This window comes from Bos taurus, chromosome 3, assembly GCF_002263795.3.
Source record: "Bos taurus isolate L1 Dominette 01449 registration number 42190680 breed Hereford chromosome 3, ARS-UCD2.0, whole genome shotgun sequence".
Lineage (NCBI taxonomy): Eukaryota > Metazoa > Chordata > Mammalia > Artiodactyla > Bovidae > Bos > Bos taurus.
In genome coordinates, this window is record NC_037330.1 from 32,875,178 (window position 1) to 32,997,073 (window position 121,896).

Here is a 121,896-nt window from a genome sequence, read left to right on the forward strand (position 1 = left end):
AGGACCACTGGCCCTCTGCTACTTCCTTGGTTCCTGTCCACAGAACACGTAGCCTGTTTTTCTCCCACCCTGAGAGAAACCCTGCTGGGTGCTGTCCCCAGATGGCAGATTAACAATGCAGCTAGCTTGGCCAGAGTCCAGTCCCATGCATGAATTGGGCTGTGTGCTTTCTAAACCTTATCTCCAAGCCTCACAACTATTCTCTGGGTCAGTGTTACTTTTCCCATTTTATAGATCCATACATCAAGGTTCAGAATATGATACAAGTCACAACTAGAGACAAGAGATTGGCAGCGCTGGAAATTGGCCCCAGGACCCCCTTGGGCCAATTTGGAGACGCATGGAGCCATGAGATTGGTCCCCTATCACCGCTGGCAGAAGGACACTAGAACAAGCCAGAAGGTGGGAGAGAGCATGAGGTGTGGAACAGTGAGGCAGGACTGAACTAGAGCAGAGAGAGCAGGCTGAGGGGCTGAGAAGGGGGATCTAAGTTCTGGTGTACCTGCTCTGCCTGTTGGGAAAAGTGGATTCCTCCCTGAGGGCCACCTGGAGCCTTGGGAGGCCCTGAAACAAGGGACTGGCAGGGTCGGATTTTTGTTTCAGAGACCCAGGGCAGGCGTGGTCACAGGGCGGATGGGCGTGGTCACAGGGCGGGTGGGCGTGGTCACATGGCTGATGGGCGTGGTCACAGGGCGGATGGGTGTGACCAGAGCGGCTGGGCCGACGGTCCAGGAAGATGATCAAGGCCTGGAGCTGGACGAGTGACACACAGGGCACAGGGTGAGGAGGGGCTAAACCCCGAAAGATGTGGAAGTCCAGGGAGAAGGCGGAGTTGAAGACAGCCTCCAGGGCTGGACCCAGGGCTGCAGCACTCCCTGCCAGGCAGCCCTCCTTAGGACCTGTCTGTAGGGGCGGGGGTGGGGGTGGGTCCATGAAGGGCGTGCCCCAGTACCGCATGCCCACCGGCCACACCACGACCAGTCTGCTCTGTATCTCTGGGCAGCCCCTCCATCCCCCCGAAGCTTCAGGCCGGGCTCCTCTCCTGCCCAGGGCATGGTCTGGAGCCTCTGGGAAAGGGTGTGGCTTCCTCAAGCCCCATCCTGGGAGTCTCCGCGGGGCCAGCTCTGCCCTCTGAAACCTGTGATATATTTACAGGCAGCCAAGCAGGGGAAGTGAGTGGGAGTAGAACATGAATTATTGACAACTCACTCTCATCCTGGCCCGGGCTGCTGGGCCGAGCAGAGACCCAGGGGAGCCCCAAGGCAATCTATGGGCATTAAGCAGAGCTCTTGAGGAAGCCAGAGGAAGAGGCTTCTGACTGTCGGGGGAACCCTAGGTGGCCTGAGCAGTGTGGCCCCTGTCCTGGCTCCCTGGGGTGCCCGGCGTCAGGGAGGGAGTGGTGAGCAGATGCTCAATAAGGAGCCTAACAGCCCAGACCCAGCTTTACCAAGCCCAGCCAAGGCACCCCCTTCTCCCTCACGGGCTGCCACCCAGACACCAGGGACGTGGCCTGCTGAGACCACCAAATCCCCGGCAAGCTGCCTGTCACTACGGAGGTCCACTGTCCCCTCTGAGATGACTGTCACTGTGGTCCTAAGTCTTGTTCAGTCACTAAGTCATGTCCGACTCTTTGAGACCCCATGGACTACAGCACACCAGGCTCCTCTGTCCTCCACTATCTCCTGGAGTTTGTTCAAATTCATGTCCATTGAGTCAGGGATGCTATCTAACCATCATATCCTGTGTTGCCCACTTCTCTTTTTGCCTTTAATCTTTCCCAGTATCAGGATCTTTTCCAATGGATTGGCTCTTTGAATCAGGTGGCCACCATATTGGAGCTTCAGCTTCAGTATCAGTCCTTCCAATTGAACATTAAGGTTTGATTTCTTTTATGATTGACTGATTTGATCTCTTTGCAATCCAAGGGACTCTCAAAAGTCTTCTCCAGCACCACAATATGAAAATTTCCCAGTCCTGCAGGGCACCAAATCCAGCCTGTGGAGTGGCCCCGAAGGGCAGACCTCTTTTGCTTACAAGCATCTCTACTGGGCTGCAGCACAACCTTTGCAGAACTTGCCCTAGGAAAAAGGCCTGTGGGTGACCACTCCCTACTCCAGCTCCTCGGCCAAGGAAAGAGCTGAATCCTGCCATCAAGGAGCCAAGACTCAGCAGACATGGGTCTGAGTCACAGCACCAACCACTAGCCAGCCATGGACCCAAGCCTCAGTTTTCCCTTCTGAGAGATGGATATGAAAGTAAAACCTGGCCTACCCTCTGGTGCTGGCAGGCATATCCCAGAAAGCACATGAGGATGAACTCTGCAGATTGAGGTATCATTCTTCCAAAGCCCAGTTCTCCCCTGAGTCTTGGCTGCAGTCAGCGCCTCAACCTTCTCAGACGATAAAAACCTGACAGCCGGGGTGACAGGCCACCCCGGCCATGTGATCCGTGTGATCCAGCCTCAAGACCAGAGGCTTTTTATATTTTCACATTAGTCCTTCCAGCCTCCTGCCAGGCTCCCTCCCCGCCTGCCCGCCTGCTCAAGACAGCTCAGTCCTGAGGTGAGGGAAGAGACCAAGATGGGATGGGGGCAGTATGTCTCTGGAACCCACAGTGAACAGGCAGGATCTGGGTCACTGCCCTCTCTCCTCACTGAGCTGGGGCGCTCACCCAGCTCCTGTGGGCCTCTGGTTTCTGCTGGTAGATTTTGGAGCCCTTGAGCATTGTGGACAGGGAAGGACCCCGCCCCCCATGTACTTCCCAGAAGCCCACCCCCTCTGGCCTTGTGGTCCAACCGCCCGCCCCCTGCCGAGGAAGCCAAACCCATAAGCAGATGGTGTTTCTGCTTCTCACTTGCTTGCTACCTCCCTCTCCACAGCTCATGGCACTCTGAGAACTTTCCAAGTTAGCAACCACAGCATCTTCCAGAGGAGAGAGAGAAGAGGTCACTAGAGGGCTGGGTGAGTAGAAGGTTCAGGGTTGAAGAAAAGGTGCGGGGTTGCAGAAAAACCATGCAAATCATTTGTATAAAATGTTTCATTCGATGTCTGTACTAAAAAAAGACATACAACCTGAAAGTAAAGAGTTATTTTATTTGGTGGGAATGTTTAGGACTCAGAGCCCAGGAGACAACATCTCAGTAGCTCTGAGAAAACTGCTTCAAGGAGGCAGGAGGGAAGTCAGGCTGTATACAAGTTTGCAACAAAGGGAGCAGACAGTCTGAACAGCAAAGATCAGGTATCAAGTTAAAGAATTTAGCATTCTTTGTGTGGGAAGATGCAAGCCTCTGGGGTCACTGAATTCATCCCTTTTATATGCACCTCAGCTATCTCTGGCCAACCCTGTTTCCTCGTTCACCTTAAGGAGTGGCAGATGGCTATTTCTTGCATTCCCCTAGCTCCTCAGCAATCACTGTGGAGGGTGAGGGGCAACAGTATCCACTGTGTAACAGTTTTGGGAGCCGTCATTCATATTTGGAGGCCAGAAATTGCTGATGGCTGTGACATTTCTTGGTTATGGATATGGCAGGAGATATTTTCATTTCACAGACTGGACACAGTATTTCTCAAAGGGGACCCTACTGGCTTTTGGACTGAGATCATCCTTGGTTGTGTAGGATCATCCTTCATTGCAGGATACTTGGCCTCCCTGGCCCTTCCTTACGCAGGACCTACCTTTGAGGTTCTTTTACACTCAACCCCCAAGTACATTTCCAGTGGTCTCTAAGGATGAAGTTCTGCCCCATTAAGAACCAGAGGCTCACCAGAGCAGAGACCTGGTCGCTGTCTTCTCTTTCTGACTCCCTCTGCCCACAGCACCTAGTAACTCCTGTCAGCTGCAAGGTGCACACAGAACGTGCTCCTACCTGCCGACTCAATGCCCCCTCCAGGTGACTGTTGGACAGACAATTTCTGCATGCAAGACTGACCGTCCAGCTAATTGGATGGGCAACTGGACTGACCAAGTGCCTGCTTAGCTAACCGATAGAAGACACAAGCCTTTCTGGAACAAGTATTCCCTGAAACTGAGCACAGATCTGTGTCAGCCATACTCTCTGGGGTCACAGACCCTCCACCATCTCATACAGGGGGGTTCTCACTTGCCTTGATTCTCTTCCTTTGGGAATTCTCTGCCACCACCCTTGAGGGACAGAGGCCATTGGCCCTGGCTCTAAGACCCCAGACCTCCTCCAGTTAAGCCCACACCCCAAGAGCCCATCTCCACCCCTGAGTCAGCAACTGGAAGCTCCTCAATTCTACCTGCCTTTAGACTGATCTCCAGGATGTGTCAGAATGAGTCATGGCCCCCCACCTAGTGCCTTCCCTGCAGGTATAAACACAGAGGAGCAGCTCTTTCCCACACCTTACCTGAGCACGATCAGACTCCCCCACCCCAATTTAAATCTGGCTGACTTGGCCTGTGTGAAATCAGAAGCCCTCTCCTACCCATCCTCCTTCCCCCTGGACTCTTCAAACCCTGGCCTTCCTCCACATAGGGTAACATCCATCTATCCTTCTATCCATCCAGTCATCCATCTATTAATAGCTCTTCACCATCTATCCATTTACCCATCTACCTGTCCAGCCCACACTTTATCCATGTACTAAGTTATGCACTCAAAATTCAGAGTTTATTCAGTAGGTTAATAATGAGGCCACACCTAGCTAGTGTCCATTACTCTCACTCAGCTAGCCCCCTTATTAAAAGACTCTCAAAGTCGACTTTGTCAAATTGTATCCCCTAGAGCCTACTTCTTCCACTCATCCCACATGTGTTCATTAAGTACCTATTCTGTGCCAGACACTGTACTAGCTGCTGTGGATACAATGATAAAGAATGTGGTGCCTGCTTACCCAGGGCTAGTTTGTTGCTGAGGACAAACCACTGAAACAAAAAGTTGGTCCATTTGGGAACAGTGATGAGCAAAGCATGCCAATGGAGAATCGGGTGACAGCAATGCCAGCATCTCCACAGGGCTCATCACGTCTGGCACCACTCTGAGCCCAGTGCTTACATTAGCTCACCTGGTCAGAAGGGGGACACCTGTTCCAGGGGGAGGGGGTTCCTGACAAAGGGAAGAGTCCATGCAAAGGCAAGGGCACAGTGACTGAAGCAAATGAAGAGACAAATGAAGGAGACGCAAAAGAGGAGACTGAGAAGGAGGCAGTGTCACAGTCATGTGCTGTGTTGGGACCCAGGGTTTCAGCAACTGTGCAAGACAGAGAGCCCCAGCCTCACTGAGCTTATGGTCTAGTCTTACAGCAGTACAGGATCAGAGCACATCAGAATCTACAGACAGTTTGCAAAAGCCTCTGGATGATTCTGAAGTGTATCCTTCACCCAGGGAGAAGATTATTGTATCCAATGGTCTCAAAATTCACTTCTAACTTTAACATTCTATAAAAGGGGCAGTTAGAAAAAGGAACCAAATCAACCTGCCTCAAACGATTCTGAGGTGCTAACCTTGGTCTTGGAGCCCAGTAAGGGGCATCAGACACTGGCGGGGGGGTCCCTTCCTGCCCCCATCGCAGTGGGTGACGGGGGTGTTGTGGTACATCACCAGATCTCCCCTGCATGATAGAGGCGCTCATTCCCACAGTGGCTGACAGCTCAGAGCTGAGTTGCTCTCCAGCCCTGCCCTCTGAGGAAGGGACCTGCCTCCCCTAAGCTTATACCCCAGGGCAGCCTGCATCCAGTGACTGATGGAAGGACATAGAGATTTTGGCTCCCCCGCCTCAAATAAGAGTCTCTTGGAAAGGTCCAGAGCTCCCCATGAGATCAGCTGAGATCTCTGTAAAACTGAACACAGTTCAGCCTCCCCCTCAACTCAATGTCTCCGAAGTGCTGATACCAAGTGCCCATCCCAATAATCTTCCTGCATGCAGTGTTCTGTCTCAGAATCTTTCTCCCTTGGAAAACTCACCTAAGACAATGGGCTATATTGAGTTGGGCCCTAGGAAGGAGCTGCCTTGACAAGACTACCCAGTCATCCACCCTCCCATCTAAACTCCTGTTCTGACTTTACAGTCCCACCAAGGAGACTTGCTCTCCATTCCTTTACCATCATTCATTCTTGCAGTATGGCTATATTCCAGGAAAGTGAAAGTGTTAGTCACTCAGTTGTGTCCAGTTCTTTGCGACCCCATGGACTGTAGCCCACCAGGTTCCTCTGTCCATGGATTTCTCCAGGCAAGAATACTAGCGCCACTACCAAATCTCTCCTACCTTAAAATGATTGTAAATGTGGTTATCTTGGCTGGAGCTCCATCACCATCACCCACTACCCTTTGCTCTGTACTCTCTTCCTTCAAACAAACAAACAAAAAAAAATATTTCCTCTTCCAAGAAGCCTCCCTTGACTTCCCCGGAGTTTGATGAATTTAGGATCCTGGAGCACTTGAACTTCCAGCTGTTGTTAGTTTGGAAATTTTTGTGTGTTTATAGATGGATATTTAAAACCATGTTTTGGGGTTTCTTTGAAGTCTATATTTGTGCATTCTCTGCCCTCAGGAATGTGTGTTCCGTTTCTCCAGTAAAAGAGGGGGCGGAGATCCCCCAAGATCAAGGGAGTCTTTCATCTGTGCCTCCCCCTGCCTCTGCTTGGCAACCACTTGGCTGCCCAGAGAATTGACCAGGGTCTAATGACGACCCAACAACAGGAAATGGAAGTAGGAGCACAACCTACTTGTAGCCCTTTTTCCCATCCAAGACCTGAGTGCACTGTCTCTCCAGAACCTCTGGGGGCAGGCGGGACACCCATCATTATGTCCATTGATAAATGAAGATCCTGAGACCAGAGAGGTGAGGTGACTTGCCCAAGGGCACCCAGTCCTGAAGCAGCAGTGTTTAGGTCAGACCCCAGGCCACTCTCCTCTCAGCCCAGGGCTCCTCCTGCCACACTCTGCTGGTGAGACTGGTGATGTTCTGGGAGCTTATAAATCTGGTCTGCAGTGGAGCTGTGTGCTCCTGGTAGGCGGAGGAGCCCACATCCACCCGGGGGCTGGGAGATGCTGTCAGATGCTTGCTGGGGCACCCCAACTGCTACCCCTTTTCCAAACGGCTTTGAGCAAAGGACCGTTTCAGGAGACCCAGGCACCAAGGAGACCTGGGGAGCCACAGCTGAGGCTGTGAGGAACCTGCAGAGTCATCCAAGGACATGGTCAGAGGCTGAACCCATCTACAGGAAACAAGGGTGTACCAAACACACAGGACTTCACTGCACCACTCAGCAAAGGCTCTGATCTCCTCTGACCTCGCCGAGACCCTGAGGACACAGAAGGGCACTGAGGGTTCACAAGGGCCACAACATCATTGGAAGCAAGACCCCTGAATCTCACTGAGCTATAAAGAGAATGCACTATCAGGACGGTTCTCTGGTAGGCCTGCGAGTGGGTGGGCATCGGCACTGGCTTGTGGAGGAACCCTGAGAGCTCATGGCCCCGGCCCTGCTGTGAGGACCACAGACAGCTCTATGAACAGCCTTGAGCTTGAGGAAAGGAGGGGCAGAAGCAGGGCTTAATAATATTAGTAGTAAACCCTTAGATAGTTCTGAGCCCATGCCAGACTCTGCCTTAACATTTTACATAGAGAGGTAACTCGGTGAGCCTCACAGTAGCTCCAGGAGGCAGCTATTATTATCATCCTTGCACCCTTGAGGAGACAGATGGAGGAGGGTGGTGGGATCATTTGTCTAGGATGATCAGCTAGAAGTGGTAACAGAGTCTGCATATCACCTCTTCTAGTGTTCTGGGGTGTTCTTGCCCTAAACATCAGTTCTTAGCCCACAGAATTGACCAGAAAGGGACACTCCCCCTACGCAGCCCCCCTCACCGGCCGCGCACACACGTGCTTTGGGATGTGATCCGACGGTAGTGCCCGGGCTGGAGGCCAAGGCAGCAGAAGCCCCTCGCTGGAGGCCTCTGGCCAGGGCCGGACCGGCAGGCTGCTGCGGAGTCGAGGACCACAGAGCCGGCAGCGGTCCCCACAGAAACCACCGCTCAGCCCCCGGCTCCATCCACACCCGCAGCGGCCCGGCCCACAGCACTGGGCCTCCCTTTGGTTAAAGGAGGAGAATCAGACCTCCAGCCGCCCAGCCTACGGACTGGGCCTCCGGGAGTCACCTGAAGATGCGCGGGCGAAATCCCATCGGTTCCGGTTTCCTCGCGGCGTCTGAGCCGCATCCGTACCCAGGCAGCGCCTTCTGCTGGTCTGGCCGGCTCTGTGCGGCTGGGAAGTTGCCTCGGGGCCGGGACAGCCCAGAAGTCTGCCCCTTCTCCCCCTGGGCTGTTCCAGGAGGTTACAGACGCCTGCCGGGAGCCACCTCAGCCTGACCTGCCAGTCCGGTAAAACGCGAGCCTTGGTTTATCTCTAAAGGGCGGCTGAGAAGAAAAGCCAGTGGAGGGACCAAGATGCACAGGCTTCCCAGCAGAATAGCCCCAGTTCTGCTCGTCCTAAACTGATGGAAGCCTCTTTGACCATCGGTTTACTGATCTCTGCAACGGAAATGATGATTCTTTGGCCCCAGAATTGTTGGAAGGGTTGAATGTGGTGAGGTTAAGGTTCAGGCTAACAGGAGGTGGTCATCATTGCATGCTCCCCACCCCCAGCCCAGCACAGATAAACAGGTGCCCTACCCTGCTGGAATAGTGACCCTGGGTACTCTGGGCTTTGGCCCTGCTGCTCCTCCCCAGCTCCCTTCCCTTAACCATAAGGGTGCCCAAAAGATGGGCCCTCTGGGGAAGTTCATCCCCAAGCAGAGGTCAACCAACTCTCCGTGGTCAAATCAGTCCCTTCTCTGAGCTTCACTATTACACTGTGGTTCCCAGATTCTAGACTATCAGCATCCATAACACCTAGCGACCACTTTAATAATCCAGATTTCTAGACCCCCACTTCCTGGAATTCCGATCTATGAGATCACCGTGGAGTCTGAGCATTTGTACTTAAATACCCTCTTCAGTTTACTTGGCTGTCCAGCAGGATTTAATAACCACTGCTTTAGGTGTTTATCAGGTCTTCTGGTGGTGTTAGTGGTAAAGAACCCACCTGCCAGTGCAGGAGACATAAGAGATGCTGGTTCAATCCCTAGGTTGGGAAGATCCCCTGGAGAAGGAAATGGCAACCCACTCCAGTATTCTTGCCTGGAGAACTCTATGGACCAAGGAGCTGGTGGGCTGCAGTCCATAGGGTTGAAAAGAGTAAGATAAGACTGAAGCGACTTAGCATGCATGCATGCAGCTCCAAGATTCAATGACCTTAGACAAGCTGACCACAAAGGCCTCGGTTGATCCCTGAGCCTTGGTCTCCAGCCTGGAGCAGCCTACCTTCCTCTCAGAAAGTGGCTCCAAAGGGTTTTTCCTTGTCTTTGTTCCTCCTTGGAAGAATTTTGGGAATTGGCTCATGGTTAGCAGATACTTTGGGTTAACTTCTTAAAAAACACACTCTTGATTTCTTAGTAAGAGATCCCTAGTTTTGTTAAATGGTCCCTTAATCAAAGACCGGAGAAGGCAATGGCACCCCACTCCAGTACTCTTGCCTGGAAAATCCCATGGATGGAGGAGCCTGGTAGGTTGCAGTCCATGGGGTCGCTAAGGGTTGGACATGACTGAGCGACTTCCCTTTCACTTTTCGCTTTCATGCATTGGAGAAGGAAATGGCAACTCACTCCAGTGTTCTTGCCTGGAGAATCCCAGGGACGGGGGAGCCTGGTGGGCTGCTGTCTATGGGGTCACACAGAGTCGGACACGACTGAAGTGACTTAGCAGCAGCAATCAAAGACAGTGATAGTAATCTTGATTCTTCTCAACCAGTTCTGATCATCTCATTTTCTTGGCAAGTATTTATTCAAGTAGCATCATATTAACCAGTGTTGGGCAAGTAACACGAAGGAAGTTTGGTTGGGGGGTGGGGGGAGAGTAGTTAGAGAGGGGTTGAGAAAGGTTACTTAAAAAGAGATAGAGAAACAGATACTCCCTCTTCTTTCCCGGATATAGTCACAACTAGATGTGATGTCCAGAACTTCAGAAACCTTTTTTCAACTGTGAGCCGATATTTGAGGGGAAAACCCCCCAGCCTGGAATTCTTTTTTTCACCTGTCTCATTCTCCAACCTGACTCATTCTCCAACTTGACTCTTCCTTGCCCTTCAACCCCTCTCTCAAAAAACACTTCCTCAAGAAAAGAACCCTCACACTAGCCTGGTAATCTCCTATTCTCCTTGTTCACCCATCTCAGGCCTCTAAGTTTGCATTTGACATACAGATCACAGTTTGAAACTATTCATCTATAAGATTACTTGGTCAAACATGTCCCCCTGACTAGACTATAAACTGTAACCCCAGCACCTCATACAATGCCCAATAAATCAGATGTTTCATACACCATTGTCAAATGAATTAATAAACAAACTCTCACTTTCCCAAGGAAGGATCATGCTTATTTTCAAAATCTACTCCCAGAACTTTAGGCAAATAGACTCCCCTTCCTAACGCTCTTCTATGAAATCAGAGAGTGCTGATGCTACATGAGCCCCGGATATTTTGTTTTCAGATAAGCAGACCAAGGCCTCAGGCGTTCACTCCATTGTCAACAGTTCCTATATGTCCTCTCTGCCCACTACTGTGCTGGGTGTTGAGGACCCAGAGTTAACTAGAGCAGGATCCCTGCCCTTTCAGAGCTCTGTCTGGTAGATTTTCCCAATGTTTTCCTCCCTTCTGCTCTCCGCGACCCAGTTCTCCATCTGTCCTTTGAGGCGCTAAAGCCAAGGAATGTGAGACAGCTAGACACACGGGGCGCCACTCCCTCCTGGGGGTGACCTAGGGACTTCTGGAAGCTCTCGTCTGGAAGGACAGAGAGGTGTCCAGTCAGTGCTGACCAGAGGCTGAAATGAGGTCTTCTGGCCAGTTCTGCCTGCACACCAGCCAAAGAAAGAAGCCATCAGGGAATGCCCAGGGTACAATGAATAGCTCGTAGCTACCTCAGTTTCCACAGGGTGACTTTCTTCCTCAGAAGCAGAGGTTTCTGGGCAATAGCAGGGGAAGAATTCAGGCTCCATCTCAGAAGCAGATAGAAGTCCCAGAGAAGACTCCTCTGCTTCCACCTCTGGTGCCCCTTCATCCCTCTCTAAGAGGAGGCCAGCCTCACTGGCTGGGAGAGCTCCTGAAGCCCTGACTTCAGGACTGACAAGGAGACTGGGGACAGGGGTCAGCTCTGGCTCTGAGCAGGGGTGAGGAGACATGCTGAGGTTGGAAAGTTGTCACAACAGGGTACGGGGAGAGAGCTAAGATGTGGAGCTGAGAGAGGTCTGCAGGAGAGATGAGATGCATCTCATCTCATCTGAGAGAGATGGCTAGCATCTCTCAGCAGTGGACTTTCCAGCTGGGCAGTTACCCACATTGGGCTCCGCAGTCCAAGCTTCTGCGTCCTCCAAAGCTTTGCTCTGCCTTACTCCCTCCCCTCAGATGAGGAGCCTTGTGGAAGATGCCCCATCACCAAAGAATCCCCCTACAGAGGAGGGCTGGAACCAGAGGGAGCATGACCCTGGGGTGAAAGGGTTCCTTTCCTGGAGACCTCAGGTGGTTCATCTTGGAGAGGCAGCCAGAGTAGCAGCACCCTGGGGAGAGAAGAAAATGGGAGAGGAATTCATTCAAGGAAAGAACTGCTCTGTAATTCCTTAAAGACATTCTCTATTTGCTTTCCCCCTCCTCCTTCCCCTCTCCTCCTTCCCCCTTTTCCCTCCCCCTCCTCCCTCCCCTTTCCTCCTCCTCCCTCCCTCTTCCTTTTCCCTCCCCCTTCTCCCTCCCCCTCCTCCCTCCCCTTTCCTCCTCCTCCCTCCCTCTTCCTTTTCCCTACCCTCCCCCTCCTCTCTCCTCCCTCTCCTCTCCTCCCTTCCCTCTCCTCCCTCCCCTCTCCTTCCCCCTCCTCCCTCCCTCCCTCCTCCCTCCCCTTCCTCCCTCCCGTCTCCTCCTTCCCCTCTCCTCTTTGTTCCTCCTCCTTCCTCATCTCCCCTCTTCTCTATCTCTCCTTTCCCTTCTCCCTCTTTCTTCTCATTTTCTCTCTCTGTCCCTCACTCACTCATTCTACCCCTCTCTCTCACTCTCCCTTTCTCTCTCTTCCATCTTTCCCTCCCAGCACTGACAGTCTTTATATGATTAAAGTAGGACAAGAATGTTTTCCAAGGCTTTAAAATATCCTTGTTAAGGAAATTCACTGGGAGGAAGGAACTCTGCTTAATTTCTTGGAAAATACAAAGCATATGGTGAGAACTGCTGTTGTTTCCTCTGTCTTCCGGATCCCCTCCCGAGGAGATCACGTCTTAGGCTCACCTGTCAGGCACACCAGGCAGGTGGGGCCTGGATGATGATGGCCAAATCCAAATTTGCCATCTCCCATCTGGCTCCTGTCCTGAGTTTTGCTTGACAGGTGAGTTTAGGGACCAGAAAAACACCTTTGAACATCTTCCTGCTAGAAAGAGAAAGCAAAGCTCTTCCCACCTCCCTCAAGGGGTCTTTCTCCGCATACCCTAAGCCAGAGCTTCAGTAAACTCACATAGGTCCCACCACACCCCAGAATAATCATTGCAAAGGCGCACTGTGTAGACAGAGGCCAGCTAGGGAGTGGAGGTGGGGAATGGGGGCGGGGGGAGGAAACACACCTAGAGATAAAGCAGCTTCTGCAACTCTGAATTCTTTGCTGTCTGAGCCACCAGGGAAGCCTTTAAAGAACCTGCCTGCCAGTGTAGGAGACTGTGAGAGATGTGGGTGTGATCCCTGGGTTGGGAAGATCCCCTGGAGGAGAGCATGCCAACCCACTCCAGTATTCTTGCTAGAGAAATCCCATGGACAGAGAAGCCTGGTGGGCTACAGTTAATGGAGTCACAAAGAGTCAGACACAACTGAGCAACTTAGCACACACGCACACATCCTGGAAAGACATGGAAAAGACCCAGAAAGGACCAATTTTGCCCATAAGAGTAAACAGAGTGGTTTACAGTGGTGGTACTTAGATTTTCTGGATCACCTTGGGGATCTGATGAAAACTATAAACCTGTTCCCCCCAAAGTAGACATATACAGGACAGTAAGATTTTTCATATAATTTCAGTAAGTCCGTTGAACCCAGATTAATAATCCGTGTATTAGAGGGATTATTACCATCTTCCTGGTAGCCATGATTGCCTGCAGCCTTCCTGTCTCCTTCCTCCTGGCCCCACAGGTATCACAGCCAAGTCCTGATGTTCCTGAGCTCTCTGCCACTCCGCCCCAATCTTCCAGTCCCTCCATATCTCTGTCCCACACTAGTCTGCCTGTTCCCAATCTCCCCCTCACACCTGGTGGCCTGGCTTCTAGACAACAGGAGGTGGAGTGAACGCTGAGCCCTCCTAGGGGTGCCAGAACAGCAGCAGCAAGGCGAGGACTGTGTGAGAGGCAGAGCCATTCCCAGACGCTGCCTTCTCCTTCGGCTCCATCTCCACTTGGTGGGTTCCTTCCCTCCCCAGGGCCTTCCAGGTTCTCTACAGCTTCTACTCTTTGCACTAAATTCACATCAACTGATATGTATTAAGGGCTTCCCTGGTGGCTCAGTAGTAAAGAACCTGCCTGCTAATGCAAGAGATGTGGGTTCCATCCCTGGGTTGGGCAGATCCCCTGGAGAAGGAAATGGCAACCCACTCCAGTATTCTTGCCTGGAGTATCCCTTGGACAGAGGAGCCTGGTGGGCTACAGTCCATGGGATCTCGAAAGAGTCGGACATGACTTGGCAGCTAAGCAACACCAATATGTATTAAGCACCTCCTATGTGCCAAATGGCCTGTACATGCATTATATCTTTCTCCCTTTACATTGAAGCTTATGAAATGGGTCTTCTTATGTCCACTCAACAGGTGAGGGAGCGCACAGGTTTGGGGAGGTTACACTCTTCCCACCAGGTTATCAATTGCAGTCAAATTCCTGTTCAGAGCTTCTTTCTTCCAGTCTACTTGGCTTCCTGCTACTTTTTATTAATTGCCAAAGACTGATAATGAATTTTCAGGATACCACCTGCCAGATGGACAAAGCATTTCAGGGTCAGAAAGGTCTTGGAGTCCCACTGTGGAGCCAGCCTTCTTCCTCTGCTGTGTAAGAACTTAGTATAGTCGAGGGGAGTTCGCACTGACGCCTGCTGTCGGGGCTGTCCAAGAGAAGCAGACCCATGAGAGCTCATGTTGGGGTCCAGATAGAACTCTCTGATCTCACTGATCAAAATGCAGGGCATACAGCTCAATCTGAATTTCAGATAAACAAAGGACCATTTTTTAGTAAGTATTGCATAAGGTATATTTAGTCTGTACTACTCTAAAGAAATCATTCACTGTTTATTCCACTGACACCAAACATTTAATCTGGCTACCCTGGGCCCAGGCCCCTCAGATGTGGGCTTCAGCCAGGCAAGTGGAGAGGAGGCGCAGCTGTGGTTCCCTGTACCCCTACCCCCACAGTTGGACAAAACAGCTTGGAAAGGCCCATCCAGCCAGAGCTGCCAAGGGAGGGAACCAGACGCCCTTCTACTCCAAGCTTCCCTCTTCGCCTGCCAGTTTCTTTGCCCTAGGTCACACCCTGCCCCCTCTGTCATCCTCTTCCTAGGCCCCCCATTCTCCCCCTCTCCCTAAGAAGCTGCCCCAGGCCAGGGGGCGCTCCTGCTCTGCTGACCCCAGCACAGGTCTGTGATCTAAACATACAAGACAGCTCGGCTGCCATTTCTGTGACCTGAGTTGGCAGGGGTAGGAGGGTGGCCAGATCCCCAGGCCACCCAGGTGCCTTTCAACCCTGGAAAATGCCTTTATGCAGATTTGCTCACTAGGGCTACCATTCCTCGTTACCGGGAAGCTGAGGGCTGTCCTCAGTGCAGAAGGACATGAGTCAGTACCCACAGCAAGCAGGCCAGGGGGCCCCAGCCTCCCTCCCACTTTCACATTCTTTCCAGCCTGGGGTCTGAAGGGGACACAGGACACATCCTGCTTCTCAAAGGAAACTGAGCCATTCAAAGCAAGTGATTTTATGTTTGTCTTCTTTGAATGCATCTTTAAATTAGAGGACAGTACAGCATCACTCCAGTTCAAGCACCAGGTCAGCAGATGGGCTGAGGGAGTTAAGAAAGGATTGCTAAGGCACGGTGCACATAGTGAGAGGCCAAAGGTAGCCAGAGCCCCCTGGGCTGGCGGCTGGAGGACAGGTCCCAGGTATGTGGGTGCCAGCCTGGCTGAAGGCTGGTAGCTTCTGGGGTGTAGATCAAAGCCAGCAGTTCGTCACTCTCAGGCTAGGGGTAAGGATCTCAGGTAATGATGGAGAGGAATTTGGAGGATTCATACATTGCAGATGGCTTCCCAGATGGCTCAGTGATAGAGAATCCACCTGTCAATGCAGGAGATGCGGGTTCCATCCCTGGGTCAGGAAGATCTCCTGGAGAAGGAAATGGCAACCCATTCCAGTATTCTTGCCTGGAGAATCCCAAGGAGAGGGGAGCCTGGTGTTATACAGTCCATAGGGTCGCAAAGAATCGGACATGACTGAGTGACTAAACAACAACAATGTACTTCGCATATATGGTCATTTGAGGACAACCTCCGGCAGGGAATGTAAGGAAAGCAGGAGCAGTGATTCAGGTGCTTCTCTAATCAGCATTGGTGCATGGTGGACAGGCTTCACTTCTTCACTTCTTCCAGAATAGAAGCGTAAGTTACTCACCTCTCACCCTCCCAGCTTCTGCCCCTGGGCCTGTGCACCCAGGGGAGAACAGACAAGTTTCTCATTCCTTCCTTTGCCTGGCTCTCTGACTGCCCCTTCCACACCACCACCCACCTCAGAGCAGCAGAACCAATGAGAGGACCCTCCTCCTGCCCCCTATACACTCAGCTTCAGAAAGACCTTGACATCCTCACCTGACTCCAGCAGGGCTTCTGGGGCCTGGAGCATGGAGTGGGACATCAAAGGTCAGCTCTTCCAGGCCCTTCATTTCATCATGGGAAAGTGGAAGCCCAGGGGTGTGTGTGTGTGACTACTCCAAGGTCACACTAGAGCCATAAACCACCCAAATCTGAACTGGTGCAAGTTCTTTCTGGTATGTTACCCTGATCTTCTCCTAATTTGGGTAATCTTTTAGCAAATGTTACATTTCAGAGAAAAACATTTAAGTCCAATTATCCTGACCCTATTCTCTTTCATAACTAATAAATGCAGACTCAGTTCAGTTCAGTTCAGTTCAGTCGCTCAGTCGTGTCCGACTCTTTGTGACCCCATGAATCGCAGCACGCCAGGCCTCCCTGTCCATCACCAACTCCTGGAGTTCACTCAGACTCAAGTCCATCGAGTCAGTGATGCCATCCAGGCATCTCAGCCTCTGTCGTCCCCTTCTCCTCCTGCCCCCAGTCCCTCCCAGCATCAGGGTCTTTTTCAATGAGTCAGCTCTTCACATGAGGTGGCCAAAGTACTGGAGTTTCAGCTTCAGCATCATTCCCTCCAAAGAAATCCCAGGGCTGGTCTCCTTCAGAATGGACTGGTTGGATCTCCTTGCAGCCCAAGGGACTCTCAAAAGTCTTCTCCAACACCACAGTTCAAAAGCATCAATTCTTCAGTGCTCAGCCTTCTTCACAGTCCAACTCTCACATCCATATATGACCACTGGAAAAACCATAGCCTTGACTAGACGGACCTTTGTTCACAAAGTAATGTCTCTGCTTTTGAATATGCTATCTAGATTGGTCATAACTTTCCTTCCAAGGAATAACTGTCTTTTAATTTCATGGCTGCAATCACCGTCTGCAGTAATTTTGGAGACTAGAAACTGACAAATAAGAAATTGCTTTTTAAAGAAAAGATGTGTTTGATTTAAGGCAGATATTACAATAAGAAATATATTTGAAAAGGAGCTGTAGTCTTGTAACTTACTTATTATTTTCCAAAACAAACAAGTCTTGAACTAAAGAGCCTTGGCTTTGAAGTCGAATGGATCTGGGTCCACAGCTTGGTTCTGCCACTTACCAGCTATGTGATCTGAGGCAGGGTAGTTAACTTCTCTGTGCCTCAGTTTTCTCACTCACAAAATGGGGATAAGAGCAGCATCCACACACAGGCTTGTTGAGATGACTAAAGGAAATAGTGGAAAGCACTTAGCCCAGGCCCAGCACACTGTAAACCATAGTAATGAGCCGATATCTACTGAGACGTCTTCACACTGTCCCCAACCCGTTTCAAGGCTAATAGGAGCCTCCCACTAATTATTGTTATGAAACCAAGTGAAAAAGAACAGTCACTGCCTGATTATAAGAATCTTCTTTCCTGGACTTCAGGCTGCTCAACTCAGAGAATGACTGCTATGGACTGGATTGTGTACCCTCAAATTCATGTTGAACTCCTAACCTTTATTGTGACTATAGTTGGAGACAGGACTTTAAAGAGTTAGTTAAGGTCAAATGAGATCATAAGGATGGGGTCCTAGGCTAAGGGGATTGGTAGCTTTATAAGAAAAGGAAGAGGGAGGCTCTCTTTCTCTCTCCAGGTGCGTGCACTGGGGGAAGGCCTCGTGAGCACCCAGCAAGAACGTGGTCATTGGCAAGCCACAGAGAGAACTCTCATCAGAATATGACTGAGCTGGCGCCCTGATCTCAGACTTCTAGCCTCCAGAACCATGAGAGAATAAATTTCTGTTGTTTAAGCCACCCAGTCTATGGTATTCTGTTATTGCAGCTTCAGTGAAGATAACGACCAACCCGTGCTGACTCGTTGGAGCATGACGGCTCTCAGCCACAGGGACAGAAAACCACACACCACACCCTGGCAGTGGAGCCTCGTGGTAAAACACAGACTGCCTGGAAATAAATATCAGCTCTGTCACTACCAGCTGTGTGATGTTGGGCTAGTTACTTAACCTCTCTGTGCCTCAATGTCCTCAAGTACAAAACAGGGGCTCGTGATGTTGCTGTGGGAATTAAATGGGTTAATGAATACAGTGATCTCAGAGCAGGTCACTCAACAAATACTTACCCAGTGCCTACTCTGTGTCAGACACTGGGGGATCTAGCAGACAAAACAAAAGTATTCCTGCCTTCATGGAGCAGAGGAAATGGCTGATAAGACGATAAATGCTGGGGACTTTCTTGGCAGTCCAGTGGTTAAGACTTCACCTTCCAACACAGGGAGTGTGGATTCAGTCCCTGGTCGGGGAGCTAAGATCCCACATGCTTCATGGCCAGAAAACCAATAGCCCACAACAGAAGTAATATCATAACAATTTAATAAAGACTTTAAAAATGGTCCACATCAAAGAAATCTTTAAAAAAAGAAGGAAGATAAATGCAATAGTGATAAGTGCTAAGGAGATAAATAAGGAGAGGGTAGGGTTGGGATGGGGACTGCAGTTTTGGACAGGTAACCGGGGATGGCCTGATGGAAGTGACCATGCAAACACCTGGAGCATTCCAAATGAGGGGAAAGCAAGTGCAAAGGCCTTGAGGAGGAAGCCTGTGATCATGTCTAAGGAAGAGCAAGGAGGCTGATCTGAAACAGAGTGAGCAAGAGAGAGCCCTGACAAAGAGACATAATGGGGGCTGGCTTCCTTGGTGGCTCAACGGTAAAGAATCCTCTTGCAATGCAGGAGGCCTGGGTTCAATACCTGGGTTGGGAAGATCCCCTGGAGGAGGGCATGGAACCCTCTTCAATATCCTTGCCTGGAGAATTCCATGGACAGAGGAGCCTGGTGGACTACAGTCCACAGGGTAGCAAAGAGTCAGATACAACTGAAGCTACTGAGCATGCACAGAGTAGGTAAGACTCTACAGCCATTGAAAGGACTTGACCTGTATGCTGTCATGGAAGCCATTGGAGGGTTTTGAGAAGAGACATGCATTGTTTTTGTTCTCTTCCTTTTTATAATATTTATTTATTTATTTGGCTGCACCAAGTCAGTTGCAGCACTTGGGATCTTTGATCTAGTTGCAGCATGTGTGATGTTCCCTGAACAGGAATTGAACCCAGGCCCCCTGCCTTGGAAGCATGGTGTCTTAGCCACTGGACCACCAGGGAAGTCCCCTCATATTTTTACAAGCTCACCTTGGCTACTGCTCAGAGACTGTGCTGTGAAGGATGGAGAGCAAGTACAAAGAGATCAGTTAGGAAGCTACTGGAATAATCCAAGTGAGAGATGATAATGGCTTGAACTAAGGTAGAAGAGTGGAGGTAGTGATATGAGGTCAGATTCTGGATATATTTCATTGGTCGAGCAATATGACTTGCTATAGATCGGATGTAGAAAATGAGAAAATGAAGAGTCAAAGCAAGCACCAAGGTTTTGGTCTGGGCAACTAGAAAAGGTATATTTGCCATTTCATTGCCATTTACGGAGCTTGGAAAGATGCCAAGAGAAGCTGGTTTGATGGGAAATATCATATTCATTTTGGGCATGTTGGATTTAAAAAGCCTATTAACCATCCAAATGGAGACAACGGGTAAACAAATACACAAGCCTAGAGTTCAGGAGAGATGTCTTGGCTGAAAATGGTTTTAGAATCATAGCATATAGAAGATATTTAAAGCATGAGACTGGATGAGATCAACAAGGCAACCAAGGTAGATAGAAAAGAGGAGATCAAGGGTTCAAGGTCAAGATAAACTGTAATAATACAATTAAGGTGCCTAGTTTGATGGAAGGATGAAAAGTCATACGTGATTAGGATAGGAAATACATCTCTTAGATGCTGTTTCATAACTAGTTGGCCTCTTGACCTTGATCCCTCCCACATTAAGTGCTCACAGAGCCTGGGAGTAACCAGGAGAGAAGAATGAGAAGGAGTAGCCAGCATAGTTACCATGATTCAGTATTTGCAGCTATTATTATTTATGTTCATTGTTGTTGTTGGCTGTATCACTGCAGCACCAATTCTCAGGTCAGGGTGATGCTATCTAAAGCTGACAGAGGACACCTGAAGGATCTGAAAATTAGATAGAAATGCTGCCAGATTAATTTTTCATCAGACCAAAAGAGTGATAGAAAAGAAACATACTCAGTTGTGTAGTGATAAAAGCTGGGACAAGGAAGATGAAAGATCTTGCCATAGAAAGATAGAAACAGAAAAATATCCCCCAAATATAAAAGGGAAAAAAAGGAGAAACGGGGAAGTCGCACCACTTCCCCCCGCCCTGAAGCCACCCCCTTCCACCGGCTGAAGGACAGAATAACAGGAGACAGTGAGAAGACAGAAATATTTTTTTAACCGCTATCTTTGTTTGAAAAGATCAACTATACTAAAACAAGGTGCTTTGTTTGATGGAAGGATGAAAAGTCATACATGATTAGGATAGGAAATGTCTCTTAGATGCTGTTTCATAACTAGATGGCCTCTTTGCCTTCCACCCCAAAGGCACTTATGAAATTGTGATTATTTAGCCAAAGCAGTAGGGCTTATTTAGGGTCACAGAGGATGGGAGCCATCCATAAGGTCCACAATGGGGTGAGTACTGAGGCATCTCTGAGCATTGTGATGGAGTGAAGGTGGAAACAACCCAAATACCAAGAGTCCCGGTAACCCTCCAGGTACAAAGCCAACAACTCAGTTTGCGCCAGGCAAGACGTGGAACAAATATCCAAACAATTCATGTGCAACCACCTAGAAGATGACAAGATATGACAAGACTGCCAATGTATCCTTGAGGAAAAACAGAAAGTGCAAGACCAAATTCAACAACCTCACAGTCCAGGGAGGCAGGAGGGAGATGACAACATGGATCTTAAGTTATTTGGTTACTGTTCTCAAGCAATCCACATGTCATGTATACATCACATGTATGTAATAAAGAGGGCTGTCTCTTATTGGGCTCTCATGTGCATATAATTAAACCCTTTACATAAATTATCATATTTAATTCCAACAATAACCTTGTGAGGGGTGCTATTTTTACTGCCTCCTCCCCTCTCCCTAGTGGCTCAGTGGTAAAGAATCTAACTGCCTGCAATGCAGGAGATGTGCATTCAATCCCTGGGATGGGAAGATCCCTAGAGAAGGAAATGGCAATGCACTCTAGTATTCTTGCCTGGGAAATCCCATGGACAGAGGAGCCTGATAGGCTACAGTCCCTAGGGTTGCAAAGAGTCAGACATCACTTAGCAACTAAACAACAACAACCCCTCAAACAAATTATTTGGTTTGGGCATAGGAGGAGTCAGTTGACCTTCCCAAGGTCACATGGCTATTAAGCAGCTAAAGTGGGCCTTGAACCTGGGGCTGACTGGCTCTAGAGTCCAAACTCATAATCCCATACCACTGTCTCCTTTCTGGAAGTTTACAGGAATTCACTTTCCTCTTGCCTCCCAGACCTCCTCCACCACTTTCTTGATGTCCACTCCCACCTACTACTCTTCACTGCCAGTCAGTCTTAGGCTTGTACCTACCTCCTGGTCAGACACAATGATAAGCACATGGTAAGTACTCAATAAACACTTCCTGAATTAAATATCCAGTATCAACTTTGAACTGGGTTCTCTAGTATGCAGAGTGATGAAACTCAATCTCTAGGGAGGCAGAGAAACAAAGCCTTTGATGAAAGCAGAAGCAAGCTGAGATGGGACCCTTTTCCATGTAACTTTGAGAAACCCTCCACATGAGTCCATAGATTGCTTTTGGCCCATTACTGGCTTCCTGCCATTATCCAGCTTCTCCACCAGTGTCAGGAGACTGATGACCAGCTCATTCACTGTGTGACAATCCCCATTCTGCCACCACTATTGTGTCAAAGCAACAGGTCATTTAAGTGGGGCCAGAGGGCCCTTTAGTGCTATGCAGACATCTAAATATCACTTGTCTTATGTTTTACCCTTGTTAACTCTTATGTGATATTTAGTAGGCATGACCCACACAGAAATGTGTATTCCTTTGCCTTTTTGTCCCTAGAATGAAAGGTTGTATCATAACCTAGGAATGGTCTCTAATCACAAAAGTTCTTTGGTGAAAAAGAACAATCATGGAAATTTCTTGCCATGGCTTTCTAATGTCAACAGAAGACATATCATAAAGTGATAAAGTTGGACTAAATGAACTGGGAGCACAGGTTCTGAGTCACTACCCCAGACCAGGATTGTCTTTCTAAGTGAGACACAGGAGACTGGAAAGATACCTTAGCTGGTGCATCTCTGAATCTGTAGGTCAGGCTCAGTGTCCCCTTCTTCCAAGTTTTCCTAACAACCAGAAACCTAGACACATGGTTGGACAAGAGATTATTAAACTATTTCCATAACCGAGAGACACCCTGGAGATATTGTCGAAGTGGCAAAATATTAGAATTTCAGGAACATTGCAATGATTCATGAAAACAATGTTATAGCGTATCTGAAAATTGGGACCATACCAGAAAACCCAGGCTATATATGGTCATATCAGCAAAATATAGAGTGCTTATCAAAGATACTTTGCCAAACCATTCTGCAGGCTTAGGCGATACAAGTCAAATTCTGTAACAGTAGATTTAAGAAAAATCTTTGAGCCCCAGGTCTACGGCCTGCTAATTGAAGCAATATTTTAGAATCTAAATTCTAAAAGTTTTCAAAAATTTTCAACAGAGCCTCCATTCTGTGAAGCTAATTTTTGTTTCCTAAAGCTGGCCAATGATGCAATACCTCAAATCTCAGCACCAAGGACAGAGCTCACTATATTAGGGAATAATGCACTGTTTTTCAACTCTGCAGATGGGAAATTTCTGTGAGTTCAAGATGAAACCACAGAGTATTGTGTTAAAAGCAATTAAGTAGCTCAACATTTTTTCACTCTACAGATGAAGAATCAAATGACCTGCTTAACATCCTAGAGCCATGGCACTAGAACTCAGGTTTTCTAATTCCCAGCTCTGTGCTCTCACTGCATGATTCTGAGACCTGGAATCACATACGGATTATTACCATGCTCCTCTCCAGAAAGCTTCCATGACCTTTCAGTGTTCAGTTAACATTAGTGCCAAGAGAGAATATTTGGGGTGACAGGGAAATATAGGAAAAAAAACAAAGGAAAGAGAAAGCTCCATGACTCCTCAATAGGGAAAGCTTTTCTTATTACCTTCTGGGAGTGTGACCAGTTGGAAAGAGAGTACAGGTAATGAAGCACACGTAAGTGAATTGCTGCTGCCAAGGTCACAGCTTAGAAGAGTGGATGGCAGACGGGAAGCCCCAGCCAGCCAAACCCAGGACTGGGGAACAAGGTTTAGAGACTATTCCCCCAACCCCAAATGTCAGCCAGTCAGCAGCACAGGTTGAGACCCCAATAGACATACACAACACCAGGTTCTTGGAGTCAAACACAAGCATGGTTCCTGACCTCAGAGGTGCACTCAGGCCAGCATGCCATATCTCTGTGGAACCAGCTATACCAGTGAGAACAAATTCATGACCCCCAAATGTGAATCCACCCATGGGGAGGGGCTGTGTGAATCTGGACAACTTATCCAAACTCTCTGAGCCTGAGAATTCATTTCTATAGAGTGAAAGTTTCGATTAAATGATCTGGAAGTACACTTCCTGAATCACTATCCCATGATTGTCTTTCTAAGCAAGCTATATGGGACTAGGAGGATACTGTTAGGCAGTGAGTCCCTGCATCTGTAGGCTAAGCTCGGCGCCTCTCTCCCCCAGCTTCCCCTACCAGTCAGGAGCAGTCACTCCCCTGACCTTGCCCTAGACTTATAAATGCCAGGATAACAACATCGGCCATAGAATTGGAAAGGAAGGTGGATATTAATGCAGAGGTTACATGAGGCCGGCTGGCTGAACATCAAAGGCAGCTTTTTATTTTGATGAGCTCTCTGCTGACAAGATTCCAGCCCTCATCCTTACAGATTGATAAACTCAAACTCTATCAAGATTCCAAACAAAATTTGATCAGATTTGGGGATACTGATATACACTAACAAATCTTACATGAAGAAGACCAATGAATAAGACCAGAATGCCAATTAAATCACAATGAGAAATATAACTGTCAAGTGAATTGGAAACTTACTCAAGCTGACCAGTCTCTCCATGGGAGTCAAACTATAGAAACATTGAGGAACTGGCCAAGACAAGTTAACTAAGTCATTTCTTTGTTTAATGGCATCAGGCTCTCTGATCCTGCCATACTCGTCTCAATAATTGGGCTTCACCTGACGACAGGAAAGTTCCTCCCAATAACTACAGGGTGTTAGATGAACTCTGTTGCTTTTACCTGGCTAATTCCCCTTCCTTCTGCTTCAGTTTCTAATTTCCCTTCTGACTGGTACTTCCTGTATGTGTGTGTGTGTGTGTGTGTGTGTGTGTGTGTGTGTGTGTGTAAATTCATTTACCATCAAGTCTTTCTGGTCTCATTGGCATTTTCTTTCTGGAAGTTTATCTTTGTAGCTCTACTCTGACCCATTGTATGTTGGTGTTTACTACTCATTTGCCAAGTTTAGGGATTAGAGGAGGGACACTATATCAGTTAGATTTGTAAGATCACAGACAACTCTCAAACTCAGTGGTTTAAAACCACAATCATTTATGACTTTTGCTGCATCTGTGGGTAAGCTGATCTCAGCCAGACCTGCTCCTATATCTGGGGGGTGTGCTGAGAATAATCTGCTCTGAACTGTACTCAGTTGAGGAGGCTCTGGTCTTCACGGCTGTCACCCTCTTTGGACCAGCAAGGTAGCTAAGGCATGGTTTTCTGAAGGCAGTGACAGCTGCAGGAAACGAGCCAGAAACCCCCGTGACCTCCTGAGGCCCAGGCTGGGAACTGGCACACTGAAACGTTCACGTTCCTCTACTGGCCAAAAAGGCACATGGTTGAACCCAGAGTCAAGGGCTAGGAGAAACTTCAAAGAAACTTCATACATTGGTAGTTGGTGTTGTCTTATACATCTATTTCACAAACAAGCAAACCTGAAACTCTGAAGGATTTTGGAAAATGGACTCCAATTCCTCTGTCTCCAGATGCACGCTCTCCCCCCTCAACTGCTCTGACTCCTCCTGCCCCAGCAGAACCTTGATACAGAGTCGGCATCTTTTCTGCCTCTCGGACCCTGTGGTTGGTTGGTCTTCATGCTCCTGCACCATCAGAACCCAGACCTCTGCTTGTCTCAGTGAGCAGTAAGCCCCCGCCCCTGCCCCGGCTGACTCCTTGAGGTCCTTGTCTGGCACCTCCCCGCCCTGCCCCACCTGCCCCTCCACCACAGCCAGCAGCCAGCACTCATGGCTGATCTGGGAAAGCAGCATGCTCCCTGCCTTAATTCACCATCCCAGGGGGCAGGGATGTCCTGGCAGTGGACTTTCTGCTCCATCCCTTTTGTTGCAGCTTATTCTAAAAGCGGCCAGTGCTGAAGGGACTTGGCCTGCAGGCCACAGATTGAATGGCCCAGGGTAAGCTGGGAGTGCTGTCCTAAAATGCAGGAAATTTGAAACTGACCTCTCAGGCTGCAGTTTCAGAAGCTGCTTGAAGATAATTCAAACTCAAGGGGAAGAATTACCAGAAGCCAAGAACTTGTGACTTCCCCAGGGTCCCACCAACTCTGTTTGGAGCTTTCCTGAAACCTGAGATCATTTATTCAACAAGAATTGATCAGGTGCATACTGTTTATTAACACTGTGCTAGACAGAGATAATGCAAAGATGAGCTAGATAGTGTCCTTGGACATAGGAAGAGGAGGCACAATCAATTACAACATGACCACTGCCACGCAGAGGACTAGACCTGGTACTATAGGAGCACAAGGGAAAGAGGGCCTGAGCGAGCTTGTTTGTAAGACCTGGAGAAAGCTCTGAAAACAAGGTGATGCTCCAGCCAGGACTTGAAGGATACACAAGTGTTTGCCAAGTGCACAGGATTCAGAGGAATGAACTGAGGGAAGCACCCCAGGTCAAGGGACAGCATGGGCAGAGCCCAAGGAGCACGTCATCCTGGCATTGTTGAAGAACTCACGCAGAAAGGTCAGGGAGCACGATGAGGTGGGACTGGTCTTGTGGGCTTAGTTGCATTAGGTTTGATGAAAGGAACAAAAACAAAATAGAATATTATTTCTTTCTTACATAAAGGCCAGATATATGATCCAGGACTAGTATGGATTCTACCAGCAGGGAGCCAGGATCTTTCTATCTTGCTTCCCTGTGTGTAGACTTGACCTTAGGGTCAAGAAGGGACATCTTATTCCATTTGACACAAAAGAGCAGAGAGTGTGCGAGTGCTGACTCTTAAAACAGGACTCGTAGGACGCTACCAGCTAATACCTCACTTACTCCTTCCTTAGTCAGTTGACCACACCCAGCTACAAGGGAGCCTGGGAAATGTGGTCTTTGTTCTTGCAAACTCTCACCCAGCCCCAAAATGACGGGGCTAAGCAAGAAGAGAGTACCAACCCATTCAGGGACAATAAGCCACATACGTTATGAAAGGAGTTTAAATTTTGCACCACGGCAGATGATGAGTCATTGAAGAATTCTGAAGAAAGGAGTGTCAGATCTGATTTGCCTCCTAGAACAATAACTCAGGATGCTCTGTGGAGGAAAAACTGAAAGGGACCTGTACAAAGACCACTTCAAAGCATCTACAGCCAGGCAGACAAGGAGGTGGGGCAGAAAGGAGAGATGCCAGGGAGGTGGAAATGATAGGAGTAAGTGATCACTTAGCATAGAGGATGCAACATGGGAGGGAGTCAAAAATAACCCAAGTTTCTAACTTAAGACAACAGTAATGCTCAATAGTTAAATTTTTTAAAATGAAGAGTTGTTATGTAGGATTAAAGACAATAACATTTGTAAAACGCTAGAACAGTGTCAAGCACATATAAGCACTCAGAAAGAGATCCTTAAATCTCTGGTATAAGAAAAGGCCCTAGGTTAACAGTCTTTCTTACTGGATCCTACATAGAAGGATGAATGACCTTCTATGTAACCCTGTCTCCCCTCTCTCCTCCTCCACACTCCAGATTGAGTGAGGAGGTGTCGGCACCCTAGCCGTGAACAGGCAGGGCACTGCCAGTGCTGGGTCACCAAACAAAGCTAAAGAGAATGACCCAAAGGGACCCGGGTTTTTCAGTCCATTCACAAAGACCTTTCGGAACCCACTCAGAACAGCCAGGCAGTTCTAATTTTAAATCAGAGGAGTGGGAAATACCAGGTCAAGGGATTTGGTCTGTGAGCCAAGGGGGTAGGCAGTTGGGTGCAGATTATGTGAGCACATATTCACAGAATGATGGGGCGGGTTGGGGGGGGGGCGTGTACTTCCCAGCCCCTACCTCAACCAAGTCAACCATATTTAGAATTAAAATATTCCTTAAGAAATGACTCAACTAGTTGAGAACATCGTAGCTATTTTCTTCATACTCTTCTATTTTTTACGATTTTTCTATTGAGACTGTGTATTTTTAAAGAGGAGGAAAATAAAATTTCACATGCGTGTGCAGACGCTCTTGTGTGTGCGCATGCGCACACAGACACACACATACAGAGACACACAGACACAGACACACACACACACACACACACACACACACACACACACACGCACACACACGCCAGCTCAAAGTGCTGGCCTGCTGTAGCTCTGAGGAAAGGTGGGATCCCTGGCCAAAGAGGAAGCTTACTGATTCTCATCAACCAACCATCATGGAGCGGAAGACCCCTCTCCCCATTAAACCTCTCTGCCAGGGGCTAACTGACTTTGCTATTGGCCCGAGGATGCTCCTTTCATCCTATTGGTCAGCCCTCTGGGCCTTGCCCCGCCCCACTTGGAGACTTAATTTCATCAAACATTTTTCAGGTGCCTCCTGTGTGCCAGCAGCTGAGGACATAAAGATGACTAAGCTTTGGCCCGCGGCCTGGAGTCGCTCACACGGAGAGACCTATTAGGACTGGCCTGCTCTGGCGGTCAGAATCTGGCTGGAGCTGCATATTCGCGCTCCTTTGGCAGATGGAGATGGAGGGGTCTGGACCAGAAGGCACTGCCTGCGGAGACAGAGCTGAGTTGGGAGCTCAGATTTTCTGCTACCACCCCCATCTTCTGGGAGAAGCCAAACTAGAAATAAACAGAGCCCTGGCCCCCAAAATTCTGTGTCTGTGCCTAAACAACCCTCCCCTTTCCATCTTAGGATTCAGGGGGATCCGGCCTCCAGCCTTGCTCACTGCTGCTTTGTTAGGAGAGGGCCTTGTGAATTATGCGGACAGAGGCTGACCTACAAGACCTCAGCTGGACTGTGTGGGCGAGTTTCTTCGTTAGTGCGCCACCTGCAGGACGCTGATGAGAATTCATCCCCGCAATCACCCCTTCGCGTCCTAGAGCTTCCGTAAGGCTGGGGCACACCGCGTTCCCCACCCGGTCACTCTTGAAAGGTTGCCAGTTGGTCGGTGGGGTTGTTTTGTGAGGGTCAAGGAGGGAGGCCGGAACCTGCTGAGGGGACTGAGCTCCCATCTGCCTTCAGCCGACTAGAAACTGAGCTACTTAGAACCTGATCCAATGTGTTTTTTTCCAACCCAGTTTGATTAAAGTGGTGGTCATCTGAAACCCAAGACTAATGGATGACCACAAGGCGGCCCTCTCAGCCGAGCACTCGCCCTCCCTGCAGCCCCTTGGAACCAACCTCAACAGGCAGGAGGCGCCATTACCATGAGGGCCTGGATCTGGGCCCTCTCTGAGCTAGTCGGAAATGCCACTCTAGAAATCTCAGGACATCAATATTTCATACCACTGGAGCTGTCTTTGTGTTTATGCAAATTGCTCGGGCTGCCAGATGGGCAAGAACTGGCAGCATCATCTATCACTGGGCTGTTCCCTCCCTGAAACCTCACTAGCTGCCAGGGCCCCCCCAGATTGGCCTCAGCTGTGCTCTCCTCTCTTGCTCCCTCTGCACGGTGGGCCACAGTCCTGTCCTGAACACTGGGGGACTCAGAGGACACCAGAGGCCAGGTGACCACACTGGGGGACCCACAGATGAAAGACTTCAATGATGAGATGGAAGGCAGTTCGTCACTTCAGTACTGTAAGGCAGGCATCACATCCCCAGTTTGCAGATGAAAAACCGAAATTCAGGGAGACCAAAGGGCTTGCCCAAGATCACCCAGCAGGTTGAGTAGCAGAGCTGGCCCAGAGTGCCCTCCCGTCCTTCAGCTGCACCTTGAAGCTAATAGCTCTGTGAGCCGTGCTCTGGAGGCTTTGCCCATGGTCTGCATGGTTTTAGCTTCCACAGCTTCTGTCCCCACAGCTGGGCCACCAGACCCCGCTAGCAACCTCAGCCAGGCCACGACTAACCCTTGCCTGGTTCCCAGGGCTTGAACCCATGTCCAGGAACCTATCCAGTGGCCGCTTCCCCTAGCTGCCTTGCTCTTAACATGTTCTTGCCCTTCAGAATCATGAGTAAGAGATACCCCAATGTTGACTCCTACCTGGTGGCAGAATACCGTGGGATCTCTGGGCTCTGCCCTGTGGAGGTACCAAGCCACCTGTGCCCATACTCCAATGCCAACTTCTAAGCTGGAGTCGCATACCCTTGGAATTACTCAGCATGACATCCTTCCTAACCTTGCTGCCACCCTATCCCACCCCAGTGAGTGGGTTTTGTCCTACCAGCCAGCTCCTATGTGCCCATTCTCCCCAGTGTCTCTGACCACGAAGGGACCAGACCCTATTCACAACCTTCTGTCCTGCCTGGTAGCCATGGTGATAAGAGTGACACTCAGGGTGGGACCCTCCAAGCACGAAGCTCTAGATCCCAGGGCAGAGCCTGCAGGGATGGCTCAATTCCCTGTGATGTCACTAGGCTGGAGCCAGCTCAGCCAAAGGCTGCTGTAGAATGGCCCTACGCAGGGAAACTGGGAGATCTGTGGCTAACTCATCCGGGGACCTTGGGTAAGTCATGGGCTTCTGCATCTGGATAACTCAGAAGTTGGGATCAGTGACTTCCAAGGTGCCCTCTAAGTCTCTGCATCTATGAACCAGTGGTCACTACTCCTAACCACTCTTTCCCTTTTTAATTCTCCTCTAGGATAGGGTCAACATGAGATGCAGTAAATGGTTATGGCCAGAGTTATGCTGGGCCAGTGACCTTTGCACAAGCCTAGAAGTGTCACACAGTCTGGTCGACCCCCAGCAGGGCTGCTAGAGCAGCTCATTCCCCACATTCAGAAGAGGCTGGAGCAGACCACTCCTGTTACCTCCCGACTTCAGAATTCCAAGTCTCAGGTTCTGCATCTCATAGAAAAGGCACAAAGTCCCACAGACCATGTCCAATGACGGCATGTTATCATTTCACCCTTACGTCACAACAGCCTGGCAAGGTAAACTGCAAACTCCCTTTGACAGTTGAAGAACTGAGACACAGAAAAGTTAAGAAATGCCCACAAGGCCACACTACTAGAGCCTGAACCCAGGTGTGTCTGAGTCCAGAGCAGCCCTCCACTACATAGCACTGCATGGAAGGGACCTTGGCATCATGCAGGCAGGACATTCCTGAGCTTGGAGTTCGTAAGGCAAGCCAGGCTTTCACAGGCACCAGTGCCTTCCTCGGCACATGCTATTTTGTGCATGCATGGAATGCCCTTCTCCCTATCCCTCCTTTTACTCCACAAACCAAACCTCTTCTCTGCTGTGGGAGATCTTGATTATTTTACAAGGCTCAGCTCAGGCTGCTCCTGAGAGATGAGACCTTGCCCTCCTCTTTTTGCTTTTCTCCCTCCTCTACCCCAATCTAAGTGCTCCCACCTCTTGTGATCCCCTAGCAAAGACGCTCCTTTTATTGCCCCAGGCAGCAGGCTCAGAGCTGAGTGCTGGCTCATGCAGCATCTATCCAGTCCTCTCCATATCACATGAAGCACTGCTTGCTATTTCCATTTTACAGTCATGGATCTGCACCCTTTTGCTCTTCCCGGTTTCCCCCACCACATCTCTGTCTCCAGCACTGAGCACAGAGCCAGGGCATTCATTAGGTGCTGAGCAATCCTATGCTCCGATGACAAGAACCTGCTTGTACCACTAACGTTTTCAGATGCTGAGATGAAGCAGGTCTGCCCTTTGGAACCCTGAGCCTGAGCCATTCAGATCTGATGGTGGCTTGTTCTCCCACCTGCAGAAAACAACTCCTTTTTTGCTTCCAGCCTTGACTCCCTCTCCCCCTGCCCAGGCCGCCCCTCTCTCTCACTGCCAAGTATGGTATGAAAGTGTATAGTTGGTGACGGATGTTCCCTTGAAATGCATGCAGCCCTGCTCATCCTTTTTCCCCAGAAACTGGAGCACAGGGGGTTAGGTCACAAGGATGGGTGCAGACTGAAGCCTGAGAGGCCCCAGGATCTGATAGGGGGTTCATTTTTCATGGCTCTATGTCCAATTGGTAAAACAGCTGGGGGCAACCGGCCCCTGGCCCTGCTCCAGCAGGTGGTGGTAATAGAGCCAGAGGTCAGAGTAGAGAGCAAGGAGATCAGGTTCTTGGCAAGAACAAAACTGGACTGCATCACTGGGCCTGCACACAGGGAGAAAAGGGTCACAGACACATCCAGGTGGGGGAGGGGCAGGGTGACTGGGGCATCAAACCTCAAGAGGGCAGCATTGGAAACAGTAAGGACTTAGCTCCTGGGTGTCAGATCATGTTCCAGGGAGCTGGGGAGGTTCCACAGAGCAGGGATAAAGGGGTCCAATAGGCAGAATTCAGGACCCCCACCACTTCCCTACCTCAAGCAGAACAGCCTCTCTTTATCTGTTTTATACTGGGCCTGCAGACAAAACTTCCTTTGAAGAAAGAAAGGATTGTGCTGTGATGCAGATGAAGAGGAAGAGGACTCACCGTGCCCTGGATGTTAAATGCCCTGGATCTTGGTCCTCAGCTCCTGTCGCCCAGTCTCAGGTTCAGCTGAGTGTGGAAACCACCAGCAGGCGCCCTGGTTGGTGAACGGTCCCCACCATCACTGGAGGGCCTGGCTGGCTCCTGTAGACACTACCTTGTGTGGTCACTCTCTTCCTAAGCCCTGCACTCCAGTTGTCAGAGGATCATTCCCGCCATCACACTGCAGGTCCCCTCTCCATGGGATGACGTCATCAACTGCATCTTTTCTCAGCCTGGAGCCCCTTTCCTTTATAAGCTCAGGTGCTACCTCCCTGGGGAACCTCACTGACTTCTTCAGGCAAAGTTAGTCCCACATACCTACCTACCGGCTGCACTGCACATCCACATACCTTCTGCAGAAGTGAAGTCAGGACTCTAGATTCACATTTCAGCTCTGCAAGCAAACCTTCCTGGTGACTCGGTTTCCCTACTTAAGATAATAATAGTACCTGCTGCCATTGCTGGGGGCTAGGGAGGGGTATTCAAATGAGATGATAAACCTAAAGCACTAGCCTGGGCCCAATCCTTGGGTTGGGAAGATCCCCTGGAGGAGGGTATGGCAACCCACTCTAGTATTCTTGCCTAGAGAATCCCCATGGACAGAGGAGCCTGGTGGGCTACAGTCCTTGGGGACGAAAAGAGTCGGACATGACTGAGCGATTTTCATTTCTAGGCCCTATACCTGGCACAAAGTGCTCAATAAATGATAACTGCCGTAAATATTTCTCATTGTCCAGAGTTTTTGCGAGCCATTCCAAGTTCTATCTCCTGCACCTTTTCCCCGCCATGACTTTTGCACACGCATCTGAAATGTGTTTGCATTTTGTTCCCAAGTAACTCTTTTGACAAGAATGACAGATTCTCATGCCAATGAGAATAGAGCAGAGAAGCAATGTCAGGAAGAGAAAATAAATGAGAAAGATAGTTTATTTATAGTTTTATAGCAATCAGGAGTCTCATTTTTTCTCCCCATAGAAAGTCCTGTTTCTTACCCAGCGTTAATGGCATTGTGTTCTTTAGCTGTGACCCCAATCGCCCTGTTGGCACCTAACCTCCTTGTTCACCTGGCAGGTGGAGGTGGAGGGAGCAGTCCCCTCTGAGAAGCACCCTAGGCGGCAGCCATCTGCCCACACACAGCAGGACGCGGGGCTGCTTGACTCATACACGCGCTGGGTCCCAACACATGCAGCCCAGTCTTCCCCTGTCAAGACCCCTCCCCCTGCTCAGAGGAATCAGACCCTCAGGGATGGTGAGCCTCTCCATGGCCTGGAGCTTGTCTGCAAAGTAGCACTTCTTTTTGGGGTATGATCCACCGTTTCTGTCCCCTTGGGCTGCCCCCTAGACCATGACCACCTTGGAAGGTGTTCACATTTGTTCTCCCACAATCCAAGCACCCAGCACAGGTTCTGTGACCGATAACTGGCTGTGGAGTAAGTGAACAGTGTAACCAACTGACATGTCACTAGAGGAACTGAGAAGCTGTGGCCCCTACTCCCCATCCCTCTTAGACAGGATTCAGGTGTCCGGAAGCGACTTGTCAGAGCCCGAAGGGGAAGGGATGTGAGCCCACCCAGGTTGAGCCCAGCTACCTGGGGGAAGAGGTACCCCAGTATTCCTTGGCAGCCCATCTCCATCTCCAGGAGGGGCATATCTGGGGCAGAGAGGGCAGGCACAGCCCTGGGCAGCAGGATAAATGCCAGGCATGCGGAGTCCCTTACCCTCTGAGACTACGCTCTTGTCCACTCCTCACAGGGCAAGGCCACCTGGGTACCCCTGAAGGGGAAGCAATAACAGGAAGAGAGAGGCTGCAGTGGGGCCAGGTGCGGGGTGCGGTGGGAAGGGCATCCTTTATTGATGCACTCATTAGCTATTGATGAGAAAGGCCTTGGTGATGAGAAAGGCCTCAGCTCCCTGTCTCGGGGTGCTGAGCTGGGATGGGGCCAGGGCATTTCTGGTGGGCCACAAACACTTCCTGAGCCAGAACTCAGACCTTGATTCAAGGAACTGGTAAGGTTCCTTAGAGCACCAGGATCCATGAAGCACCAACTCTCCTCCAAAATGGAGGCTCAGAAAGCATTATGCCAGCCCCACCATGAGAAATAACAAAAAGATCTGCCATCCCAAGATTACCCAAAAGACCCACCAGCAGAGCCTCTTGGGCAGTAAAGGCACTGTGCATCCACCAATGCCTGAAACCAAAAGGTGGACTTCACCTGGGCTACTACATGCCAGACGTTGTTTTATGTGTATTAATTTAGCTGAATCTCACAGCAGGGTTGTGACAGATGAACTATTTATGGATGAAGAAATGGAGGTTCAGAGAGGTTAGGTAGTTTGCCCAAGGTCACACAACTTGCAGCTGAGCCTGGATTTGGACCCAGGCAGTGGGCTCCAGAGCCTGTGTGCTGAGTCACTGTGCTGTGGTCCCTCAGAAAGATTAAGGGATAGGCTCAAAATGACAAGCTGGTAAATGTAAACTGGACACCAAGCCTTCTAACACCAGTGCAGGCCTGTTCCACCTTTCTGTCTCTTCTTCGTGCTGTTATGCAAATAGATCACCTATTTAGGTGATGAGGGCAAATAGCTGGGACAGTTCCCTCTCTCTGCATTGGCCCCTTGGGGGTGAGACCTTCTCTTTCCTCCAGGCCAGGGCCCTCCTAGGTGCCTGCACTTCTGGTTGGAGTTGGAGAAAGGAGCCTTCCCTTGTTGGTCAAGTCAGGGTTCTGTTCCTCAAGCCCAGTGGTACTGAGACAAGCCCCCAGCTGTGCCCTTACCCTAGCCTTTCTCACAGGTGGCCAGGTGTGGGGAGGCCCAGATGGAGTCCAGGGCCGTGTCGAAGAATCTCAACGCCAAGGATCAGTCACTGAGCAAAACCATCCTGACTCGATCACCCATTTATGGGCAAAATATCCTACAAGCTGGGAATAATATGGGGAGACACAAACTCACCGCCACCCCACTCTGTGCCTACATGTTATCATTTGCTCTTAGGACACTGGGTCGAACTAATCCAGCCTCTGGGGTCAGCATCTGATCCGCGCACTGTCAGGTGAGGGCCATTATTTCGCCAGGTTTGCCCCTGGTGCCCTGCACTTTGCACCCTGCCCGCTAACCCTCCTGGATCCTCTCTCAAGCTTCCTCCAGAGGCACAGACAGCCAGGGCGATCCTATTTCATAGGATAGCATTTCTGAATCCCAGGCATCAGCTGGGCAGGCTCCTCCTGCCAGTCTGCCCGTCTGCCCGGAGACCAGCAAATCCCCTCGGCCATGGAGAGCTGACTTAGCGGAGCATCCAAGCCTACTCAGGCCGAACCAGAAGCACCTCCTCACCCACTGCTCCTGCTGGTGAGTTCTTGGCCACATTTTCCCCTTTGATCCACACGTCAATTTCTGCCCCTGGATCTTACCCGCCACATCAAAGGGCCCCAAGCATCTTTCACTTAGAGCTCCTGAAGCATTTTTGGGAAATTGCAAGCATGAGCTTTCCAGAGGGGCTTGTTTCCCAGCGTGTTCTTAGGGAGATGCATCACTCTGATGGTCCACATTCCTAGGTTGTTTAGTTCAGAACCTTCCAAGAACAGCAGTTTCAATCCCTCAGCTAAAACTGAGCCTTGTCTTTGCACCAGAAGAAAGCCGAGCTGTCCTGGGATCCCCACCCACTATGTTCATTCCTGCTCCAGAAATTCCAGAGCTTTCTTGGGGCTTAAGGAGGCCCCAGAGCCCCACTGCTCAGTGTCCCACATAGGAGCCAATAGAAGAACAGATCCAGAAACAGAAGAACTTTGGTCTAGTAGGACAGACAGTGGCCTCTGTGGTATTTCGTCAGGCACATGGGCAGCTTCCACCACCCACCCCACCCCACGCAGCCAGATGTCTGCATCCCACCACAAGTGCTCCGTGCCACTAGCTCACGCCTTTGTGTACCAATCAATGAATTATTCAACCAATATTTACAAAGCTTCTTCTATGTGCAAGGCAACATTCTAGGTATTGGGGTAATCTGAGGATATGAATCCTTCCCCCAAATCTCTCGAATAATAATAATGTATGTTATTACTATCCTTGCTTTGTAGATAAAGCAGTTAAGACACAGAGATATTAAATAACTTGCCCAAGGTCATACTGCTTAATACATCCTGGAAACACAGCTATGGGATGGTTCTTTAGGGAGGTGATCCCAGGAAAATAACTCAAGATTGAGAGTTCTAGCAAAAAGGAGAGGCTAGCATTTTGCATTTTGTTGTTCAGTGTCCACACTTAGCCCCAGGACCTGCTTCCCCAGCCCTAGGCTGCCCTGGGGCAGGGAGAGGACAGTGAGAAGCAGGCAGGGGTGATGGGTGACTGGCAGGTGGAGCGGGGTCAAGCTGGTCCCTCCTCTCTAGTTCTCTGGAGGGTACAAGTGTCCACAGGCCCCAGGACAGGCTGCAGAGACCAGATGAGGGTGGGGTCCCACCACAGAGCAGGAGAAAAAAGGCCCAGGATGCGTGCCAGGCTGAGGAAGGTGGGAGTTGATCTGGGTATGGAGGAGTCTGCTAGAGGCCTTATGCAGGGGAGACTGGGTCCATCTGTGTGAAGTAACCACATGGGGAGGCCATGATGGCAATCAGGCAAGAGGGGAGGTCTGAACAGGTGGATAGGGTAGTGGGAACAGCAAGATGTGACCTAAAGAAAGCAAATCCCTCATGGTCTAGAAATTGATGGAGTATTAAGATCAAGGAGAAGGAAGGCTTTACCTGAACAAAGACCCAGACGGGAGCATGGTCTGGGAGAAGGAGAAAGCCTGTGCACTCGGACAATGCTGGGGCACTGAAGAAAGACCCCAGTTACGCTCAAAACCAGGCCAAGACAAGGCAGCTAGTCCCTGGGGCAGGCAGGCCCAGGCTCCTGAACACTTTATAATATAACCTTTATGTAGAACTCACCATCTGTCTGGTGCTATTCTAACCTGTGTGTTTTACAAACAGATTATTCCTTTAATCAGTTTGACAGAACTAAGATATAGGTAGTGTCCCCATTTTACAGATAAAGAAACTGAGGCAAGGAGAATACGTGACTTGCATAGGACTAGTTGGTCATAGTTGCAAACCTAGGCCCACTGACTTCAGAATCCAGGCTTCTAACTGCTGTTCAAGCTGCCTTCTGGGCGGGTGGCAAAGGGGATGAGATGATTTTAAATAAATTTATAATGATGAATTGTAACATGTTACTGAGAAAATCAGGTGCATCCCTAACCTTGAACAAGGCTGCAGAAGTATTTTCGCCAGTGTCAAGGGGGAAAATTCCAGTCTCATGGTCAATAGCAGTTACCTTGTAAGCCCTTACATTCCTGCCAGAAGGAATTATCCTGTGATCACTCTTTTCAGCATTGCTGCTGTTGCTCAGGATTTCAATGAATGAAGATGTCATTCTGTCTCTTTCAAAAGATAGCTCTGTCCTTGAGCAGTCCCTGCAGGGAGAGAGACGCACAGCCCACGCAGGGCCCACCCCGCCCTGGCAAGGAAGAGAGCCACGTGACTGGCTCCCAAGCCCCTCCAGCCCTCCTTGTCTTCTTTCGGTGACTTTAAATAACAGGACATCCTCCTGTTCTAAGAGGTAGACAGACTACACAGGGGCGGAGGTGTCAGGGCATACCTGGAACAGAAACATCTGTGGACGTGGGTAGTCTGTACAGCTGCAGGTTTGTACATGGCAGCCCACTCGTGGGTCTCTGCGTATTTGCACATGAGCAGATGTCTGTCAGTGTGCACAGGTGTCTTGGTGATCTTCCTTGTAGTAAGCACATATCTGTGACTATTTGGATGAGAAGGCTCATGTAGCCATGTTGATGTGTGTGTCTGAGTATGTCTACGAGGGTCTGTGGCAGTAAGTGCCTGTGTGTGACTGTGGCAGTGTATAGATCTATGTCTCCGTGTGTCTGTGTCCTGGGCAGCATCCCAGGCTGAATGAGACTAGGTCACAGCAGCAGTGGATCTGCTATTATGGCACTACAGTATAGACGGGGAAGTGTTGGCTTTGCAGCTAGAACACTTGCGTGTAAGTCACAGCTCCATAACTTAGTGACCAAAGGACTTTTGACCAGTCATGTGCTTTTCTAGTAGGCTTCCCAGGTGGTGTTAGTGGTAAAGAACCCGCCTGCCAAGCAGGATAAGTAAGAAACACAGGTTCGATCCCTGAATTGGGAAGATTCCCTGGTGGAGGGCCACTCCAGTATTCTTGCCTGGGAAATCCCATGGACAAGGAACCTGGCGGGCTACAGTCTATAGGGTCACAAAGAGCTGGATATGACTGAAGCGACTTAGCATGCACGCATGCTTTTCTAGATCTCAGTGCCCCTATTTTTTTTTAAGATTTCTTTTCAATGTGGACCATTTTTTAAGATCTTTATTGAATTTGTTACAATACTGCTTCTGTTTTTATGGGATGAGGGTGGTCTTGAGGCATGCGGGATCTTATTTCCTGGCCAGGGATCAAACCCACACCCCTTGATGAAGTTTTAACCACTGGACCGCCAGGCAAGTCCCCCACTATTTGTTAAATGGGGATGACCTATACCTTATTATCGTAGGACCATCATGGGACTCAAATCCTGTGTAGAAACGCTTGATCAGCAGGAGCAAAGGTGATGAGAGTGGACAGGAGAGAGTGCCTTCACCACTGGTGAGGGGCTTTGAATTCGGTCCATACACGCAGTCCCCCTCAGATGGTCCCAGAGCCGCTTGCCCTCAGGCCGCCCCTTCCCTGATAAGCCTGCCCGCACCTGCAGGCTTGGCCTGAGTAGGAACAGCCTCCAAAAGGGCCCAACTACTACAGCAGTGGGGTCATGACGCACACATTTTAACAGTGCAGGAACAGAGAAGGGCCATCGCACCCCTACCCCTGACTCGTGGCCCCGCTGGCACAGCCACCAGCCTTTGCTGAGCATCTGTCGCTTGCTGTGTGCTTCTGTGTGGGGTCCCTTCCTCATGACACCCTTAGTGAAGCAGGTGCCAGCAAGGCCACTTGTCCTCCGTCACACAAGACAGTAAGTGGCCAAGTCAGGCTTGAGAGCAGGCTCTCCCATCTGCCCAGAGCCTTGTGTTTTAACTCGGCTGAAGAGTGTTTCCGGCTCCCAGGGAGCCAACCCCCTGCAGACCCTCACCCCAACCTGCTGACTCCACCTTCCCTATTGGGTTCAGGTCTCCCAGCAGGATGCTGGCCTCAGCTTCCAGCTTTACCCCTCTGATGCCTCCCAGGCTCCCATTTCCACCCATTGCCTTCTGCTAGGATGGCGAGGAGAGGAGGGTACTTGGGTCACCTCCGCCTAGGGACAGGAGGGCGGCTAGGACAGCAAATCTTGCCTAAGAATCCCTCTCACAATTCCCCACTTGGGGAAACTGAGGCCCTTGGAGGGTGAAGTCCCCATCCTGACCGCCAGTTGGGCAGAGAGGACCGGAAACTATTCTCTTCAGGCTCCTATCTGAAGCTGGGCTGGTCATTCAAGGTGATCACAAGAGAGGGGGCTGGACTGATGGCAGGGCTGAAACCAGGAAGAGGGAGCATGAGAGCCACCTGGAGGGACAGTCAGTGGCCCCAAGGCCTGGCTGGAGCAAAGAGGGGAGAGAAGCAGCTCCCAGATGGAAGGAAGAGGCACTGTAGAGTCATCTTCACAAAGTGGGCCAGGAACTGCATCCAGCAGAACAAGGACTCCCTCTTCTGTCTGAAGATAAGCAGCACCAGTCTCTGCCTTCCAGCCACTCCTTCCTTCAATCATCCTCTTATTCACTGGACAGCAACCAGTGGAAACCCACCCTGTGCCAAGCCCACTTGCCCACCTCCTCATCCCCCGGCTGCTCCCAGCCCTGTGACATCTGAGCTCGCCCTCTATGCAACTCTGAGTTTCCCGTCCCTGAGGCTCTCGAGGTGGCAGCACGCACAGTTGCCTGCATGATGACTTCTTTCAGCCAGTCTCTGACTCAGGGATGGCTGCCGCCTCACCTGAAAGTGTAGGAAGTGTTAGGGTTGCTAGGCAACCAAGGGCAACTGACTGCTCCTGATCACTGTGAACTTGAGAGACCAGACTCTCAGACATCTTTGGAACATTGTTTTGGGAACAGCACAGGGCTGGGCCCTACAAAGCCCTGTCTGCAGGAAGTGCTCAGCTTAGTCCAGGAAGAGACCACCAGTGCAACAAAGCCACGTCTGCAGACTGGGGGCAAAACTGAAGCGCTCCAGAGGGAGGGAAGGTAGCTGGGGTCACTGTGTTCCACACACAGCCTCGAAGGCTTCCCAGGATAGATGAATGTGAACCATAGCAGCTCCCATCTAGGAATGCCTACTATGTGCCCTGCAGGCTATTCACAACATATATTATCTTTTCCTCTCCCAAGAACCTTGAGGGAAGATATGAGTAGACCCATTTGGAGAGAAACAAAGCATTGTTTATGAAGGTGGTGATTTACCCAAGGCCACATACCTACTGCATACAGAGTTGAGATTCAAACCCAAGCCAGTCTGGCTCTGGGGGAGGAGGAGCAAAGTTCAGAAGAGGGAGAGCTGTAAGATGTGCTGGGGACAGTGAGTAGACCCACCTGTCCTTGCCTACAAAGATGCAAAGGGACCAGAAGACGACAGGGCTCTGGGGAGATGAGACATGGATCCAGAACTGTGTCAAAACCTTGTGTGGAGGTTATCAAGAGGGCAAGAGCACCTGCCTGTCTCCTTAAGGAAAGTTACATCTTCAGGTGAAGTCAGAAGGAAGGGATGCAAGGGACAGGACCTGCACAATCAGTGACCCAGATGGAGGAAAACACAAGTATGTTCAGAGGGGAAAAGAGGTTATTTCAGCCCAACACACTGTCTTGGCACTGTGACAGGCATAGCAGAGGTATGAATGGAATCAGATGTCTTAGAAGACTCCTGAATACAATGATCACTTCAGCTGTGGGTGAGGGTTCAGCTCTGAATACTGGTAATTCTATAGAAGCCCTAGAATGGTGCGCAGATGAAAAGCTACAAGACTCAGGGAAAACTACCAAGAACAGCGAGTAGAGTGCCCCAGGACGCTGCCCGCCACGAAGTGAGCTGTCCCCCAAGTACCCCATCCCCACAACTCCACCCTCACTGGGGTGCCCCACCACACCCAGAATGTCCATCGTCTGCCAGAGGGCCATGGAGGGGAAGGCAGGCAACCCAAGGTCAGAACCAGTTTCCATCTTGGCTATCATGAATGGAGCCAAGGACTATTCCCTGATGGCTCAGACTGTAAAGAATCTGTAGGCATAGCAGGAGACCCGGGTTTGATCCTTGGGTCGGGAAGATTCCCTGGAGAATGGAATGGCTACCCATTCTAGTATTCTTGTCTAGAGAATTCCACGGACAGAGAAGCCTGGCGAGCTATAGTCCATGGGGTCGCATTCTATCAAAGCCCTAGAAAGCTGGGCAGATGAAAAGATACAAGACTCAGGGAAAACTACCAAGAACGGTGAGTACCCTGGCAGGTACCCCGAGAAAAATCATGATTCAAAAAGATACATGCACCCCAATGTTCATTGCAGCACTATAGCCAGGACGTGGAAGCAACCTAGAAATTCACTGACAGAGGAATGGATAAAGAAGATGTGGTACATCCATATAGTGGAATATTACTCAGCCACTAAAATGAACAAAACTGTGTCACTTGCAGAGTTGCGGATGTACTAGAGACCGTCATACAGAGTAAAGTAATTCAGAAAGAGGAAAACAGATATTTGTATGTTAAGGCATATATGTGGAATCTAGAAAAATGGTATATATGATCTTATTTGCAAAACAGAAATAGAGACACAGACATAGGGAACAAGTGTATGGACACCAAGGGAAATGGGGCAGGGCATGGGATAAACTGGGAGATTGGGACCGACATACATGCACTACTATGTATAAAATAAATAACGTATGAGAACCTACTGTAGAGCACAGGGAACTCTACTCAGTGCTCTGCGGTGACCTAAATGGGAAGGTAATCCGAAAAAGACAGGATGTGTGTATAGGTATGGCTGACTCACTCTGCTGTACAGCAGAAACTGACACATCTGTATAAAGCAGCTACAGTCCAGTTTTTAAAATTAATTAACTAATTGTTTTAATAGAGAGTTCCCTTGGCCCCTTGATAATCCTTTCCTCTCTCTCCCCACCCGCTTCCCCAGGCAACTGCTGATCAGCTTTCTGTCACTCTAGGTTAGTTTGCAGTTTCTAGAATTGTGTTTAAATGGAGCTACACTAAATGTACCTTTTTTATCTGCCTTTTTTGACTAGCATATTTTCTTATTACAGATTTTTAAAATGGAGTTTTGATAAGGAAATGCAAGTAGTCAGTGATCAAGGCAGTGGGGGCATAGCAAGCCCAGGATGCTATCTGCCACACTTCATTCACTCACCAGAGATTAACTGAACTCTGAATGGGCTCAACACCGGGCTAGGTCCTGGAATCATAATGGAGCACAAAGCAGAGACGATCCCCGTTCCTGTGAGCACAAACTTCTCACTTCTCCTTTCACTCATGGTTCACCTGCTTAACAAATGTTCACTGCTTATCCACAACCCTGTTTGAACTTGGCACTGCACACCACTTCTTACACCCCGCTGACCCTCATCGGACATTTCTCTATCCACCCCATTGAGCTGGGCCCTGGGATGATGCAGTGGGGGGATCATCAGATGTGAATCTTGCCCCCTAAGACTGTGCAGGGTGGAAGAAAAAACTGTAAGACACCGTCCTGCTCTCTCAAAGCTCACGAGAGAGTGGGCGCCCTGAGGCTGAACTGCGGAAGCTGTAACTCCAAAATGAGTGCAAAGTGGACCATCTGGGCAAGGAGATCCAGACTCAGGGAAGGTAGGGGGCTCTCCAAGCTGGACTGTCCAGGCTAGGTTTGTCAGACAAGCAGGATCCAAACAACGCCCAAATGGGCAGGGAGGAAGAGGAAAGACAGAGGAAGGGGAGGTGGATGCCCAGAGGGAGCCAAACCAGCACAAAGGCACAGGGGCAGGATTAGGAGAGCGGATAGGAGGGCAGCAAGCTGAGAATTCCTCCCGGGGCCGTGTGAGGCCACAGGGAACTTTTTTCTGCTTACACGTATGTTACATTGGCTTTACATATGGGGCAAAGGGTAGGGGAGTGGGGAGGTCATTCCTTAAATTTTTTAATAGCTCACTATGTGTTCTTACTGTCATTACCTCATTTAGTTCTCATTTTCATGTGGGAACTGCCATTATATTTCCCATTTTATGGATTGGAAACCAGAGGCTCATAGAATCCAGTGATTTGCTCAAAAATATACAACTCCTAAGAACAGGGGCAGAGAAGGAAATGGCAACCCACTCCAGTTTTCTTGCCGGGAGAATTCCATGGACAGAGGAGCCTGGCGGGCTATAGCCCATAGGGTCACAAAGGGTTGGACATGACTGAGTGACTAACACACACACACACACACTCACACACACATACACACAAGGCCTGGGGTGGGGCCTCAAGCCAGGTCTCTTGTCCCAAGACCAATTCTCTTCCTTCTGTCCATAATGAACAGAAGTTACTACTCTAAATGCGGCACGTCGGCTTCCCTAGTGGCTCAGTGGTAAAAAAAAAAAATCTGCCTGCAATGCAGGTGACTTGCAGGAGACGCAAGTTCAACCCCTGGGTTGGGAAGATACCCTGGAGGAGGGCATGGCAACCCACTCCAGTATTCTTGCCTGGAGAATCCCATGAACAGAGGAGTCTGGCAGGCTACAGACCATTGGGTCGCAAAGAGTCAGACATGACTGAGCAACTGAGCATGGATACATGCCTACGTGGATACGTGGATACACGCATATGTGGAGCTCCAGTAGACCACAGAACACTCTGAACTTAACACTATTCTTCTCTCTCCTACACCACCTGACCCTCTTCAGCCACCCCTGTACCTGTCACTTTGAGCTGGAAGTGGAAGCAGCAAAGAGGAGAACAAGAATGGGGAAGGAAAATGGTCTGGTTCCCAGGAGAGGAAGTTAATTTGGCCCAAGAAGCTCTTCCTTCCTCTCCACATTGCCTCCCAAACCCTGATAAGAAGGAGCAGGCTCCTAATAAGGGCCCACTCTAGGCACTTGGAGCTCTCTCCAAGACCCCCGGATGGTACCTCTTCTTCTCAGTCTGGATAAAATGGAGTGGGATTCACGCCAGGAAGGAAACAAACCCAAAACTTCACCGAGGGTCAGGATCCCAAACCAGAAAGTACAGCTCTGAGTTCACAAGGCAGACACAGAACTGGATTCCTGGTCCCACCTCTGCTCAGCAGCCCAGTGTCCCAGGATTGGGCCCCTAAATCATCACATGGACCACTGCAAAGGAGCAGCAAATATTCCTCCAGGGCTGACCGTGTGCAGGGTCAGGATTCCACCTCACAGCAATGGGCTCAAGCCCAGGAGTTCTTAACTGCAGCTCCATCCTGCCCTCCAACATTCTACAGCTCACGTGGTACCTGACACTCTCAGTGGTGGGTACATCCTCCCAATTCCACGATCAAGAGGCTGAAGTTCAGTGAAATTAGGTGGCCTGCAAAGGCCACACACTCTCATGAGATGGGACAGGTGTTCAACCCATCCTGGCCACTCTAACCTGAGCTCTTCACCCCACACATTGCCCCTGAACTGAGGAAAGAGGGTGTGGGACCAAACGAGTTCTGAACTCTCACACTCTGAGGCCCCGGGCTGCAGCTCCCCAAGAGGCCTCAGCTTCCATGCAAGGGGCCCCGTGATCTAGTGGGTCTACCAGGCGGGGAGGCAGGCTCATGTTGGGGCTCTGTGCCACTAATTGTGTGAACTTGGGAAGGCCACTTGGCTCCTGTGACTCAGTTTCCCCACCCATGAATGGAAATAACATTTTCCACCCTCCTATGACCATTGTCATTTAAGTGAAGGTGAATAAGTGAATGTGGAATCACTTTGAAAAGACTACAGCTGTGTGCATGCAGGTTACCCTTATTATCTGCAAATGAAACTATTCAAAGCTGTAAGCACCACAGACTTGACGTGTCTCCCACTGTCACCCCCAGCCTGCCTGGTTTCAGGGTTTTCATGCTGAAGTCAAAGCTTGAATGGACCTAAAGAAGGAATCTTAGTTCATGTTTGTGGATATCCAAGCTCACTGGCGTGTTCTCCTTAACCCCATCCCTAATACACACACACATGCGCATGTGTGCACACACACACACACACACACACACTATTCCTTACTTTCCACTGCCTCGAAAGACTTTTAATGAAATCATTCCCCATAAACATCTTGGACTTATAGAATGGCCATCATTAAAAAGTCTACGAATAATAAAGTTTGGAGAGGGTGTGGAGAAAAAGGGAACTCTCCTACACTGTTGATGGAAAAGTAAATTGGTGCAGCCATTATGGAAAACAGTATGGAGGTTCCTAGAAAACCTAGAGTTGCGATGTGATCCAGCTATCTCACTCCTGGGCATGCACCCGGACAAAACTATAATTCAAAAAGATACATGCACCCTGATGTTCATGGCAGCACCATTTACAATAGCCAAGACATGGAAACAATCTAAATGTCCACCAACAAATGTATGGATAAAGAGCATGTGGTATATAAATACAATGGAATATTACTCAGCCATCAAAAAGAGTGAAATAATGCCATCTGCAGCAACATGGATAAATCTAGAGATTATCATACTGTGAAGTCAGTCAGAAATAGAAAGACAAATGCCATATGCTATCCCTTATATATGGAATCTAAAATATGACACAAATCAACATATCTATGAAAGAGAAATAGACTCACAGACAGAAAACAGACTCGTAGTTGCCAGAAGGAAGGTAGTTGGGTTAGGGAAGAATTGGGAGCTTGGGATTAGCAGATGCAAACGCTAGTTTCTATAGGATGGGTAAACAGCAAGGTCTTACTGTATAGCACAGGAACTATATTCAGTAGCCTGTGATAAAATGTAATGGAAAAGAATATATATAAAAAACTGGGTCATTTTGCTATGCAGCAGAAATCAACACACTTAAATCAACTAATACTTCAATAAAATTAAAAGAAAAATAAAAAACATCTTAGACTTAGGCACAAAAAATATCAGTGGCTATGGGCTTCCCTGGTGGTTCTGATGGTAAAGTGTCTGCCTGTAATATAGGAGACCCGGGTTCGATCCTTGGGTTGGGAAGATTCCCCTGGAGAAGGAAATGGCAACCCACTCCAGTATTCTTGCCTGGAGAATTCCATGGACAAAGGAGCCTGGCAGGCTACAACCCACGGAGTTGCAGAGTCAGACATGACTGAGCAACTAACACTTTCACTTATGTTGGCTTCTAAAGTCGCTATTATGTGGGGAAGTTCACAAAAATAATGACTGTAACTTAATGATCTCTCCATCAGGCATTTCACACATGCTATCTCAGTTAATGTATCCTCTAAACAACCCTAGACTTACTTACAGAGGAGGGGCTAAGGCTTACTGCTGGGAGGACAGTGCTTGTCCACTCAGCCTTCATCTTCATCCTTCCCAACAGAATTCCAATTGGGTCCAAGAGGTAGTGGTGGTGGTGATAAGAACTGGTTCAATTCTAGACATACTTTGATGATATAATACCTAAAAGGATAGGTAAGGGACTGGCCATAAAGTGTGAGAAAAAAGAGTTAAAGGTGAGATTGGGCACGAAAAGTGTTGGGTAAACTGGAGAACTTCGAACAAACACCAAATTACACATTTTATTATTATGACCTCTCCCTGTCATTGTGTATGGACACTCTGTTTGGGTGGAGAAGTTTTCCCCTCTCAGTCTGGCTCTGTCTTTCCAATTTCTTCTCTCATTATTAGTGTGCAGACTCCAAGTGTGCAAACTAGTTTCCAGAAGAATGTTGCCAAAATAACCACAAGGTTCCATCCTGAGCTAAAAATAAACCATTTTTTAACCTATTGGTAAACCTCACTGCAAGCTGGATCAAGAACCAGCTGAACCCTATATTAGCTCTTGCATGATGCCTTTCTTCCTCTCCACAGCTCACAGCAGGCGGGGAAGACTGAGGGTCTTCATGCTGTTTCCCTGACCCCGTAGGATGGATGTGTGTGGCTGGAAAGAAATGGAGGTTGCTCTGGTCAACTTTGATAACTCAGATGAAATCCAGGAAGAGCCAGGCTATGCCACAGACTTTGACCCAACCACCCCAAAAGGCTGGCCTGGGAGCAGCCCCTTTTCCAACTGGAAGACCCTCATCAACGACAGCACCAGCCATGAGACGGTCTTCTCCAAGCTCCCAGGAGACTACATTGATTCCCCAGGGCCTGAGACGGTGGTCTTAAATGAAGGATACCAGCGGGTGATCATCAACATTGCTGGCCTGAGGTTCGAGACCCAGCTCAGAACCCTCAATCAGTTCCCAGAGACCCTCCTGGGAAACCGGGAGAAAAGGATGCAGTTCTTTGACTCCATGAGAAATGAGTATTTCTTTGACAGGAACCGGCCTAGTTTTGATGGGATCCTATACTATTACCAATCTGGTGGGAAGATCCGGCGCCCGGCCAATGTCCCTATCGACGTCTTTGCAGACGAGATCTCCTTCTATGAGCTGGGCAGTGAGGCCATGGACCAGTTCCGAGAGGATGAAGGCTTCATCAAAGATCCTGAAACATTGCTCCCCACCAATGACATCCACCGGCAGTTCTGGCTCCTCTTCGAGTACCCTGAGAGCTCCAGTGCCGCCCGTGGTGTGGCTGTGGTCTCCGTCTTGGTCGTGATCATCTCCATCACCATCTTCTGCCTGGAGACCCTTCCTGAGTTCCGAGAGGATAGGGAGCTGAAGGTGGTGAGAGACCCCAGCCTCAACATGAGCAAAACAGTCCTCTCCCACACCATGTTCACTGACCCGTTCTTCATGGTGGAGTCCACCTGCATCGTGTGGTTCACCTTTGAACTGGTGCTCCGGTTCATGGTCTGCCCCAGCAAGACTGACTTCTTCAGGAACATCATGAACATCATCGACATCATCTCCATCATCCCCTACTTTGCAACCCTCATCACGGAGCTGGTCCAGGAGACAGAGCCGAGTGCCCAGCAGAACATGTCCCTGGCCATCCTGAGGATCATCCGCCTTGTGAGGGTCTTCCGCATCTTCAAGCTCTCCCGCCACTCCAAGGGGCTGCAGATCCTGGGGCAGACACTGAAGGCTTCCATGCGGGAGCTGGGGCTGCTCATCTTCTTCCTCTTCATCGGCGTCATCCTTTTCTCCAGCGCAGTCTACTTTGCCGAGGTGGATGAGCCAGAGTCCCATTTCTCTAGCATTCCTGATGGCTTCTGGTGGGCAGTGGTCACCATGACAACTGTGGGCTATGGGGACATGTGCCCAACCACCCCAGGGGGAAAAATCGTGGGCACTCTGTGTGCCATTGCAGGGGTCCTCACCATTGCCCTCCCTGTGCCTGTTATTGTCTCCAACTTTAACTACTTCTACCATCGGGAGACTGAGAATGAGGAGAAGCAGAGCATCCCAGGAGAAATCAACAAACTCCTCAACAGTGCAGGCTCAAGAATGGGCAGCACAGACTCTCTTAGCAAGACCAACGGTAGCTGCTCTACAGAGAAGTCCAGGAAGTAATATCTCCAGGGCTTCTTGGCCCCGAGTCTCCCAGGTCTCTCTGTCTCTCTCTCCTCCTCCCACCTCTTGCTCTCTGTCTTTCCAGAGACCAAAATATATCATCTGTGACCACAGACCATCTTTGATTGGAAACTATTTTAATAAACTGATACTTCTGTTCTATTTTCTCAGCTGTTTCTTTTTCAATTGACTGTAGAAAGATTCCATTCTCCTTTCCTATAAGGGGGGAGTTCAGGTCCTTGCACCTCACCTGTGGTGCCCAAGATCAGCAATATCGTCATCAGGTGGAAGCAAGGAAATGCAGACTCCAAGCCCACCTCAGACCTGCTGAAGCAGAATCTACACTTTAATAAGATCCCAGGTGATTCACTGTCACAATAAAGATGAAGAAGAGCTAGCTCTGGTCTTCCTAAGAGGAAGCACCTTGAAAGGCCAGAAGTGGCTGGGAGCAATGAGTAAGAGCTCAGAGTTGTTTTAATAATAGTACCATACACTTGAGTAGCATTGCTTACATTTTCCAAAGCCCTTTCACCTATATTATCTCACTGCATCTAAAAATAACCAGTAGAACAGACATGACTATTATTTCCACATTGTAGAACAAACCAGGAGACGGCGACTTGCCTAAGGTCACCCATAACCATGAACAGTCAGTGCTGGAACCCAAATCTCCCATCTGCTGGTCTTGACTATTATTTCCACGTTGTAGATGAACAAAGCAGGAGACGGCGACTGGCCTAAGCTCTCTCAGAATGGTAAACATTCAGTGGTGGAACCCAAATCTCCTACCTGCTAGCCAGGTGCTCTTTCCACGTGAGGAGAATGTGATAGAACTGAGGACAAGGGGGAGAGGAATTCGAGGGGTCTGTCTTTCAGAGGATCCAGGCAGCACATTTCCAGACAAGCACACTCTTCCTGAGGAGGGGGGTCCCCCCTTCCCGTGCAGCCTGGGAGGCAATGCCAGCCTGGCCTCCTCGCTCCTCAGTCCCTCCCTTGGGCAGTGGACAAGCAGAAACGTTCTCTTTGCCCATCTCCATGAATTTGTGCAAACACTGGGGATCCTGAGTGTGGGGAGTATATATACCAAGGCCTCAGAGAACTGCTCCAGGAAAATGTACAGGCCCACCTACCTTGGGGTTCAGCTCCCTGAGTCATCAGAGATTGACCAGTAGCCTGTGGGGCAGCTGGGGTGGGAGCAGCAGGACCCTTAGACATGTGTGCAGAGGCCAGTCCCTATCCCCAAGGAGGGCGGTTGTCATAGGAACTGAGGAACTGCCTTCCTGGGAGAGGATCTTGCTCAGCCCATCATGATCCCAGGATGACAGAATGGAGTTGGGATTCCCCTAAAAGCAAGGAAGGAAGTCTCTACTCTGTCTCTCCCCCTCACCCCTCAAGTTAGGAGGCCCGTGCCTTCCTCAGACCCAATAACCAATGTCTGGTCATACACCAAAGGAGAGTCAGCATCAGAATAATGCCCTTGGGCTGCAGGTCACTGCACAGTTCCACTTTATGCAACCCAAACCATACACCAACAGCATGTTAACCTTGGAACATACCCAGTTCCACACAAGCCTGGGAGACACAGCTCTGTAGCCCCAGGTACCACCATACAACTTCCACTTCCAGGTAGACTAACAAATGAACTGGTGTGGGGGAAAGCTGATCCTCTCCTCTCCTGTGTCCTTAGTCTAGGCCCTAAGAAGCTGGACTTAGTCACAGTAAGTCTCCATCCTGCTCTAAAAGTCTCAATCTCCTTCTTGCATGTTAACTCCAAGATGTAACTTGGCACTGAGTCACAGAAAGATCTGGCCTTGGCTTTGCAGCCCTTGGAGCTGGGCCAGCAGGACTCCTGTCCCAGACCTGAGCCTCAGGTTTCTGAACTTTGATATACCTTCCTCACAATTTCCTAAGTTCCCTTTCAATTTTCTTCTTGAGATCATTCTCCAATTCTCTTCACATTCTTCAGCTTCCAAGCATAGGGTTGACCAGATGTCCTGGACTCACACCTATGGGATTACCCTGAAGCCTTATGCCAGGCTCCAGTGCCAGGATGGTGGTCTGCTGAACAGATTGCTCCCACTGTCTGGGGTGGCATTTCTCTTACAGGCTCACACAAGCTCAGATGCCAGGATGGTGATTGGCACTCTGATTTAGGGTGATGCAAATTTTTATATACACCAGGGCCCTTGCAAAAACCATTTGCCCAGAACCTAAGCACATTTGACAAAAGAGCCCACATGCCCGCATTCTGCCTTCTGGGAGCCACGTCATCATAATCCTTTATACTAAAACCTCTCCCCACAGAGAAACCCTTTGCCCTCTCACGTCAGCCCTCCAAGTAGATATTATTACCCTCATTTTGCCATATGAGGAAACTGGTTCAGAGAGGTTCAAGGTCACACAGCCAGGAAGCAGTAGAGAGGGATGTGAATCTAGGTCTCTTTGATGTTAAAATGTATCCCACCAGGCTGCCTACCCAGAGTATCCTAACCCAGAGAACAGCCTCTGCTGGAGTGAGGAAGTAGGGTTGTGTCATGATACAGACTGGGCACATTCCTGGGAGCAAATAGGCTCTTCACCTAAAGCCCCTACTTTCTTATTCTTTCTAATTTCATATTCAGAGGCTAAGCCACGTGTTGCATTACAGCTTCACATAATGCAAACAAGGTAACATACTTAGACTCCAGAGCAGACTGGACCAATGTCCCCAGAAGCCAAGACAGAGCCCTGGAGCTGCAGCCATTCTCTTCCTGGGATCCTGTAGGAAGAGTCCAGTCTAGCAGGGCAGAGAGAGCCATTCTTCTTCTCCAGTCAATCCATTTATCCCCAGGAGTTAAGAGGACTGATCATAGGATTCTGATGCCCAGGAAGCAGGTCTAGGCCTTCAGGTTGGAGTAAGGGAGTGGGGCTGCAGAAACAAGCCTCCAAGACACCGCCCCTACCCTCCACCGCCATGCCACTGCTGCCAATAGGCCTGGTGTCATGGTCTCTGCGTGCCTGCACTGAGTCATCTATTTCTTCTCCAACAACCCAGGGAGATGGACTATGGGCGTTCCTTTCACCATCCATCTGCCCAGCCTCCTGTTGGCAATGGGATCTGTGGTCCACAGTGGAGCACCCAAGATGGCTTATGACAAACAGAATGGAGAGAGGAAGGGCAGACAGGACAGGGCTGCCCAGAGGGTCAAGTGCCAAACACAGAAGGAAAGATATTCCCACTCTTATCAAGGAGGGAAGGATTGGTCAGCAGCTGGGCTCAGAGGAGCCTGCTTTAAGGAGGGCAGAACGGAGCCCTGAGGCTTCATTCAGCCAATTAATATTGATTGAGCTCCTACTGTGTGGCAGACAATTTATAGCCACTGAATAAGGACACAGAAGGAACGAAAAGTGTCCCTTTAAATTTTCACAGTAAAAATATGCATAATGTAAAAGAAACAACAAAAACATTTTCACAGGATGCTATAATTTGCAGATGGCTTCCAAATCTTGTGTTTTCTTTTCTACCATGTCATGCTGGCTGTCTTTGCAAAGAACTGTGCAAGTCAGGACAAACCTTTGTGTCTATTCATCATTCTCTTTTAAAAATGCTTTATAAACCAAAAAGTTTCAAAAACTTAAGAAGGATTTTTTGACTAGAAAGCTTTCTAGATTTGAAATCAAAGGACTTGGCTGAGTTCTTACTAATTGTATCACTTTGACCTCAATGAGCCTCAGTTTCCTTTTGTGGAAAATAGATAAAAAAAAATACCTACCTTGCAGTAAATGGGGCCATCACCCAACCCCAACACACACACACAGACAGACAAACAGCAGTGAATAGTTTCAGAGACCATCCAGCTGCCCTCTTTTACCCAAACTGGCCAACCAGGCTCCTCAGAACCTCCACAGGCTGCCAAAGGGGCTGCTTGGGACCTGCCTTCTGCTTGAGACAGGTCCTTTTGTGACTTCTTACTTCTCTCATTCTTATACTTGTACTCAACCTCTTTGCGCTTACTTCCAAATCTAAAAAAAAAAAAAATGTACAGAGTTGTACCTGCCTCACCGGGCTATTGGGAAGAACCAGTGATGGAGTGTTATTAAAAGTAGCTTACGGCTGTAAAGCACTACACAAATGGAAGAAATTGTTACTCTTTAAAAGCTGCCATTTTAGACCAATTAACACTGTCCAAGTGAGTATCAGTTCAGTTCAGTCTCTCAGTCATGTCCAACTCTTTGCAACCCCATGAATCACAGCACGCCAGGCCTCCCTGTCCATCACCAACTCCCGGAACTCACTCAGACTCACGTCCATCGAGTCAGTGATGCCATCCAGCCATCTCAGCCTCTGTCATCCCCTTCTCCTCCTGCCCCCAATCCCTCCCAGCATCAGAGTCTTTTCCAATGAGTCAACTCTTTGCATGAGCTGGCCAAAGTACTGGAGTTTCAGCTTTAGCATCATTCCTTCCAAAGAAATCCCAGGGCTGGTCTCCTTCAGAACGGACTGGTTGGATCTCCTTGCAGTCCAAGGGACTCTCAAGAGTCTTCTCCAACACCACAGTTCAAAAGCATCAATTCTTCAGCGCTCAGCTTTCTTCACAGTCCAACTCTCACATCCATACATGACCAGTGGAAAACCATAGCCTTGACTAGACGGACCTTTGTTGGCAAAGTAATATCTCTGCTTTTCAATATACTATCTAGGTTGGTCATAACTTTCCTTCCAAGGAGTAAGCGTCTTTTAATTTCATGGCTGCAATCACCATCTGCAGTTATTTTGGAGCCCCAAAAAATAAAGTCTGAGACTGATTCCACTGTTTCCCCATCTATTTCTCATGATGTGATGGGACCAAGTGAGTATAGAACTAGCTTTACAATCCAAGTCAGATCATGACTTGGTCTCAAAGATAAAAATTAGTTTCAAAGACAGTATAAAAATAGAATGAATGGATACAAAGCAGGGACACTAGTAGGAGTAAGGATAATATGATGCTTAATAAACAACTGCCCTCTTCTGGATGCTCTACACACGTGTTTCATTTCCTCCAAAGCAATCGTTATAAGGTAAGTACTATTTCTGTTTTACAGATAAAGAAACTGAAACTTCAGAAAGTTAAGTAACTTCTCCCTCTGCTGTACAGGGGGGGATCATCATAGGCACCCCAAAATCAGGCTGATCAGATATAGATGGTACTCCAGTTGTCCTGTCCTACCACTTTCTTGCCCAAAGACCCAAACCCCATGTCTGCCACCCTCAAGTCACCTTCACCCAGAGATGCACAAAAGGTGGTGGTGCCACCACATGGGCCACAGCACTCCCTGGGGTCTGGGACGTCGGAGAAGCTGAGTTTGGAGCCTCCACTCCCACCACACCAGCCCCTCTAGGCCCACACCTGTGCAGAGGCCACTCAGAGGAGCTCAGCCACTCGTCTGAGACGGCAGGCTCTGCAAAACTCCCAGGACAACCTCCTGGCACAGAACCGGCAACAGCAGTGTGGTCTGGAGTCACTGCCACCCCAGACACTCAAGCACAGGCTATGTGTCCTGCTTCCCCAGCTTGGCCAGAAGCTTGTCTCCTGATGGCCCTGCCCAGCCCTCTCTCTGCTCTACACACGGTCCCTCCCCTGTGACTTGCTCAGCACTCCCTGATGTGGCATGAGCTGGTGCAAGAAGCCTCAGGCCTGACGCTTTAGTTGCAGATGGCAGAAACCCAACTGAAATGGAACCAAAAGAGAAGACTTTATTGGCTCACATGACTGAGAAATGCAGGAAAGCTTATGGTAAGCCCACTGGGCCTGGGGACTCACACACCACCTTCAGAGCTCTCATTACTTCTGCCCATCGCCTTTGTCTGGACATGCAAGCATTCCCCATGGAGAGGGAGCACAGCAGTCCCAGGACCCAGTCTGATCACCATCTAACCAAAAATGTATAAATACATATAATCACCTTTAGGGCTTCCCAGTGACTCAGATGGTATAGAATCTGCCTGCAATGAGGGAGACCCGAGTTCGATCCCTGGATGGGGAAGATCCCCTGGAGACGGGAATGACAACCCACTCCAGTACTCTTGCCTGGGAAATCCTACGGACAGAAGAGCCTGGTGGGCTACAGTCCATAGGGTCGCAAAGAGTCAGATGTGAATGAGTGACTAACACACACACACTTAATCACCTTTGTATCTAATTACTTAAATTCCTCACACGTTAGATCCAAAAGATAGGCGTTTTCATCTGTCTCTGACTGTTTAGTCACTCATTGGTGTCCAACCCTGCAACCCCATGGACTATAGCTGCCAGGCTCCTCTGTCCTTGAGATATCCCAGGCAAGAATACTAGAGTGGGTTTTTGTCTTTCTAGTCTACTGCTGTATTCCCAGGATCTATTACAGCAGAGAGCAGTTGTTCAATCACTGCTTCTTGAATTAATAAATTGTCCCTTCAAGCTCCCCCTCCCAATTACCCTAAGGAATCCAAACCAAGCCACTCTGTAGGCCTGGGGAGATCTTATTCTCCCCCTACTCCCAATCTCCCCCAGATCCTAGACCTACAGGCTGAAGATATTTCTTAATGAGGAGTGTGACGATAAGTGACCCTTGAAGGCATTATGGGGGTGGGCTCTGGAGCCTGGCTGCAGCTAGAAAGGGGCCAGGGGAGGTCTGGCCTAGCGCACGCTCCATTCACCCTTGGGGAGATCATTCTGCCCTTCCCCTGGGACTGCTCAGTCTGGCGGACAGAAGAGAGGACCGCAAGGACAGCTGGAACCCCCTTCTCTCTCTGAGAGCCCCACTCTGAAGGTCCCTGTCTCGGACCCCTTCACAAGCTTCCCACTGGAACAAGTAAGCCTCCAAAAGTCTGCCCTGCTCAAGGATCCTGGATGTCCCGCCTCCCATGTCCTTTTGGACTGCTTCCCCTAATGCCCAGGCTGCCCACCCTGCCCACTTTTGCAGGCCCTCCTCTCCTGGAGTCCTGCAGGCCCACCTCCACAGCAGCTGCAGGGAGGGAGGGGGAGAGTGCACCCCCCACTGGTGCTAAGGCACCCACCAACACTCTCCCCAGCCCCATCCCACACCCCTTGTTCCCTTGTAGGTCCTGGGTTGGAAAGGAAAGAGATCCCTGCCAAGATGATTCTACCCAGAAGCTGATTCCAGCCCCCTAAAAAAATTAAATGCATTCGCCTCGTGGAGTGCAGCACTCCAAAGGCCCTTTGAAGTGAGAGGAAGAAAGCTGCCCTGTCTCCCCAGAGACCGCTGAGTCTAGAGACAGGAGAACGTTTGCCCTCAAATGCAGGGATGAAAAGGAACGGGGGGAGGCAGGGAGCCGGGGAGATGGGGGAAAAGGAAGATCAGACACGTTTTTGTTATTTCTTCTCAGGGGAAGCGGAGGTAAGAAGCTGCCTGCAAAATGTCACTGGCTAATGAATGCTGTTTCACTCTGGTGCCGAGGTGTCAGTCAGGAGGCAGGCAGAGGGATGACAGCCGTCCTCATTAGGGACTCTGGGTGGATCTGCTGCTCTTCTGAGCTGGAGGGGCCAGGGCTGTGTCCCGTCCTTCCCACCTGACTGTATAGTTCTCTTGTTAAAGGCAAGAATAAATATAAATATAACAGGAAAAATAAACATGGCAAAATAATACAAAACTACCAGGGTTATTGGGAGAATTAAATAACATATGAAATTCCTTACCAAAGGGTAAAACATGCTACCAAGTAGGAGGAGATGGATGGAATCTAGAATCAAAACTCCCCTGCAGGTAGTAAAGAGTTCAAGGGCCGTGGCTGTGCCTTTTTAATGTTGGTACATAACAGTTGCTCAATGAATCAAGGGAGGAAAGGAGGAAGAGAAAGGGGCAATCCAAGGCAGAACGAAGACCACAGGAGGGCAAACCCAGAGGTCCCCAATTCCCCCCATACTCCCCTTGATAATGATAATAATCGTGATAATGATAATAATCGTGACTCATTCACCTGGAGAGTTTGGATTGAAGTAACTTCTTGACACAGAATTTTCTGTGCAGGCTCTGAATTCTCTGTTTTCTGAGAGTCCAAGGAGGAGAAGCAAGGACATCGAGATCAAACCAGTCAATCCTAAAGGAAATCAACCCTGAATATTCATTGGAAGGACGGATGCTCAAGCTGAAGCACCAATAATCTGGCCACCTGATGCAAAGAGCTGACTCATTGGAAAAGACCCCGATGCTGGGAAAGATTGAGGACAGGAGAAGGGGACAACAGAGGATGAGATGGTTGGATGGCATCACTGACTCAATGGACATGAATTTGAGAAAACTCCAGGAGATGGTGAAGGACAGGGAAGCCTGGTGTGCTGTGGTCCATGGGGTTGCAAAGAGTCAGACATGACTGAGCAATTGAACATAACAAAGCAGAAGAAGATAATAAGCACCCACCATGTGCCCAGTTCACTTGCTTAGGCACATAGATGGCTTGCTCACTCTGTCCCCACTATGAGCCAGACACCAAAAAAGGCTCTGGGGTTACAGAGACTGAGAGGGGTCCCTGCCCTTGAGGAGCAGAAATGTCCTTCACAGAAGAGCCAGAAAGCCATACCCCACCTCCCCGAAGGATGGGTCTGAGGCCTGTGCCTCCTGATAAACCATCAACTTTCTGAGCTCTCCTGTGAGTAAATAGCCAACTCCACTTCCCGATTCCCTGGCTCCTTCAGACTGGAGGGGACCCAGCCCCATGTAGACCCAACCCCCTAACCTGCCCTGGGACAGAGCCCACAGAGGGGAGACTGTGGACACAGCTCAGTCTCCCGCCAGGCACTCTGCCCCATTGGAAGCCCCACATTCACGCGGGAATGAATCTGAAGTCCAGGAGGACAATTCTGCCAGCATTGACAGAAATTCTAGTCTGGGAGAAGTCTCCTGCCAGGAGAGCAAAGCAAGAGTCATGCTCCCTTCTGGGTTCTGAAGGATCAAATACCAAGATGTTTCCTTTTGAGCAGAGAGAGGGGAAAACAGGGCTTTGCATTTCCCAAGAGAGGCTCATCTGGCCTCATCTTAGGGAGAGTAGGGACCTCGCTGCAGGGGGTGGTGAAAGAGGCCAGGTCTGTGTCTCTCTTTCTGTTCTTCGGGGTGACAGAGGGGCACAGAGAGGAAGGGAAGGCTTGTGGCTGGGGCCTGAAGTCTAGCAGATTGATAACAGAAGAGATTTTTTTTTACAAAAGCTTAAATAAGTGAGTAGAAAGAGCAGAGAGCTGCAATCTTCTCTTTGAAACTGGATAAAGGGGCAAAAAAGAGGGAGAAAGCTAAGACTAAGAATAGTTCCTTATAAAGGAAAAAGGCGTTCCGATGTCTTGAGGTTTGTTTTAATTCTCTCAAAAACGTCATCTGTAAATGAAATGCTCAAGTTCAACTGTTTTAATGACACATGGGTGCTTTTTTAAGTTAAGTAGGCTTGGAGCACTGTGCTCGCTGGTAAGCACAAGCGGATATGGCCATGTTGGATCTGAAAAGTCAGGACATGCAAGGAGCTAGGCCTTGACAGCCCTTCTATTACAAGTCCAAGTTGCTCACACTCCCAGACACTCAATCCTTTCAACTATAATTTGGAGCTATTAAGGCATATCTTTTAGAGATGCCAAGAGAATCGGATGAGATGTCAACTACAAAGCCCCTTTCAAAGAACTAGCACTAAATAATTAGTAGACTTCGAATTTCCCTGAGCACCTCCATGAGATCTCGAAAAAAGAAAAAAGGTTCAAAACATAATCAGGCTCCCCGTTGCCACTTGGTGGCAGCATACCTGACTCAGGGTGGAGCACTACTTGGAACACTCCTGAGCAAGCCTCTGGCTTCTGCCTCTATGGGACCCTTAGGACAGCACCGCATTTTCCCAAAAGCAAAGATGCCTCCTTCCAACTCCCCTGTGACACTAACCATGTCCTCAGGATTCCCTTCTATGACAGGAATAACCACAGTAGTAATTAATGCTGCAGTGGGTGCATGCATGCCTGCTAAGTCGCCTGACTCCTTGCAACCCTAGGGACTGTAGCCCGCCAGTTTCCTCTGTTCATGGGATTCCCCAGGCAAGAATACTGGAGTGGGTTGCCATGCCCTCCTCCAGGGGACCTTCCTGACCCAAAAATTGAACCCTTGTCTCTTAAATTTCCTGCACTGGTAGGCAGATTCTTTGCCACTAGCCACCTGAGGACCAAAGACCTGGTGCACCCAAATAAATAAATAAATAAAATTTAAAACATGCATTTATTATTTCATGGTTTCTGTGAGCCAGGAACCCAGGCACAGCTTAGCTGGGCCCGCAGGCTCAGGGTCTCTCATGAGGCTGCCCCCAGGTATTGGCTGATGCAGCAGTCACCTTGGAGCTCAACTTGAGGGCAGGGATCTGCTTCCAAGCTCACTCACGTCCTTGTCGGCAAGGCTTGGTTTCTCCAGGGCTTCTGGGCTGAGGGAGACAGTCCTTGTCCCTCCTGCTGGCCAAAGGTCATCCTCAGTTCCTTGATGGGTGAACTTTTTCATAAAGCAGGAGACAAAAAGGCAATTTGCTTCCTCCGAGTGAGCAGGTGAGAGGCATGAGTGGGGCAAGTGAGGTGGGATCTGCAGTGTTGGCCAACCAGCCTCGACACTGATACTCCGTCACTTCCAGGTATTGGCTGCAAGCAATTCATTCAGTGTAGCCCACACTCAAGAGGACTGGGGCATGTGGTTTTGCAGAACAAGTGTCCAGCTGTGATGTCTTGGCTTCAGTCCTTGGTTCTCTGAATTTATGTAAGATCATTCGGTTTAGGGGGCAGGGAGGCTATGTTGAGGATGCTTGATGATATTCTAATGAACTGGTCCTGCAACAGCCACAGAGAAAGGTCACTCTCATGAGAAAGATGGCAAAGTGTGCTCTGAAGGAAGTGGATTTCCAGTGTCAGTCTTCCAAGGAGGAGGGTCTTAGACAGGTGGAGTGGGTGCGCGCCTCTACTATACCCTCCCTTTCTTGGAGACCTCAAAGAGGGAAACTGTCTGGACATGAGCTTCAGGGCAGAAGGCAATAAGATGACATGGGAGGCAGCATAATGGTCCCCAAAAGCTGTCCACACTGTGATTCTTGAAACCTTTGAATATGTTACTTTAAACATGCCAATAGGGGTTCTGCACATGTGACTAAGTTAAGGATCTTGAGGTGGAGGGGATGATCATGGATTATGTAGGACCCATGAGGGTCTTTATTAAAGGAGGTGGGAGGTCTGAGTCAGGGGATGTGCCAACAGAAGAAAGTGTGATGAGACCATGAGCCAAAGCATGCAAACAGCCTGTAGTCACTGGAAAAGTCAATGAGGAGGATTCTTCTAGAGCTCCCTGAGAGAATACAGCCCTCCTGACACCTTAGCTGTGGCCCACTGAGACCAGTTTTGGATTCCCAACCTCCAAAACAATGAGTTAATATGTTTGTGTTGTTTCAAGCCACTAAATGTGTACCAATTTGTTGCAACAGCAACAGATAACTAATACCATTTGAAAGTGAAGTTGCTCAGTCGTGCCCGACTCTTAGCTACCCCATGGACTGCAGCCTACCAGGCTCCTCCATCCATGGGATTTTCCAGGCAAGAGCACTGGAGTGGGGTGCCATTGCCCTCTACCTGTTAAAAGAAATGGAGATAGAGTGGGTCAACACATAGACTGACTTCTAGGGACTTGTTGCTCATGTGTACTCCCCTTTGAGTTATCTAGGGCCTGTGCACTAAAGCCATGCACCCCTGCCCGGGCCAGAGAGTTAGAAGGAGCTGCATCCTTCAGGGGACCATGAGGTGAAGGCAGCAGGGATTATCAGAGATCCCCAAAGCGGAGGTGACTTGCCTGTGAGGTCCACCAGCCTCTACTCTCCAATGAGAGTCTCTGAACCACGCCCACCCTGAAGGGGCAGGTCTTATTTCTTGGGAAATGGACGTCAAGGCTTATAGGGGAGGCCCCACCCCCCTACACTGACATCCTCTGCAGCACCAGGAGGCCTGACATGAGAGTGCCCTGCTACAGGGCCTTAGATGCTAGGGGTTACCTACCAATAAACCTAAGGAGATAGTCAAAGCTGCCAGAAGCTTCAGAGGCAAATCCTAGAGACAGGGCCTCTTCGCCAGCCTGCTTGGAGCCTCTGCTGAAGCCAGCCTGCAGCCACTACCCCTGCCCAGAAGGTGTCCCCATCAGGTCACAGCTCTCAGCTTCCCTCTGGCTTCAGCTCTCAAATCCTCCCTCGAACCCTGTTGGGACTACAAAGATGACATCTCATCTGGGGTGAGAAAAATCTATAAAAACCTTTGTAGGTGTTCTGGAGCCTGGTGAAGTCCAGCTGGCCCTTCTGGAGTAGCAGAGCTGCAGGAAGTTGGTCACAGGATGCCCCAGGGAGGGACAGGCTGCTGTGAGACCAGGGGCCCATGGAGAGAGCAGCTGAGCCAGCCTGCTTCCCTTTTCCTCCGTGTAAAGCTGTGGCCCATGTCAGGGGCTCTGAAGCATGGCTGAATTGGGACCATATCTCCCAGACTATAAACTGGGACACTCATTGGCATAAGAAACATTCTGGCAAATGGAATCTGATTTCAGAATTACCATATTTTCTAGGACACTGCAACCAACTGAGAGAACAATGGACAGAGTATTTAAATTCTAAAACACGGTCTCCCTCAATAAATCTAGCCACAATAAGCTCTTGATACCTGCCATCCCTACAAAGCTCCAAAAGGGTGAAGGTCATGCTTTCCCCACCATTGATGCTTTCTCACCTAGTGCTAGGTGTATGTCATAAATATTTAATGAAAGAGAGAGAGTGAAAGAAAGCATTCACTTTGACAAGGCCAAGACAAATTCCCAGAAAATTTGTCCCAGACTTCATGCCAGGGCTACCTGGGAAAGACCACACAGGCTTCCCCCGTGGCTCAGTGGTAAAGAATCTGCCTGCAGTGAAAGCAACAAAGGAGATGTGGATTCAATCCCCGGGTCAGGAAGATTTCCCTGGAGAAGGGAATGGCAACCCACTCCAGTCTTCTTGCCTAGAGAACCTCGTGGACAGAGGAGCCTGGGGGCTGCAGCCCAAAGGGTCACAAAGAGTTGGACATGACTGAAGCGACCGAACACACATGTGCAGTCTCCTATTTCACCCTCTTTCACCTCTCTCGCTCAGTACCTCCAGGGGTCAAGGGCTTTTTCAGGGTCCCTCTGCCCCCTTGGGGCAGACACACTGGAGCCCACCTGGTTCTTGTACCTCTCCTCCCCGACCAGTCCCAGAACAAGCTACAGTGTTTCCAAGCAGGCCAGGCAGCTTTAATTACCGCAGACCTACTCCCCACCCCCAGGAGCTGAATGGGAAAGGACAGATGAGAAGCTGGGTGGTGTGGTCTTCCCCACAGACACAGTGGGGAAGGGAGGACACCTCTTCAGGATGCCACTTGTTATGAACTGAACTGCTTCCCTCCAAAATCTATATGTTGAAGCCCAAACCCCGATTGTGACTATACTTGGAGGCAGGGCCTTTAAAGAGGTCATTAAGGTTAAATGAGGTCATAAGGGTGGGGCCCTAATCCAATGTGACTGGTGTCCTTATAAGAAGAGGAAGTGACATCAGGGGTGTGTGGGCGCAGAGGAAAGGCCACGAAAGGACATAGCAAGAAGGTGGCCATCTCATCTGCCAGTCAAGGACAGAGGACCCCGGAAAAACACAGCCTGCCAACACCTTGATCTTGGACTTTCAGCCTCCAGAACAAAGAGAGATAAATTTCTGTTGTATAAAGCACCCAGTTTGTGGTGTTTTGTTACAGCAGCCCTACCAGATCAGGACACTTCTCAAGGTGAAGAAGATGCAGAGGTCTGAGTGGTCAAAGGTGAGAAAGAGGCCTGGGAGACATACGCACAAGTGCCCAGTGAACTTTGCCAGGGAGCAGGCTGTGGGTGGCAGAAAGCCCTTCCTCCCCCTTGGATATTTAAATAAACCCTTTGAGTCCGGTCCAAAACCATAGCCCACCAATGGCTAGAGTATCCACAGGGCACCTTCTGCACCAACCTGTCAGTAGGTCTCTCCTTCTTGAATCTTCTCAGACCCCAACTTCTCTCCCTAACTGGTCTGTGTCTGGGGCTCCCTGGAAATGTGTGGACTCAGGAACATGCTTGGGAATTCTCTACTCTTTGCATGTTATTCAAACCCACCAGGACCACAGGCACAGTCACTAGAGCTCTGGCCCCAGCACCCCACCCCTACAGCTGAGGGCTGCCTGCTTCATTGTCTCAGGAGGTGGTGTCATGAGACTGGTGTCATGAGGCCACCAGGATGACTCCGGGAGTCCTGGGGACACAAGCCTGAGCATCTTGATGGCCAGTTTCCCACAGTCCACTCTACTGCTTATGAATGACTTTCTTAATGAGAAATGTCCTCAGGGAGCTAGAATGGGTACAGTGACTGAGATTTGGTGCTGGCGGTGGGGAGGGATGCGGGGAGGAAATGGCACGCAAGACTCCCCAGGCCACGGTTCAAAGCTGCAGGACTTGTGGCTGCCCCTGCCTAGGAAGCTCCTTGATGCCTCTCACAGACCCTAAAAACAAAACTTCAAGGACACAGCTATTCTGGTTTCAATGCTAGATGGAGCCCCGGGAAAGAAAGGAACTCTCAAGTTTCGTGGCGCAGGCCAGAGGGGTGGGCAAGGACTAAAGGGCTGAGGCCCAGCACCTCTGATGGAGCTTTATTGTCACCCAGAGGAGGTGGCAAAGCCCTGAGCAGTCTCAGAAAAGGAGATGCAATTCCACCAGCCAGGATAGGGAGCTGACCTTGGTCTGTGTCTTACCAGCACCAGCCCAACTCCAGAAAACATCTCCTGAAGCAGGTCCTGGCTGCTCAGCAGGCTCCCTGGAGCTCTAACTCCTTGTGGGGATTTGGGGAGAGCTGTTCTGCCAGCTAAGAAGGGCTGACTCAGCTCTCAAGCCCCCAGGGCACACACAGTAGCACATCTTTGCCTGGCCGGCTCTAGCTCAAAATGTAATTCTGATATAACAGATGATCTAGAGAGGTCAAAGATGGAGGGGCCCAGAAAACAAAGACTGGAAAGGGAAAAGCTAACCAGCAAGAAGTCCAGTGAGCGAGGGGTCTGAGGGCAGAGACCACATCTCCTATGTGTCCGAGTCTCCTGCTGAAGCTGGCACTGTGTCCTGTACACAGCAAGCACTGAGTGAATTCTATTATTTGGCTGGCCTGGGGTGTGAGTGTGCTAAGTCGCTTTAGTCATGTCCGACTCTGTGACCCTATGGACAGTAGCCCGCCAGACTCTGTCCATGGGAAAGAGGAAACTGGAGGTAAGCAAAGCTGGCATTTGATATTAGGTCACTAGAGGGCACTCCAGGACAAGAGCTGAGCACCCCTCGCATTATTTTAAAAATTTGGAGACAATGGTTGAGTATGTTTATTCGTTCAACATCTTCAGAACAATTATTCTAAATGCTATGAAGTTTGTTTATTCATTCAACGTACATCTTCAGAACATAACACTAAGTCCTATGAAGGATGCAAAAGGATTGAGATACGATTCTTGTTCTCAAAGTGAAGTGAGGTGTTGGTCGTTTAGTCGTGTCCGACTCTTCGCGACCCCATGGACTGTGGCCTTCAAGGCTCCTCTGTCCATGGGATTCTCCAGGCAAGAATACTGGAGTGGGCTGCCATTTCCTTCTCCAGGGGATCTTCCCAAACCAGAGACCGAACCCGGGTCTCCCACACTGCAGGCAGATTCATTACTGTCTGATCCATCAGAGAAACCTATGTATCCATATTTATCTACCAGTAACTTCTATTTTTTAAGAGATGATTAACCTTCAAACGGGCTTCCCGGTGACTCAGTGGTCAAGAGTCTGCCTGCCAATGCAGGAGACGTGGGTTCGATTCCTGGGTTGAGGAGATCCCCTGGAGTAGGAAATGGCAACCCACTCCGATATTTTTGCCTGGAGAATTCCATGGACAGAACAGCCTGGCAGCCTACAGTCCAGAGGGGTTGCAAACAATCAGACACAGCTGAGCACGCACGCAAACAATCTTCACACACTGTTCCTTCTACCTATAAAGCCTGTCCCTCCCTCATATCTGTATGCCTTCTAGTCTCCTGCATGTCACATTTTCAGGGAGCCTACCCTTCCCACTTTGCTTTATAACATAAACTGTTCGTTTCCACAGCGCTCAGTCATCTCACCCCACTCCATTTTCTCCAGTGGAGCTTAAATCATCCAACATGCTGCCCAGTTTACACACTTCTTGTCTCCACAGTCCATATTCCCTACAGGGATCCTTGGGGGTGGAGGCTCTGTGTGCTGTGTTCACAAAAGGACATGGTGCATAGACAGAGCTTCACACCCAGTTGGTACTCAAAATATATATTTTTTTAATAAACAAGACTGATGACAATTCTAATTAGCCTCAAATAAAGGAGTGGCCAGGGTACTCCTACTGTTTGAAGGGTAAGGTGGACATTGTGTGCATTAAGGGGGCTTCTCAGATAGGGGACATTTAAGTTGACCTTGAGGGATGAAGAACAGCTCACGGGTCAGAGAAAGAAGAAGGGGACAAGGCGCAGAGCGAATGGCAGGAGCAAAGGCGCAGAGGACCTGCCACTGTTTCTTCTGGCCTCAGCAGGGAGCCACTGCCTTCTCTGGTCGTTCAGGGCCCCTGCTCCAACTAGGGCTCTGGGCAGTATCCCGGCTGTGTTCTTCTGCCTGCCCGAGGTCTCCCCCTGCCGCTACCTGCTCTTGGTGTGTATTTCACTTGCAGTTCCTGCTATCTAGGGCTTCCTGATGTGGGCAACCTCCAGCACTCCCGGTGAAGAGATATTCTCGCCTTCTGCAGCTGCAAGGGAGAAACAAACTGCACAGCTCAGAAAACAATCCATCATTTTGTCATAACATTTCCATTTCAAAGACTTCCTTTCCAAGCTACTCCCTGGCCAGAGCTTCCTCTCGTTAGCATGAAAAGAACTGGCAGGGAAATGAATGACAAGGAAGGAAGAGGAGCTGGAAATAGGGCTCGAGGCCTGAGGCCTCGGCCTGTGTGTACTCCGGGGCCAGCGTGGGGCAGGGACTGGTAGGAGGCCTGGAGGCTCTGTGTGTGTGTGTGTGTGTGTGTGTGTGTGTGTGTCTGTGTGTGTGTGTGTGTCTGTGTGTGTGTGTGTGTGTGTCTCTGTGTGTCTGTGTGCCTCTGTGTGTGTGAGCTCGCTTGTCTCAGCACTTATGAATCATGCCTCCAGGTCAGATACTTGCCCGCTCATATCGCAAGGCAGAAGTCTCCACATTGTGCCAGGAAGTTTCCTGGGCACTGAGGAGCTGAGGACTCAGAGAGGAAAGCTGTTGTGCTGTCAGGGACTTGAGCAGAGACCAACGTGTCATAAATAACTAAGTGGCAAGATAAATGCTGTTGTAAAGATCCCTGCGGAGAAGTTAGAAAGCTGGGAGGTTGCCGTCTGGTGGAGTTGGAGGGTGGTCACCTCAGGACAGTTAAAGCTGGTCTTGAAGGGTGGGGAGCAGTTCACAGGTCAGAGACAGTGGACAAAGGGAATGGCAGGAGCGAAGGACCAGAGGCCAGCCCTGCAGGGCACTGGGTGTGGCCACACAGCAGGGAGAGGGCAGCAACTGCGCCAGAGGGTGGCACCCCTCCTGGCCTGGCTCTTGTCAGCAGAGGGTGCTAGTGAGAGACACGACAGTGAGCCACCCAACCCCGGAGGGGCTCTCCCAGCATCACAGCTGCCTCACTGGCCTCCGGGTTGGATTCTTCACAAACAAATGGCAGATGTGCTCCTGGCAAGACCCCTTCATCACCTTGCAGACCCCCCCAGCAAGGTGGGCCTGCTGAAGAGCCTGGCGTGGGCCCCTTGGCAGAAACTGAAAATCCTGCACACAGCTCGGCTTCTTCATTTCCCTTCAGCATCCTCCCTGCACGTGCTAAGCCATTCCCCAGGCTCACAGCGGGAGGGAGAAGGTGCCTGAGTGTGCAAGTGGATACAGTTATAAAGATGGCAAGGAAACAAGAGACAAACAGTGAGTAGTACGACTGATGAGAATGAGTGAACCACTCATTCAGCAATACCTGATGGGGGCATTCCACGAGTTAGGCCTCTCAAGATATCAAAGAGAGGAGTGTCTGCCCCTAGAGAGCCCACAGTCCTTGAGGGAAACAGAGAAGAAAATAAAAATGCCAAGTGGACCCTAGGTAAAGGGCTAGGCCCAGCAGGCGCCACAGGAGGGCGCCAAACCCTTGTCATGAATCCTAAAGAGGTCTGGACCGAGGGGAGATCTGGAGGACAATTAAAAGTTGGAGAAAGGAATAGAGTGTGGAGAACATTCCAAGCAGAGATTTCTCTGCAGCAGGGAGAAACTCCAGGAGCAGACTGTGAGGTTGCCATCTCCCATGAGCCCAAGAGGGGTGCTGCCCGCTCAGGACAAGGGTCACCACCCAGGCCAGGTGGGCAGAGGTTGCAATGGGGGCCATTTGGCCCAAGCTTCCCATTTGTGAAAGTCATCATATTTAGGACTTTCTACATTACCTCCAGTTGAGGTCTGGATATTTAAAATACAATTTGTTAAGTGCAATCCATTGAAATATATCTCAATTTTTATGAGCCTGTTCAGTTTTTTGTTTTTTTTTTTAATCTAAAAGAAGCCTAACAATACTGAAAATGGCCCAGTTCTGTCTCGTTCTTGGCAAACAGGCAGCACTAATTATAGATAAGAGAAGTGAGGCTTAGACTAGCCACCTAATGCGTGCTAGAACTTACTCAGCATCGCACTTGCCTTTCTGATCCTGTAAGGCTCGAGCACCAAGGATCCTCTGCCCTTGGGGTCCCAGGATATTCTCTTCTCTCCTCTGCCCCAACCCATCCCAGGCCCTTCAGTTCCCTGGGGACTGCAACCTAAGCCCTTCCTCCACATCACTCTCCACAGTGCAGCTTGGCTCCTTCCCTCCCAGAGGCCCCAGTTCCCTCTGCGGCTCAGCCACAGACCCAGAAAGCCACTGCCACAGCACCTCCACAGCCCTGGGTCCCCCATTTTGTTTGTCCTTGGGTATGGCTGCCCCAGTGGCTCAGAGGTAAAGAATCTGCCTGCAATGCAGGAGACGTGGGTTTGATCCCTGGGTCAGGAAGATCCCCTGGAGAAGGGTAGAGCAACCCACTCGAGTATTCTTGCCTGGAAAATCCCATGGACAGAGGCGCCTAGGGGGCTAGTCTATAGGATCGCAGAGTCAGATACAACTGCAGTGACTTAGCATAGCACAGCACACCACAGCTGGGAAAGACCCCAGGAGATGCCCCCAGAGGGTCCCGTCAACAGGACACCATCCACAGCTCCTGCTGGGGGCCCCTCCCTCTCTTCCTAAAGGACAGTCTCCTTTGTGAAGTGTCACAGCCAAACCTGTAACTTCAGGCTCTCAGAGATGTGCTACGTGACACCTGCTCCTCAGGTCTTTGCAGGGCACGTGTGGTCAGCATACACTGCGGGCAGGGACTAGGTAGTAACGAGGCCCCAGTCCCCCTCTGAGAGTTCAGCTATTATAAAGGTGTGACTTAAAGCACAATAGCTATACTGGGGACAAGACTGGCTGAGATTTAGAAAAATAAAGCCTGATCAATTGCACTGTCCCCTTTGGAGAAAAGACTAGAAGGGATGCAGAGAGAAGGGAGGGAAGGTGGAGGGAATAAACATGTGCAGGTTTGGCCAAGGAGCCCAGCCCTGGGACTTCCCCAAGAGGTTGGTTGGCTTGCCCATAACAGCATCTCAAAGTAGCATGACGGAGAAAAACCTCTGACAAATGCCTAGATGCCCTTGTTCTGACCCTCTGATATTTGTATTTCCTCAGTGGCCTCTCCCCTGCTCAGGAGGAGCTGCAGGGGCCTGTGAGCCTGGGTGGTCTATTCACTGACATCTGCAGTCCTTGCTGAGCTTAGATACGTCCACCTCCGTAAGCTGGTGGACATGGGTCTGCCCCTGCGATGTAGCCACTTTTCAGGCACTGGCGAGCCAGGTTTGAAGCCTCTAAGACAGAGGATGGGACTCTGGGCTGCAGTTCTTCCCCATGGCAACCCCAGGACCCTCAGACCTTCCCAGATACCCTCTGCCTGTCCCACTAACTGTCTTCTCCAAATGGCGGTCAAGCCCTTCTCTTAACAGTCCATAGACCTAGAGCTATTCTCTCCCTGGGTGAACATTCTCTACTCAATTCCACCTCAAGTCCTTGTTCCCCAAGTACAGTCTCAGCCTAGAAAGGTCTTCCTTACTGCACTCTTTCCCTAAAAATATGTAGAATGAGGAAACAGGAAGACAAGATGGACCTTGTTTTTAAAATCCTGACCTGATTTTGAAATGGGCAATTTCCTTGTGAAGGTCTCCACCTATCAACTCCCCAACCCTCTAGGCATGTGGCCCAGGCTCTGCTGGACACACCACGTGACTGTCACATCCCACCCCCAGGCTCTGCTGGACACACCACGTGACTGTCACATCCCACCCCCAGAGCGGTGCAGGGGTTCAGCCCCAAAGGAAGCCAGACTTTGCAGAAAGACAACGTTTATTGAGAATCATCTGTCTGGAAACCTCATCTGTGTGTGTGCACATGTGCTCATGTACATGTGTGCATGTGTGTGTGCAGGTGTGTGGGGACAGTGAGGTTCTTGGTCAGCGATGTGATCAGATGGCTTTGGCCAGCCCCACGAGGTTGTTGGCCCTGTCAAAGACGCTGTAATACTCTCGGATGAAAACATCCCCCAGGATCCATTTCTGGGAATGATTTTCACTCTGGAAGCCACTGGTACAGAAGCCCTGGTCCTGGGAAAGGGAAGGGGGACATGAAGTTGGTTCCAACCCCAGTTGCTGTCTTTCCCTACCCCACCCCCTCAATCACCCTCTCATCTATTATCTCCTTTCACCCTTGAAATCACCTTTGGAGGTTAAGCAAACAAGTATCAGATTTGTCTGCTCAACAAATGAAGAAATTGATATTCAGAAATAAAGTGACTGAATCCAAGATCATCTAGTGGGTCCCCTCCCTCCTCACTTGTCCTCCCCAACCCCCCACCCTCCTGCTTTCAGCACCTACGGTCCTGATGACCACCCCCGCCCAGAGCAGGTCTGGGGACCCCAGGCCTTGACTGTTTGGGGTGCTGAGGATTAGGTTAAAGCTGAAGCCAGCAGGGCAGTAGGGACAAAGTTTGGGTGCCCACAAAGCCTAGGCTACTAAGAAAAATCCTAATCAAAGCCCAAGGCCCCAGGGCTTAGAAGCCAGCACAGTGGATGGAGATTCCTACAAGTGGCCCCCACCCTCCCTTGGGCCCTGGGATCTGTCCTTCTGGTTTGCCCTACTTCTCCCAGGATGAGGTTGCCCCCAGGACAGCCTCATCCTATTCCGAAGGGCCGGGTGGTCTAAATGTACAACCTGTTCTGTCCATCTAGACCTCGCCACTTATCACCAACCTGCCGAGTTGCCAAGAGGGAGGAGGAGAGCTGGGTGAAGCCAGGCTCCTCTCTGGAGATGCATACCTGGCTGGTATAGGCGGAGGGGGTCAGTGGGTACATTTTGCCATTGATCTCAAAGACCACAGTGGGCATGTAGCTCAGGTTGTCGCAGTCGATGTCAAACTAAAGAACAGAGGGAGGGAAGTCCTCTTAGGAGGGCCATGGGTGCGATCTGACTGCCAGAGGAAGTTAGAGGAAGTGTGATCTGACTGCCAGAGGAAGTTCCAGGCAGGACCCCTTGCTCTGCACTGGAGCTGAACAGAGAGGAGGATCTGCTATTCAGAGGATCCCAGGGAAGTTCTTGGATCTCAAGGGAGTCGCACTGATGGGGACCACCTGTCATCCAGCCCAGGGACAGACACCAGCTGGAGACAAGGCGGGGTTGGGCTCGATGTTTCCCTCCAAGCCCAGCCAGAGCTCCCAAGGACACTGGGAGCACTTAGCTGACAGGGAGAAAGCAGGGAGACTCATGGGTGGAGGGCATAGCAAAGCTCAGAGAGTCAGGGATGTGTGACCCTCTCTGGGGACAGAAGGTCAGACTGCTGTCACTGTGTGAGACATAGGAGCCCCAATGCCAAGTAGCCAAAGCTAGAAGAGCCAGGTCATCGTGAAGCCCACCCCCGCCCCCGCTGCAGGAGAGCAGGCCCCTCATCATTTCCCTTTGTCACTGCTTCCATGTGCAAAGGGGGTTCCCTCTCCAGAGGTTCTGGGGAGGTGGGGATAAGGGTCTGGGCTCACCTCACCGTACTGGTTCTGTGTGGCTCCAATGGCCTGCTGGATGTTGAGGATGTCGCTGCTGGGCCCGACCAGCTTGGAGGTGCCCGTGTCCAGGATGGCCTGACAGCCACCCTCACAGGCCACAACCACACCGCTGATGGTGACACTGCAGAGGGGAGACGGGGTGGCCTTGCAGCGGTCCAGCATCCAGCCCTCCCTCCTTGGACCCCTTCTAGCCTCCCCTGCCAGGAACCTTGGCAGAAAGGAAGCCTAGCCATCCCAGGTCCTTTTCTTTGGGTCCCTTCCTGGAGCCACCATAACTTCCTGAACTCAGAGGAAAAAAACCCAAATCACTTTCTCCCAACTCAGCAGTGGCTAAATGGAGGCCACCTGACCTTCTCTGGGACAGAAGAGTCAATGAAACAACAAAGTTACATGCACTAAGAGAGAAGGTAGGAGGAGCACCGCACGCTTTGCCCAAAGATCTGGTTTCCAGTTTTCTCCTGCCACGTCCTTGCTGCAGGTTCCCCAACCTTCCTGCACTCAGGCTTCTCATCTGCAAAATGGGTCCATTAGCGCCCCTTGACTTCCTTGACTTCCCCAGGGGATGGTCATGAGGTTCAAACTCGATGTTAGTAAATTGCAAAATGAAGATAATCATGGCACCACTCTACAGGATTTCAGTGAGGAGCAAATGAAGCAGTCACATTCTCGCCCAGCACAATGCCTGGCAGATAGTAGTGCTGGAAAAGCACAGTGCCCATGTTAAGCTGCTTCAGTTGTGTCTGACTCTTTACAACCCTGTGGACTGCAGCCCACCATGCTCCTCTGGCTATGGGATTCTCAGGCAAGAGTACTGGAGTGAGTTGTCATTTCCTCTCCAAGAGATCTTTCTGACCCGGAGATAGAACCCACATCTCATGTCTCCTGCAGAGGCAGGTGGATTGTTTATCACTAGCGCCACCTGGGAAGCCCCAGATAAGGCTTCCCTGGTAGCTCTGCTGGTAAAGAATCCACCTGAAATGCAGGAGACTCCAGTTTGATTCCTCAGTCTGGAAGATCCTCTGGAGAAGGGATAGACTACACACTCCAGTATTCTTGGGTTTCCCTGGTGGCTCAGATGGTAAAGAATCCACCTGCAATGCGGGAAACCTGGGTTCGATCCCTGGGTTGGGAAGATCCCCTGGAGCAGGGCATGCAACCCACTCCAGTATTCTTGCCTGGAGAATTCCATGGACAGAGGAGCCTGACAGGCTACAGTCCATGGGGTCACAAAGAGTTGGGACATGACTGAGCGACTAAGCACAGCACAGCACAATCTTGTTAATAAAGTGTAAATGAATGGTCAGCAATCTCACTATCAAGGACCCTTGGCCTTGGAGCGTCTGATTGAGACTCGGATGGGACGAGCTACTGCGCTGCGCCCTGGATCCCCGCGGCCCCACACTGGACCGGCCTCCGGCAGGGCCGCGGCTGCCCCTCGCCCACCTGTCCACAGTGAACTGCCAGTACTGCTGCACTGTCACGGGCACCCAGTGCAGGGACCCTGTGTAGTAGGACGGGTCGATGGCCCCCAGCGTGAGCATGCTCTCCTGGCCATTCCTGAAACCAGGGAGAGGCATGTTAGCGGGCCCTGACACCATGGCTCTGAGAAGAGGTATCCCAGCCCCACACAGGGCAGAGGCGATTCAGACCCCTCCCTGCTCTTCTCCCACCCCCAACTCCCACCTCCACCCCAGAGGCTTCAGATGAGCTCTCCCAGCTCTTCTCCCAGCTGCTCCAGGCTTTTCTCTAATATCTCCTGCGTACTGAAAGGAGAACCCTGAACTCCCTCAGAGCTTGCTATAAGCGTCTGAGAATCTCAATGACATGAGTAAATGATTACTGAGGCCTATCACTTTGGAAGGAAAAAAGAGGTTAAAATCCCCTATGCAGAGATAGAGTCAAGCTTGTTTTTTTAAATGCCAGAAATGAAGGTCAAACTCTGGCCCAGTGGACTCTGGCTGCATCCACAACCATGTTGGGGCCTTTAGACAGAGGGTTAGATGTGCCTGGAAACAAGGAGAGGTGTGCTTAGATGCTGGTGTCCTTGAATTGCAGTGTCCCCGAGAGGTAGCCCCTCCTCAGTCAACGGTCCCTGCCAGGCCATGGAAGGCCGGCCCAGGCTGGGTGCAGCTCCTACCTGTCCATGTAAACCGAGAACAGGTCTTGGGCCACCAGGTGCCTGTTCATCATGTTGTCAAACACGGGTATCGAGTACTCTGAGGCGAGCGAGGGGTAGGCCATCCCCAGGATCCCGTCGAATTCGGCATAGGTGAAGACGTCCCCGGGCTCCTGGGTGCTCAGGCCTACTGTCTGCTGGATGTCCACAATGTTGGAGACCTGCAAGAGAGACAGAGTGACCTCCACCAGGGGGCCCTGCGGTCAGAGGGCCCAGAGAGGGCTCAGGTCAAGCCCGTCTTCGTCAGCCCGCCCTCCCCTCTATGGGCAGTGTAGTTATGGGCGCTTAAGAGAAACGTTTCCCTTTTCAGCTCTGTGCTGTGGTTTTGAGGGAATGGGTCTGACGAGGCAGGGGGCTGATTGACAGCAGAAGAGAGGGCACAGGCGGGGGTACAGACAGCAGTGCTCATGGTGCAGAAATTGAGGGTGAGCTGAAAGAAGGGGATGAAACAAGGGCTGCTCCAAGGGACCCCTGCCTGTCCGCAGCCCTTCCATTGGCTGCACCCGGGGCGCCTCCCAGGGAAGCGCTGTGGGCGCAGCAGGATAGATAGAAAGAACATGCCCGCAGTGTGCATCTGAAAGACCTTGCTGCACATCCTTGCTTTGCCATGAGCTGTGTGACCTTGGACAAGTACTTCTCTGAGCCTTCGGGCTCACAGCAAAAAAGACTCCAGCCAGACCCCAGGAAGAACTCAAGGAAGAGCAAGCTGATGAGCACCCAGGGATACTGCTTGATTTTAATTTTATATGGTGGGTGAGGATGGAAGGAAAGATGCTAACGTGTATTGGGCACTTACTATGTGCCGGCCATTGAATCAAGTACTTCAGGAGGCAAAGAGGGCCGAGAGCAAAGGGAGCCCTTGTCCAGAGGACACAGATGCTTTCTGACTTGAAAGGAGGCGCTGCTCTATGACTTATAAAGTGAAGTCAAATCCAGAGAGGCGGAGACATGGGTCTGACAGCACCCACCATCACCTGCTGTGTGACTTCAAGCAAATTATCAGCTCATCTGATCCTCGGGTCCCTCGTCTGAACAATGGGGGTGAGACTAACTTCCTCAAAGGGTTGTTGCTACTGCTAAGTCACTTCAGTCATGTCCAACTCTGTGCGACCCCATAGACGGCAGCCCACCAGGCTCCCCCGTCCCTGGGATTCTCCAGGCAAGAACACTGGAGTGGGTTGCCATTTCCTTCTCCAATGCAGGAAAGTGAAAAGTAAAAGTGAAGTCGCTCAGTCGTGTCCGACTCTTAGCGACCCCATGGACTGCAGCCTACCAGGCTCCTCCATCCATGGGATTTTCCAGGCAAGAGTACTGGAGTGGGGTGCCATTGCCTTCTCCGCAAAGGGTTGTTGAAAGAACTAAATTTAAGATAAGATCACAGTGACTATGCCAAGGTTAAGTGAAAAAGGGGTTGGGAAGATGGAAACTGGACCCAGAGAAGCCTCTCGGGTGGGAGCTGACAAGGGAAGGAAAAGGGGAAGGGAGGGAGGGACACCCTGCAGCTGCTGCTGGCTAAAACCCCTCTCAGAATGCTCTCCCGGGGGGGCCACCCACAGGGACAGGACACAAAGAGCCCCTTGGCACCAGCTGTGGCACAGCCCAGAGCCAGGCTGTCTGGGTGGGGTGGTGGCTGGTGGGGAAGGAAAGGGGAGGACGGGCTGGCCCCAGGCTCCACTCACAGTGACGGTGTCATAGCCCAGGATGCCCTGCATGCTGCCTGTCCCGTAGTGGATAGACAGGGGCTTGCCCAGGTTCTGGAAGGTGGACGACTTTCTCGGGTCGAAGCGCTGGTGGTTTTCTGGAACACAGGCTCAGGGTTAGTGGGACCCAGAGCATCTTCTCTCCACTTGACAGTGCTGCTGCTAAGCTGCTGCTAAGTCGCTTCAGTCGTGTCTGACTCTGTGCGACCCCATAGATGGCAGCCTACCAGGCTCTGCCATCCCTGGGATTCTCCAGGCAAGAACACTGGAGTGGGTTGCCATTTCCTTCTCCAATGCATGAAAGTGAAAGTGAAGTCGCTCAGTCGTGTCCGACTCTAGCGACCCCATGGACTGCAGCCTACCAGGCCCCTCCCTCCATGGGACTTTCCAGGCAAGAGTACTGGAGTGGGGTGCCATTGCCTTCTCCGCTTGACAGTGCTAACAGGGGCTAAATCCTTACCAGCTCTCGTAAGAATATGGTCTCGATACTAACCATTCTCTCTATTGAAAATAAGCAGCCAGTTCTGTCTGGATCCCACAAAGCTCAGTCAAAAAAATTATTCTTTGCTGCTCAATCCACCTCTCTGACCCCCAGTGCTACCTTCATAATGTCCAAACAAAAAGAAAAAAGGAAAGCCCTCTCTATGGTTTCCAGAGACTAGCTTATACCAGCTTTGTAATTTCCAACAAGGCTCTTTGCTTCTCTCAACCTTGGTTTCTTCACCTGGTGAATAAGGATAAAAAGAGCACTGATCTCCCAAGATGGTTGGAGAAATAAGTTACTTACATATATTTAATGTTTTCTCAGTACCTCTCATTTTATTCTCTTAGAACCGACTGGCATGCTGTGGCCCTATTTTATAGAAAGAAAAACTGAGCACCCAGGAGGGTAAGGTGTCTGTCTTGACTCCTAACAGAGCCAAAAATATAAAACAAAGTTCCCCCGTTTCTAACTGGTGCTTTATACATCAGATCTGTGATTGGCACATCTACCCAGTCTTCGGCCAGTGGGAGGGTTGAGCAAGGAGGTAGGACACAACCCGGAGTCTGGGAATGTCCAAGCCAGCTCTCCCCACAACACACAGACACATCCCACCCCAAGCCTGGCCACCCTAACCACGACTGGCAGAGCGGAGGGCTGGGCGGGGCCAGGGGTGTCACTCACTGCAGGCATTGCTCTTGCAGTAGATAGAGGGTACCCAGAAGTCAGAGGAGCCAGTGTCAAACAGCACGGTGAACTCCTGGGGCGGGGTCCCGAGGTAGATCTTCCCAAAGTACTGACTCTGAGGACAGACAGCACCGGGTCAGGCTGGGAGCACCACGTGAAGGATTGGGGAGCATTGATGCCCAGCCTGGTGCCTGTTCGGTTCTGTAGGCTCCGTGATTTCTGCCACAAATCCTGCAACCCCTGCTGGAATCACACTAGAGCAAAATGTAAGCCCTGCCTGGTAGGGAGCCTGGGCCACCTGCCAGGGACAGGGACACAGAGGTGGGACACCGGCCAGGTACAGACCCCAGACCCAAGGTGCCTCAGTCACACCTCCTTCTGGCTCTCTCTGTGTGTCAAAACTGGGGCTCAGGTCGGGGTGGGGTTGACCTAGATAAGGAAACGAGGGCACCTAAGAGAAAAAGGGTGGGTTGTTTACTGAGTGACAGATGAGAGAGACAGGCTCCAGAAAAGAAGAGGGCATAGGGGGCACTCCTGTCATGTCCCAGGCAACTGACACCAGCTGCCCCCTCCCTGCCCCGGAAACCTAAGATGTGGGTTCCTTGGACCTGGAAAGTCAGGTGTGAGGCTGGATCTGGGCGCAGACCATGTGTCCCCAAGGGATGCTGTCTGCGGGCAGGTCATCCGGGCTCAGACCCTCGAAGGTGGGAGGACCAGTTTTGCAGGGCCTGCTGCTTCCTGAGAGTTACTGAGGGGTGGGAGACAGCCTCACACACCCCCACAGGGCTCTCTGGTTCCTGAAAGAGGGAAAGGGGGGTGGGGTGTCCATCACGCTGTATGGGGATCATTACTGGAAAGCTGGCAGAACCACTCACATCCAGGTAGTTGGTCAGGGGCACGCTGGCCACCTCCCCGAAGCCGGAGTACTTGCTGCTGATGCCATACTGCTGTTTCTGCAGGAAGTCCTCCAGAAGCCCATGCTCCTTCAGCGCCTTCCTCAGAGACTTGCCTTTGTACAGAGGGATCCTGAGGAGAGGGGAAGAATTAGTGATGAAGTGGGCATCTCCCCAGGGCCACCTAGCCTCAGAGGAGCCCAGAGGCTCTGGGCCCCATAAGTTACTTCTCCATTTTTGTATCATTACCTAAAGTAAAAATTGTGTTCTACATTAGCCCATGCTGGCCTTTACCAACTGCAATGCAATCTGATATTTACAACTCCTTTCTCTTTTTTAATGGTGGTGGAGACTCAATCGATGTATTTTATAAGCCACTAATGGGCTTCCCTGGTGCCTGGACTTCCATGGTGGCTCAAACAGTAAAGAATCTGCCTACAATACAGGAGACCCAGATTTGATCCCTAGTCAGGAAGATCCTCTGGAGAAGGAAATGGCAACTCACTTCAGTATTCTTGCCTAGAGAATTCTATGGACAGAGGAGCCTGACAGGCTACAGTCCATGGGGCTGCAAAGAGTCAGACACGACTGAGCAACTAACACACACAATGAGTTTGCAGCTCCGCTGTTTGAAAGACACTCGGCATATTCTCATTCAGTCTCCAATTCTTGCTGTGGACCTACTATGTGCCAGGCACCATATGGGGTACCAGGGACACATGAAAAAGGTTGTCTCTACCCTCCAGGAGCATACTGTGTGGGGAAGAAAATGGTGTCCCCCACACTCTGGAAAAAGCTATGACTATGCTCCCACCCTTGGCCAACCCCTGTTCTCTGCTTTCTGGGCAGCCTAACATGGGTGGAATTTTTTCAGACTGTTTCTGCACAGAGCATGGTCCCCAGTGAATATGATTAGAGTTTAGATGATAGATGATGGAGGCAGATCAGCAGGAAGAGAACCAAGAAGGAAAACAGCAGAAGCTGCTTGGAGACTTGGTCTCCGGCAGCTGGTGGCTGGTCAAGGCCCTCTGAGCTTCAACTGTTGTGCAAAATGGATTATCTCTTCCTTTCCAGCCACTCTCGGGCACTGCTGTGGATGAACTGAGTGACTTAACCTCTCCAGCTCTTAGTTTCCTCTCCTGCAGAGTGGAAGACTAGAGCATGATCCTTCCCAATGTCACCCAGCTCTGAGTCACGTGGTCCTTCTCCTTGGGGCTGTTTTAAGGACAACTGGAGCCTACAGGTGTGAAAGAGCTTTGAGAGTAATAAAAGGGAAGCAGGTTTAACACTCATAAAGAAAATGGGTTTTCTCACGTTGTTCACGTCTCAAAAGGATCCCATATGGAATGCCTCGTATATTAATGACGGTCTCTCCTCTGGTGCCTCCCGCCCCCAGCCCTCATGTGTGACTTTGGCTGGGACCTGATCTATTGATAGAAATGAAAGGTTCTCCAGACGTTTCCCAGCCTTTGTCTCTGATGACAGAAAAGGACTTCAGCCCGAAAGGAAGGAGGTTGGGTTGAGCTCCTGGGAGCAAGCCCACAGCTGTCCTTTCCCATGTCCCCATGTCTTTCTGCTTGTTCCAACTCTGGTTCCCAGTCAGCTCAAGATCCACAGGCTGAGTGCCTGGTGACTCTCACAGTAGTAGCTGCGACTCTGCTGATCTGTCTCGGCACAAGACCCACAAAGCCACCCTCAAGGCAAGCAAGGCTTGAAGGCAGTCTACTGCCCCGTGCTAAGAACCAGGAATACAGCCCTGAACGTTTGCAGCTCCAGCCACCACAGAAACCTCCACCTCACTTCTGCCTCCAGATGCCATGCTGAGCCGGCCAGGTGCCTGGCACTTGAAAGAACTTCACTTTTAAGACCGCCACCTGCAGCCCCCACTGGTGAAAGGCACCAGACCCCTTTTTAGGGACCCTGCTTCCCAGGGATGGATTCAGATTTCCCTGGGCTCGGGCCTTGACAGAGTTAGAACCTGGGAACCAGAGGTAGTGTGGTGTCATGGCAAGAGTGCCAGTCCAGGGGACTTCCCTGGTGGTGCAGTGGTTAAGAACCCATGCTTCCGCTGAAGGGGGCACAGGTTCAATCCCTGGCTAGGGCACTAAGAGCTCAGATGCTGCACGGTGTAGCAAAAAAAAAAAAAGTGACCGTCCACCTAGAACCAAGTCTGTCTCCTTCGTACCTAACCACAAGGCCTTGGACAGCTCAAGGACCCTTCCTGAACAGCAGTTTCCTCACCTGTGAAATGCAAAAAATATTATCTACCTAATCCCTGAGGCTTAGTGAGAGTATAGGTAAAGCCCTAGTTAAGTGTCTGGCATCTAGTAGCAAGCACTTAATAAATACCACTTATAATTTTGGGAGAAAACCTGGAAACTTCACCCACAAAGGATGTGGCACAACAGAGAACTTTAACAGATGCACACATAACTCTTAAAATGTGCCAGGCACTCTTCAGAGCCTTTTATAAATACTAACTCATGTACCCCTTATGAGGGCTTCCCTGGCGCATTGGGTAAAGAATCCGCCTGCCAATGCAGGAGACTTGAGTTTGATTCCTGGGTAGAGAAGATCCCCTGGAGAACTGAATGGCAACCCACTCCAATTTTTGCCTGGAGAATCCCATGGACAGAGGAGCCTGGTGGGCTGCAGTCCATGGGATCACAAAAAGTCAGACATGACTTAGCGACTAAACAGCACCAACTTACCCCTCAGGACAACCCTATGAGGTGGATACTTCTGTCATCCTAAATTTACAAGTTTACCTTACGTTCATGATGAAGCTGAGGATGAGGCAGTTTGACTCCAGAAGCTGTGTGCTTAATTCCCACACAGCCCATCTGACCCCCTGTTCTTGTTCACCACACCCTGAAGAATAGGGGAATGCTTTAGAGGAAAAGGCCCCAACATAAAAGGCAAAACTGACTGATAACGATTATCCCAGGAACCTGCAGCATTTCCTCGAGGTCTCCCGAGGGGAGCCGATGGCTGGAAGACGAGGGAGACCCACTCAGAGCAGATGCATGCGATGCCCATTCCCTCCCCTGGGGCCTGACACTCACCTGGTGATCTCAGCGCCCTGGGAGAGAGCGAAGACAGCAAGTAGCACCACGAGACACCTCATCTTGGATCTGGGTCCAGCCGCTGCTGTAGCCAGGGCCCACTCCCACAGCTTTTATAGAAGGTACGGGGCTCCCTCTGGCTGGGAGCCCAAGCTGCAGAGATAGCCCCTAAATTCGGGCCACTCCACAAACACATTAAGATAGCACCCAGACTACACAACACCCACTCTGATAAGGGCCACGGGTTCCACCACCCCGGGGACTTCAAAGTTGAAGGGTACGCATGCCTGATCTTCAGGCTAGGAAATGTCATGCAAGCCTCCGTGACCTGATTTCCCCTTTCAAACAGGACTTCTTGAGCTAACACAGGTGGGGCCACTGCCAAAGCCCTATCTCATGTCCCACCTTGTGGTCAGTAAAGAGGCCTGTTCTCAATGGGCGCCTTCCAACCCTCGATGACTCCCTTTCCTGGGCCTGACTTCACAGGAGTCCCAACCTGCCCTGTCCAGGGATCTCCCAGCCCAGGTTTCCAGAAGCCACTCAGTCCACTCCCCAAGGGGCATCTGATGCCAAGGGTGCTTGTTCAGTCTGTCACCTCCATCTAAGAGAGATGCCGGGGCTTCCTTGGTGGTCCAGTGGTTAAGTCTCCATGCTTCCAATGTGGGGCGAGCGGGGTAGGGGGCGTAGGTTCGATCCCTGGTCAGGGAACAAAAATCCTGCATCCTGCATGCTGCGTGACATGGTCAAAAAAATAAAAATAAAATAATTTTTAAAGCTCCAAAAAATAAGAGAGATGCAGGCCCAAGACCCCTGCTCCCTGCAAGGCTGTGGCCCTTGGTTCCATGTTAGAAGGATGTTGGGAGGGGAGGGGTAGATGCCAGATCCCATGAGCCACTGGGAGGCCTGGGGAAGGTGGGCGGAGAGGGCAGATGCGTGCCACACACAGAGGAAAAGGAGGAAGCTACGACATGATGGTCAGGTTTGGGGGATGGGTTAGGCGTCAGCCACACACAGGGGACCTGGAAGAGTCTCTCAGGGGCACACGTGCAGGCGCTTGTGACAAGTAGAGGGTCCCAAGGTCCAAGCCAGACGTGCTCTCAGGCCTGGAGCCTGGGAGAAAATCAGGGCTAAAGGGAAAACAAAGACACAACCACAAAAGTGGAGGAGATCACATCCCAGGTATGAAGGGAGACTAGGAACTGAAAGATCAGGTTCAAGTCAGGTTAAGGCAGGGGCTTTGGGACGATGGATGTGAGGGAGACTGAGGTACCAGCCACCCACACTCTGCAGGGCAGAGGTCTACAAAGTGAGGTAGGCCTGATGAGGTGGAAGATCGGGGCATGGACCTGGAGTAGAGAGGACAGGCTGGGCAGTAGAGAGGTGGACCCTGGACACAGGGAGGTGAGGTGGTGGGGGACTCTGAGAGGGACAGATCCAGAAGTTTATGTATTTGACTTGCAAAGGCCTCAGGAGGCCAGTTGACAGGGGACCTGTGTATTTTATGACAGGCCTTAGGAAGACAAACAGGGAAAGATTGAAAGCAGGAGGAGAAGGGGGCAGCAGAGGATGAGATGGTTGGATGGCATCATCAACTCAATGGACATGAGTTTGAGCAAACTCTGGGAGATGGTGAAGGACAGAGAAGCCTGGTGTGCTGCAGTCCATGGGGTCACAAAGAGTCAGATACGATTTAGCAACTGAACAACAAACAACAGGAGGGCAGGCATACCCCATCCTGGCCATGGCAGTGCTCCACCCCCATGTCCTTTCCCAGCAGGCCAGGACATTGCTGCTTCCCAGGCCCCAGGAAGCAGCCATGGGCACATTCACTATTCCAAAAACACCCTAACAGCATCATCACGGCACCCTCCCTTTCCAAAAGCCAGGGAAGTAGAGAGAAAATAACACCACCAAATGGTACAGTGTGTTCCTTGTTTCCTTCCCTGAGGAGGCTGTCCTGCCAGACCAGGGCCTTCATGTCCTCTCTCAGTGGCCCTGCATCCAATCAATGCTTCTCCCCAACACATCAACACCCAGCATGACCCTTGGTGGGCTTCCCTGGTGGCTTAGATGGTAAAGAATCCGTCTGCAATGTGGGAGACCTGGGTTCGATCCCTGGGTTGGGAAGATCCCCTGGAGGGGTAATGGCAACTCACTCCGGTATTCTTGCCTGGAGAATCCCATGGACAGAGGAGTCTATGGGGTTGCAAAGAGTCAGACATGACTAAGCAACTAAGCACAGCACAGCATTGACACATGGTGGATGCTCAATAAATGCTTGGTTGAGCAGATGAATGGACAATTGATCTTGCCACCACTTAAGGAATAAATAGACGGTCGCATCTTTGTCATGTCCTCAGATGAGGAGATGGAGGCTCGGAGAGGTTAGAGTTCTTGCTCATAAGGAAAAAGAGCTTGAACATAAAAAAAATCGGAAAAAGAGCTTGAACATAAAAAAAATCCTGTCACAAGACTCCTGGTCTGATGTGCTATAGCTTACCACAGGGCCTGACAAGTTATGGGGGCAAGAGCGGGGTGGGTCATGAGTTTACAATGTCAAGTCTGGGGCAGCACTGCTTCAAGCTCACTGCTCACAACCTCTGGACATCCCTTGGGACAGTCATACTTATGAGCAGTGGGCCCATCTGTAGCATCTGGGGCTGGGACCTGTGGGTGTCAGCACATGAGGCAGGAGTACGGTACCCCACCCCCCCAACATCTCCCCCCCTACCAGCTCCACGTTGCCAGTGGCCCAGCATGACCCAGCAGCAAACACTCCTGGACAATAAGCCTTGAAACTCAGGCTCAGCCCCCTCTCCCCTGGAGGGTGACCCTCAAAGCCAAGAACCAAAGCACTGGTTTTTCCGTGTTTATTCACAAGATTGGGATCATTCTAACAGCATTCAAGTGCACGCTATCAGGAAGGCTGCCTCAGACTGCACAGGATGTTAGGATTGTTAGGACTGCTAATCCCCGGGAAGCAGGCCAAACACTTCAAAAAGCTTTTTGAAAAGCCACGATAAGATTTCATCAGTGGTTACCCAGAGCCAGGTGGGGACAACTCTCCTTGGTCTAGATTCCTTGTGTCGGGGAACTGACCCACAAAAGTGGTTCAAATGAAATCAGGGCCCAGGGACAGCCACTCCAGGGTACCCAACATTGTGACCTCCACTCAGACGTAAGCAGCAACAAGGTCAAACATGCACCCTTCCCTGAGCATCTCCTATGAGCTCACACTGTGTGGAGATGGGGGGCTTATTTCATCTCCACCTCCAGGGAGCCCACAGTCAAGTGGAGGAAAGATTGATTCTGGTTGGTGACCCTGCTGTGATCCAAAGAACCAGGCACCTCTTCTACCAGCATTGGTTTGCAGGGGAGCATGGTTTCTGGAAAGTATGTGTGGGACAATCCTGGGCTTGAACCCTGGCCATGTGGGGGTGTGACCTTGAGTGAATCCCTTTACTTCTCAATGCCTCGGTTTCTTCTTCTGTAGACTAGAGACAGTGACACTGAGAGGGTCATGTGAGGGTCAAAGATAAGAGTCTAGTGCTGCTATTCGTTAGGCATCCTACAAATGGGTGGCATAAACGACTGAGGTTGTGTGACCTTGAACATCTCAGTCATTCCCCAGCCTCAATTCTTCGTCTGTGAAATATGGGCTTCACAAGCTCACAGAGCCGGTCTCAATCTCTGCTGTGTCCAAAACAGCAGTTCTTTTTCCTGCTCTAGGAGTCAACTGAATTTCTGCACTGTGCCCCCAGCCTTCCAGACTGAGGGGCCAGTTAACCTCAGCCGTTTTTGCAGCGCCCCGCAGGTGTGCTTTGATGCACATGACTCTCCAGCTGGTCAAGTTTGCAAGGGGTAGGGGGTGCGTGGCGGTCTTCCTTTGTCTCTACCTGGGTTCCTGTTGCCTCCATATCTCACCTGAGCCAACCCAGTCTTCTGGAAGTCGCTGCGGTCATATTCCCCCAGACAAATCACACGGACCCTCCACCCTGACCTTGCCTTCTCCCTGCACCACCACCAAGAAGCAGGATCTGGGTCCCCACCACTCAGAATCTGCCTGCGTCCCCTGCCTCTGCTTCTACATCCTCTGAGGGGCCTCAGGTCCTTCCAGGGCTTCAGGAGAAACGTCCTGCTCTGCCAGTCCCTTCTGCTTTCTGCCCTGCCCACGTCTTCCCTAAGGCAAACAGAGGCAGAGCTGGCTTTTCCTTTCCTGAGGAAAAGAGAAAAGAGAAAATGGGAGGATTTTTTTAAAATAATAGATCAGTACCTCAAAATATTATTCAAAATATGATTCTTGGGGGTGCATCCTCTTAGTTTGACCACATGACCCTCCCAGCACCAAAACCCTATAGTTAAGCAAAGATGACCACATTACATCCACACTCAGCAAGCCTCGGGCTGAAGAAGATGGGAGGAGTCCAGGGGTCTTTAATGCAGGACAGAGGAACTGCAACGGCTCACCGGAGAGAGATCTCAGAAGGCCGGAAACCTGGAAAACACGTTGGAAAATACTGCTGGCACATGTGGAAGTCCCCACCCTTGTCCCCTCCTGACCACAAAGGGATCCCTGTGAGTGACATACTGGCCAGTCCTCCAGTCTTGGTCAGCAGAAATCTGGGACAGACCAACTCCCAGACTCCAAACCCATACCTCTGTTTGTTCTGCATCAAGTGACCTGAGCCCTGGGAATGTCTGCCCAACACATCACAGAATTGCTGGGTCCTCTCATGAGAACACTGGGGCTGGGGACCTGGCCCCCGCACACACAGGAGAGCACATTGTGAGTTATGGGAAAATGCAATGGGGAAGCCCATTCCAGCTTCCTGAATAGAATGGGAGAGAGGGAGGGGTAAAAGTGACCTCCCCCAACTCCAACGCAGGACTCAGGGTCCCCAGCAAACCAAGTCTCTGGATCCCTGGGTCATGCATCTTAAGATCGTGTTTTGCTTTATAAACACAATTTTAAGGAATCACCAAATAGTTGGGAAAGAGGATTTGGTCAACATTAAGTAATAGTTTTGTATTGATGTCAATTTCTGGCTTCAATACTTGTTTTTTTACGTGTTGTTTAGTTGCAGGAATTCTTTGCATATTCTGGATGTTAACCTCTTATTAGGTATTTGGTTTGCAAATATTTTCTCCCATTCAGCGGATTGCAGTTTCACTCTGTTGACGTGTCCTTTGATATACAAATGTTTTTTGTTTGTTTCGCTATAATCTAATTTGTTTCTTTGCTTGTACTTTTGGCATCAAATGCAAGAAATCATTGCCAAACCCAATGTCATGAAGCTTTTGAAGTTGAAGTTTTGGATTGAGTTCTCCTCCCCAACTATTTAGTGATTCTTTAAAACTGTATTTATAATGCAGACATTCATGATCTCAAGATGCATGACAGAGAGATTCTGTGTTGCTGTCCTGCAGTGGCTCGTGTTCTCCACGGCCAACTTCTCTGTCCCCTTTTAGCCCTGGTTTGTCCCATCATGTTGTGCAGGCATCTTGTGAAAGTGGAGGAACCGTTGGGAGGGGCCTGGTTTCTACCAGAGAATCTTCGCATCCCTTTCTTCTTCTCTTCCCCCCACTTTTCCTCCTCTTTTCAACTCCCTACTTGAAAAGCAACCCCACATGGGATTTAGGAGTGACCTGCCAGCCCCTCTTCCCAAAACCCAAGCTCAATAGCTTTCCCTGGAGTGGGGCTCTGGGTATTGAGTAGCATGCTCCATTGCTGTTTGGTTTCTAACTTCTGAATGTGCTGAATGTCAAATTTATGACTATGGAATTTATTTGAAGAGGTCTTTGGATTGTCTCAGTCTTTAAAATCTTTTTATTTAGAAATAATTTAGAAATGAATTGTACGGAAATAGTACAAAGAATTCCTGATACCCTCAACTCAGATATCAAAAATGTTGAAATCTGACCACACCTGCTTTATTTTCTCTTATATGGTGTACTTAGAGAAGTCAGATTCATAAAGACAGAAAGCAGAATGGTGGTTGTCAGGGCCTGGGGGGAGGAAGGAAATGGGGCATAATTGTTTAATGGGTATAGATTTTTCAGTTTTGCAAGATGAAAATAGGTCTGGAGATGGAGGTAATGATGGCTGCACAGAATGCAAATGTACTTAATGCCCCTGAACTGTACACTTAAAATGATTAGCATGCTAAATTTATGGTATGTGCTTCTTGGTATTTAATCACTAAGTCGTGTTCGACTTTTTTGTGACCCCATGGACTATAGTCTGCCACGCACCTCTGTTCATGGGATTTCCCAGGAAGGAATACTGCAGTGGGTTGCCATTTCCTCCTCTAGGGGATCTTCCCCACCCAGGGATTGAACACGAGTCTCCTGCATTGGCAGGGGGATTCTTTACCACTGAGCCACCAGGGAAGCCTCTTAGTGGACAGTAGGCATTAAAAAAACATAAGCTCTTATTATTAATATTTTTCTCCTCTCTTCTAATCACCACCAAAAACATACAGAGTGGATATCTTTACCCATATTTTACAAATGAGAAAAATGAAGCTTAACAAAGTTGTCACTTACCCAGCTCCCAAATCAGAATAGGATACTGCCAGGATTTCAATCCAGGACCAGTTTGACTCCAAAACCCGTGATCTTTCCATTCCACCCTGCTTGGGTCTCATTTAATGGATGAGAAACCTGAGGATTGGTGACACTGAGCACTAGGAGAAAGCTCAGATGCCCACAGGGGCCAGGCAGGTAATGGAGAAATCATCTGCCAAAGATTCTACCAGAGAATCTTCGCTTTAACTAAATTATGGGTAAAGCAAGTCATATGATATGCGCCTATATGGTACTCTAGACTGTGTTTCCAATTCTAATTTTTAAAGTAAATATCAAAAAATAGAAATACACAGTTAATTTAATTGCCTTCCAAAAATTTTAAGCATAACACAGCCAGCGCTGTGTAGATCAAACAAATTATTTTCAGATCAGATGGAAACCCTGGTCACTCGGTGGCCACCCTAAGGAAGGTGTGGCAGAGACCTCGACACAGGTGTGGCGAGTTCAGATGTGTCTAAACAACCCTCTACAGCTGAATACCACACCCTCCAGTTAGTGCCACTGTGGGAACCCAATTCCAGGATGCCAGGATTCATCATTTTCTAAGAGGTATAAGAAATGTAGGGGCTTCCCACATTCTCAAATGGTAGAGAATCTGCCTGCAATGCAGGAGACCCGAGTTCGATCCCTGGGTCTGAAAGACTCCCTGGAGAAGGAAATGGCAACCCACTCCAGTATTCTTGCCTGAAAAATCTCATGGACAGAGGAACCTGGCAGTTTTCAGCCCACAGGGTCGCAAAGAATCGGACATGACTGATGGACTAACACTTCCACTTTAACACTTTGATAGGAAATGTGGGTTTGGGGGAAATATACCAAATTTTAAATACAAGTCACTTTATTTACACTGTGCAGACAAAATAAGACAGGTCTGCAGGCAAGCCCACATCGTCAGCCTCCAGTGAGCCTCCTCACTCTCGGGCAGAGCCCAGACTCAAAAGAAATCCTAACTTCTAGGCTGTGATGGAACCAACCTGTGATTTTTCCAGCCCAGAACTGGAGCGGGAGGCACAGAGGAGAAAGGATGGGCTGAGTGAAGGCAGTTGCAGGATGCCCAAGCCTGACAGAACCCGCCTGAAGAGGCAAGTCTACAGACAACCTGACTTCATGGCTCATTTTTTCTTCCCTCAGTCAGATCTTTGCCTGAAGCTACACCGGAAGACCTGTGGCAGCCCGTTGTCAAGGGGAGGATTGCATGACAGCCGGCCACGCTAATTAAAGGGGATTTTTTTCCTCCCAGATGAATGTGTGTTTAAAATATCAAATATTAATCACTGGCAACATTAATTTATAATAATGCTTGTCTCCCTTTCAGCTTCCAAACCGACATCTGGCATGACTGCTTTGAAACTGACACCCGCTCCATCGCGGGAATTATAAATAGCCTGGGTTAAAATCTTCACCTTGAACCAAACAGGCTGACTCCATGCGGCGGATTATGGAATGAAGGGGGCTGCCTTGGGCACTAAAGTCCTGGGTGGGTCTATTTGGGATGGTGTTTAAAACATTTAAAAAAAATTAAAAAGACATCAGAGGTGTACTGGGAGGGAGGGTTCTAGAGTGGCTCTGATGGCTTCCTCCCTGGAGGAGGTCAGCCTGCCTCCCACCTAGCCCATTTCATGCTAGGTGAGGTGGGATGGGGCACAGGCTGTTTCATCCTGCACTAAGTTCAACACCCAGTTTCTGTACTTGCTCTTGGTGACTGATTAGTGCAGACACCATCCTTTATTGAAGGGGCACAAAACCCACTTTCTATGGGCAGAAAAAGTCCTCTATCAGCCTGCAGAGTGCTGTCCGTACACAAGCTCACTGGGCCTGGGATTCGCACCACCTCATTCCAGCCTCACGACAACCCTGCAAAGGGAATCCCAGTGGGAACGCCATTTCACTGAGGAGGAAGGTTAAAGAAGCTGTTTCCCTGAGGTTCCCCAGGCAGCTAGTGGTGGGCAGAGCCAAGATCACCCCAAGAAGAGGGAGTCCCTGGGGTCTCCTTGCTCAATACCTTTCCAACATTCTTCCTGTGGCTAAAACCCCAGCTTCCTAAGGGTCCCCTTTCCAGGAATTAGGACCCAGCATCTCTGCGATGGAACACAGGACTCTGGGTACCTAATGAACAACCCCCACCGTGCTCCACCACCAGGGAGGGTTGGGGCCACATTGCTGTGGGGTCTACCTCACAACGAACTGGCGAGATGGCCAGAGTTGCTGTCCACATGTAGCAGAGGTGCAAACAGACTCTGAGAGCGGCCTCAGCCCTAACAGAGCTGAGCTGAGAATCTGAGCCTTTGGCCCCAGTGTCACCGGGAGGGGCAGGACCATCAGACGGAAGGGCAGAGGGAGGACAGAGCATGCCGTGGAGGGCAGAAGGCAGGTGGGGGCTGGGGAGGGCAGCATCTGGGAGGGAAGCTGGGAGATGCTAGGGGCAGCACAGGACCCTATTTCTGATCATCCCAAGCTCCCCAGGGGCTCAGGACATCTCTGGGGCAAACAGCGAAGCCCTTCCTGGCCCCCAGACTTTGCCATCCCCATGGGTCTCCCCTGGCCCAGGGCTCCTAGGACAGTGCAGGCTGTCCGGGGCCGTGGTGGCTGTAGGTAGCCTCGCCCAGGATCAGAAGTGCCCACAGGCCCTCATGGAAGGAAGGAACAAACACCTGGAGAGCAGCCCACCGACAGCACTCCTTAGTTACCTCACAGCTGCCCTTGCCAGTGAGGACACTGGGGCCGGAGACTCTACAGGGAGCCCGGCTGGCTCTCAGCACCCCAATGGGACCAAATCCTCCCAAGAGCGTAATTCTACCCGACCCCAAAAACAGTCGTCCCTTTGCCTCTCCCAGGGCCTCATTGAGCCCCTTCTCAGTGTCCCTTCCTGGAAGCTAGTGAGGTCAGGTAGGCAGTTCCCACAGTGAGCTCTCAGAGGTGTGTCCCCTCCCCACACCTGGGAGTGAGCTGTGGGCTGCCTCGGCCCAGGGGCTCCTTGTGAGGTTCTCCATCCCCAGCAGGCTCCTGGGGCAGGACAACCCCGAGCCACGGGGCCTGGGCCCCATTTTCTGCTGCCCCATCTCCCAAACATCCCCTGCTGACACAGAGCATCCCGTTTGGCAGCTCAGGTCCAGGTTTCCACAGCTGGGCCCCAGATGGGGGCCTGGGAACATATGTAGGACACGTGTTTGCCTCTTGGCTGGGGCCTCGGGGCAGCCAGAGCTGCCTCCTCACCTGCAGGGCTTCCCAGCCTCCAGGTGGGGCCCCAGCTGTCCGCCCTCAAGTGAGCGGAAATTATAGCCCCATGGGGGGCCTCCCCTCTCTCCTCACAGTGGCCCCCTCCTTGTGTTCCTCTTCCCCCTTGGTTTCACTTCAGCGATTGAGGTTTCCTCAGGGACAGTTGCACAAACTTTGAAACCTAATTCTGGATGGATGCAGACCCCATCACATTCTCCCTGCCTTCCCTCCTGTCCTGCTCATCCTTGTTTTAATATTAAGCCCACGCTCTAGCTTGACTGGTGCTTTTCCTAATGGAAACTAGTCTCTCGGTCCCTTGGGGGAAAAGTAGACCTTTCATTGTATGTTTATTTCCTCCGGAGGTTGGGGAGACAGACAGGGTCAGGCAGCGTTTCTTGGGAAAGGGAGGCACCGGGATCACCAGCATCGGTCACAGCTGGAGGGGGGCTTGTTGTAGGCCCCACTGAATCTGAGTCTCTGGAGGTAACCCAGAGACTCAGCATTTTAACATCACCCTTTGGGCTTCTATGTACACTAAGGTTTGGAAACTGCAAGTCTACAGGGTAAACGACATTTCCTAGTCCTGGGGTCACCAGCCCTGAGATGCTTATCTCAGGGGACACACATGCGTTGGCAGGTTTAATTTGAACACAATCTGAGAAGAGCCAGAATAAAATTCAGAGCCCACACTCCTTATGCTTTTCCTAGAAAAAAAAAATTGTATAACGCAGTATTAAGATCATAGCCCATATTGAGCAAACATTCCATTTCACTTGGAAACAGTGACTCATATGTTTAAGCATGGTATTAAGAAGCTCTTAGATAAGATTTGTGTAGCTATGTTCCCAAACGGAGTGTTATTAAGCTTTTCCCACATAAACCTGTGCTTTTAAACTACATCATAATAATGGCACACAGGCTGAACAAACTGAGATTTCTTCCTACCGCGTTCAAATTCTGGGAAAGTGAAACGCATCCAAGAGCAGGTGTTTGTTTCTCCTCGGCAGTTTTATGAGTCTCTCACAGGGGAGATGCCTCAGGTAACTGACTTAGTGAGCCAGGCAGACAGATCCCAGTGTTAATGGGACGTCTTCATAAATAAACAAAAAATGTATAAAACATTCCCATGGAGCTTCCACTGGCCAAGGCCGCCCTAAGCTCTTCTTGTGCACTAACATCCTGACACCAACCCAAAGGGGCAGATACTATTGTTACTGAACCAAACTTGGGACCCTTTGCCCAAGTGCAGTAGAGCCAAGACAGGTTGTGGTGAAGCGAAGTACAGGGTTTATTTCAGGGCACCAAACAAGAAGTCCTGGCAGCTGAGACTCAGAAGATCCGAACTCCCCATTGGCTTTCCAGGGGCAGGCTTTTAAACACAAGGTAAGCAGGAGTTCCCTGATGGTCCATGCTTCCACTGCAGGGGGCATGGGTTTAATTCCTGGGTGAGGAACTAAGATCCCGCATGCCACAAGGTACAGCCAGAAAAATAAAATAAAGACAGGGTGAGGGAGAGGGTTGCAGGGTGTGTAATCAGCTCATAGACATTCTTCTTTTGGTTAGTAGTGAGGTCATGGGGAGTCAACATCATCAACCTTCTGGTTCCAGCCTGTCTGAGGTCTCTGTGCTTCCAGGCAGCATACAGTCAGTTAACTTCTTCCACCTGGTGGGGGTTTCAGTATCTGCAAAACAACTCAAAGGATATGGCTCAAGATACTATGTAGAGCCCCTGAGGGGGAACTAAATGTCCTTGACTTTGTTTAATGGCTAAACAATTATTATTTGTCTCATTTGACTGTTTTCCTTTCTGCATTTTCTCACTTCTCAAATAAAATTTATTCTTTGGAACTCTAGCAAGGCCTAAGAGGTGAAAGTTTTTCTACAAATAAGAGGCAGTCAGAGGACATGGAGATGTCTGTCCAGGCAAAGCCCATAGGATCCTGCTCAGTTACACTATTATTATTATTCTTGCCCATTTTACAGATGGGGAAACTGAGGTAGAGAGGCTTAGTAACTTGTCCACAGTTCCTGTCTAATAAATAGCCTGACCAGGGTCCAAACTCGAAGTCTGTGCTGTTACTGCTGTGTCACCCGGTAGCAAGGTAACTTTGCTGCTAATTCTGTGAGAGTTGCCAAATGAGCTAAATGCAAAATGACAAGAAAATGTCAAGCTGCCATTTGACAGATTTGTTTACTTGGTCTTTGGGGCTTAGTTTCATGACGAAACCTCACAGGTTTCTCTGTGCCTTGTCTCTGTCAGAGCTATGCCCACGGCTTCTTACTCATCAGCCTGTCTCTCTGCTTAGATCCAGCTAATCCTCCTCACTAATCTTCAGTCCCCAAATTAAGGCCCCTCTGTCCTCACTAGGCCAGGGCCTTTTCCTGCCCCTGACAACGTAAGCCCACTCTGGGGGCTCTGATCCCTTTTAAAAACCATACCCATATTTTTCCTCCAAGTCATACTCATACTTAAATAAATCTAATATACCTATGATCCATGGGCAGTAGAGCCTTCCAAGTAGGGGTCTAACACAAGAAAGAATATTCTAGATGGAGGGCCCCAAATTGTTACCTTCCTGTTGTCCTAGGCCCAGTGGTCCCTTTGAGGCCCACACACTGTTCTCTCAGGCTTGTGGCAGGCTCCAGGCTCCCACAGGAGGCTTTCTTTATAAACTTTGAGTGGAAAACATCAGTGGAAGTTTATGGAGTTCGAGAGGGGTGTCAGAGGACCGAGGGGGAAGCCAACAACGAGTGGATCCTGTTTCACCCTTATTCCTGTCCAGGGTCAGCTGTCCCAAGCCTCTGTCCTCTGGCTGTGCAGCTGCTCCAGCCACGACCTTCACCATTCAAGCCTGGGGACACAAACAGGACTCAGACACTGCCCTTCTTTCTCCTGCGGTGGAGGCTGACTGAAACATGAGAGCTTTCTAAGAACAAGGGTCAACTCAGGGCCTGAGGTGTGTCGCAGTCACTCTGTGTCGATGATGCAGGTGGAGGTGAGGGACGCATGTGGGTTAATCTGCACGATTCCTTGAAGTCACAGGACATGAGAGGAAAGCAGGGCATTCCCCACAGAGGGAACGGCCTGGGCAAAGATACACGTGGCGTCTTCCACAAACCAAGACAGTCCTGAGGTTGGGAGGGCTGGTGGAGACAGTAGGAGAGCAGAGAGAGGGTGGCCGGGCCAGACCACAAGGAGCTTTTTGCTTCCGGACAAGACAAGCTTTCTCCTTTATTGCAGAGAAGCCTTTTGGGAGATTTTTGACGAGGAAAGAACCAGGCAAATTTGTTGCCTAGAAGGATGACTGGTGGGTATGCAGGGGTGGATCCTAAGGAGAAACTGAAGGCAGAGAGAGTAGGTAGAAACAGTTGTCATGAACCACACCAAGCAGGGTGAGGGCTCAGATAGCCCCGGACTAGAGGGAACAGGGGCAGAACCGAGAGACTTTCAGGAGGTAAAAGAAAGAGAGCTTGGTGATCATTTGACAAGGAAGTCAGAGACAAGGGACAGTAACAGAGAGGCAGACAGTTCTAGACTGCCCTCGAGCTTCAGACTTCATAGTAGGGGGCGGTGGGAGCACAAACCATCAAGACCAGCAGAGAAAAGGAAGATTTGGAAAGACAAGCGGTTCTTCCCATGCAGTGCTCTGCTGCACACAGACGGGCTGGCAGGCGGTGGGGGGTGGCGGGAGGGGCAGCACCCAATCATTTTCCTCTGACCCCCATCCAGCACCACTTTTCTAATCCTGGAGAACCCATGAGAGGTGATGTCTCACAGGAAGATGACAGAGGCTTCCAGGAAAGAAATTTGTAGGGTGGAACTGGAAGCAAAAGAGCAATTAAACATGTGTCCTGGCATGCCTCTTCACCCAGGTGGAAGCTTTGTCCCTCTAAATCTCTGATTGAATATAACACACGGGATGTCTGGGGAGTGGTCCCCATCTGCTCTGAGAGCTCCCTTCTTTCTGATGCTGCCATCTATTCCTCCTCAGCTCTTCTGTGCCACCCCCATGTCAGCCACTAGATGGCACCAGACTCCACCAGCTGAGAAGGAAACCTAGCGCATTTGTGCAGGCCTTTGCCACTCTCTGGGCTTCACTGGTAGCTCACAAGGCCTCCTGCCTCCAACCCAGAAACCCATTTGAGCCACACCCTCCTCATCACCTAGAGCCCACTGAGCTGCCTCGAACCCTTCATGCAAACGGACCCTGTATCCACTTTCTCCAAAAAGTTGCCCCAGAGGGGAGGAGGGATTCCGGTCACATCCCTCTCCTACCCGGACACAGCCCGGCCCTGCCCCCTCCCCACGTCCCAGGCACGGCAGGAACACACGGCCACTTGACCCTTGTTCATGCTTTTATTCTGCAACTAGTAGTCAGTGCACACGGCTATGGGCACCACCACGCCTGGGCGAGCCTTGGGCAGGGTCCAGATGAGAGTGCTGAGGGGGCCTGGGATTGTACACCAGATGGAGGCCAGTGGTCTGACACCCAGACAAACTGCTCTGAACTAGAGGCAACCCTCAGCCTCTAGAGAAGATGCCATATTTATAATAGAAGTGGGGCACACACAGCCTGGCCAGGGTCCTGGGTCACGGTCCCCTCTGTGCCCAAAATCAGTGGCCTGCCGGCTAGCTCCCATCTCTCCTGCAGCTGAGCAGAGGCCAGAGGCTTCCTCAAGGTCACACATAGACGTGCTCTTGACCCTTGGAAGGGGGCTATTGGAGGGAACTTACTCACGGCCTCATGAACCACCACTGTCTGCATTTCACAGGGAGGCAGCAGGATCGGGGGCTTCACTGGGAACTGGTAACGTGTGCTGGGAGGGGCATGGGAGGCCTGCAGTTCTGACCCAGTGGGCTGAACCCACAGCAGCCGTGTGGAGGCCGATTGACCTCTTGGGGCCCCATACTTTGCACGAGCTCACTGATGCAGGCAGAAGTGCACGTGCTGGAGGGGAGCAGCAGGGCCCAGGGAGGACGGTTCACCTGTGGTGGAGGAAGGGCCGGGCAGGGAGACACAAGGAAGGAGTACGTCCCTGTTACTCACCGCCCCTGAGGCGGCCTCAGCAGTGCACATGGGCTTCCTCCAGGACCACAGCCACCAGCCAGGACCCCACAGCCCAGCCGGGCAGACCGTAAAACCCTGTGATGTGTGTCTGCGTCGGTGCACATATGTGGGCAGGGGAGCAGGGGTGTAGGTCAGCAGTGCAGGGAGTGGGACAGCAGAGGGGATGCAGGGCTGGGCCTTTCCGCAGAAATAAAAGTCCAAGGGAGACCACCACAGGCTGTGCTCAGAAAGAGGCCTGGCACCCCCAGTGGGTGTCCTGAGACCAGACACACTCCTAAAAGTTGATGTTCTTCAAGTTGGTGGAGCAACGGTACCTGCCGTCCAGGCCACGGGAACACAGCAGGTTGGGCAGGCAGGGGCAGGCGTGGTGCTGCCGTTTTCTGAAGAAGGGGACCTGGGGAGAGAGAGGAGAGTAGACATCACCTTCACCAAAGGGAGGCGGGCCGCCGGGGGAGCCTCTGGCCGGCCCAGCCCTGGCTGAAATGTCTCATCACCTGCACCTCAGCACCCCAAAAATAGCTTTTATAGAGGAGGAAACTGAGGCACAGAGAGGTTAAGTAACATGCCAAGGTCACACAGCCAGCTTGTGGAGGAGCCAGGGTTTGACCTCAGGCAGTCTAGCTCTGACACTGTGATCAGCCGCTAGGCAATGTGGCCCACCCGCCTATCCCCCAAACTCCACGAGCCCCACACCACCCACCGGGGTCCCCCCGCTGACCCGCACACCCACTCTCCCACAAATTCACACCCACACTGGTGATTGAATATCACCTGTAGCTCATCCATTACACTCTCCACCCTGTGTGGGTGTCGGGGATGTAGCTGCACAGGACAGGGTCCCTGCCGGGTGACTCACACCCACAGGAAGGCTGAGCCACTAAGGGTTCCTCAAGGAGGGTGAGTAGGAGGGGTTAGGAGCATAGATAAGTCGGACAGCCTGGGCTCAAATTAGGTCTGCCAATTCCCAGCTGTGTGACAACCGGCAAGCTTTTTAGCCTCTCTGTGCTTCAATTTATTATCCGTAAAGGGAGTTAATAATAGTGGCTACCACATATGGTTGTAAATAGGTTTACATGATAAAGAGGTTTAAATGTGCAAAACCATCACTTAGTATGATGATTGGCATGTGGTAAGCACTCGGTGTATTACTACCTCTGCTGCCTGTTTTGGGAATACCCCAAGGCTACAAGGACTGTGCTCTGTCTCCCTCCCCGCCTCAGCCTCCTCACGCCTAGGAGGGCTGTGCCAGGGAGGATGATGGTTGGAGGATGCTCCTGGGTGCAGGCGTGCTCCCCAGAGGGGCTTGCAGGGCATCTCGGCCACAGAAAGCCCAGGGAAGTGGGCGCAAGCCCACAGGTGCTGCCGCATCCACCTGACAGAAAAGGCCCTGGGGCCGTTCTGTGGTCTCTGGGATGTGGCTCCTCAGGAAGCAGAGTGGGTGCTGGATGCCTAGGGCACAGAGGAGTAAGTCTCCTTAAAGTGTATGCCCTGGGGGCCCGGCCAACCTCACCCTGCACACCCCCTCATACTCAGGCTCTGGGTGGGAACCCACTTTACAGTCTTACTGCGTTGTGTTCTTAACGGGAGGATATGTGTGCGCGTGCTGAGTCACTCAGTCGTGTCCAACACTTTGCCACCCCATGGCTTGTAGCCTGCCATTCTCCTTTGTCCACAGGATTCTCCAGGCAAGAATACTGGAGTGGGTTGCCATTCCCTTCTCCAGAGGATCTTCCCAACCCAGGGATCAAACCTGTATCTCCTTCGTCCCCTGCATTGCAGACGGATTCTTTACCGCTGAGCTACCTAGGAAGTCTAGAGGGAAGAACCCTGTGCAGTAAAGGGCATTCAGGAGACTCTCAGAATCTAATTTATCATAACAGAAACTTTAGGGATGTCAGTCTACTCCCCACTTTGTATGCATGAGGTAACTGAGACCCAGGGGCTTCAGCAAATGAGGAACTGGGGTTCCAGCCTCTAGGTCTAACAGGCTGCGTGATTAGGACCCCGCTGTACCCCAACCGCCCCCAAAGTAAAGAGGTGGCAAGAAATCCCTAGATTAGAGTCGGAACACTGGTCCAGCGCCTTGTGCTTTGAGCCAGTGTGAGCAGTACCTTGTGGCTGCCGGGGTGGCACTCCTCTCCTGCCCGCCCCAGCGGGGTGCACACCCGCAGCCCACGCAGCCACAGGCTGACCGCACAGCAGGTGCCCGCCCTGCACTGGACATCCCGCTCGCAGGCCTGCGGGGGGGAAGACAAAGGGGCCGTTAGTGCCCATGGGCACCACTGCAGAGAAACCAGAAGGGAAAGTACATCCAAAAACCCTTCAGAGGGGTGCTGGGAGCGGAACCCAGGCCTCGGTACCCAGGCCTCAGTCCCCCGGGACACCCGGGGCCGTGCAGCGCCACCCCTGCCCCTGTCGAGGCAGGAAACTCAGGGCTCAGCGGGGCAGCAGACTTGGATCTGAGAGCGCTCTGAGCTCCTCTGAGGCCACTCGGTGGGGAGGCTCCCCTCTGACAAGGCTAGAGCTTAGGAGACAGAGCTTTTCTAGCACCAGAAGATGCTTAGTGGATGCTAAGGAGATTGAATTAACTCAAATTCTTCGAGGGGGAGGGTCCCAATGGCCTGCACCCCAGGGTGATCGGTGTCAAGTTTCTGTGGACAGGGACCCTCCAGCCCTCACCCAGCAGTACTCGGGGCTGGTGCCTCTCCTCCCCACCACGGCCCCCTCAGTCCTCCCTGGAAACCCAGTTTCATCTGAGGGGCCAGCACCCCCCAACAGGTGTTTCCCCCCCAGGGTGTCTCTGCTGGCCTGCCTGGCCCTTATGTGACAATTGGCAAGTTATTTAGCCTCTCTGTGCCTCAGTTTACTACCAGTAAAATGGGTTACTAATAGTAACTCCTCTAGGATGGACTCCTCTGGGTTGGGCTCCCAGAGCAGGGGCTGAGTAGCCCTGCCTGGTTTCTGAAAGGTGCCATCTGTATGTGTTTTAGTCTCTCAGTCGTGTCTGACTCTGCAGCCCCATGGACTGTAGACCGCCAGGCTCTTCTGTCCATGGAATTCTCCAGGCAAGAGTACTGGAGTTGGTTGCCTTTCCTGTCTCCAGGGGATCTTTCCAACCCAGGGACTGAACCCGGCTCTCCTGAATTGCAGGCAGATTCTTTACCATCTGAGCCACCAGGGAAGACCCACACAAACCTGCTTTAAGCTAAAGCCTACATTAAGGAAAACAGAACTAAACTGCTCCAGACTCAGGAGAGGCCACCTTGTTGAAGCACCCCACCTTCCCATTTCAGAGATCTGTGGCTTCTCTGAGTTGAAGCTGGGAGCTGGGTTTGGGTTGGCCCTTTTCCACGGGGCTTCCCTTGTTGCTCAGCTGGTAAAGAATCTGCCTGCAATGGGGGAGACCTGGGTTCGATCCCTGAGCTGGGAAGATCCCCCTGGAGAAGAGAAAGGCTACCCACTCCAGTATTCTGGCCTGGAGAATTCCATGGACCATATAGTCCATGGAGTCGCAGAGAGTCAGACACGACTGAGCAACTTTCACTTCACTTCTTCTCTACTGGGCCATGCAGTGCCCTCTGGCTGCCTTGTGGGGCCCTGCAGTAAAGTGGGGCATGCTGGGGCTGCTCGACACTCAGAGGAGGTGCAGGGGGCAGTCATCTGGTCTCCAACCTAGTGAGGGCACGTCTCACACACCAGCCGGTCCCTGAAAGCTCAGGGTCAGGACTGAGTGGACTCCACATGACTCTTCTGCCACAGAGGTGTGGCATCACTGTCCCCCCTGGGAGGAGGGCCCCTCCAGAACTGAATTTGGGACAGTCGAGGTCTAGGGAGCAGGGCACTGCGGGGATGGTGGAGCCCAGCCTCTTTCTGAGAGTCAGACAGGGCAGCAGCAGGGCTTGGAGTGCAGAGGGAGTGGCTCTAACCACTCTGACTGCTCGCAGTGGGTCTGCTTGGTGTGTCCCTCTTCTCTGTCTTCCCAAGGGTCAGCTTGGAGGCTCTTCTAGGAAGACATTTTCCCATCTCTAAGCCCTCCCTCCTGCCAGACCTGCCTCTGGGCCAGACTCAGGGTCAACCTGCTGCCTGGTGGGGTAACCACGGCTTCTCCCCTCTGCTCTCACCCTCCCAATCTTCAAGCTGCACGAGAAGAAGGCAGCCTTCGGTAGCTCACGTTCATTAGGTACAATTCTGTCCTGACAGTTGTATTTCTGCTTCGGGTCCCAAAAGCACTGGCTTGCCTTTCATGTTTGTTCTGCTTTGAAACTCAGTCTTTTTCCTCTAAAAGGGAGAAGAAAGAGACTTCGCTTTCTGTGAACATTACAGTTAATCCAGTTCCAGGAATGGGTTGGCCTCCTCTACATTTCCATTTTCTGTGTAAAAAGCTGGAGGAAGTTGAAACAAAAGTGAATGTATCTCTTTTTTGTTGTTGTTCTAGTGGCTTTTTATCTAGAAAGCTCCCAGGTCAGTCATTACTTTCCTGTTTTCATAAGAATGGTCCCATCACCATCACACAACCTGTGCCCATGAGAGGGAGTGCTTCTGAGGGAGAACCACTATTGGGGTGTCTTGAATATTACAATGTGCCGGCCTGGGTGCACCCACAGTGGGGCTGGATTTCTACTTGTTATCTGACACTTGTTTCTGGGTCACTTAGCCAATTGTTGACATCACCTTTATTCCTATCAACTGGGCACAGAGTTAAAACATATAAACTGCACGGGAAAGAAAGAGTTTCAAGATCGACTTTCTTAAAAGTAGAGAAAGCAGAGATTAAACATACCCAACAGAAGGTAAATAAGGTCACAGCCTTTAATTAAGTCAACTTACTATGACATGTGAACCAAACCACGCATGAAAACTAAAATTTACACAAAAGATAAATTAGGGAGTGCTAATCCACTTTATAAAAGATTCATTATTGCTCAAAAACCTTCTTTTGACCAAAGGTCCAAACTTCAGAATTTGCAATGCTCTCCTCATTTATTGAAAGCAGAATTTGATTTACACAGTTTCTCTGAAGCAGATCCCCTTTATTGAGGTCTAACTAACGTGAAAACCCTGTGAGATGCCTCTCGGAAGTGGGGTCTGGAACTGGCTCCCATGCCCTTGGTTTGCTTCCTGTGTGGTTCCTGGGTCCTGTCCCATGCAGACCCTGACATCCTCCCAAAACCCAGGGCAGAGAGAATGTTGGACGACTTACCCCGGTGATCACGGCACAGTCGGACACGGTCACCAAGAGGAGTATCACTGAGACTTGCGTGGCACCTCTCATGGTCACTTGGTGTGAAGGCAACCGCTGCCAGCTCCGCTGCCCCTGCTCTGCCTCAAACGTACCAGCTCGGAAAGCCAGGCTCTCCCCTGAGATTTATAGTGTCCGATCCAGGCTGCCCGTGGATGCCTTGTCTCCACTCTTGCCCATGACTCTGTTATTCAGATGATCTCAGAGATGGAGATGAGACCTGAATCCCTAATGACATTGAATCACCATCGAAACCAATAAAGATGAACCATCAGTGGCAGTGACAGTCGCTCTGACTCTCAGGACGCAATGACCCAGTCAGCTCCGTGCATCGCACTCCACAGTCCTTGTCGCCTCTGGGGCATCCTTCTATTCTGCTTGGAGCCAGGGGAAAGCTTTGGTAATAAATCAAGGGATTTGCAACATCACCATTCACTCCTCCCTGCACCAAACCCAGGATCATCGGCTCCTTCACACTCAAGCCGACAAGAATGATCTGGGCTTTTCCTGTCGGAGTGAGGAGCTGAGACGACATAGTGAGAAGGCAGTGTCCTTGGTCCCCTAGAACAGGGGTCCCCAACCTCCAGGATCTAATGCTTGATGATCTGAGGTGGGGCTGATGTAATAATAATAGAAATAAAGTACATAGTAAGTGTAATGTACTTGAAATCATCCCCAAACTATCCCCCCAACCTGGTCCTGGTCCATGGAAAAATTATCTTCCATGAAACTGGTCTCTGGTGCCAAAAAGGTTTGGGACCGCTGCCCTAGAAGGTTAATATTCCAATAGGGAGACATAAGACAGTGAGAAAACAAAGCCAGGCTTGTGGGGTTGATGTTCCTGAGAAGTTCATAAGAAATTGCCCTCTAAGAGGCTCTGGACAAACACCAAGTGTCACTTGGCTCAGGAACCAGAGGGCAGAGGATGAGCCAGTTGACAGGTCCCTGAGGAAAAGCATGCTTGAGCTGGGTTTCAGCTAAAGTTACCAGGGGCCACATGCCTTCCTGTTCCATGGGTTGAGCTTGACCTTATTCAGGGGCTAACAAACATGGTGGGCTTGGACACCAGTCTTGGGGAAGGTGAATCTGGGCACAGCCCCTCCTACCAACTGATGCAGAGACCTCCCAGGACCTTTTATCAGACAATCCCCACAGTGATAAAAGTCCCTTCTCTCCACAGTGATAAAAGCCATTATTGCCCAAGAAATGTCCTCAGTTCAGTTCAGTCGCTCAGTCGTGTCCAACTCTTTGCAACCCCATGAACCGCAGCACGCCAGGTTTCCCTGTCCATCACCAGCTCATGGAGTCCACCCAAACCCATGTCCATTGAGTCGGTGATGCCATCCAATCATCTCATTCTCTGTCGTCCCCTTCTTCTGCCCTCAATCTTTCCCAGCATCAGGGTCTTTTCAAATGAGTCAGCTCTTCGTCCTGCAATATGTTAATAGGTGTTGCAACTGCTACTGCTAAGTCGCTTCAGTCGTGTCCGACTCTGTGCGACCCCATAGATGGCAGCCCACCAGGCTCCCCCGTCCCTGGGATTCTCCAGGCAAGAACACTGGAGTGGGTTGCCATTTCCTTCTCCAATGCATGAAAGTGAAAAGTGAAAGCGAAGTCACTCAGTCGTGTCCGACTCGTTGCAACCTCATGGACTGCAGCCTACCAGGCTCCTCCGTATATGGGATTTTCCAGGCAAGAGTACTGGAGTGGGGTGCCATTGCCTTCTGTGTGCATACAAATACATACGTATGAGATTTCCACAGTTGAAGCTTTGGGAAACTGATTACATATTTCCACCAGCTTTTTTTTTTACTGCAGGACTTTTCAGGGCCTTTTATATACTAGTAAGCTAGAAACACCAGGCAGGAAAATGCAATTGGTAATTATTTCCTAAACAGATTAATCCATCCAACACTTTTTTTCTTAGAGTGTCTCAAGGGAATGTGACTCCTAGGTAGACACACTGACCAGCATTTATGAGTGAGAGGGCGGGGAAGAGAAGAGCAGCTCAGCTTCACCACCATGAGCAGAGTGAGAATCTAAAGCTAACCTCAGTCTTCTCATCTGTAACATGAGGGTGAGAATAGCACTTACATAATGGGCTTTTGTGAGTATCCGTCCATGTATTTATGTATTCATTGACTATATATTTAGTCACAACTACTGTATTGAAGGGCTCAGACGGTAAAGAGCCTGCCTGCAATGTGGGAGATCCGAGTTTGATCCCTGGAGAAGGAAATGGCAACCCACTCCAGTATTCTTGCCTGGAAAATCCCATGGATGGTGGAGCCTCGGGGGCAACAGTCCAGGGGGCCGCAAAGAGTAAGACGCAACTGAATGACTTCACTTTCACTTTCTTTTCACTATATTGAAGGCACTATTTTTGGCGCTGGAAATAGAGAGCAAAACAAGATCCTTGCTCTCATGCAGTGGAGACAGATAATAGACAAATAAACAAATAGATTTATAGTAAAATGGCCAGGGGTGCCGAGTGCTATTAAAAAGGAAGATAGAGGGACTCCCCTACTGGTCCAATGTCTAAGACTCTAATCTCTCAATGCTGGGGCCCTGGGTTTGATCCCTGGTTGGGGAACTAGATCCCACATGCCACAGCTAAAACCATGTGCAGCCAAATAAACAAATAAAATTCAATATTAAAATAAAAAGGAAGACAGAGAGGACAGCAGAGTATGACATGGTGTGGTGCTTTAGATGGGGTGAGGGTCTCTCTGAGAAGACACTCAAGAACCCCGATGAAGTGAAGGAATGCACTGGGCAGAGCATGCAGGGAGGAAGCGGTGCAGAGGTCCTGTGGTAGGGCCTTCTTGGCCAGTTCCAGGAGCAATAAGGAGGGTGGAGAACAGGGGAAGGGGGAGGGAGGGATGCTGTCGGAGCAGAAGCGGGGGCTACACCCTGCCAACCTTGCAGGGCATGGTGGAGGCCTGCAGCAAAGGTGATGCGCACCCTTGGAGTGTTTGGAGCAGAGGAGGAGCAGGATGTGATTTACACTTTGAAAGATCTCTCTGGTGGTTCGTGGAGAATTAAGTGAGATGCTGCTGCTGAAGTCTCAGCAAGATGCCTGGCACACGGCAGCATTTGCAACTACTGCCATTTTCTATCATTAAAAAGATGGGCCTACGGGGAGAAGGGATAGTTAGGGAGTTTGGGATGGACATGTACACACTGCTATATTTAAAATGGAAAACCAACAAGGACCTACTGTACACCACAGGGAATTCTGTTCAATGTTATATGGCAGCCTGGACAGGAAGGGAGTTTGTACGAGAATGGATAGATGTGTATGTATGGCTGGATCCCTGCACTGTCCACCTAAAACTACCACAATATTTTTAATCGGCTACACTACAATACAAAAGTTAAAAAAAAAATTAGATGGGCCTGAGTGGGGGACAAGAGGGAAGGATTGGGAGTTTGCGATTATCAGAGGCAAACTTTTATATATAAAATGGATACACAACAAGGTCAGACTGTATAGCATGAGGAACTTGTATTCAATATCCCGTAATAAACCATAATGGAAAAGAATATTGTATAACTGAATCACTTTGCTGGACATCAGAAATTAACACAACATTGTTAATCAACTATACTTCAATTAAATTTTTTAAACTGATGGGCCTGTCAGCCTTCATGTAAAATTCTCCTTCCAGGTGAGAATCAAAATAATATGGTTATGGCCCATCTGTACACCACGGCACTGAGCCAGACACACCACAGGAGAACCAGGAGACCACCACCCGTCAGTAACTTACAGAGGGAGAAGGTGGCATTGTGCCGGGTGCTGGGAGGGGCACAGAGGCAGGCCGGCCTGTGTGCTTCTGGGGCCCTGCGCAGACCGCCAGTCTCACACAGGTCGCTTCTCAAGAGACAATGTTAGCTAGCAGCGATCTCAGGCTAGCACCCACCTTCTGCCCTCATACCCCACTCTCACCCCCTCCCTCACTCTCCAAAACAAAACTAATTATTGCACACAATGGCGTGAAGAATGGTAGCGAGCGATGCTGCTGCAAACAGGACCAATAACAGCAACTGAAAGCACTTTATTTCTCTTGGATACTGGTACTTGAGGACAAGCCAGTTAGAGGGAGGCCAGGGATCAACAGCAACCTGGTGGAAATACCAAAGGAGACTCTAGGGAGCTTTGGGGTTCTTGACTCAATAATTCCCATCAGCAGATGTTCACACGGAGCCTCCCACATGTCAGGGTCACGGTTCACGGCTGTCGGGTCTGCTTTCTTCCGTAACTGAGGGCTCTCCTGTTTCTGTGCACAGGTGGATTTCAGCAGTATCCTCCCAGCGCCCAGCACAAAACCAACTTCTCCCTCTCTCTGCTTTAGTACTGTGGTGCGGATGTCATTATTTTATGGGACTGTTTATACAGCCCGTGTGTGTGCCTGTGTGGTGAGCACAGCCATCCACTCAGGCATAGGTATGCCCTGGAACAGAGGCACAGGCTCAGGAAGCCTGACTTGACTCAGTCCCCGAGGTCATTCACCCTCATACGTGGGGTAACCTGGATTCCTAGGGGGTCTGAATTCTACCTTCAGCTCTACCTTCCAGCTCTACCATGAGGCCATTGCTCTGCAAACTAGAAAGGGAGTGCATGTCCACAGGCCACACAGCTCCTGCCTGTGACATGGGTGATCACTTTATTAGTGGTTCATTAGTGGCTAATGATTAAATGAGAGCTGCCTCTGATCCACTTAAGAGAGATGTGAAGAAAGGAAGGAGCAACCAGGGACTTCCCTGCCACCCAGTGGTTAAGACTGTTCTTCACAGCAGGAGGCACGGGTTCCATCCATGGTCAGGAAATTAAGATCTCACATGCTGTGCAGTGCAGCCAAAAAAGAAAGAAAGAAGCAATAAAACTATGGAAACCCACACATCCAAACCAGCAGTTCTTAATCTAGGATCACAGCTCCCCAAATGGTTCATGAACAGAATTCAGAAGATCCATGAACTTGGGCAGAGAAAACAATTGCATTCTGTTATCACTCACTGCTAAGTGAATTGTAACATTCTTCTCTTCTAACAATAGGCCACAAACACAGAAGTATTCATCATACCTGGGTCCTTGTCACCAAGAGAAATTAGAGATCTTTTAATACCATGTTGCTACCCTACGTCCAAGGTAAGAGAAACCTAGGTAAGATGGTAGGTGTTGCAAGAGGGCATCAGAGGGCAGACACACTGAAAACATAATCACAGAAGATTTGCCAATCTGATCACAAGGACCACAGCCTTGTCTAACTCAATGAAACTAAGCCAGGCAGTGTGGGGCCACCCAAGATGGGCAGGTCATGATGGAGAGGTCTGACAGAATGTGGTCCACTGGAGAAGGGAATGGCAAACCACTTCAGTATTCTTGCCTTGAGAACCCCATGAACAATATGAAAAGGCAAAAAGATAGGATACTGAAAGAGGAACTCCCCAGGTCAGTAAATGCCCAATATGCTACTGGAGATCAGTGGAGAAATAACTCCAGAAAGAATGAAGGGATGGAGCCAAAGCAAAAACAATACCCAGTTGTGGATGTGACTGGTGATAGAAGCAAGGTCCGATGCTGTAAAGAGCAATATTGCATAGGAATCTGGAATGCTAGGTCCATGAACCAGGGCAAATTGGAAGTGGTCAAACAGGAGATGGCAAGAGTGAACATTGACATTCTAGGAATCAGGGAACTAAAATGGATTGGAATGGGTGAATTTAACTCAGATGACCATTATATCTACTACTGTGGGCAGGAATCCCTTAGAAGAAACGGAGTAGCCATCATAGTCAACAAAAGAGTCTGAAATGCAGTACTTGGATGCAATCTCAAAAATGACAGAATGATCTCCGTTCGTTTCCAACGCAAACCATTCAATATCACAGTAATCCAAGTCTATGCCCCAACCAGTAACACTGAAGAAGCTGAAGTTGAAAGGTTCTATGAAGACCTACAAGACCTTTTAGACCTAACACCCAAAAAAGATGTCCTTTTCATTATAGGGGACTGGAATGCAAAAGTAGGAAGTCAAGAAACACCTGGAGTAACAGGAAAATTTGGCCTTGGGATACAGAATGAAGCAGGGCAAAGGCTAATAGAGTTTTGCCAAGAGAACACACTGGTCATAGCAAACACCCTCTTCCAACAACACAAGAGAAGACTCTACACATGGACATCACCAGATGGTCAACACCAAAATCAGATTGATTATGTTCTTTGCAGCCAAAGATGGAGAAGCTCTATACAGTCAGCAAAAACAAGACTGGGAACTGACTGTGGCTCAGATCATGAACTCCTTATTGCCAAATTCAGACTGAAATTGAAGAAAGTAGGGAAAACCACTAGACCATTCAGGTATGACCTAAATCAAATCCCTTATGATTATACAGTGGAAGTGAGAAATAGATTTAAGGGACTAGATCTGATGGATAGAGTGCCTGATGAACTATGGACAGAGGTTCGTGACACTGTACGGGAGACAGGGATCAAGACCATCCCCATGGAAAAGAAATGCAAAAAAGCAAAATGGCTGTCTGGGAAGGCCTTACAAATAGCTGTGAAAAGAAGAGAAATGAAAAAAGCAAAGGAGAAAAGGAAAGATATAAGCATCTGAATGCAGAGTTCCAAAGAATAGCAAGGAGAGATAAGAAAGCATTCCTCAGCAATCAATGCAAAGAAATAGAAGAAAACAACAGAATGGGAAGGACTAGAGATCTCTTCAAGAAAATGAGAGATACCAAGGGAACATTTCATGCAAAGATGGGCTGGATAAAGGACAGAAATGGTATGAACCTAACAGAAGCAGAAGATATTAAGAAGAGGTGGCAAGAATACACAGAAGAACTATCCAAAAAAGATCTTCATGACCCAGATAATCACGATGGTGTGATCACTGACCTAGAGCCAGACATCCTGGAATGTGAAGTCAAGTGGGCCTTAGAAAGCATCACTACGAGCAAAGCTAGTGGAGGTGATGGAATTCCAGTTGAGCTATTTCAAATCCTGAAAGATGATGCTGTGAAAATGCTGCACTCAATATGCCAGCAAATTTGGAAAACTCAGCAGTGGCCACAGGACTGGAAAAGGTCAGTTTTCATTCCAATCCCAAAGAAAGGCAATGCCAAAGAATGCTTAAACTACCGCACAATTACACTTATCTCCCACGCTAGTAAAGTAATGCTTAAAATTCTCCAAGCCAGGCTTCAGCAATATGTGAACCGTGAACTTCCAGCTGTTCAAGTTGGTTTTAGAAAAGGCAGAGGAACCAGAGATCAAATTGCCAACATCCACTGGATCATGGAAAAAAGAAGAGAATTCCAGAAAAACATCTATTTCTGCTTTTATTGACTATGCCAAAGCCTTTGACTGTATGGATCACAATAAACTGTGGAAAATTCTGCAAGAAATGGGAATACCAGACCACCTGACCTGCCTCTTGAGAAACCTATATGCAGGTCAATTCTGAAGCAACAATTAGAACTGGACATGGAACAGACTGGTTTGCTTATTTAACTTCTATGCAGAGTACATCATGAGAAACGCTGGGGTGGAAGAAGCACAAGCTGAAATCAAGATTGCCAAGGGAAATATCAATAACCTCAGATATGGAGATGACACCACCCTTATGGCAGAAAGTGAAGAGGAACTAAAAAGCCTCTTGGTGAAAGTGAAAGAAGAGAGTGAAAAAGTTGGCTAAAAGCTCAACATTCAGAAAACTAAGATCATGGCATCTGGTCTCATCACTTCATGGCAAATAGATGGGGAAACAGTGGAACAGTGTCAGACTTTATTTTGGGGGGCTCCAAAATCACTGCAGATGGTGACTGCAGGCATGAAATTAAAAGACGCTTACTCCTTGGAAGGAAAGTTATGACCAACCTAGACAGCATATTCAAAAGCAGAGACATTACTTTGCCAACAAAGGTTTGTCTAGTCAAGGCTATGTTTTTTCCAGTGGTCATGTATGGATGTGAGAGTTGGAGTGTGAAGAAAGCTGAGCACTGAAGAATTGATGCTTTTGAACTGTGGTGTTGGAGAAGACTGTTGAGAGTCCCTTGGACTGCAAGGAGATCCAACCAGTCCATCCTAAAGAAGATCAGTCCTGGGTGTTCTTTGGAAGGACTGATGCTGAAGCTGAAACTCCAATACTTTGGCCACCTCATGCAAAGAGTTGACTCATTGGAAAAGATCCTGATGCTGGGAGGGACTGGGGGCAGGAGGAGAAGGGGACGACAGGATGAGATGGCTGGATGACATCACCGACTCTATGGACATGAGTTTGGGTAAACTCCGGGAGATGGTGATGGACAGGGAGGCCTGGTGTACTGCAATTCATGCGCTCACAAAGAGTCAGACATGGCTGAGTTACTGAAGTGACTGATGGTTGCAAATAGCTCAAAATATTTCTGTTCATCACTACATTGAAACTACAGTAGTTATTAGTCCATGCCATGTTATTTGATCAATAGACATGAGTTTGAGCAAACTCCAGGAGATGGTGAAGGACAGGGAGGTCTGGCATGCTGCAGTCCATAGGGTTGCAAAGAGTCAGACACGACTGAGAGACTGAACAGCAACAATGTTATTTGATACATTAATAAAGAAGGACATATATCACCATATCATAAATTTGTTTTTAATATAATCATTTGTAACATTTAAATTTCAGTATAATTATTTGCAATCTTACATATTTATTTTTATACATTTTAAAGAATTACTCTGAGTGAGAGTCACAGACTTCCAAGATGTCCATGGTACAAAAATAGCTAAAAACTCCTGAGGCAGGGTGAGGAGACTTAGGTGCGATATAGGGTCATAAGGTCAGGCTAGCCAAACTTAGCTAGAACATTAGGCTGGACACATCTAGGGGGAAATTGTCAAAAAGAAGAAGCAGATCTGTGACAACCTAGAGGGGTGGTGTGGGGTGGGGGTGGGAGGGAGGTTCAGGAGGGAGGGGACGTACGTATACCTATGGCTGATTCACATTGTTGTATGGCAGAAACCAACACTGTAAAGGAACTATCCTCCAAATAAAAAAAATTTTTTTTAAAAAGGAAAAAAGTCAGAAAAAGAAAAGAAAGAAGCAGACACAGCTAAAGCAGCCAGCTAGAGCAGGCACAGAGCTGTGTCTGGGGTGAGTTGCACCAGCAGGACTCACACTGTTGGTGGCTGTTCCCACATGAAGGGGTCACACAGTGATCTGGCTTTTGATCTGGGTCTAAGGAGACTCCATCCTGGGCCCTTGAGACTCCCTAACCCACAGACAGCTTGTACTTTATCTACCTCATCTTCAGAACTCAACTGGATTTTAAAAATCCAAGGACCAGTTCCAATCAGTCCTTGCATCTTAAGTCCCCACCAAGTTACGTCCATCCCAACTATCTAAGTGGGTTGACAATGACTGATCACCAGACCTCTTTCTTCTACAACTGGAAGATGCAGTTAAAGAGAAGACACAACTACAATGTATCAGAGACTACCAAGTACCTAAGAAGAAATACTCCACAACCTGGACTGATCACCCACCACCCACACCACAAGCTCACTGCTCGAAGGAACTGCCCTTGGGCTTGCCCTTGAATGTGGCCCCACTCCCTCCTGCAGCTTCCACCTGTTCCTCTTCTTCCTTGCACTGTAGGTTTCTAGAAAGTTAGGCTCCATTCCTTTCCTCCTGTCCCCTCCTCAACCCTCTCCAGCCTCTCTTTGGTTCCTACCTCACCAGTGAAACCACTTCCTCTAAGCCGCCCTTGTCCTCTAAAAGCCAAATACATAGTAGAAGGTACTGCTGCTGCTAAGTCGCTTCAGTCGTGTCCGACTCTGTGTGACCCCATAGATGGCAGCCCACCAGGCTCCCCCGTCCCTGGGATTCTCCAGGCAAGAACACTGGAGTGGGCTTCCATTTCCTTCTCCAATGCATGAAAGTGAAAAGTGAAAGTGAAGTCTCTCAGTCGTGTCCAACTCTTCTCGACCCCATGGACTGCAGCCTACCAGGCTCTTCCGTCCATGGGATTCTCCAGGCAAGAGTACTGGAGTGGGGTGCCATTGCCTTCTCCGAGTAGAAGGTAACACAATGTCATAAATCAACTATACTTCAATAAAAATGTTTAAATTAGAAAATAAACAAAAAAAAAAGCCAAATACAAAACTCCATTTTCAATCCTCATCTCACTTGCTCATTTGCAGCCTTTGACACAGGCACCTGCTCTTTCCTTAAATCCCTCTCTCTTGCTTTTCACAGCATGGTTTTCTCCAAGTCCCCCACAATTTTCAGTCTCCTCTAGAGGTGCCCTAGGGCTGCATACTCACTAGCCTCTTGGTCCCTCCACAGGTTTCATGGTCACCTAAGTGCTGATGACCCCAGACCTGTCCCCACCTGAGCCACCCTCATCCCTGCCTATCTAGCCAATATCCTGTTGGATGTCACAGGTTGATACCCGGGCACCTCACCTTCATGTGCCCCTGTCCTCCAGCATCCTTTATTATCACTCTTACCTCTGTACCCACTCATACAGCTCAGGGATATTAGTTCCAAATAACAGAATCCATCTGACCAGCTTAAGCAAAAGGAAATTTAATAAAGATTAGTGAGTAGTTGATTGAATGGCCTGTGGTCTTGAGAAATGGATTGGAGCTGAGTGTCCAGGAACAATGCCCAGAACCACACCACAGAGTCAACTAACAAGGAAGGCATCTCCCTCAGGGCAGCTCTGTTGACATCCATACCACACATGGAGCCTCTTTCTTCCTGCAGCTTCATTCCTACAGAATGGAATCAGCATGGCTTGGTTACAGAGCATGGGTCCAATGCCTGCCCTTCTGCAAGGACCCTGGGAAGGACCCGACTCATAACTGAACACAGAGAAGATGTTCAGAGTTCTTGAGTAGCTACAAAGCGTGGGCACCCACCAGCCCATCCTTCCTGCTGTGTCCCCTACTCTGTTAGTGGCCACAAAACAGTCTGTGGCTGAACCTGGGAGTTTCCTAGATTCCTGAATTTCCCGGCTCTCATCAGTCATGTAATCCTGTCACTCAGCCCTTCCCTGGACCTCAGACTCTCCCCTGCTTTCCACCTTGACCACCAGGGTCTATTATCATCTTCCTGACTGGCCCTCTCCTTTCAGGCTTACCCATCTTCCACACAACCCAGAGATCTTCTCTTTATTTTCGGAGATTGAGAGTTCTCCAAGGAATCCTTGCCAACCTCAGGATCAAGCCCAAACTCCTCGGCCTGGCAGCCAAGGGCATGAATGACACAGCTCTGCTCCCCTTCCAGCTTCGTCTCCATCACCCCCACCCTCACACACTTCCCTCTCCAGCAACACGAAACCATTTACAGTTCCTCCCCAGGCCAACCTGCTCCATTCCTCCCTACCTCCCACATTCTGGTCCCCTTTCTTCTCGTCTGGGTGGACAAGACCTAGGTTTCCAGTCTCGTCCAGCCACCTACCAAGGTATGAACTTGAACAAGTTAGCACACCTCTCTGGAGCTCAGTTTTCTCTTCTGAAAGATGAGAATGATACCCTCCTCCCGGGTGCATTGTGAAAAGCACATGACATGCCCGGGCAGGCTGCTTAGACATTACTGTGGGTTGAATGGTGGCCCCCAAAAGACACGACCCCATCCCATTCCAAACCGTGAATTATTTGGGGAAAAGGTCTTTGCAAGTGTAGTTAAGGATCTTGACACAAGATCACCCTGGGTTAACCAATGGTTCCTAAAGCTACTGGCAAGTGTCCTTATCAGGAAGAGAAAAGGAGACCATGTGAAGATGGTGACAGAGACTGGAGCTATGCTAGCACAAGCCGACGCACGCTAGGAGCTACTAGCAGCTGGAAGTGGCAAGGAGAGGTTTTCCCTTGGAACCTCTGAGGGGGTGCAGCCTTGCCGACACCTTGATCTTAGACTTGTGGCCTCCGAACTGTGAGAGAGCACATTTTTGTTGTTTTGAGCCACCAAGTCGTGGCAACTTATTAGGAAACTAGCACAGACACTCACACAAAGGATGTTCATCTCCTCCTCCTTCCTCATCCCTTCCAGCTGGGGTCCCATCAGGGATGCTCCTGGACTGGGGACCCCCACAGCCAGGTTCTGGATGGCCAACAGCACACAAAACACCCCATCTCCTCTACAAGCAGTTGCCACAGAGATGGCCTCTCTGAAGAACGAGTTTGAATACAGACATTGCTCCACCCTCATCTCAGGAAGGGAACAGGCTTCACAGATGGTCCAGACCAAGTGAACCCAGGGGACCAGAGACAAGCAGCTGGTCCCCCAGCCTCATAGCTCAGGGACCAGGCAGGATGACTAGCTTTCATTTATCTTGGTTTCTTAAAGATGCCCCAGGGACTTACAGCTTATGTTTATTTGTTTATTTCTAACCTCTTCTAGGAAAAAGGAACATTTTTCCCCCCTAAGGAAATCTGAGGGCCCAGTGACATCTGATTATTTTGACTAAACTCCTCCATCACAATTCCTAATGGTCTACATAGGAGCTTAAATTCCCAGGCATGGACTTCCCTGGTGGTCCAATGGTTAAGAATCCACCTTGCACGGCATTCAGTCCCTGGTTTGGGAACTAAGATCCCACATGCCACAGGACAACTTAGCCTGCAGACTTCAACTACTGAGCCACAGCTAGAGAGAAACCTGTGTGCCACAGCAAAGATCTCATGTGCCACAACTAAGACCCCATACAGCCAAATAAATAAATATTCAGAAAATAAAAAAACAAAGTCCTAGACATTGTAAGAACACTGACATCACTGTCCAGAGATACACTAGGGGCTGGCTGAGAGTGTCCAGGAGAAGCTAACCATGGAAGAGAGAGGCCTTTTTTCCACGCTCATCAGCATCCACAGCAGGTACCATTTGGCATTTTCATCCTCAAGACTGAGTCCCAAAACAACCTAGTCTCTCCCTACCTCTTCATTCCACAGAGAACGAGCTCAGCCCAGAAGGTTACAAAATCTCCTGAAGCCACACCGGGCTAGACAGCGGCAGAGCCCAAACACTCCACCCAGCTATGGTAGAGGAAGAAGAGAAGTAAGTAGAATATGGAGAAGCCCGGTTTCAAATCCTGTCTCTGCTGCTTATGTCAGCAGTGATTCTCTTACTCCCCTGCCCTCCCCGCCCCACCCTCCTGCTTTCAAGAGGACTGAAGGGCGAGGGAGTGCTAACATGCCTGCCAACCACAGTAGCTTCCCCGTAAGTGGGCCAACCGTGATATCTTTCCCCTAAGTGGATGTCTGTCCTTGGCCCAGAAATAGCCCCCACCATGTAGCTCTAACATGGAAAACCATAGTAATGCAACCATCTTCTCAGGTCTTCAGGGTGGGGCTCTTGTTAAAGAAAATTCACGTTGATTTGGCAGAGCCCTGGAAAGGAGGCAGCCAGGCGGGCCCATCCTAAGCTGTGTTTGTACCCCCTCAGTGCTTGGCCAATGTCAGACACACGATGGGCTGCACTAGGAACTGCCAGGCTGGCAGATCGGCCAGTAAGGACTGAAGAAGGGGCACAGTGGGTATCAATAAACTCCACGGTCTCCCCCAACCCCACACACTATTCCATGCCATCCTCCTCCCCTTTTCCCTCTGGGGCTCTCCCACTCACCCCCAAAGCCAGGCTTTTTATTCCAGTCCAGTCCAGCTCCTTCTTTGCTCCATGGAGGTTTGTATTTGAGGGACTCTGGGACACAGGAGGGACAGGACAGCCTGGGGTCTTGAGCCCAGAGACATGCCCCACAGTCTAGACCTGGGGAAACTTCTCCCATAAGGCCCAGCCCAGGAAAAAAGGGAAAAGATCCTGGCGGGGGGGGCCCTTCTGTCTCTGGCTGTGTTCGCAAACAGTGGGAATGCAAGTGTCAAGTTTGGGGGTTAGATGATCAGCAGGACAATTTCCTAGCCCACCTGTCTCGCAGCTGGTGGGTCCCACCCAGAAGCACAGCTTCCTGATCACCTGTCTCCCCAGCCAGCCCACGCGTGGTCTTCCCTCCCACCAGCCTGTCACCCATCAGCTTCCAGACCCTCTAGTCATAGACAGCAGTCCCAGAATCACACTGGCTCCCTACTTCATCAGTTGCAGCCAGAGTGGGTGGGTAGGCTGTTTTCAGGTGGGTCTTGAAATGGCAACCAAACATGAGGAAGAGGCTTCAGATTCTTAGCCTAGAAAAGCAGGCAGGATGGCCACCTTCCACTGCAGTAATCCACTACAGAGCTATTTATAACATCATCTGATTGAATTCTTACAACAGTCCTGAGGGAATATAATTACCCATATCACAGCTGAGAAAATGGAAGCTCAGTAATTACCCAAATCAAACAGATCGTAAGTCACAAGGCTGGAATCTGACCCCAAATCTGACTTTAAATGCCTGCTTCCAAACACCATGCTACCCCGCCTCTTACCTAGGCGAAAGGATGATAGAAGGAGGGTGGCTGAAGCTTCTTCTGTGTTACTTCAGAGGATGAAAGTGGGAGGAAAGTATGGAAGTTATTGGGAGGAGGTTTTAACCCAGGACAAGGATGACGATTCCAGCAGGATAAGAGCCCTCCAGGCTCCTCTGTCCACGGGATTCTCCAGGCAAGAACAGTGGAGTGGGTTTCCATGCCCTCCTCCAGGGGATCTTCCCAACCCAGGGATCAAACCCAGTTCTCCCACATTGCAGGCAGATTCTTTACCAACTGAGCCACCAACAAAGATCCCTCTAGAAAATAGGGATTTGCAGACGCTGTGCCTTAGGGACTGTCCTGGGGAAGAGGAAGCCTCCCATGGCTAGTGAGGTCCAACCAAGGGTCCCCCACCCTGTCCAAGAGAGCAGCTATTCTCAGCTGTCATATTCTGGGGTTCCACATGAGTTCACTTAATCAAAGGATTTGTGCTTTGACTTGTTAAAAGACCACTGGGTGACTAGGTCTTGAATGTTCCCTCCAAGCCCTAAAGGCAGTTTTAGAAAGGAGAGCTCAGTCAGTCCCCCAGGACACCTGCTAAGATGTAGCCCCTCATCCGAGTGTCATTACTGAGGCCTCCTATACCAGGACACACTCTGAGCCCTCTGCCTGTCTAGTCATGAGGTCACATCAAAAAGAAGCATGGGGTTAGTATGTACTCTTGCCTGGATATTTTCAATAAATTTCTGGACATTCCTAGTATCTGGGATGGTTTTCTTCTTCCCGTAAGAGGATCCCTCAGGCACCAGAAATTTCTCTGGTTCATTAGCTAGTTGGTTCTCCTATAAATGTCAAAGCCACTCCTCTATGGAAGCGTAACTGTGTCTTTGAAGTGGCAGTGGCCATAAACAGCCCTGGTGCTGCCTTGCTAAGGGCAGGGCATGGAGGTCTGGGAGACAGTGGGGTGACTCCACCCTGCTTGCATTCTAATTACTCCCAGTTAAGCAGGAAGATGGCCCAGAGCTGGCAGACAAGCAGGGCAATTGCTAAAAGCCAGAGGCCTAGAAACAAGGAAACCTGTGGTGGGCTAGACCCCCTTTCCTGGGCATTTGGAGAGAGTTCCTCCTCTTTCTGCAGGTCATAGCCGGGTTCTCAGGAGAGGGAAATTCAGGGGTAAATGCTCCCAGCCAGTTCCCATCTGGTCCAGTCCACACAAGCACCTTCCTAGGCATAGATAGAGCCCGAGCCAAGGAAAACCAAAGAGAGTCCCTGAGGGATCCCCTAACCCTGCCTCTGCCTTCTCAGTGGGGTGTGGGGGTCTCCCCTGGTCCTTGGTTTTCCATCCATGGAATGAGGGGGATGCCCCTATGAAAATCACAGACTGCTGGGACAGAAATAGCTCAGAAGTCTTCCTTCAGCTCAACAGGAGGCAGGGGACTTACTGGACTGGGCTGTGGCAGTTTGCAGTGAGGGCTGGGACCCCTGCCCCTTCCCAGTGTGCCTCTGCCTCCTGGCATGGACCCTCCTGATTCTGACTCTGCTGCCAGCTTTCTCCTCGCTAGACTCCTACTTGTTCTCTGCCTGTTCACCCAGCACTCCTCGGTCACTACCAAAAAATAGTGTCATGGCCCCTCTTGTTAACTCAAGGCTCCTACCCTACCCTCTAAGTACCTAGCTTCTCAGGCAAGTAGGTGACGCCCAATCCAAAGGACAGCACAATTACAAACAGACCTTCTTAAGAAGTTACTTCCATGTCAAAACTGAATAGTGCTTTTATTTCACAATGTATACAAAATATAAAATCATTACTTTGTATACTTGAAACTAATGTATCAATTATACATTGAGAAAGAATGAAAGAAAAGATGGACAGTGGTCTAGAGCAGTTTTTCAAACTGCTTTTTACCATGATCCACCTTAAGAAATAAATTATAGCCCAGCACCCCCAGATATGGATGTATGTTTATATAAAACTGAAAGAAAGGGCTCGTGCAATAATATTCATTCTTATCACATGCAATGTGTCCAGATAGTTCCTATTCTAGTCTAGTCAGTTTCATCCTGTAATGCTTATTGCAATTTTCTAGTTAGGGATCAGCAAACTTTTTCTGTAAAGGGCCAGATAGTAAGTATTTTAAGCTTTGAGGACCATATAATCTCTGTTGCAACTACTCAAGGTTTCCATTGTGGTGGAAAGTTGCCATAGACAACAGGAAAGAAGTGGGCCCTGCTGTGCTCTGATAAAACTTTATTTACAAAAATAGGTAGTGGGCTGAATTTGGCCCATGGGCCGTAAACTTAAGTCCTGATTTCATGATCACCAATGGGTTAAACCACGGTTTGAAAAACACTGCTCCAGGAGATCATTCCCCATGTCCTTCCCCCTAACAGAAACCAAATTGTTTTCAGTGCGTACCTCCTCTCCATGCAGCACAACCCCCAGGGAACTTATAAACCGCGACTCAGGAAAGTGACCATACTCCCTGTACTAGCACTACGTCTTCATCGGTCACGATAGCCCATCACGCCACTCACCTTTTAACCGCTGTAGCTCCGGTGTGGACACAGGTTGTAAGCTGGCCCAATCAGCCTAAAGAGAAGGCTGTGAAGTCCATGCCTGGGAGAGTGGCTTCTTTCTCCCAAGAGATACGCAGTGGCACTGTGCCTGTTTCCCCTGGCATCCTTGGGGTTGGAGGATTGGGCCTGGCAGGGTAACCAGTCTTAGGAAGAGCCCAATCTGAGGAAGACAGAGCAGAAAGATGAAAACAATCTGGATTCTTGGTTTGACCACTTGTTAAACTGCTTTGAGTCAGGTCTTTCCGGTTCTTGTGGCCAAAAGCACCCAACACCAGGGCTGCCCATTAGGGCTCTTGGGCCCCTGTCCACAGATGGAAACTTGCTCCATTCCAAACAATTTCCAGCTTCTAGAGAAAGACCCATGCTCACTCTAAGTAACTGGGGCCTCCAAACCCCTCACCCACAGAGCAGTGCCCCCTCAATCAGGGGTTACCCACCCCACAGAAGCAGTGGCCTTCAGGGCATGTTAGGCTTGGGTCGTCCCTCAGTCACATGTGCTGACAAGAGTAGGTTGGCACACTCTGAAATCAGGATGAACTCACTTCAGTTTTTATCTGAAGAGTCTTCTGCTGAGAGAAGTCAGGCTTAGCAGGAAATTTACATCTATCAAATGGGCGATGGTTGGGAAATGAAGCAAGGAGGCCACTAAACTGGGGTGGCTTTGATGCCTTAGCAGCTACATAAGCACCCCCATGCCTAAGTCAGAGTCAATGCACTCAACTCTGAGAAAAAGACACTTAAGGAGATCTACTCACAAACAGACAGCTCAGCTTTCCCAAATGAGACAACCACTTCAGCTGCAGCCAAGCAAATCATCTCACTTTGCTTCAGCATCTTCTCTATAAAGACTTTGCCCCAGCTCCTGTCAGTGAAGTGCTCCTAATCACCTTTGGTTTGGTACTGACTTATTCAAATTGATACATGCTCAAATACACTCGAAAAACATGCCTCAGTCTCTTTTTAACATGGAATAGAAACCCAATTTATAAATGGGAAATATTGGGTATCCAGGGTTTCTTAGGTGGCACTAGAGGTAAAAAACCTGCCTGCCAATGCAGGAGACGCAGGAGACTCAGGTTCAATCCCTGGGCCGGGAAGATCCCCTGGAGGAGGAAATGGCAACCCACTCCAGTATTCTTGCCTGGACAATCCCATGGACAGAGGAGCTTGGTGGGCTACAGTTCGTGGGGTCACAAAGCAACTCAGCACGCACACATGGGGCATCAAGCTGACTTTCCCCTTTGGCCCAGGAAAGAGGTCCTCATTTAGTCTACTAAGAGCAAGAATGAAATAAAGTATCTAATGCCAGTGAATTGTATGTTCAAAAATGATCAAAACGGAAAATTTTATGTTATGTATATTTTACTGCCAAAAGGAAAAAAAGGGGAAAGTAAGATAAACAAAAGACACTGAGGGCAGCAGGGCAGGGCGACAGTATGTTGAAATCCTACACAACCTCCTCGGAAAGGCAATCACAAAACACTGTCCTGCAGGGTTGTTGACCTGGCTTCACTTCCAGGAAGGCCTGGGTGGGGACCGGCTTTGGGGACACTAGGCTAATAGGCTGGGGAAATGGGGAGCAGCCTGGAGCTGAGTCAGTCGCAGCAACAACAATCAGACTCTTTCAGCAGGCATTTTTCTCCCACACCCAGCCTTCTACACCGCACTCCCAACAACTCTGTTATGAACGGGGAGGCTAAGAGGAGCATTCTTTTATTTATTTAGTTTTGTCGAAGTATAGTTGATTTACTACGTTACGTTAGAGTCAGGTATACAGCAAAGTGATTCCAAATATATATATATTCTTTTTTTATATTCTTTTCCATTATAGTTTGCTACAAGCTATTGAATATAGTTCCCTGTGCTATGCAGGAAGTCCTTGTTATCTATTATATATGTATCTGTTAACCCTAAATTCCTAATTTATCCCTCTCTCCTCTTTCCCTTATAGTAACCATAAATTTGTTTTCCATATCTGTGCATCTATTTCAATTTTGTAAATAAGTTCATTTGTATCATATTTTAGATTCCACATGTAAGTGATATCATGTATTTGTCTTTCTCTTTCTGACTTACTTCACTTAGTATGATAATCTCTAGGTCCATCCATGTTGCTACAAATGGCATTGTTCCATTCTTCTTATGGCTGAGTAGTGTTTCGCTGTGTGTATGTGTATATATATCTCTCTCTCTCCTTTATCCAGGAAGAGCAGTCTATTGGCCAGTTACTGTCAGCAGGCGCCATGACAGGAAGGGTATGGAGAATGGCAAGAACTAAGAAACCTGACAGGCTCAGCAAAGGCCTTGATTTATTTCCAGCTCTTAACTTGCAGTTTCCCAGCTGGGGCCAGGAGGAGCGGAAGGAGGCAAGGTGGATCACAGTCACCTGAGGCAGGACCCCTCTGGTTTTACTCGGATGCTGATGCTTGTGAGGAACGAAAGAAGGAAGGAAGGCAGGCGGTGTCTCCCCTCACTCCCCCAGCAGCCCCACCTGGCAGAAGCAGGTCTCTAAGGGGATGGGCTGTGGTATGCGAGCAGCAAGCCTGAGCTCAGGAAGCAGCTCCCCCTTCTTGGCATTTGGGAGGAGAAAGAGGAGATGGGTCCCCAACAGTTGTCCTTTTTCATCAGCTACATCCCTGATAAGCAGGAGGTGGAGCCCCATAATTCCAGATGTCCCTATATGACAGGCTATCTGCTCTTTCCTCCTGTAGGGGTTTCACCTAGAAATGAAATTCTACCACAATAAAACAAAACCTTGGGAGTGGTTGAGATGTCTCAGTGCTAGGCAAGAAAAGTCATGGAAATAAGGTGCCGTCTTTCAGAAAGAAAGAAAAAATAGCTTTTCTGGTTCTGGGAAGGATCCATCTGGGATTTCCAAAGAAAGTGGGAATTTGGAGATACAGCCAAGTGATGCCAGCAGCTAGGCAAGATGGCTAGGGGGCAAAATCCATCTTCTGGCCCCTGATGGATAGCACCTCCTCAGTGTGTTGATGCAAAAGCACCCCCACACACAGAGTCACCAGAAGTGCTGTTCATCACTAACATTTTCATTTTCCGACCTGACAAGCCAGGCTTCCTGACAGCTAGCCCAGTATCCAGTCTTCCTGGAGGAGCTTCATCTCTGATGGAGCCTCAGCAATTTGTCCAGAAACATACTTTAGCTGGGGCAGGCAAAAGACCTGAAGGACCAAGAAACACACAAAAGATAGGAGATGAGATGGGGGTACTCCCAGTCTGGTCACTCATTCATCACAGTATGTATCGAGCTCCTGCTGTGTGTCAGGCATTATCCCCAATAACCCTGTCAAGTAGCCATTCTTGTGGGGAGCAGGGTACAGGCTGGTGGAAAAGATGTAAGCTTGGGAATCACCTCTTGAATTCAACTCCTGCTTTGCCATATATCAGTTGGGGAAGCTGGTGGGCAAACAGGTGATCCACTCCAGGAAATGGACAGACTGTTACCACAGCACTAGATCCAGTGGCGGCCAAAACAGCAGGCCTCATGGAGGAGAGGATGCTGGAGGCAGAGTGGAGTTCACTCAACAGACATGGAGAGAAAATGCTCCAGCCAGAATAAGTCATGTTTATGAAGGCAGAAAGACAGACAGGGCCCAGTGCCCTTGGGGGCAACACTCAGAGATACAGACTGGAAGTGAGGAGCATCAGAAGTGAGACTGGAGCCTGCTTGGGCATGCTGACACAGGGAGATTTCTTCTTGTGGATGAAGAATTATTTGAGAGAGTCTTCAGCAAGGGCAAGATGGATGAGTGGAATCAAGTGTGGAGATGCTATGCTAACCAGGAGGCTATGTCAATAGATGGAATGAGAATAGAGAGGACCCAGTCTAAGTGGGTAGAGGGGTGGGTGAGGGAGAAGGAAGAGTAGCAGATGACGGAGGTTTGGAGAACCATGTAGGAGTCAATGAAATTCACCAATTCAGGGTGTGCAGGAGAAGGAACACACATCTATCAGTGCCTCCACAAGAAATGGGGGATTCAAAATAGAATAATGCAGAGAGCACTCTCTTTAAAGTACGTGTGGGCTTGGTGTAAGAGAGAGACAAGAGCTAATGCAGCGACGGGGGCCAGTAACAGCAGAGAAGATGTGCTTTCAGGCCAGAAGACAAGAGAGAAAACAATTGCCTAGACCAGAAGGGGAGTCTTATAGAGAAGTTCTCTCGAGAGGTTCTACAATCTTTTGGCCAAGATTCTGTCCCTTTTGGCCTAGGGACAGCCAACTCAGGTGACCTCACTGGGAGCATGCCAGGGAAATAAATACCTAGTTTAATTTTTCCCTTTCCTCTAAGCATCAGAGGTTCCCATTAGCAAAAGCCATCTGGAGGCCAGCCAGCACAGAAGCCCATGGCTGCCATTCCCCAGGGACACACCCTCTGGGACACAGCAGGGCAAAGAAGTGGGGGAGTAGACTTGAGGAGCAAAGAGCTGATTCAAAGTGTACAGCTGAGTGACGGAATCAACAACAGTGAAGAATCTGCTTCTGAGAACTGGAGGACAGGTCAGTGGGCTCCAGTGGATGGTAGAAGACAGCCTAGGGTTAAAGGTAGGAACTTGGGCTGAGGAATGACCCCAAGACCTTGCATCTACTTGATGGCCACCTACAAAAGATTGTGAAAAGGAAATCAAAATGGAGTCAGCTTTGCTGAGAGCTCTCCAAAACAGAACCAGGAGGCCACTGAGTAAAGGTGACTTATGCACATCCCAGCCCAAGTAGAATCTAATCTTTTGACCATGTAGTGTCCTGACAAAGGCATCAAGAACTTCTGCCAGAAACTCAAGATATTTATCAGACCCTTACCCTAAAACAATCCACGATGGTCCGTCCCTGAAAGACAAATAAATATTTTCTTTTTGTGTCAGAAGACAGTCTCATTGTTTTTGCCTTTATAACCCCCTGATTGTTTCTTTTCCTCAGAACACTTATTCAATATTACCCAATTCTGTGTTTCCCAAATTGCAATTCTTAAGACCCCCAAATAAAGTTCTTTGTTCTTTGTAGCCTTGATGTTGGTTAGTACGCCACAGAATTACGAGGTGACCAGCACTGTGTTCAAGACTAAAGGCTCTGATCTGTGCTCGGAGAGATGGCCACCGGGGTAAGGGTGGCAGTTTCGACCACAGAGCCGTCCACACGGCCTCACTAAC

The 121,896-nt window shown here is 49.9% G+C and overlaps 3 protein-coding genes and 1 long non-coding RNA gene across 7 annotated transcripts in view; 1 reads left to right on the plus strand and 3 right to left on the minus strand.

Annotated features, from left to right (window-relative positions):
- Positions 1–618, minus strand: part of LOC132344988 (uncharacterized) — an 8,136-nt gene extending 7,518 nt beyond the window's left edge. Inside the window, exon 1 of the long non-coding RNA XR_009494087.1 lies at positions 503–618. This is a non-coding gene — a long non-coding RNA (uncharacterized lncRNA). The remainder of the gene's footprint in view (positions 1–502) is intronic.
- Positions 619–46,845: 46,227 nt separating this feature from the next.
- Positions 46,846–48,438, plus strand: KCNA10 (potassium voltage-gated channel subfamily A member 10). The gene has a single exon (XM_002686147.6). The coding sequence runs from the start codon at positions 46,892–46,894 to the stop codon at positions 48,425–48,427; it is 1,536 nt and encodes a 511-aa protein (XP_002686193.1). The 5' UTR covers positions 46,846–46,891; the 3' UTR covers positions 48,428–48,438.
- Positions 48,439–68,927: 20,489 nt separating this feature from the next.
- CYM (chymosin) lies at positions 68,928–79,820 on the minus strand. Of its 4 annotated transcripts, NM_180994.2 has the most exon segments (9): positions 68,928–69,196; positions 69,908–70,006; positions 70,622–70,766; positions 72,089–72,202; positions 72,783–72,982; positions 74,501–74,619; positions 75,687–75,804; positions 76,565–76,715; positions 79,648–79,734. In NM_180994.2, coding segments are annotated over 9 exon segments (1,146 nt in total). In that variant the 5' UTR covers positions 79,710–79,734; the 3' UTR covers positions 68,928–69,058.
- Positions 79,821–93,804: 13,984 nt separating this feature from the next.
- On the minus strand, positions 93,805–100,352 carry PROK1 (prokineticin 1). The gene is made up of 3 exons (XM_015464066.3): positions 99,721–100,352; positions 96,632–96,757; positions 93,805–94,914 (listed from the first exon to the last, which is right to left on the minus strand). The coding sequence occupies exons 1-3, from the start codon at positions 99,790–99,792 to the stop codon at positions 94,795–94,797; spliced, it is 318 nt and encodes a 105-aa protein (XP_015319552.1). The 5' UTR covers positions 99,793–100,352; the 3' UTR covers positions 93,805–94,794.
- Positions 100,353–121,896: the final 21,544 nt, after the last annotated feature.

Bases quoted from the DNA above. Each gene is read 5' to 3' on its own strand.
- KCNA10 (XM_002686147.6), top strand. From the start codon at position 46,892: ATGGATGTGTGTGGCTGGAAAGAAATGGAGGTTGCTCTGGTCAACTTT.
- CYM (XM_005204128.5), bottom strand. From the start codon at position 79,709: ATGAGGTGTCTCGTGGTGCTACTTGCTGTCTTCGCTCTCTCCCAGGGC. The intron at 72,203-72,782 runs GTAGGAGCTGCA...CCCTGGTTTCAG, and splicing joins TTCTCGGTTTACATGGACAG to GAATGGCCAGGAGAGCATGC. The intron at 69,197-70,621 runs GTGAGCCCAGAC...TCCCTTTCCCAG, and splicing joins CACAGAACCAGTACGGTGAG to GACCAGGGCTTCTGTACCAG.
- PROK1 (XM_015464066.3), bottom strand. From the start codon at position 99,792: ATGAGAGGTGCCACGCAAGTCTCAGTGATACTCCTCTTGGTGACCGTG. The intron at 96,758-99,720 runs GTAAGTCGTCCA...TCCCCCCCGCAG, and splicing joins ACTGTGCCGTGATCACCGGG to GCCTGCGAGCGGGATGTCCA. The intron at 94,915-96,631 runs GTACTGCTCACA...CTCTCTCCCCAG, and splicing joins GCCACCCCGGCAGCCACAAG to GTCCCCTTCTTCAGAAAACG.